Genomic DNA, 140,569 nt, shown 5'->3' on the forward strand with positions numbered 1-140,569 from the left:
CCCTCCAGGTCTGCCGGTCAACCATGGCCTGCCCAGCGGGGGTGGGCAGAAGCAGACGCTGCCCGCTGCTGCAGAGTGCTGTCCCTCGTCACTGCTGGCGTGGAGGCAGCTGTTCGCAGTCATCGCTGGCAGTAGCCAGCTGTCTGAGTCTGTTCCACATTCAAGGGTGCCATTTTACCGCAGGGACTGGAGTGACTGCAGATCAAGGGGCTCCTGGGATGGGTCCCTGCAGACAGGGACCACAGGGAATAGGCGCTGGGCGTGACCCCTGCCAGGGACTCGAATCTGCTGGGTGGGCTCTGATGTTTACTGAAGCGCAGGTGCTTTCTGATGTTTGCACTTCATTTCAAAAATGAAACATTGAGATAGAAAGGAAACCGAACTTTATCCCTCAGGGTCGGGAAAGGACTGTACAAGGGAACTTCCCCAGAACTGTCCACTCCAGGGAGAAATCTGATACCCCATGAACCCGATGGGTGCCGCCCAGGGCTAGGAGGCCTCACTTAATGGAATTCTGTTCTCACAGATTGTAGGAGTGCAAGAGGCTAGGTGTGGTGGCACATACCTGTAATCCCAGCTACTGAGGAGCAGAGATTGGGAAGATCACAGTTTGAGGCCAGCTCAGGCAAGGTTCCAAATACAAGTCCCAGACACACACACACACACACACACACACACACACACACAAATATGGGACCCCTTCACTTCCCCCCAACCATGAAAAACCTAGATTTGCTCTACCATGTGCTCTGCACTATAATGCACTTCCTGGCCACAAGTTCAAAAGCAACTATAGACCAAAACCTCTGTACCGTGACCCCCAAACCTTCCCTCTTTTAAGGCAAGTATCAAGTTCTTTGAAACAGTAACAAAGCCGACTAACACATAGGGGGTCTTGGCATGGCTCCTTTGTGACCCTTGGCAGTAAAAGGTGGCGTGGGAGGCAGGCCTCCGTGTGCAGAGGAGCCCGGCCAGCCCTGGGGACCTCCTGGCTCCCTGGACTGGGCTTCAGTGATGTCTCGGCAGCCCCGCGCTGTGGGGTGGGGGCAGAGGGGCCCCTGGCTAACATCAAGCACACACTTGGGGAGGGGGAAGCTGGAGCCTGGCAGCCATCCTCCACAGAGTCTGCTTCTGGGTGGTTCTGCAGCCTTGGGTGGCTCCTCTCTTGGTCGTTTGGAACCTGGCAAACCCCAGGTACTTTCTAGGCTGGTGCTGGCGTTAGGGGTCCACATGGCATTGGGGATGAAGGCAGGGCTTCCCAAGTGGAGACTTCTGGGTGAGTGAGTAAGGCTCAGCCCCCAGAGAGGCTCTGGGCCTTCCTGGGAACCTTACAGTGTAGGTCTCCAGAGCCATTAGGTGCAGGGCCACCAGGGCCGCGGGGAGAGGCAGGTTGCCTGTTTCAAGTCTCCACAGGGAGGGAAATTGGCAAGAAGTGGCTTTTCTGAGGTTGAGGGTTGGTTTAAGTGGTAGAGTACCTGCCTAGTGAGTATCAAGCCCTGAACCCAAACCACAGTACTGAGCAAAACCAAATATCCCCAAACCAACGTAGAGACAGGAAGCAGACTCGGGGTGGGATGGGGGTGAAGGGAAGGGAGAGGAATTGCTGTGGTTCTGTCTTCCAGCTTGTCACCCAAGGGTGGACAAGAGCGCAGCTGTGGTCATGACTGTGTTCCGACAGTCAGGAGGTCCAGTCCAGCTCTGCCACGTGACCCGCTGTGTCATCAGGGCAAGTGACTTCACCTGCCTAGCACTCTGTCTTCCCTTGTAAAATGGGGAGGCTGTGCTCTGCTGGAGAGAGGTGAGGTTCACCACGCCCCTCTGACAGCACGGGGGGGTGGGGGGGCTGCGCTCATGTTTGTATGAGGAGTGCAGACCTGTGCCTGGCACAGGGAGGGAGCGGAGGGTCAGCGACTGTCATCCGCTTCACTGTTGTCATCTTCGTCCTGAACAGGCTTCCGGAGTGGGAGGGAGCTCAGGGAAGCAGAGCCTGGCCGGGGTCACGGGGCGGGACACTCCCCTCTCCTCCTCCATGCCAGGCAGGGGGCCTGACATGCGTCTGCATGCAGCCTTGTCAGCCAGGGTTCCTCCTGGGCTGGAGCTGGAACTTGCCCAGGGCCTGGCCGGGCTGTGCGGGGTGGGCGGGGGGGGGGGGGGGGGGGAGCCGAGCGCACGCACGCGAGGCTGCACGTGCTGCGTCTGGGAGGGGCTGGCGCACGTGGCCCTCACTGTGGCCGCCCGCAGGTCCAGGCAGCGGGGCTGGGCTAGCCACCAGGGCCCGGGCCCGAGCCAGGGCGCCTTGTGGGCGGCCTCAGGGCCCTGAGTGGGTGGCCTGGGACTGCTTAGGGGTGGGAGGACAAGGGTGTGCAGACTCTGGCCCGCCAGGGGTGGGGGGCACTGCGCCCGTCACCCACAGGAGCTTTCCCAGAGGTCTGCTCTCCCAGTCAGAGCTGGCAGAGTAAGCCAGGGTGGCAAATGCCAGCTGTGAGGTCATCCGGATGTCCCCTGTCCTTCCTCCCAGCTCCTCCCGCCGATGCCCCCCAAAACCGCCTCCCAGCCAGCGCCCCTCTGTGCTCCCTCCTCCCTCCTCTCTCCCCACACCCTCAGTGACCAGCCGGCTGCCATTATCTCCCCCAGAGCACCACAGAGCCCCCGTCTGAACGCCAGGGCTGTGAGCGGCTGCCTTTCCAGAATAGACAGTGGAGAAACACGGTGATCGTCAGTGCGAGTGTTCGAGTGGTCCTAACGAAGCAGAAATGGGGCCCCCCGGACTCTGCAGTGGGGGGAGGCTTGAGGAAAAGAACAGAAAGTGAGGTACGAAGACAACACTGGTGGTGAGAGGAGGAATCATAGCAAGTGAAGGATTTTAGGAAGCGGACAAAGGCCCCAAATACTGAATTAGCCAGGTGTGCGATGCTCCTTTAATCTGTTTCCCTACACACATTGGTTACCTTTGTGGGGTGAGTTGGGAGCTTGGTGCGAGTGAATTCAGTATCTCCTCCATATTCAGCCTGCTGAATAGAGGTTGTAAAAAGTTATAAGCTGGCTGGGAACATGGCTTAGTGGTAGAGAGCTTGCCTAGCATGCATGAAACCCTGGGTTCAATTCCTCAGCACCACATAACAGAAAAAGCCAGAAGTGGTGCTGTGGCTCAAGTGGTACAGCACTGGCCTTGAGCAAAAGAAGCTTAGGGGCAGTGCCCAGGCTCTGAGTCCAAGCCCCAGGACTGGTAAAAGAAAAGGTTGTAAGCTGTTCACTAAATTTTCTTTCCTTTTAACAACCTGTACCTGAAAACATTTTAAATTTTATTAAATTGTGTGTGTGTGTGTGTGTGTGTGTGTGTGTGTGTGTGTGTGTGTGTTTTACTGGGGTTTGAACTCAAAGACTCATGCTACTACTTGGTTTTTTTGTTCAAGACTGGTGCTCTACCACTTGAGCCATGCTTCCACTTTTGTCTTTTCCCTGGTTAACTAGAAATGATAGACTTTTCTGTCTAGGCTGCCTTTGAACTGCAATCCTCAGATCTCAGCTTCCTGATTAGCTAGGATTACAGGCGTGAGCCACTGACACCAGGCATTTTTCTTACTTTTTTTTCTTTTCTTTTGCATGCCTGGGGTTTGAATGCAGGTCTTTGTGCTTAGGCAGACATTCTACTATGACTCCAGCTTTATTTTATTTTGTCAGTCATGGGGCTTGAACTCAGGGCCTGGGTGTTGTTCTTGAGCTTTTTCACTCAAGGCTAGTATTCTACCACTTGGAGCCACAGCTCCACTTCTGATTTTCTGGTGATTAACTGGAGATAAAGAGTCTCAAGGACTTCCCTGCCCGAGCTGGCTTTGAACCTCGATCCTCAGATCTCAGCTTCCTGAATAGCTAGGATGACAGGCGTGAGCCACTGGCACCCAGAAATTTCTGTCTCCTTAAGTGTCTACTATCTTTGTGCTGGGAACCTTTAAAGTCCTCCCTTTTTTAAAAAAACAAAAAGTTCTCTCTTTTGTAAGATAATAATGAGTCATGGGGTCACCTGCTGTCCTGTAGCTGCGTGAGCTCATTCCGCCTGGAAACATCGTCCGGCCTTGGGGAGGAGGGCCTCACAGCCTCTGGAGGCAGGCCGCAGCTCTGTGTCATCAAAAGCCTCCTCCCAGGGAGGGGGGAATGAGGGACAAGGTAACAAACAGTACAAGAAATGTAGCCAATGCCTAACGTATGAAACTGTAACCTCTCTGTACATCAGTTTGATAATAAAAATTTGAAAGAAAAAAAAAAAAGCCTCCTCCCAGTGGAGACCTCTGTAATGGCCCGAGTTTTCTTCCCCAGGGTCCTGGAGATGAGGACCCAAGTTGACAGATACAAATTCAGGAAGATGAGAAAGGTGGGAGGCTAAAAGGGAAAGGCTCGCTGTGCGTGGAAGGAGACAATCCCTTCTCCCCTCACAAACATCATTCATTCAATAGCACATGGAAGCTCGTTGCCTGTTGTACACTTTAAATCTTTATTGTCCCCAAAGGCCCATGAGTGAAAGCCTTGGTCTGCTGCCAGTGGTGTTGAAGGTAGCGGGACATTGAGGAGGAAGTTAGATCACTGGGGGGGGGGGGGGGGGGGGGAAGGGGCGGTGCTGTTGAAGGGGTGCTGGAACCCTGGCCTCTGCCTGGCCACCATGAGTAGTATCCAGGCCTCCACCTTGTGCTAAGCCCAAAACAACAGGGCCAAGAAACCACAGCTGAAACCTCTGAAACTATGACCCAAGACAAACGTTCTCACTTTCCAGTGGATCATCTCAGGTACTTGGTGACAGGGAGGGCAGGCTTCAGCTTCCTGGGATTCATTTGTTAAGATGTTGGTTACTTGTTCAGCACGGATACACTACTGGAATCTTTGAGTCACCTTGCAGTCCGTCTGTGTGCATATGCATATGACCCTGTATATGTTTATAATTTAGGTCTAACTGCACATATAAGAGAAAACATGCACTGTTTGTCTCTCTGAGCCAAGGGTTATTTAATTTTTTTCTAGGTCCATCCATTTCCCTACAGATAATACATTATTCTTTCCGATAGATGAGTACAATTTTGTGTGTGTGTGTGTTTGTGTGTATGTGTGTGTGTGTGTGTGCGTACACCATTTTTTCTCGATCTGCTTGTCCACTGTTGAGCATCTGTGCTGTTTCCATAACGTGGCTATCTTGAATATGCTGCAGCGATCATGAGCGTGTAGGTGTCTTTACTGAGTCCTGACTTGTGGTGATCTGGGTAAATGCCCAAGAGTGGGATCACTGGATAAGTAGTTCCTGTTTAGAATTTTGAGGAACTTCCAAACCAGCCTCCAGAATGGTTGCACTAGTTTGCATTCCCACTAATAGTGCAATAGGGTTCCTTATTCCCCTTATTCTCACCAGTTTTTATCATTTGTATTTTTTCCTGTCCTGGGCCTTGGACTTGGAGCCTGAGCACTGTCCCTGGCTTCTTTTTGCTCAAGGCTAGTGCTCTACCACTTGAGCCACAGCGCCATTTCCAGCTTTTTCTATCTTTGTGGCGCTGAGGAATCGAACCCAAGGCTTCATGTATGTGAGGCGAGCACTTCACCACTAGGCCATATTCCCAGCCCTCATTTGTATTCTTTTTTTTTTTTTTTTTTTTTTTTTGGCCAGTCCTGGGGCTTGGACTCAGGGCCTGAGCACTGTCCCTGGCTTCTTCCCGCTCAAGGCTAGCACTCTGCCACTTGAGCCACAGCGCCGCTTCTGGCCGTTTTCTGTATATGTGGTGCTGGGGAATCGAACCTAGGGCCTCGTGTATCCGAGGCAGGCACTCTTGCCACTAGGCTATATCCCCAGCCCTCTCATTTGTATTCTTGATGATGGCCAATCTTACTGGGGTGAGATGGAATCTCAGTGTTGTTTTGATTTGCATTTCCTTTATTTCCTCGTGTGTATATTGGCCATTCTTATTTCTTCTAAGAAGTCTCTATTTAGCTCCATTTATCAATTTTTACTTTTGTTTGGCAGTGGGGATGGGTGGTTTCTTGAGCTCTTTGTACATTCTGGATATTAGGCCTTTGTAGGATATTAAGCTGGTAAAAATCTCCAATTCTATAGGGCATCTTTTTAGTTTAATATCTATGTGTTACTTTGCTGTGCAGAATTTTTTTTTAGCTTGATAAAATTTGGTTTGCTTGAGAAGCAGCCGGATGTGGAAGAGATAGGTGTACATTGGTGGTCAGGGAATTAGGCCCAGGATTTTTAGCCAGGGTAAGGAATTTGAATTTTGTTTAAGTACATAGTGTTTCAAAGAAAATACCACATTCTGGTGTCCAGACTGCCTGGAGACATTAAAATTAGAATGGAGAGAGAAATCAAGCCTTTATAAAATGGCTCACTGTGGGCCAGGCTCTGGATAGAGCTTTCAGGGAAATTTTCCCACTTGATTCAACATGTTCTGGAGCTAGGAAGTGGCAGGGCTCAGGTCTGCCTTGAGCCTCTTTGTGTCCTTTCCTGGGATGAGCATAGGTCTTTCGAATGGCTGGAGCTATCTCCATGTGCCTCCTCCTGTCTCGGAGATGACAGCTCTTCAGCCCCTCTGCACAGCCTTGCACCTCTGCAGTGTCCACGGGGGGCTGCCGAGGTGAAGTGCCTTCTGGGCCCTCAGCAACTGCTCCTCGTCCTTAGGTTTCAGCCGCTGCTTTGTGAACAGGACCACGGTGCACAGGTGTGAAGTCAGAGTTGGAATCATGGACGTGAATCATGGGCCACTGTTAGCCCCTGTGGTGTCTTTGTGCAAATCAAGAGAAGAGGGGCTGGGGATATAGCCTAGTGGCAAGAGTGCCTGCCTCGGATACACGAGGCCCTAGGTTCGATTCCCCAGCACCACATACACAGAAAACGGCCAGAAGCGGCGCTGTGGCTCAAGTGGCAGAGTGCTAGCCTTGAGCGGGAAGAAGCCAGGGACAGTGCTCAGGCCCTGAGTCCAAGGCCCAGGACTGGCCAAAAAAAAAAAAAAAAAAATCAAGAGAAGACCCCTTTCCTCAGGACACTGACTTTCAGTTTTCAGACAAGTCCTGACAGTGATTTTGCTGGAGTGTCCCCTGCATCCTTCTGCATATAATGTGAATCTGCATTGCTCATCCAAACTGGCCTTGAGCTCACAGTCCTCCTGCCTCAGCCTCCTGAGTGCTGGGATTATGGGCATGGACCACTATGCCCAGCTCTTCGTTACTTTTGATGGGAGAGATGGTCCTCTCAGTGGCCTTGTGCGATGCAAACCTGAATGACCTCCAGGTATTTACACAGCCCTGCACAAAATATTTAGAGCCACAAAGCCGTGATCCCAGACAGACAGGAAATCTACTTGGATATGGCCACACTTGGTCACACATGCCATTCCCCAGGGTGACCATAGCCACCCAGACTTTCCTCCAGCTGCCCAGCTCACAGGACATCCAGTTCTAGTTCACGTGCCGTGTCCTGTGCACCCCTGTATGCGTCTGCCCTAGAGTGTGAAATGACTTGGGCCATACCAGGTTGCCTTGCAAGTTCTCCCGGCTTGGTGAGACTGAACTGAACCCCCACCCCCCCCCACCCAACCTGACCCTCGTGGTCTCCACCACCCTTGGGTCCTGTGTTTCTCTGCACAGCCAGATCCACTCCAAATGACAAGGGCTCATTTATGAAGTCTTCTAGCTCCTAAATTTAGCAGTGTGGATTAAATCCAAATAGATGGATAGTTATGTAACTCCACATCCCTCTTCACTGCCCCCTCCCCTTGGCATAATCAGCCTTAATCAGCTAACATGGGCCCTGAATGCAGTCCCAAATCTCCCATGAAGCTATTAAGCTTACGTAAGGAGTGACATCGGCCTGGTGTGTTAGGAGGCATTAACTCGTGAGTGTCTCTGTCATTCTCCTCCCCTCTCTGCCTCCCCCCACCTGTCTCCTTCATCCATATATTCTAACACAGATGCATGCACACGCGTGCACACGTGCACACACACACACACGTGCTCATGCCCCCACCCCCTAGGACATGTCCATTGAAGGCTGACATGCTTAGCTAGTCTGGAATTGAGCACAAGCAAGTAGAGAGAAGGTTGTACTCCTCAGGAGGTTCAAGTTTTATCACCTAAAAATAAATCACCTAAAGCTGTACTGAGAGCTCAGCTGGGAAGGAAGGGGCTCTCTGCCACAGAACTTGGGCCTGTCGGGGAAGGCTGGCAGGGAGGGGATGTGAGGAGGGACTTCCTGACCATCAGAACCGTGGAGCAGTGGAACGGCCAGCGTGACTTAGTGTCATTGGCGGGGAGCGGCACTGAGTGTGACCGGTGTTTATGCAGGGTCTGCCTGGGCCCTGGAGTGTTCTCTACAGAGACTGGGTTCTGGTGGAGGCAGACAAAAGGTTCATCTCAAATGCCAGCCGCTACGGACTGGACGTGTAGAGGATCGTGAGGCTCCATTCCGATCTGCTTGATCCACAGCGCAGTGCCTGTCAGGGCAGCAGGGGAAACAAAAAGAAGGTATGCTATTTGCCGAGGATGTCTCTTGTCATTTTTGAGTGCATTCGTCAGCAAGGGGATGAATTCCTCGGCCCCCGGTTGATAGATGGCACAGGCCTGATTTGGACCCGGGCAGCTCAGGCTTCAGAAATGGTTTTTCACAGCCGCTCTCTGCTGTTCTGCCTTTCAGTGATGCCAGGCGGCCTGGTCCCTCGTCCTCAAATGCCAGAGGCGTTTGGGTTGGCAATCCCTGGAGTCACCTGCTGGGTCTACGGGCTGCCCCTAGGGGGAGCCATACGAGTCCCTGGCCGAACCCAGATAAGACACTCCCTCCACCCCAGGCCCAGGGGAGGGGGCCGGGAAGGCCAGCACGAGCCCTCCCTCCCGCCTCCTCTAGCTCTGGGCTTGGTGGGAGACAGAACTCAACGTTCTTGGCCAGAGAGCACATTCTGCACCCAGTGCAGCCAGCCCGAGGGGACAGGGGGCGCTGGCCAGGACCCCAAGGCGGTGCCCAGAAGACACCGCAGCCAGCGTCTGTCCACCCGCCCGGTGCCAGCCCCTCGAGGCCCCTCGCGCCACGCCCTCAGCCCTCAGCTGCAGGTGGAGGGCGCCCTTCCCCAGCCAGGGGTCACCCCGCATAGACACCCCACCCTCCCGCCTAGCACTGCTGCGAGCATCCCTGCAGAACTTCAGCTCCTCTGCCTGCGAGCTGCTTTCCAGCAATTTCTCACTTCTCCGTCCTTCACCCTTCCTATCTCCCTGTCTCAGAGGCCTGGCGCTCCCACCCTCCGGTTCAGCTTGTGTCCCTACCGCTTCCTGCTGGGGGAGCCCCTTCGCCCCCATCTTTGCTAGAGAACAGGGATTTCATAAGATAATTGGGAGTGGAAAGGCCGAAGACAAAAGGGGAATGTGGCCTGGGGCTGGTTGCTGTCCCAACCGTGGTTCTGGCCTTTTATGTGGATGGGACAGTAGGATGACAAAAACAAAGCGAGCTCATTAGGGCCCCTCAGGACCTTGGCAGGACCTGGGGCTGGATGATGCCCAGGGCAAGCCTGCTCTTGCTTTCCATCCGTGTGTGGCAGAGTTGTGCAAGGCGGCGGTCGAGAACATGGCCGTGAGTGCTGGCAGTGAGACTGGGTGTCTCCTTTCCTCTGAAATTAAACCTTAGGCCCTCTTGAAAGAAGGCAAAGATTTTACTGATGTTCCAGAAGGCCCTCCACCTGGGGGGCCTCCAGGCTCCGCGCCACACACGGACAAGTCAGGAGATGGACCTTGGCCTGCTGCCGCGTGTGGAGTGGACTCAGGCCTTTCTTCACGGCTCCTTGACAGGGAGCTGTCCAGAAAATCACGGGCACAAGTCATTTCCAAAGCTTTTGGCCTTGGATTGTCCAAACAAAACCTTTCTGGGGAAGGTTTCTGTCCATTGGAACAGAAAGCCCCACAAATAGTCTGGGTGGGGGTGGACTTGTGACCCCTGTAAGATGACAGTGGAATTATGGTCTGGGTAACCCATCAGCTCCTTGATGGGGGTCGCTAGTTGTCTTTTGTTTTATGTGTGTGGGGTCAGCACTGGCGCTTGAACTCAGAGCCTTGGCACTATCTCTTAGCTTTTTGGCTCAAGGCTAGCACTCTGCTACTTGAGCCACTTCCGCCCTTTTCTGTTTACGTGGTACTGAGGAATCAAACCCAGGGCTTCATGAATGCTAGGCCAGCACTTGTACCACATTCCGAACCCTGGTGATATACTTCTGAGCCACAGCTCTACTTCCAGCTTTTTTGGTGGTTAATTGGGGACAAGAGTCTCTCAGTTTTTTCTGCTCAAGCTGGTTTTGAACTGTGATCCTTAGATCTCAGCCTCTTGAGTAGCTAGGATTACAGATGTGAGCCACTTGATGCCCAGCTTTTCCCGATTGTCTTGGTTCCCCAAGAACTCCGTGTCCTGGGAAGGGTTAGGAGGGGCCAGCAGTGCGTGCCGACAGTCTAGGATACTGTGATTGTCACATCTATTTCTGTCACCTGTTTGCCTTTCTAAACCCTGTGTGCGGCTGACATTTGAACTGAGTTTGCATATGCAGAGCCCGCACCAGCTGGCATTGTGGGTGCCGTGGGGGTGTGGAGGTGCAGAGGGCCCAGCCCAGCAGGTGGAAGGGGAGTGGCCGCCAGAGACGCGGTCCCGGATTGCCGGGAGTTGCTTGGGTGCTTAAAGTAACAGCGCAAAGGGCTGCAGAGCCAGGAGAGCTAGCGCGCGGGCAGGGCAGCCTGGCCCCAGCCATGCGCTTTGTACAGCCTGTGGCACAAACTGTGGCTTAGCCATCCACTCACCTGTGGGGACCCCACCCACTTCTGCTCTCTCTGTTTCTGACCACTTCGGCTGTGTCGGGTGTCTAGAACACCTTAAACACACTTCCTGGTTTGCCAGGATCTGGTATGTAGAGTTCATAAAGTCCAGAAGATGGAGGGCAGTGAGAAAAAAATTCTGTGTAACTTTAGATCATTCATTTACAAAAAGAATGTGGTATTACAGTGACAACAAATACAGATTTCCCAGAAATTGGGGGCAGTTGTCTGGTCCCCAGGACTGTGTGTTTCTTCTGGTGTCTGAAAGGTCTTGGCCCAGGCCGCAGCCGGGCCCGCTGGGCTCTGGCATTAGACCCCTGGCCTCGCAACCTCAGAGTTCCTGGGACTTTGGGATGCTCCTGCAACCGGCCAGGCTCTGCAAGCCAGCCACAGAACGGCTGCTGTAGCTTCCGTCAGAGATCTGGGGACTCATGGCAGGCCTGGAGGTCCCCACACAGCTCTCCGGGGTGAAACAGTCTCCGTGGGTCATTGAGTCCAAGAGATACAAGTCCCAGGAGAGAGCAGCCGATGGGCCAAACCCGGGTCAGGAGCCCACCCTGCCCTAGCAGGGCAACTTGATTGACAGCTTCGACTCTACTAGTGAAGCAGACTTCCCGAATTAAAACTTTATAAACCCCCCCCCCCCCAAAAAAAAGGATAAAGAGCACACGTGCGGTGTGTGGTTTTGCCTCCCAGAGCCGTGGCTTTCTCCTCCTCAGAGATGAACATGGCAGGGCCCCTGGAGGACGGCCTGGGCAGTAAACATCGTCACACATGTGACCACCTGGCTCTTAGGAGCTGACACTTCATAAATGTCAGCATATTCAAAATTGTTTTTCATTAAGGCACAAAAACAAGCCACTGTCAGCCAGACACGCCTAATGGAAGCCACATGCTTCTCCAGTTACAGCCACAGATGCCTTCAGGTTGGCAGATACGGGTTCAAATCCTGTTTCTGGCAGGATTTGAGGCTCCAGACAAGTGACCCCCACCCTCAGCACGGTCCCACCGGGCTTCCAGCGTTGCCTGAGCGCCAAGTCTAGTATTGACATGCCAGACGTGGGCACAGCCAGGCCTTGGGCTTCGGGGGGCAGGTGGGCACCTTGCCTTGGGGAGGGCCAGCATTCCTGCCCAGTGAGATGGGGCCCAGGGAGGAGCCCTCACCGGCAGCGCCCAGGGTGCCCAGCAGGTCTCGACTGGAACCATGTGCTCACATCACGAAGCTGGCATGGTGGAAGGGCTCACAGCTCCAGACTCACAAGCCTGCCCCAGAGGGCATGGGGCACCGTGGGAGACCCCAAGGTGACATGCCCCCCCAGCCACTGCTCACCATTCATGTGACCCTGGACAAGTCACATCATGGGGTCCCCACTACATGTTGTCATCTGTAAAATGGAGTGTGGGGGGGTATGGATATGGGGGGGGCGGTGAATGAGACACTTAGAAGAGGATCTCCTAGCTGTAAAAGAAAATACTGTTTACGCATGTACCATCTTCTCCACCATCTCCACTGTCACCCTCACTTCCTGAACCCCCTTCCTGCCCACGAGTAGCCCCTTGGGCTTCTGAGATAACCTTCAAGAGGACTTCAGGAAAGTCAGCTTTGTGTTTCCGTTGAGCTCCTCGGGGCGTAAGTATGTGGCCCTGAACTAAGTCTGCGTCTCACTTCTGTACTGGGAAGTAGATGCCACTGTTGTCATCTTATTGTTGTCTCGTGGATGCAACGGAGGCAGAGAGAGGTTAGGATTCCTGTGTGGCCCAGTCAGGTCCGTGGCTGCTGTTGATAGAGCTGAACGTGGCCATGTTAAGATTAAAAAAATATATTACTGGAAGCGTGATCGCGTAGTTCCTGGGCTCGTGGGGAAGGCTGGAGAGCCATGCAGAAGCCAGGATGGAGAAGACACACGCAGCACCCCCGTGGGCACGAGCCCCGACTTTGCCATGGCTGGACTATCCAGGCCACCACTACCACCGTCCATCGCTTTGTGTTCTGTCTGTTCAGGAGGAAGAGGGAATATCTTACCCTTTTTGACTTCTGTACTGAGAGAGGTCTTGCCCAAATTCCTTCAGTGAGGAGACAGATTTACCAGAGGAAGTGGGTCTAGGGAATCCATACATCTAACGAGATCACTGTAACCTCCAAACATTCATCCATCCAGGGAGAATGCATCTGCCAGCTCTGTCACAATAGTGCTGCGGAACAAACTACCCTAAAGCTTAATGACTTGAGACAGGAACCATTCACCATCCAGGACCTGCAGGTCATCTGGTATTTAGGCCAGGCTGGGCTCTGCCAAATGGCTTTGCTCCCACCAAAGGCCCATGGGAAGGCTGTGGTGGCCTGTTTCTCTGTCTCATTCTCCTGGACTTGGGACCCATGCACTAATGGAGTTGTCCCTTGTGGTGGTGAAAGCAAATGCAGGCCAGTGAAGGACAGGTGTCACTTCCAGTCCATTCCAGTGGTCAAGTTCAAAGTCAAGAGAGGGAGATAATGAGCACCTTCTCTGAGGCCTTTACCTGAGGAGCTACGAGGAAGTTGGGTCATTCCTACTTTCTCTAATGCTGTTAATTGGGTTCCAGAAACACACAATAGGAGCCAGACTCATGACGGGTGTTTGTCTTTGGGGAATTGGCATATGTAGTCCCAGAGAAGTCGCGTAGTTGGCCCGGGCTGAGCACCAGGGAAGCCATACTGAAAACCTCAGAATCGGGGGTTGCAGTACTAGTCCAAGGCTTCTTTGAGCCACTGAAGGCCAGAGAACCTGGGGTTGGAGTTCTGACATCCAGGGGCAGAAGATGGTGCCCTGCTCCAGGAGGGACAGTGATGTCACCGTTCCTCTGCCCTTTCGTTCGGCCCAGCTCCTCAGCTGAGCAGGTGCTGCCCTCTCATTGGGGAAGGGATTCCTTTATTTCACCCATGGATCTCAGTGCCAGGCTCTTGGGAGCCTCTCCTCCGCCGTGCCTGGAAACAGTGCCCTTGCTCCAGGCATGTGGACTCCTAAGCTGGTCATCAGAAGCCCTGCGAGCACTGAGGACTCCCGTGCAGACGGCTGGGCCCAGTGGTGCCTGTTACCACCTTGTGTCTGGCACCTTGCGGGGCAGGTGGTAGAGCAGGAAGACAGAAGCTGAGTCCATGGGGATATTCTTGAGAGGCTTCTCCGAGTGGCTTAGCGTGTCATCCTACAGTAGGAAGTAGCTCTGTGCTGTGCTAGGACCGCCTTCCCCGGGGGTGAAAACAGGCCGAGTTATTAGTGGGGGGGGAGGGGGTAGGAAATGGCTTTGAACCCGCAGGCCTGCTCTGGAGAAGGGCACTCAGCATATGGCAGATCTTGCCGTCAGCCCCTGGCTAGGGTGAGGGAGAGGGCTAGCTTTTGCTGTGCTCTGGAACCCTCCGCTGGCTACTCCCCCTTGGCATCCTTCTCCAGCTCCCTCCCTGAGCACCAGGCCTTTGTGTGGCGCTCACAGGGCCAGTGCGGAGTCTAGCCTTTCTGATGAAGTGCTATCTGACAAGCCTTGAGAGGCAGATGTGCTCGTCTTTGTTAGTGCACAGGCTGCCTGGCGCGGCGGTGGTTTACGTGGCCTGAGCGCCCCTGAGTAGAGGGCTGGGCGTAAGCCCCGCCACTCCAGCGCTTGAGGAATACAGGATGTGCATGGCGACGGGGGGGGGGGGTGGCTGGGATGCCACCCAACACAAGAGCCAGCCGCAGCCTCGATCACTTGAGGTGATGTTCGCGCGTGTGCGTGGGAGGCAGGCGCAGGGGAGTTCTGCGTGGCCGCTAACCACAGGGCCAGCACAGCACACGCACAGGCGTATGGCCGTCCCGCGGGGCAGCTGCTCTGGGGCGGGGGCCTGGACGGACTCGCGCACGGGTCCGGAGGACCCCTGGCAATCGGCTAACGTCGCATGGCCTCAACTTGGGCAACTGGAGCAGCTCAGCTTGAACTCAGGGCTTGGGTGTGGTCCCTGAGACTCTTTGCGCTCAAGGCTGTCACTCTACCACTAGAGCCACAGCGCCACTTCCATTTTTTTTTTCTGAGTAGTTTATTGGAGATGAGAGTCTCAAGACTTTCCTGTCCTGGCTGGCGGAGCTTTAATCCTCAGATCTCAGCCTCCTGAGTCCTTAGGATTACAAGTGTCAGCCACTGGTGCCCAGCTTTAGGCCCTGTTCTTGAACCCAGTCTCAGCCCCACCAGTGGGTGAGTGCTGGTCCAGAAAGGGTCTGCGTGAACCCCCACCCACCCCTGCCAGTGGACCCAGCCAGGGAAAGCATGCACAGGGTAGGAGCAGAACCCTTCTGGAGGAAGCAGAAAGGTCTTCAAGAAAGCTAAAATAATACCACCAGAGCAAAAAGACGTCCGATAACTACAGCTCAGCGCTGTTCTGGTAGGCCGCTGACATCCTCTGCGGGGTAGAGGAGAAAGCACCATGTCCCACCTGCTTGTGTGTGGCCAGCTCCTCCCACAGGCCTGGGGAGCCCACGGGAAAGGGCGGACGCGGAGCTGCTCATTGTAGCGAGGTTGGATTGTCGTGCCAGGGAACTGGGCGAGTGAAGCAAGCTTTATCCCAACTCGAGCATAAGGAAGCTGTTCACCTGCAGAGCCGGAGCCGTCTATGAGAGGAGGGAGAGGAACGGTGTCTGGACACGCTGACCCATAAGAGCACAAATGGGTACCTAGGACCTCATCAGAAATGAAAGTATCTGCATGGGAAAATCTCCACGGAAAGCCGGGCACTGATGCCTACTCGGGGGCCTGAGGTCTAAGGATTGCGCCTCAGAGCCACCCTAGGCAGAAGAGTCTGTGGGACTCTTTTTTTTTTTTTTTTTTTTTGGCCAGTCCTGGGCCTTGGACTCAGGGCCTGAGCACTGTCCCTGGCTTCTTCCCGCTCAAGGCTAGCACTCCGCCACTTGAGCCACAGTGCCGCTTCTGGCCGTTTTCTGTATATGTGGTGCTGGGGAATTGAACCTAGGGCCTCGTGTATCCGAGGCAGGCACTCTTGCCACTAGGCTATATCCCCAGCCCTCTGTGGGACTCTTATCTCCAACTGACCACCACAAAGCCAGAAGTAGAGCTGCGGCTGAAGTGGTAGAGTGCCCTCCATGAGTGGAAAGGCTAAATTCCAGCGTTATTAAGAGGCAGGCTCAGGCTGGGAATGAATATGGCCTGGTGGTAGAGTGCTCGCCTTGTATGCATGAAGCCCTGGGTTCAATTCCTCAGCACCACATATGTAGAAAAGGCTGGAAGTGGCGCTGTGGCTCAAGTGGCAGAGTGCTAGCCTTGAGCAAAAAGAAGCCAGGGACAGTGCTCAGGCCCTGAGTTCAAGTTCCAGGACTGGCAAAAAAACAAAACAAAACAATAAAAAGAGGCAGGCTCTGAGTTCAAGCCCCAGTACCAGCACAAAAATCTCCATTAAGTCATGGTCTGGAAGAAAGTTCTTGCAAATCCCATATCCAGTGGGATAAACGAGAACATTCTAACTTCAACAGTAGGTAGACAAACAATCAAACTAGAAGATGGCTGAGATCTGAACTCAGGGCCCCGGAGAGGAGAGGTAGATGACTAGTAAGCACAGAGGGAGATTGTCCCGCACCATGAGCGACAAGTGAGAGGCCCTTGAAAGCTAATGATGTCATGCCAGGTGACACAGGGGCACTTGGCTGTAATCCCAGCTCTCGGGAGGCTGAGACAGGGAGACTGTGCATTTGAGGCCAGCCTGGACTACATAACAGGACCCTGATTCCAAAAGATAGAATGAAAAGCTCTGATGTCCCTACAATCTGCTAAAATCACTAAAATAAAAATATCGACACATTGTCAAGATGACATAGACGGCTATAAAGCATGTCTGGTGTGTTGCTAGGGGATGGGGTTGGGAAGGTATGGCTGTAGTATTAACCTCAAGGACTGTCTCTGTGGCTCCTGGAACGTTCTCAGTCCCCATCTACAGCATGTATCCACGAGAGAGCTTATAGGCCTATGCAGCAGAAAACGACATCGGGACCCTAGTGGCTCATGCTCATCATTCTAGCTACTCAGGAGACAGATCTGAGGATTAGAGTTTGAAGCCAGCCTGGGTAGGAAAGCCTGTGAGACTTAAATCTCAATTAAGCACCAAAAAACCAGAAGTGGGGCTGTGGCTCAAGTGATAGAGCGCAGCCCTGAGCAGAAGAGCCAGAAAGCCAAACAAGGTGAGGCCTGTGGTCAAACTCCAGCACCCCCCCCCAAAAAAAAGAAAGAGGGAGGAGAGAAGGGGGGAGGGAAAGAGGAGGAGGAGGAGGAGAAGAAGAGGAGGAGGAGGAGGAGGAGGAGGAGGAGGAGGAGGAGGAGGAGGAGGAGGAGGAGGAGGAGGAGGAGGAAAAGGAGGAGGAGGAGAAGGAGGAAAAGGAGGAGGAGGAGGAGGAGGAAGAGGAGGAGGAGGAAGAGGAGGAGGAGGAAGAGAGGAGGGAGGAGGAGAAGGAGAAGGAGGAGGAGGAGGAGGAGGAGGAGGAGGAGGAAGAGGAGAAGGAGAAGAAAAGGAAAACCAGCCAAAACAACCATTGCATGTGAAAAGCAGAGGAATCCGAACAAGGTCTGCCTCTGTTGCCGGGGCGGCGCCCTGCGGTTCCCCAGCCCGACGAGGTGCTGTTTATATAAGGTGTTGTCGCTGGAAGACCTGGAGAGGCTAGGTGAAGGGTACATGAGAACTCTGTACTATTTTTGCAACTTCTTGTGGGTCTTAAACTATTTCGAAATTAAAAAAAAAATAACTGAAGTAACAATGGTTGGAACCTCCTTTTGCTTAATTCAATTTTTTTTTTTTTTTGGCTTTCAAAGAGTAATAGCAAGATGAAGAATGTGTATAAGGCAGTGTGTGCCAGAAACTTTCTGGGAACATTGAGAAGCATCTAGACTGTGGGAGTCTGGGAAGAGCAGGCCCCCGGTGGGAAGGAGCCTGACTTGCTAGGCCGCCTCCAGAGGGTTTCGAGTTTTTACTGTGGACATGGGTCACTGTCCTTGTCTGTTTTCGCTGCTGTTAACAAGGTACCATAGGCCGGTCGCCAGTGGCTCATGCCGGTCATCCTAGCCTACTCAGGAGGCTGAGATTTGAGGATTGTGGTTCAAAGCCAGCCCAGGGAAGGAAAGGCCATGAGACTATCATCTCCAATTAACCACCAGAAAGCCGGAAGTGGCGCTGCGGCTCATGCGGTGGAATGCTGGCCTTGAGATGAAGAGCTGAGGAACAGCGCCCAGGCCCAGAATTGAGCCCCAGGACCAACAAAAATAAAATATAAAAAAAAATCAAAATAAGAAAAACAAGGTACCATAGACTGCACTGAGGCACATAGCTCTCCCAGGGTCCAGAGGCCAGCAGGCTGGCAGGGGTGGGGGCGGCTCCGAGGACCTGCTTCCTGGGTCGCTGCTGGTACCTCCTCGAGAGACAGTCACTTCTAGTTGGTTATTGCCTTGCTGGGCTCAGGTTTACTTCAGAAAGAAGGAACAGAGCCGTTCAGAGAAGCACAGCAACTTGCTCTAAGTCACACAGCCAGGAGGTGGTGGGGTCAGGGTTTGAATTTTTCTTTGAACTTAGGATCTTACTAGGTGGGTACGCTACCATTTTGAGCGGAGCCCTTTTGGCTTTAGGTGTGTGTGTGTGTGTGTGTGTGTGTGTGTGATGTGTGTGTGTGTGTGTGTGTGTTTTCAAGGATCTTATGGTTTTGTGTAGGGCTTGCCTTAAGCCACAGTCCTTGTACTTATGTCTCTGCATAGCTGAGACTGTAGACGTGGCCCCATGGCTTGTTTGTTGGGAGGGGGTCTTACTAAGGTTTTGCCTGGGCTGGCCTCAAACCAAGGCCCTCTTATTCTCCATCTTCTGAGTGGCTGGCTTTATAGGCGTGAGCCACTGTGCTTGCTTAGAATTTGAGTTTGTTCCCCTCTGTACAGTCTGTCTCCAAACGTTTCATCAGGGGAGCGCTGGAGGGAGTCGGGGCCCTGGAGCTCCGGTCTCGGGACGCAGCAGATTCTCACCCACCTCCCGGGTTTACTGCTAACCCCGGGCCAGAGCGACCCAGGCACCCATCCCCTCGCCGGGCCCGGCCCACCGCTCTCCGCTGTTCATGTGTGGTCTAGAAATGAGCCGGGCTTCACCCAGCGCGGGGTGCTACGCCGTCTCCAGTGGTTTGGCCGCGCGAATCAGCCGCCTTGGTGTCTTTGACCTTGTCTCTCCGGGCACGGCGATCGGGAAGTGCAGTGCCGGGGCGGGGCCTCGGCGGCAAGCCTCGTGCTCTCTCCCCGTCCCACCGATGGCCCTGCAGATCCCTCCACGTTCACAACCTGGGGGACACCAGCCCCCCTTCAGGAGGAGCCTGGGCCTCCACTTAACCTTGGTGGTTGCTATGTAACACACAGCCCCCGTGCTTGGCGGCTGTGCGGGGACCGCGTTCTCATCTTGCCCATGGGTGTGCGGTGCGGCCGGGGCCGGGGCGGGGGCGGAGTGGGCGGGAAGCCCTGTCTTCGCTGCTGAGCGTGGAGGTCCTGGAGGCCGAGTCCTTGCTGGCACACACATGACAAGCCAGGGCTGCCATGGCTGCGGTGGGGGAGGGCCCCCGTTCTGGTCCTGGTCTCCGGGAGGGCTGCCTTGCAGGGAGGGGATTGTCTCCTCTGCCAGGCCGTCAGGATCCGGCTACCATGGATGCTGTGTTCTGTCTTTTTCTAGAAGATCCCAGGACCTGCTGAGATCCTCCCAGGTTATCCAACACTAAATGGCTCACTGCCAAATCAGCATGCGTTGGGCTGGGTCCTTATCCAAATTCTTACTGGTCTGCATGAAACTATGTATAGTAAGTGGTTACATCATGACATCTCCATATGTGCATATGATGTGCTTTGATCATATTTACCCTATGATTACTCTTTCTTATCCTTTCCTCTCCCCTTCTTTTTATCCCTCCCACCTCCCTTTTACTTTTATGACCCAGTGATCTGTTCCCCCCCCCACCCTTGGCTCCCACAAATGAGAGAAAGTGATACTTATCTCTGTGGACTGGCTTATTTTACACAACATAACGATCCACTCTCCAGCAGATGACATGCTTCCATTCTTCGTGGCAGAGTAATACTCCATTATGTGTACACATTTTCTTCATCCACTGACTCTCCACCTGGGCTGATTCCCTAAGCTTATCGCTCTGTAGCACTTCACGTCTCTGCGCTATCCCTTGATGGGAGGACTGCCAGAGTTCCCCAAACCACACCCTGGCCTCCTACCACAGCCCCTGGTAGCACAGGGCTCTGTGGGCACTGGCAGGTGGTGGTAGATCTGCCACCATGCCTGCTGGGCGCCCTGGGATGAGTCTAGAAGCTAGTGAGTTTTGTCTCCAGCTAGCGTTTTGGACATGGAGGTCAAGGCAGCTTCCCCTGGAGTCCCCCCAGCGGCTCCTGGCTCGGTAGCAGTGAGTTGGAACGGTGGAGGCTCTTAGTGGATCCTGACCTGAAGGGCATGCCCAGACAGGAGACGGGGGGCTGCTGTCCTTGTGCGCTGCTCTGCTGCCTCCCGTCCTCCCATCAGCACCACCCAGTGGGCACCGGAAGAGGCTGCCGGGATGAACTACCTCCTCAGCTTGGCCGGCACGAGCAGCAGCCCTGGGAAGGAGGCAGGAGCCGGTGCCAGGGTCGCATTCTGGGGTTGCGGGGCCAGGCAGGACCACAGAGCCCCGCCAGGGCCAGGGCCACAGGCGGGATGGTGCTGTAACTGTAAGGGCTCTACCTCTACATTTGGTGCTCTCCAGAGTCAATGCTTTAAGATGCAATTCTGAGCTGGGCACCGGTAAGCTCACGCCTGTAATCCTAGCTATAGGCGGTTGAGATCCGAGTGAAGGTTTGAAGCCAGTTGGGCAAGAAAGTTGACGAGACTCATCTCCCATTAACCACTAGAAAACAAAGAAGCTGAAAGTGGAACTGTGGCTCAGGTGATAGAGCCTTACCCTTGAGCATAAAAGCTCAGGGACAGTGCCCAGGCCCTGAGAAGCCCCTGTAGGGGTACAAAAGAAAAAAAAAAAGAGCAGTCTTGATCGGCTTTCCTGACGCGCCAAGGCTTCTGCACTGAGAACCAGAGCCGGAAGCCAGCAGTTCACCGTGAAGCCCGTGATTCATCTCTGTACGATCCTGATGTTGTTTTTCTGTACGTGTAAGATTCTAATGGGAATTCTTGTAACTTAACCTTCTAAGCGGTAAGAGGATGGGAGATGATGGATTTAAAGGCTGGATGCTGTTCTTCTGCAAAGCCATCAATTTGCTCTGGCAATGGGTGTCTGGCCCCTGCAGGCCCCCTCAGAGGTTGGCATACCCCAGTGCCAGCCCCTCGGCCCCCACGTTCCGCAGGCGGGCAGTGACTCACCCCTAGGGCTGTGTGCTTATTTCTGGTGGAGGGCCGACCTGGAGGTGGCCCCCTCCGCCCCCCTCCGTCCCCCCCGCCCCCCCCCCCCCCCCCGCTTTGGGAGCCCCCAGGGGATGCTGTGCGGCACCGCCATCTAGTGGCCGCAGTGGACGGTGCCCAGAGTGCAGCTCTGGAGCCTGGATAGCTTGAGACAGCGTGGAGGGGTAGCTGACCCAGAGCAGAGCAAGCCCGGCCCGAAGCCACGTCTCAGAGGCACCGCCCGGGGCAGCTCACAGGCCCCCGGGGGAGCCCGGCTGGAGGTGTACGCAGCAAGCGGGGCCTGTGAGCGGGAAGGCGCGAAGCATTAAGCTGGGGTCAGAGCAGGGAATGCCGCAGAAATGGAAGCAGCCCAAAGGCACGGAGGTGGCAGGCGCCTGGCGAGTCCGCCTGCCCGACACCTGGACTCTGGCTGTCACACCCACTTTTCCTCCCAGGACCTGTCCTTCCACACTGCAGGCCCCGTGCTGCCGGTGGCCTCGTTCTCCGCCTGGGCCTGAGAAGGGAGACGAGCCAGTCACCGTCTTCGTTGTCTTTCCATGGGAATTACCAAATTGAAAGCATGTCCGCCCAATCTTCACCACCCCAAAGGCTGAGCTTAAAGCCTAGGCGAGAAAAATCAAAGATGGAGGAAGCCGCCTTCCTGATCACCTGGATCCAGCTACACCTGAAGCCATTTTCCGGTAGACTTTTTAGGTTTGTAACTCAGTCTCCTTTGGATTGGCTAGACCAGTGCCTGTCACCTGAAGATGCCTGACTTGCACGCGAGTCTAGCTGGAACAGAGGCCTGTCATGGAAGGGAGGGAAGGCAGCTGGACAGACTCAGCAGAAACAACCATTACAGGCATTTGAAGGGGGGGGGGGGGGTGCAAAGCTTTTCTTTCTGTAGACGGAAGCATCCGGCGTGGGAATTGCAACATTTGGATCTTTGAGCCAAGCCGAAAATCTGACACGATCGGCTCTTTCCGCGGACTGCCCGCAAGCCGCAGCCTCATCATCCACCCAGAAATCTCGAAAGGAGACCCAGGGACACAAATAGCCCGGAGCAGCTCCATTCCTGGCTTGTCGGGCTCTGGAAGGAAACTCTCCACGTCTTCCCAGACCACACTGGGAAGGCCAAGAATCCCCGAGTCCGCAGCCAGAGGCTGACACGGAGAGGGCGGCCATGGTCTGACACCGTGTCCGTGGCTCTTTCTCCCCGGCGATGCACAGAGCGGCTACTGCTGGAACCTTGGGCCCCTGACAGTGGAGGAGACACAGGCCTGCAGGTTCTTGCCCAGGTCTGGTCCCCGCCTAAGCTCTGCGCAGCAGCATGGCCTGTGGGGGACACCGGGAGCCCCGGAGGGGCCCCATTTGTGTTGTGGATTCTGGAAAAGGCACGGGTCTCCATTTAGAAAACTGACCCTGCAGGATGAACAGTGGGGGCGGCCTGTAGCTCTAGGGGCTCAGCCCTCTTGCATCGGCTCCTACAGCCTCTGCTAGGCCATGGCTGCAGGTGCAGATGTAAGCGCACGTGGGGAGAAAGGGAGAGATGTTTGTTGAAATTCAGGTACTCACTCAGCTCATGATGACTCTGTGAAGGAATTATGGAAGAGAAGTTCTAAGTCTGCTGTCCCTGCATACACACAGGGGCACACACACATACACACACGTACACACACGTACAAACATATCACACACACGTACACACATGTACACACACATACACACACTGCTAGCCATAAAATACTTTCTTTAAGTAAAAGATCAAGGGCTGGGAACATGGCTTACTGGTAGAGGGCTTGCCTAGCATGCATGAAGCCCTGGGTTCTGATTCCTCAGCACCACATAGACAGAAAAAGCTGGAAGTGGCTCAAGTGGCAGAGTGCTAGCCTTGAGCAAAAGAAGCTCAAGGACAGAGCCCAGGCTCTGAGTTCAAGCCCAGGACTGGCAAAAAAAAATATATCAAGAAGTGATATCCATCTTAAGGATTACTCAGCATTGTACAGTAGAGCCTGATCACTTTAACAAGGCAAGATATAAAAATGATAAAATGCAAGAGAAAAAAAGAATGCCAAGGGAACACTCCATCATCATTATTCTAAGGATAATATAAAAAAGAGCCAACATAATCTATAGGGTATTAGAATGAATGAGTTAAGCAGAGTTGTTGGATATAGTCAATTATATATATATATATATAGTTGTATGTGGGGGGGTGGGAGAGAACTGTGTGGAGAAAGAGATCAGTCAAGTTTCTAGCAATAGCTAGAGAGAGGTTCTGTGCCCTCTGCAGTGACTCCTGAACCATCAACGACACAGGTGGACCTAGCGACCCAGCGTGGGACCTGGCGGCAGGCGCCGTGGGAGAGGTTGAAGAGGACCTGGGTGGACAGCCCTGCACTGTGCTCGCTCACTGATTGGCCAACGTAGGCTGACTGAGGTGTCGAGTCTGCCCGAAGGACATTCGGGTTCTGTGCGGCCCCAAGCGGCACCCTGGCATGTCTTGGCAGGGACTCTGGTGCACTGACTGTCAATTTTACGTGGCTATTCAGACAGCTTGGAAAAGGCAAGCTCATCTCAAATGAGACCCAGGCTGGATGTGCTTTTTCTGGTCAGTTGCGCTGTCCTGAGCCTCTTTGTGTTAGTGCTCTAACACTTGAGCCACAGCACCACGTCTGGCTTTTGAGTGGTTCATTGGAGATAAGAGTCACACAGACTTTTCTGCCTGGGCTGGCTTCGAACGGTGATCCTCAAGAGGTCTCGGCCTCCTGCGTCGCTAGGACCACAGGCGTGAGCCGCTGGTGTCCAGCTAGCTTCACCTTCTTGCCAGCTACTTGCTTCTGCTCTAACTCAGTTTCTGCTGCCTTGACCACGTCCAGTGTCCAGATGGCTACGGCACCCCACCACCTCCACAGGAGCCCCCAAATCAGAAGAGTGGGACGCACCCCCCCAGGTCCCCACCTTGAGAGAATTAGCAGTATCTTCAGAGAGCTTCAAACTCACCTTTTCCAAAGAGAACAGAACGTGCAAGCGATGGGTGTGTGTGCACGTCACAGTGTCTAGTAGACGCGTAGCTGCCGGCCCGCGGGGCCCCTGCCCCGTCCGCTCAGCCCCTCCTCACTGAGGGGCAGCTGCACAAGGACTTCACGGGGCACAGTCCTGCATCCCTGGAGTTTGATCTCCCCAAGATTCATTCGTCCGCACCACTGCACATGCCAGGGTGTCGGTTCCGGGCCACCGGACAAGTTCCAGCCAGTTTGGTTTCTGGCGAGGGCTCTTTCCTTGGCTTGCCCCTAGCCACATTCTTGCCATGTCCTTACACGCTCGTGTGTGTGTGTGTGCGTGTGCATGTGGAGGAGAGGGAAATGGAAAGAGAGCTAGGGAATGCCAGCTAGGGAGCTGGCATTTCCTATGAGAATGGCGCGAATCCCATTAGATTAGAGCCCAATGGATTAGCGTCTCTGTGTGTGAATTCTGGGAGATACCGTCATCCAGTCCACCACAAGAAGTGTGTGTGTGTGTGTTGCCTTTACTGCTGAGTCGTGGAGGGCCATGCTATTGTGTGGATTTGTTGTGTGTGGCTATACCTCAATGTACTCATTTTCTGGTAATGGACAAATAGGGTATTTCCCATGTGGGGATATTGTGAGTAACATGTAAGTAATTGTCTTTGTTTGGATTAATCAGCAAAATCTACTGAATGAGACTGAAAATCCCAGTGGCATGAAGACTTCAGGAATGGCTTGATCCAGAGGCCAAGACTCCTTAGCCCTCTGCCCATTTCTTTGCTCTGTTACCTTTCTTGTTTTCTTTGTCAGTCATGGGGCTGGATCATGGGTACCGTTGGTGCTTCAGTGAGTTCATTCATTAGTTCTCCCTGCATCCCTAGAAGGTACAGCCGTCCTTGGTTGCTCTAAGGGATTGGTTTCAAGACCCCTGCAGATCATAAAATCCATAAGTGTCCCAACGCCTTCTATCAAATGGCAGTGCATTAGCATAGAACTATTCACATGCGACTGCACACAGTATCTAGGCACATCGCACTGTGTGTGCACAGAGCTGTGCCCCTCGCACTGAGAACAGTGTGTACCTAGATTATGCACCTGTTACTATGTGCAGTGTGCACATAGAAAGCTGTTTCCACTCACGCTCCCCGCAGAGATGGAAGGCCTCCAAGATGCCACCTGTGGCGCTCTACCCAAGCCCACGAAAGTGCAGCCTGACCTCTGCTCAGAGAGCGTCACGATCCAGTGCTGCCGGGCGGTGCTTTCCTCAGCCTGCCTGGTGCAAGGGCAGCGTGAGCTGTCCTCGTCGCTTGCTTGTGAGGCAGTGCCAGGGGATGTCGGATGGCTCTGCATGCAGGAACTCTGGCTGCTCTGTTCCAGACACCGGAAGTGCTGTTCCCTGCGGTGTCAGGCTGCTTCCCCAGCGGCTGCTGCAAAGGACGCACCACACCTTCGTGGCAGCTCTGTGGACCCGTGTGGACCGGGGACGGGCAGGAGACCACATCCACCAGGCCCGGCGACCAGCTCGCAGCCCGTCTCCTGCCCTTGCCCGTCCCCCTCCCCACATCAATCCCCGGCCTCCCCGCCGGGCACCTGCCCTTCCCATCCCTGCCCTGCCAGGAAACACGGCTACTGCAGCAATGGGGGCGGGGGGTGCTGGCCAGGCAGTCCAAGTTAGAATAAAGAGATTGAAAAGTTGTCAAATCTCAACCACTCTGAAACCCACAAGACTGGCTGTGCCCAGGGCTGGCAGCCGCTTGGCGCAGTCAGAACCTCGCACCCTTCTGTGGGAATGGGAAGACAATTTCTTTTTTTTTTTTTTGCCAGTCCTGGGGCTTGGACTCAGGGCCTGAGCACTGTCCCTGGCTTCTTTTTGCTCAAGGCTAGCACTCTGCCACTTGAGCCACAGCGCCCCTTCTGGCCGTTTTCTGTATAAGCGGTGCTGGGGAATCGAACCTAGGGCTTCATGTATGGGAGGCAAGCTCTCTTGCCACTAGGCCATATCTCCAGCCCAGAAGACAATTTCTTACAAGTTGAACCCACATCCTAGATGGCCCGATTGTGTCACTCGGATTGTGTCACAATTGCTTCTGCGAGCATGTTTCTAGTAGCTTTATTTTTTCTTATTCTTTACCAGAACTGAGGTTTGAACACGAGGCCTTGCGTGCCTCTCTTGCTTGGCTTGTAGGTCACGGTTGTAGTGTTATACCACTTGAGCCATACCTCTAGCCATGCTTTTGGCCAGTTATGTTTTGGAGATGGAATTTCGTAAACTTTTTCTGCCTGGGCTGGCTTTGAACCATGATCCTCCAGACCTCAGCCTGTTGAGTAGCTGGGATTACAGCATGGGTCACTGGAACTTGGCTGAGTAGTTTTATCTATAATAGAACCTCACAGACAACAAGTGTCTCAACTGGTAGATGTGCAGATGAAGGGTGGTGTTTTGTTTAATATAATGTATTGTTATTGTTATCCTTTTTGGGTAGTGTTACCCCTTCTCTTTCCCCAGTTTTCCCCTCCCTGTCCACAGGTTGCATGGTTCATTTTCTGTGGGTGTCTACTGCTTCTGTGACTGCCTTTGTTACCCTCCCTCCATTTCCGCGCCCTCCCTTGCCCCCACGTGAGAGACCCACGCAGCTCGGCTCGGCGGTGAGGATGAGTGAACGCTTGGCATACACAGTGCAGCGAGCCTCAGCCGTCATCTGCCACATAAAGGCACTTGGTGAGACTGGCCAGACGCACAGACAGCCATGGTTCATACGACCACAGACTGCGCGGTGAAAAAGCCCAGGCCCGGTGCACATTGACTGCATTGGCAGAATTGTAAAACATGCAGACAGGGCTGGGGATATAGCCTAGTGGCAAGAGTGCCTGCCTCGGATACACGAGGCCCTAGGTTCGATTCCCCAGCAACACATATACAGAAAAAGGCCAGAAGTGGCGCTGTGGCTCAGGTGGCAGAGTGCTAGCCTTGAACGGGAAGAAGCCAGGGACAGTGCTCAGGCCCTGAGTCCAAGGCCCCGGACTGGCAAAAAAAAAACAAAAAAAACAAAAAAACATGCAAACAGACCTTAATGGAAAACAGGTCGGGGTTGTCTGGGGACGGCAGAGGGGCGTGGAGACACTTACGGGAGAGAGACTTGAGATACATGTCAAAAAGTGGGGAAATCACCAGGCCCCCAAGTGAACACAACCGGACCTTTAGGGACTGCGAACTCTGATGCCATGTAAAGCATTTCAGGATGCAGAGAGAAGCGAGCCTTCCAAATTCCTTTTATGAAAACGGAGTACCATGGTCCCAAACACCAATCTTTTGACCTGAGCAGCCAGTCCGCGTGGGGAGGGCGCGTGGGGAGGGCGGCCGGGGGGGGGGGCATTTTTCTCTGGGCGGGGCTGTGAGAGAGAAGGGTTGGCTTGTCACCCCTGACCAAAAGGTGAGCAGTACTGCAGCAGTCCTGGGTGTGTGTGTGTGTGGGGGGGGGGTCCTTGGTCCCCCGAGTCCAGCTGTAGGAGTGGACTGGGCACTTACTTCCCTTTCAGGACGGCGAGCACAGCCCCCTCGTGGACACCCACGAGGCCCAGCGGGAGCTCAGCGCGCTTCTACAACCAGGGGCAAGACTCAGAGTGGGTGGTGGCGGGTGGTGGGTGCGCAGGTGATTTCGGGAGCAGGGCCCAGCCCCTTGCGCTCTGCCGCCTGGGCTGCGGGGACCCTCACAGCCCCCGTGGCCGGCCCCAGTCCTGTGTGGTCCGGGATTGTCCTCGTGACTTTGCATTAACACCTCAGTTCTTACGGGTGGTGCAGCGGGTCCGCGTAACCGAGATGGCCGGTTGGCATGGGAAAATGGACGTGCACTGAACACTAGACAGTGAGTCCAATTCCGATGCTGCAGGTCACACTTGGGTGCGGCTGAATATGGAGCGGAGACGCTTGTTACGTAGTTACCAGTAACTTACCTATGTTACTGCAGGAAAGATCCAGTGTATTTTCTGAGAAGTCATGAGAGCATTCTTGCTGGGCACGGGGGCTCACGCCTGTAATCCTCGCTACTCCGGAGGCTGATCTGAAGACTGCAGTTCGTCATCAGCCAGGCAGGCAACTCCTTGAGACTCTTATTTCCAATTAACCACCAAAAAAAAGCTGGAAGTGGGGCTGTGGCTCAAGTGGTAGAGCATTGGCCTAGAACACAAAAGCTCAGGGACAGAGCCCAGGCCCAGACTTCAAGCCCCAGGACCAGAAAAGAAAAAAAAAGTTTGACCTGCTGTATTGACTTGTCTATTGAAACATTTTCCATATAGAGCCAATTCATCTCCTCAGCGCCTCTGTCCTCGGGATGAGCAACCCAGCCACACAGATGGGGGCTGGCAGAGCCCGGGCTCCGGCCTGGCCGCAGGGGCCCCCCACTTGTCCGCTCAGGATCCCACCGTCCCCCAACTGGGCCTCTCACACTTGGCTGTGTCTAGGGCAGACCTCCGAAACGCAGAGGGCTGGTCCCCATGTAGTCCCTTCTGGAAGCATCCCTGGGGTGAGGCCAAGGCGTCCCTGGGGATACACGGAGCAGCGAAGGCTGGGGAGGACCAGGGCCTTGCCCGGGCCGCTGCCCCCGGCGCCCAGTCAGAGCTGGGCTGCCTCACTCTGCCAGCTCCCTCCCGCTTCTCCCCCACCCTTGACCCCCGCTTTCTCGAGTCACCCCTGGGGTGTGTACGGAGCGTCACTGTCCCGGCTGGGCGTGCGGTGAGCAGGCGGGGAAGGCGACTGTCACCTGTCACTGTGATGCCGGGCCTGTAGCTGTGGCTCAGGCTCAGGCACGTACCCAAGATCACCCGGAGAGTGAGCAGCCAAGCTCGCGGAGCTGCGGAGCTGCTCTCCTGCCCGCTGTTAGGCGGGGTGGCGTGCTGTGCCATTCAAAGACAGCAGACGGTCTCTGTTCTTTAGAGGAGCTACATCAGGGAACCCGGAAGCTGGAAGGGTGAGCCGGTCTCCTTCCATTGCTCTAACACAGCGGCCGAGGCTGGGCTCTATCGCTCGGGAGGGTGGGAGTCCAAGCCGGGCAGCTCCGTCTGTTGGGCCTCTCATGAGGCCTCTTTTCTATCCCATCCTTGATGGTGGCATTTCACAGGAGCACTCGCGTGAGACAGAGAAGAAGCCAGAGGGCAGGACCAGGCCGTGCTTGCTCTTCCGTGGCATCCTTTACATGAGAGCGAATGCAGCAACTGCAGGCCTTGATTCGGAGGGCAGTGACCTACACACCTCCCACCAGGCTCCGCCTCTCCCGTCCCTACGCTGGGACCGGCTCCTGGAGGTGCACTGTTCTCAGGGCATGCGCTCTGGTAAGCTTACTCAGTGAGAAGCCCACGCTCCTGTGGCCGTAGGGATTTGGAGCTGGGCGTGAGAATCAAGACAGGCCGGAGCTGACAGGCCTTGGGTTGGAACCCCTGGAAGATGTCCTCATTCTGTTGAGACTCCAAAGTAGATCCAACATTGCCCCGGTAGCTGGAGGCCTCCTCCATCGGTGGGCGAGGACTTGCTTGACCTGAGGGCAAAGGAGGGCAAGGGTCAAAGGCACGAGAGACGTCTGACGGTGCTGCTGGGGTCTGGACCCACCGTGCCTCTGTAGGATCTAGAGCCCCTCCCCCCCCCCGCCCCGTTCCCGTGCCAAATCCCCGCCGCCTGCAGCTTGTGGTGACTGGTGCTCACCCTGCCGTCTGGGGGCCGCCAGAGACTCTGAAGACAGGCATGCGGTTGACACCAGAACAGCCATGCCTGCTCTGGAGACGCACGGGGTTGGCTCTTGTTTTCTCGTCACAACTCTACTTGTGACTAACACACCACAAGCCCCAGGCAGCAAGGACTCGGCCATGCCACCGTGCCATGCCAGTCGTGGTCGGCACTCGGTAGGTGCCCAGTAAGTGCGTGTTGAAAGATACGTGAAGCTCATTCTGACCTCCCAGCTACAGCGAGCTACGTGTTCACCCCAAATCTGCACTTCCTTGCCCCCATCCTCACCAGGGCTTTATATAACATGGATGGGTTGCCTCCTCCAAAAAATAGACTAACTCAATTATTCTGTGAATATTTATCAGTTAGAACCAAAGGAATGAAAATTCGCTCCCACAGCACAAAATCCCCAGATGTTTGGGGTTACTTTTCTAACACAATGTTCAGCTATTTTACTTATTTTGTGTTTTTCTTCAGAAACAAAACAAAACGGATCTGCCCTGCAGCTTGGACGCGAGGTCGGGTTCCCACAGCGCCCCTGGCTCCCCGCGGGGCGTGGTGTGGGTAGACTTGGCCGTCTCCGCGGGCTGCCGAGATGGGACAAACAGGTAATGGGAAACAGCTGCCTGGCCAGCCCCAGCATGGTAACGAGGTGCCACGGACGAAGGCCAGGCGCTTTGGGTTCGGGTAGGGGCCTCGCGAGCAGCCATCCGCTCCTCGTGCCAAGTTTCCCAGGTGAAGCAGAGCCCGCCCAGCTGGCCACCGTGGGCTTAGAAGCGTGAGCATGCCCGGGAGAGGGGGCCCGGCAGGACAGGCTGGGCTTCCTTCGCCTCCCCCCCCCCGCCCCCCATGGCAGCTGGAGTCAGCCTCTGGGAGTACCGTGTAGATCAGGACCCAGCAAACTCGCTCGTCAGGGGCCCGAGAGAGTCGCTCAGGCCTTGTCCCGAGTGCTCAGCAGGGCTGGCTGCCGTCGGATGCGCGGGTAGGTCCCAACAGAACCTTAGCTCCAGACGCTGGCGCTGGGCTGCCTGTTATGGCCACGGCTCTCGGCTGCCAGCCCCAGCTCAAACGCTGTTAGATTGGAGCTGGAACCGGGCGGCCTACGGTAATTCTAGCCCCTGAGGGGACTGAGAAGTGAGGCTGGAAGCTGGAAGCTGGCCTGGCCAGGAAAGTGAGCGAGATTCTCTTCTCTATTTAACCAGCAGAAACGCAAGGAACGGAGCGGCGGCCCACGTGGTAGCGCGCTAGACTTGAGCAGAAAAATGAAGGGTCAGTGCCCAGAGCCCGGGTTCAAGCCCCGGTATCAGAACAAAAGCAACAAACACTGTTAGGGCTTCTCTTCCCCTTAGTGTGGAACTGGACTCGTAGCTGCGGGCGTGGAGGAGCTGCCAGACCTGCCCCCTCCACCCCCCCCCCGCCCCCTCCGCCCCCTCCACCCCCCCACCCCGCCCCCTCCGCCCTGCTTTGGACTCCGCGCGTCACTGCCACCTCGCAGGCCCGCAGCACGCTCGTCCTGCCTCATGTCCTTTGCACGCCACGTGACTCTCCACATTTTCACATGACGCCTCCCCCCCCCCCCACCGTTTAGGTCTTAGCCCCGGTGCCGCCCTCGGGGGGACGCGTCTACAGCGGGCACGCGCCTCGCCCGGCCTCGTCGCGACACCGCGCTTCACTCTCTGCACCGCGCGTGTCGCGGCTGCACCTGGGCTCCCGGGCCACCGTGTGCCCGGATCCTGTCCTCCTCCCTGTGTGCTCGGGCCAGCGAGCACCTTGTTCCAGTGCCTCCCGCACGTAGGCTCCGGGGAGAGCGGACAGACTGTGGGTGACGGCCCCGGGCGGCCCCGGAGGCCCCCGTCGCCCCCCAGTTCCTCTCCCCGGTCAGCCGTGCTGCTGGCACCCATCCTGTGTAAAAACGAATGTCAGCTCGCAGCCTGTGTCACCTCAGGACGGCTGAGAGGGCCCTGCCCCTGTCCCCGCCCGTCCCCGCCCGTCCCCGCCCGTCCCCGCCCGCAGGGCGGCCGTGACCCTGAAGGACAGTCCTTGGCGCGGGAGGTGTTTTCGCACCGAGAGAGAACAGAAATCGGGTGATGTTCCAGGAATTCTCTCTGAACAAAAGAATGAGGCCATGAGCACCTGAGTCACGGGAGGCTGGGCGGGTGCCCGGCCTGCCCGTCTCACCCCACCCAGGTCACGCTCTCTCCCGCGACCCGCTCGGGCGGAAAGGAAGGATGACGCGCGCACAGGGCTGCCGCGCGCCCGGGGCTCCACCTGCGGGGCGGAGGCGAGCGGGAGCAGAGCCCTGCCCGCCCGAGGTGGGGGAGACGCAGTCACGGAGCCTGGCCCAGCCCTGGTGGGCGCTGCTTTCTCCGTAACTGCAGAGTTGTGTGCGGATTCTCCAGCAGGGCTGAGGCGCTGCGGGCGGCCCCAGGGCCCCAGGGCCTCCTGAAGCTTTGCTGCTGTGTCGTGACCCAAGACTAAGAAGCTGCCGCCCCATGGCGCCTCAAAAACGGGCCGAAAACAATATCAACGTGGCCAAAACCCAGTCCCTAACTTCCCAGTGACATCACACGGAGTGGGGGTCAAGCTGCAAGGAGGTTCACTTTTCTCCCCGTGAGTTAACAGACTGGGACCGGGGCTCGTGCCTGCGATCCCAGCTACTCAGGCGGCAGAGACCCCGAGGCCGAAGCGTAAAGCCGGCTCGGGTCAGGCAGGGAAAGCTCAGGTCACTTTCATCTCCAATTAGCCACCAAAAAGCTGAGGTAGAGCTGTGGCTCAAGCGGTAGAGTGCCAGCCTTGAGTGAAAAAACCTAGGGACAGTGCCCAGGCCCTGAGTCTAAGCCCCGCGGCTGACACACACACACACACACACACACACACACACACACACGTTAACGAAGCTGATTTTACAGTGCGGGAGAGAATATGCCTTTGTTTTGTTTTGCCTTGGCTTTCCTATAAACGAAGGCAGGCACGCCGTAGCACATTGTGATCAGCAAGATGCAGCGTGCACCCCACTTGTGCCAAGCAAGGATGTGAGCCCCACGTGTGGCCAGGCCTCGTGCCCGTGCTCCGGCCCCCGTGGGCCTTTCCTTTACCTCCTCCTCCCCCTTCCCAGCGTCTCTGGGTTTGGCTCTGACACCTGGGGCCCGGATCGCCTTCTTAGCCTGCCTCCCCTCCAGTCCAGTCTCCCGTGCCCTGACTGATGCCAAGCAGCGCACCGTGCTGGGTTAGGATGGCCCTGGGGGGAGGGGGCGGGGATGGTCTCCCCTGCCCCCCTTCCCCCCCCCCCCCCCGCGCGGCCCTCACGCCTCCTCCCCAGCCCGGTGCTCCAGGGACAGGAAGCGTGCCTTCCGGGGACCGCCCTGTTCGCCCCGTTGGGTTTTCCAGCAGCTTTATCAGGGAGCGCAGCTGTCGACAGGCCCGAGAGGCCCGCGGGACGGCTTCCTGGGGCGTGCCGGGCGTGGGGTGCAGGCCCCCGGCAGCTGTCACCACGCGTCCTGCCCGCGCTGGCCCGGCTCGCAGGCGGCCTCCGTTAATCTGTCCGCTTTTCACCAGCACGGCCCCCTGCGCCTCCTCTGCCCCTGGTCGTTCATGCTCCGCAGATAAGCGATAGCCGCGGGAGCGGGTGGAATGCGGGCAGGATTCCGGGCTGGCCGGATATAGCCCGTTATCGTGGCCGTTCCGGCGAGCCGGCTCATTGAGAAGCTTCGGGACACTTCATCAATGGCGGGGGGGGGGGGGGTGCCAGCACGGCGGCCTGGCTGCGGAAGGCCCCTGGCACAACGCAGGGCCTGCTTATCTGACATGTCCCCCCCAGGGAGGTCAGACATCGGTGCCACGGCCAGCCCCGGGGCGGCAGAGCCACAGAACACCAGGGCCGGAGACCCCGGAGAGAGGAGGTCCCACGGGGTCACGCGGGGAGGCCCCGGCACAGGCTCAGGTCTCCAGGCAAAGCGGGGGCCCCACTGCGAGGAAAGAAACGGGTCTGTGCCCGACACTGCTAGTCCACATCGTACTGCAAAGTCACCCCGGGGCAGACAGGCAGGAAAAGGAGCCCGAAGGTAGCCACGCCCCCCCACGGTAGCCAACGGGTTCAGGGCCATCCCTACCACAACCCAACTTCCTGCTTTACAGAAACGGAGGGCCGAGTTACAAGGGAAGAGCCAGAGCATTCCTTTTATCGAGTACGAGATGTAAGGTTAGACAACTCGCATGTTCCAATTTCCAGCCTTACAGCAATATGACAGTAATCAAACCAGTGTGCTTTGGTGCAAGGATAGGCGTCCAAGGGAGTGGTAAGGAAGTGGGAGTCCGGAACCACACCCACAGCTGTGGCCCAGTGGTCAACAAGGGTGTCAGGACCATTTCAAGATGAATTAGGGGCTGGGAATATAGCCCAGTGGTAGAGCGCTCGCCACGTATACATGAGGCCCTGGGCTCGATTCCTCAGCACCACATATATAGAAAACGGCCAGAAGTGGCGCTGTGGCTCAAGTGGCAGAGTGCTAGCCTTGAGCAAAAAGAAGCCAGGGACAGTGCTCAGGCCCTGAGTCCAAGCCCCAGGACTGGCAAAAAAATAAAAAAAAAAGATGAATTGTTTTCAACAAACGGGCGTGGAACAAGGATGGAACTGGATTCTTGTCTCATGCAACAGTAAAAACTTAACTTACATGCACCACCTTCCCAACAGTTGGGCTTCGTGGGGCATGTCTGTAATCCGAGCTACGCTGGAGTTTGAGACAGGAGCTCAGCTGCTGGAGAAAAGTATTTGGCCATTCCTCACAAGGATAAAGCTGGAACTAATGTGCGACCCAGCAGCTCCAGCCCTAGGTGCATAGTCAAAAGAACTGAAGGGGCCACTAGGCCATATCCCCAGCCAGCATGGAGATGTTTCCATTCAAAATGTCTGACTTTGATTTAAGATGCTGAGATGCTAAACTACATTCTCCCCCCACCCGCCCTGTTTTTTTCCTGCTCAACACTGGCATTCTATCCACAGCTTCACTTCCAGCTCTTTCTTTGGTGGTTGATTGGAGATAAGAGTCTCACGGGCTTTCTTGCCCAGGCTGCTTTCCAACTGTGATCCTCAGATCTCAGCCTCCTGACTAGCTGGGATGACAGACATGGCCACCAGTGCCCAGCACAGTAAACACATTTTGAATCCCAGACAACAGGATGCTCACGGTTAGGAAAGTTTAGGTAAGGGTTAGTTGTCATTTAGGGGTCCCACCGTGAGGACCAGCGGGGCCCCCCGGCACAGGGCTGCTCCGAGTTGATCTTGCTGTGACCTCTCCTCTCTGAAGGGTTGGGGCTACACAGGCCAGCCGCCCTGCGCCAGCCATGTCTGGGTGTAGTGTGTGTTGCCAGCCCTCAGCCTGAGGGAAGTGCCTGAAGAGTTCTGTGTTGCAAAATCTAAAAGGCTTTCAATTTTTGGAGAGAGCCAGAACCCTGCTGATTGGCGAAGTGAACCAACAAGCTCCTCTTCTCCCTGAGTTCCCCTCTCCGGAAGAAATTAATTCCACAGCTGCCTTTGTTACTAATCACAAAAATGCCTCCAGTGCCATCGACACCCTGTTCGGCTGCTTGATTGTCTTATTTTGGTAAGAATAATAAGTACTCAGGGAAAAGGAAGTCATAAACTTTCTTAAAAAAAAACAAACAAACACCACAATTATACATGAAGAAATCTCAACATCCCTGGTGATAAAAGAAATTCAAATTCAAATGGCGTTGAGATCCCACGCCAGCCTCGTCGGGGGGAACCATCAAGTGCGTCCACAGGACCCCACGCCGCTGAGGCCGCGGGGAGGAGGAGCCTGGCGCGCTGTTGGTGAAGTAACCAGCGCGGCCACCATGGAACTCGGCACGGAGGCACCCAGTAACGAGCGCAGGACTTCCCCGGAACCCAGCTGCGCCGCGTTCGGATCCAGTAGAGGCGCCACCCGGGCTTGTTGAAGTGCTACTCACAACAGCCAAGCTGTGGAAACAGCCTGCGCCCTACAACCAATGGACGGGTGAAGAAAAACGTGGCGGACACACACAATGGAGTACTGACCATAAAGAAGAAGGAATGTATGAAAGCGGCATAAAGAACCTCACCGAAAGCTGGTGATCACGGGGGGGACGGGCGGGGGAAGCAAGGCTCAGCGGGGACCCCTGGAGGGGGGCGGGGCAGGCTAAGGAGGAGGCTGGACGGCAAGTGGCTGCAGCCGAACATTGAAATGTGTTGAAATTGCTTCCAGAAAGGGGGAAGGAGGGGAGGAAGCGTGGCAGAGGAGTGAGCTGATTAGAATACACTGTAAGTGTGTGGAAATGTCACAGTGACTCCCCCCCCCCCGTATAACTAATGTACATTCATAAAAAAATAAATGAAATCTCAATCCGGAAAAACATTAATGACATTATTTTATTTTCAGGGAAATAGATGGATCTGGAAACTAGCCATTCCGTTAATAAGCCAGGTTCAGGAGGCTAAAGGTTGCATTTTCCCTGATATGTGGTTATTAGACATAAAATATAATCGTACATGAACATACACAGGAGTATGTGTGATGTGGTCCCATGGCCTGCTGTAAGACATTTCCTCACTACGGTGTGTTCTCGGAACCGAGCGCCCTGCTGCTGTCCGCAGGCCGGAGGCCCCCCTCGGTGGGTGGGTGGTTCTCGCTGCAGTGACCGCTAGAGCTCGTCTCCCCTGGCCTCGCTCCTCTGCACGCTCACCGCCCCTCCGGCTCGTACGGTTCAGCCATGGGTGCCCAGCGCCCGCGGCCGCTGGCCCTGAACCATGCCGTTCTGCAACAGCAGCCGAGCGTGGACTGACACCCTTACTCAGCCTTCTCTCGCGCCCCTCAGTCTCATGGCGTGCTGTAGCCGAGAAGGCCATGCCGCTCTGTGGGATCCGAGCCTCATGAACACCCCTCAGAGCCCCATCCCATGCCGTACCAGCAAGAGCCAAGGGGCTGGAAGGCAGAGGGGGTGAGGGGCCCGAGCGCCAGGGCTCGTGCAGCCTTCTCGCTCACCTGCAGCGTGGCGGGCTTGCCAGCCGGGTGCTGTCAGCTGCCTAGACCACCAGAAAAACCAGGGACAGTCAGGGACAGAAGGCTAGGTGAGTGATCACTCCAAAGAACGAAGTGTGCTCACCTGCCCCTCCTCAACGCTGACCTTCCTGCCCTGAAAAGATGGAGCCAGGACATGTTTTTCTCTAGAATAACAAAACCTTGTTAAGGTGTCGCTTGTATTCATCACCTGCAACACATTCCTGTGAGCCTGCTGCTTGGGACATCCAGGGAGAACGCATCATTAGTTCACAGCCACGGAGGAAGAACAGATCTCCAGCCCTCCACCTGAGCAGTCAGGGAGTAGGTGGTTGTTCCTGGTGAGTTCTCCCTTGGCCTTCCACCAGGAGCTCAGTGCCATCTCAGGCAGAGCGGAGCCACACGTTGCTTTCCTCCTGTAGTTCACACACACACACACACACACACACACACACACACACACACACGCGGGTCTGGAGAAGGGAAGGGAAGGTCACCAGCAAGTCCAAGGCAGGGCCCGCACTAAGCCCCAGGAATTCAAGACCTCCCAGGCCGTGCTGGATTTCCAAGACAAACATTTGTCTTTCTAAGTGTTGGGGGGGGGAGGGGTGGATCTGGAGGCTGCAGGCAGTGAACCGGCCAGGCCCTGGTGGGGGCGGGTGGGGAAGGGACCAGGGCCTGGCTAGGACAGGGTAGGGGCGGATGAGCTGTCGCAGAAAGCTTTCAAGGAGGGAAAGGGTCAGTGGTCTGAGGAGAAATAAAACCTCATTTGAGAAATTTCCTGCTCCCTTGCATTGTTTTAATTCTTCATGCTCAGTCTCTTCCTGGGACATTTTTGAGGTGATTTTTTTTTTTATTTTGTTACTTTGTTTTTGCTTTTGCTTTTTCAGTTCTTCCCCCCCCCCCCCCCCCCCCCATTATTTGATCACATCTCCGGTGTAGATGACTTTGCAAGTCCATGTGAACTTGACCTTTGCCCTGTGAGGCAGAACCACCTCTTCCTTATCTGCAAGTAGGACCAGGAGGCCACAGGATAATACAAAACACAACCCAGGGGAAAAAGTAGGGTGAGGGCAGGTAGGGAGTTCCTTGGACCCGGGCTGAGGCTCTGGGGGAGCCGCCCAGGGGGACACCCCGCAGCTGCCCTCCCCGGCACATTGCAGCGGCAGCCATGAGTTCCCGGGTCCATGGCCGCACGCAGCCGCACGCAGTGTGGCTTCAGCAAGCTGAGCAGCTTCCGTGGGGCCTGGTTTTCTCAGCCAGCTCCTGCTTACTGTGGAGCTCCGTGCGGACAGGGTACTATCTTCTTCTTCTTCTTCTTTTTCCTCTTCTTCTTCTTCTTCTTCTTCTTCTTCTTCTTCTTCTTCTTCTTCTTCTTCTTCTTCTTCTTCTTCTCCTCTTCTTCTTCTTCTTCTTCTTGTTCTTCTTCTTCTTCTTCTTCTTGTTCTTCTTCTTCTTCTTCTTCTTCTTCTTCTTCTTTTCCTTCTCCTTCTTCTCCTTCTCCTTCTCCTTCTTCTTGTGCCGGTCCTGGGGCTTAAACTCGGGGCCTGGGCACTGTCCCTGAGCTTCTTTGCTCAAGGCTAGCACTCTACCACTTAAATCATAGCTCTACTTCCAGCATTTTTGATAGTTTAGTGGAGATAGGAGTCCCACAGACATTTCTGCTCAGGCTGGCTTTGAACGTCGATCCTCAGATCTCAGCCTCCTGAGAAGCTAGGATTGCAGGGTGACATACTCACTAAGTGAGGGAGCAGAAGGCAGCTACGTCGGGGGGCTGGAGGACAGGGATGAGGACTGGCTGAGAAAGTGGGAATGGAAGCCTAGGACAAGGCTGGGAGAGGTGGATAGCAGCCTGGAGTCCCAGCTGGAGATCAGGACAAGAGAATCACTGAGCCAGGAGTGAGTTCAAAGCCAGAGGTCCTCATACTGCCGCCGGAACAGTCACACAGCTGGGCTCCTTGCTGCAGTGTCGGGCTGCGTTCTGCGGATGGAAGCTGGAATCTCAGATACGAAGGTTGCGCCTTCCCGTGCTGAAGGCTGACTGGCAGAAGCCCGCGCGTGCACGCGTTTCCCTCTGCGGGAGGCGACGGCGAGCCATACTGGAAAAAAGGAGTCATCCGTACCAAGTGCTGAGGTAGGAGAATGGGTGCTGGGATGGAGGGGTGGGGGGGGGAGGGGGCGTGGGGAGGGGCTGGGGCAGTGCACAGCCACTTGTCTGTGGAGGTGACTGGAGCGGAGACCATGGGGCTGGAAGGCAGGAGAGCTCTTGGGGCTCTTTGATCTTGCTTTGTAAGAAGAGTAAAATGTATTTTGATGTAATTTTTTTGAAAGTTACTAATGGACTCTCATCTCCTACATCCATCAATTGTTGTGTCTTCTTTGCTCTCTGTGTAAACACACACACACACACACACACACACACACACCACACACCTCCAGATCCCTTTAGAAAGATGCACTACCCCTCACCCCTGACTCCACTGTGTATTTCCTACAAGAACATTCTCTTCCATAACTGTGGCCCACATCTAATCTACAGTCTATATTTAAGTTTGGTCAATTGCTCCAACAATAACCTTCCCGAGTTACGCACATTGTTCCAGGTCCGGGATCACATGGACATTTATTCCTCCTCTCTCTGGTCTGTTTCAGTCTGGAATAGTTCCATAACATTCTTGGTCTTTCTCGACCTTGAAGCTTTTTTCCCCCTCAGTCCTTGGGTTCAAACTCTGGGCCTTGGGCTTGATAGGCAGGCACTGTACCACTGAGCCATGTAGCCGGCATTGGTTATTTTGAGATAGGCTCTTGTTCGGGGGAGCGGGCCGGGACCTCTCCTTCCCACCACGGCTGGGCTAACAGGCATGTGCCGCTATCCCCAGCTTCTTCTGCGGAGTTGGACAGATGATGAACATTTTTCCATTGCTGGCGTGGAGCCGTGATTTTCCTGCTCTCAGCCTTCCATGTGGCTGAAATGGAAGGCATATGCCGCCATGCCTAGCTGTTGGTTGAGAAGAGGGTCTCCATGGGCTGCTTTGAACCAATGAATCTGGTTCCTTTGGCCATAGAAGACAGGATCGAATCTGGTACCGCTTCATCTCCTCCCAGCGTGTTACTGCGTCCGGGCCCTCCCAGGTGACAGAGCCAGGAACTGACTGGACACAGAATGTTCGCGATCCCTGGGGACAGGGCTGAGGACGCTGATCAAGGAGGTGGAAGTGCCTGTTGGCATCTGAGATTCCGTGTTGAACGTGCTTCCAGGGCCTGCCCGCCAGGGTTGGGGTGCTGGCTGTGGGGCATAGCCTATGCACGCCAGGTGGAGGGCAGGGACTCTCAGAACGCGGTGCGCGCCCCTCACCAGGAGGACTGACTTACTGCCAGCCGGAGGCCGGGGGCTCACACCTGGAATCCTAGCTACTCAGGAGGCTGCGATCAGAGGAGCATGGCTGGAAGTCAGGCTGGGCAGGAGAATCCTAAACTCGGATCTCCATTAACCACCAAAAAGCTGCAAATGGAGCTATAGCTCAAGTGATGGTAAAGTGCTGGCCTTGGGTGAAAAACTAAGGGACAGCATCCAGGCCCTAAGTTTGAGCCCTAAGACCAGTACACGCACGCACGCATGCACGCGCAAGTTGTTTCGTTTGACTCCCAACGTCCCAAAGTCCTGGTTCGGTACCATTGGGGTGGGCGTCAAGAATGTGCATCTTGGGCTGGGGATATAGCCTAGTGGCAAGAGTGCCTGCCTCATATACATGAGGCCCTGGGTTCGATTCCCCAGCACCACATATACAGAAAATGGCCAGAAGTGGCACTGTGGCTCAAGTGGCAGAGTGCTGGCCTTGAGCAAAAAGAAGCCAGGGACAGTGCTCAGGCCCTGAGTCCAAGCCCCAGGACTGGAAAAAAAAAAAAAAAAAAAAAAGAATGTGCATCTTCGTTATTGTGTTCTGAAGTGCTGAGGATGGGCTGTGCATGCTGGGAAAGCACTCTGCGCTCTGCCGTTGCACCGTGCCGGGGCTGAGAATCTGGGTGTCTACCCACCCCCTCCTGGCCAGGTGCGGCCCACCCTGGGGGCTACGCTCAGCGAGGGCGCCGGTTTGGCTTTGCGATGAGGACCTGACCGGCCCCGGAGCCTTTTCCAAGCTGTTTCTCGTGCTGGGCGGTTCCGAGGCCGCGCCGGGAGGCTGGGGTGCTGGCTGACGGAGGCGCGGTCCGAGGGGGCGCTGTTGGGATGGGGGGGGCGGCTGTAGCAGGGCAAGGGCATCAGAACACCCTTGGCACAGCCCTCCCCCGTCCCCCAACAGTCCAGGCCCTCATATCTGGGTTTCGTTCATAGTAACTCCTCGGAGCTTGGAATGCTTGCAGGGTTTGGGCCTCGTGCTCTTGTTTCGTGGGACGCGGCCTTTGTGGTGGGGCCTCTGATCGCCGTTAAGATGAGTAGTCTGTGGTACCTCAGTGTGAAGAAACTTAATTCTGCCGACCTGCACCCTTACAAGTGGTCACGATGGCACATTTTGTGCCAAATTGTAATTAAAAATGAAACGAACCCGCTCAGAAGTATTTGTCAGATGCCTGCTCTACGTAGGGTAAAAATACGCTGCTAACACCAGTGTTACACGGAGGTTGATGAAATTCTCCATTGTCACACTGGATGTGAAAGGGCAGGGGTGACCCCTCAGCTGAGTCACTTACCCCCCACACACTTACAGGATGTAAGAGTGACAGACAAGCCTGCCGGGCACTCGGTGCTCCCGTTTGTTTACCTTCCCTTGTTCTGGAAGCTGTGCATTCGGAGTGTCGTAGCCAGGCCAGGCGGGAGGGAAGCAGACGGCACTGAATGGGCCGTGCAGTCGGACAGCCACTCACTTTCCTGAGTCTCTGCGCCTGGCTCACCTCCAAGTCGGATCCTCCAGAGCCCAAGAGGCCCCATCCATCCACCTGAGCTGCGGGCTGCAGGGGCATGAGAGGGGAGGGAGGCCGGGAGGGAGGCTGCTGGCTAGAGGCCTTTTGCAATGTCAGCTCTGGCGAAGGGTTTCTCTATCAGGGCCTTGGGGTGCGCTTGGACTGGACAGGATTCCTGTGACACAGTTCACGTTCTATTTTGGTTCGGGCACTTGGTAAGCTTTCTTCCAGGAAAGGGGGAAACAAAACCCGTTAGTGATATTCCGCCCTTCCAAGAGTGCGGAGCCGCGGGAGCCGAGCAGCGGCCGGCGTGGCCCTGGGGAGCTCTCGGCCACACACGGGGCCCGCCGTGAGGAGGACCTGCCCTTCCCCTTGCCTGTTCCAGCCGTGCTTTTCCTGGGCTGTGGCTGACAGTGATGTCATCGTCCCGTGATGTTGTTGGTGACCTTGCTCACCGAGCTGGGTCATTTCTCCGTGTCCTAAAGCAGAACTGAGAAAATCATGGCTTAGAACCAAGGAGGTGGTGAGGCATAGGGCACCGCAGGTGGGGGGAGGCCCGCCTGCCCCCCTCTTACTGCCAAACCCTAACCACCAGCAACGTTGTTCCCAGCCTGGCAAAGTCACAAAGGAGAACAGGAATTAAGGAAGATTGAGCAGCCTGGCTGTGGTAGACTCAGGAAGGCAGCAGACAGGCCGGCATTTATCAGGGGGCTTTCATACCATGGACCCTGCCAGCCAGGCAGGGAGGCTGGAGGAGGCCGGAAGCAGGTAGCAGAGCTGCCGGCTTCTGGAAGGGCTCCGTGCCAGAGCCCCTCGCCCTGTGATGGGTGCTTGCCCCTTTGCATTGGAGGCCGGAGGAAACCGAGGCTCAGCAGCTACGTCTGGTACTCAGCTGCTCGCTGGTGGAGCTGGGTTTTGAACATGAGACTTCTTCACTCCCTGATCTCTGTTCTCACCCAGCAACACACAAGTGCTGGCTACAGATACTTTGACCAAGAATTTTCTAAGCACTCTCAAGCCTTAACCAGTAACAGAGCCACGCTGGCTTGTCTCCAAGACACACACATTGTGCAAACTGCACGGGCACTGCACAGATGAGGGCGCTAAAACAGTGAACAGGAACAGGGACCTGCTGGTTGAAGTGGCAGAATCTGACCTTGAATCCTGATGCCAGCTCTGTTCACCTATTGTTCGGCCGCATGCACAGGGCCCAGCATGCTGACAGAACCCGCCCTGCCCGGAATACACAACCTGCCAACCTGTCATCTCACGTCAACCTTGCGGGCTACGGTCGCGTTCCGCCTGGCGCCTACAGCGCAAGTTATGTATGCCTGCTTTCTTTGTTCCTGGCACCAGGAACAAAGTATAGGGCTGGAGTTCTACAAGCCGTCGGGCTCTAAGGAACTAGATGACACAGAATCCGTGGTCCAGTAGTCACAAGCACTGACTGCAAACCAAGTGGAACCGCAGGGAGCACAGCGCCCCCTGGTGGTGGCAGTTGGGTGTAAGTTTGGGACTTGAGAGGATCCAGAAGGCAAGGCGATTAGCGACAACGCACATCCTTTTACTTTAGCGTGCCTCCCAGATGGGGCCTAGTGCTAACTTCTGCCCCGGGCTGGCCTCCCACCTCTACTGTGGAGTAGAGATCATAGGCACACGTGTGCCACCACACCTGATGCTGTTTTTGTGTTTTGAGACAGGGTCTCGCTATGGAGTCCAGGCTGGCTGCAAACTCCCAGTCCCCCTGCTTCAGCCTCCTGAATTTACCAGTGTGCACCACTGCTCCTGGCGCCTATATTTGTATTTTTTTTTTGTTTTGTTTTTTTTTGGCCAGTCCTGGGCCTTGGACTCAGGGCCTGAGCACTGTCCCTGGCTTCTTCCCGCTCAAGGCTAGCACTCTGCCACTTGAGCCACAGCGCCGCTTCTGGCCGTTTTCTGTATATGTGGTGCTGGGGAATCGAACCTAGGGCCTCGTGTATCCGAGGCAGGCACTCTTGCCACTAGGCTATATCCCCAGCCCCACTATATTTGTATTTTTATGTACTAGTTAAAATACATTTAACTGAAAGACAAAATAAGACATGTGGGGGTTGGGAATATGGCCTAGTGAGTGGCAAGAGTGCTTGCCTCGTATACATGAGGCCCTGGGTTCGATTCCCCAGCACCACATATACAGAAAACGGCCAGAAGTGGCGCTGTGGCTCAAGTGGCAGAGTGCTAGCCTTGAGCAAAAAGAAGCCAGGGACAGTGTGCTCAGGCCCTGAGTCCAAGGCCCAGGACTGGCAAAACAAACAAACAAACAAACAAAAAACCCCCAAACAAACAAAAAACCCAAAACAAGACATGTAAGTTCAGGCGAGCTGCTTAGGGGCGAACTGGCCGACCCTTGCTTCATTTCCGTCCATGTGAGCCGGTAGACCCAGAGAGTGTGCAAGGCCTGACCGAATTCACAATGCGTGTGGGTGACAGAGTGGGTCTGCAGGTTTGATTCCTGACTCTGCTGCGCCCACCAGGCCCTGGGGAGGAGGAACGTAGCCATTTGCCTCATGTTGAGCATGGAAACGTATTTCCCGTTTGTTCTAGTGGCTGCGTTGACTCATCAGGAAGCCCCTTTCTCAAAGACAACAAAGGTGCCGGGGATGGTGGTCACTTCTGTCATCCCAGCTACTTGGGAGGTGGAGAGGAGAAGGATGTAGTTTGATGCCACTGTGGGCTTAAAGTTGTTGAGTTCTCACCTTAACCAGTAAGCCAGGCACAGTGGCACACGCCTGTCACGCCTGTCATCCCAGCTACACGGGAAGAGCAAATGGGGCTCCAGGCCAAGCAGGCCTGCGCATAAACACAAGCCATCCCCAAAATAATGAACCCCCAAAGACCTTGGGTCATGGCTCTATCAAGAGCAAGGCGTCTGTATTGGGGGGGGGGAGGTGTGACCAGAGCATGCACCCCGCTGTGGTGGAGAGATCAGCCTCTGCTGGGAGGAACCCCCAAGGCCCCGGTCTGATCTAGGACATGATTCGCCTGGCTGTTTGCTGTGGCCTTGGGAGATCTGGCTGGCTAGGCTCCCCATCTGTGAAGGCGCTGAACCCCTGCCCTTCCGCACCTGCACCTCATCTCCGGGGTCCTTCCTAGCCCATATGACTCTTGCTGACCTTTGACCCAGAAAACATTGTTATGCCAGTTGTTTCCCCGAGGCCACGTGGCAGTTCTGTGACGCTGTGCACCCCCACCCGGCCCTGGCCCGGCCTTCAGAGCTCTTACAGACCCTGACACGGAGCAACGTTTGATAGTTCTGCTTCCCCGAGCGAATCCAGTTCTTCTGAAGACTCCCCAGGGGGAGAGGGGGACCAATGGAAGAAGCCCGCTGCCTCATTCCCGCACCTGGGGACCAGGATGAGCCGGTAGCTCACGCAGATGGCCTCCGGTCCTCAGCGCTGGCCACTGCGCCCCATGTGTCCCCATGGCAATCCCATGGCTGGGTTATCTGGCTCCCTCCCACTGCACCGTCCTCTGGGGCTCCTGTCAGCAACCTAGCACAAGCCCCCAGCCCCTTGGCACAGGAAGTGGGAGGAAGGAGCACTGGGAAAAACTCCTGCAGGATAATCAGCGTCATAAACTCAGGAGGGCATGCCGCTTCCTTGCCCAGGAACTTCTAGGAGCCAAGACAATAAGACTCAACATGCCCTGCTTTATGGAAATTGAGCAATGATCTAGCAGAAGTGGAAAACATCTGGCCTCGCCATCCTGCGATGGGTACCGTGTGAGGGAGCACGGCTGGACTCGGGGGGCCTTCCCAGGCGTGTGGCTGACCGGAAGCCTGCCGCTGTGAGGGGGAACGTGGCGCGAGTGGGCAGCAGCCCCCCTCCTTCCACGCTGCGCCCCCCCGGGGCTCTGCTGGCACTGGTCTGGCCATCTGACCCACGCGGAGAGCTGCCGGGCCAGGCTCCGTGCTCGTGGTGAGCAAGGCCGCGAGTTCTGAGGACCCCAGTGCGGACCCTAGCCCAGCACACCCCTTGTGTTGCAGGTCCCCCACCTGAGCTCCACCCACCCCATGACGCTTCTGGTGTTCCAGATTGTCCCATGGTCCACAATACCGTAAAAACTGTTCTCCTGAGGTGTGCTCCCAGAACTCCATTACTGTGGCCACGGCCCTAACTCAGAGCAGCGGCGGGTACCCCGCCTGGCTGCTGGGGTAGGCACGTGGCTCGGCCCGGCCGGGCAGAGCCCTCTATCCTCGTGGGCCAGAATGAGCCAATCAAGAGTGAGATTACTGTGCTGGCCGGCAGGCAGCGGGGGGCTGCCACAAGGACGAGCTGGCCCGCGTGACAGAATAATCATCACTGCGCTTCTGCCCCAGCCAGGACGGCTCTTCGGACTCAGTTATTCTCCACCCTCGGCACAGGTAGGCATTACTCAGCGCTGGCAACGGTTCCCCCGGTGGAATCTTCCTCTGTGGCAGCTACGAGGGCTGTGAGCAGCCCGCCAGGTGGGACCGACCAGGGCAAAGGCGGCGCGCAGGCTCCTGGCTGTGTCCAGACTTGCAGGGCCCTGCTTACGGGGCATGCCAAGGCTGCCGCGCGCGGGCTTGACTTGACGTTCAGTAAGTGGAGGCCCACCAATGACGCCACGACGTCGTCTCGGGCCTGAACTTGGTCTTGTGCTCACTACACAGGTGTTCTACCACCTGGCCACACCTCCAGGACCCCTGTGACACTCCAGCTCCAGGGACCCAGGATCACCAGCTGCTGGCCAGGGTGAGAGCCCAGCCACGGCCCTCCTGCAACCCCTGGAGGGCACCCCTAGATTTATAGAGGTAGGGCCCCGCTTGGGCTGTGCCCAGTGCTGAGCCCTAGCTCCCGCGGGGGCTCCCAAACTCACGCTGCCTCCTTTCCCTGTGGGCGATTCTTTCTAGACGTTGCTCTGCAGTTGGTCCTTGTCCCTCATCCTGGGTCTCAGCAGTTGGTGAGTAGACGTTCGCTTGTGGCAGTTGAGTTTTGGGTGTGGAGGCGGTATGTCAGATTTTAAGGCTTTAGGGATTTAGAAATAGGTTTAAAAAGTCTTCATGTCCTGAAGTTCTAGTACATCCTATTGGTTGCAGGAGAGATGATGGAAGCATGGAGTAATACCCAAGGATTCAGCATGCGTGGGACAAGTCACCAAGGGCACGTGCAACTACAGTGTGGGGGAGTGGAGGGCCCCGGGGCACTGGGCCCGGGCTGTGGTATGGCCTGGGCATCACTAGCTGGTGCTGTGGTGTTTGCAGGGCTTGTAGCACGCGTCCACAGGTAGGGGTGTGTCATGCTGCCGCCTCCCATGTGCACGCAGCACCCCTGCCAGAGAAGGGTATTCAGGAAACGGGCACTAGCAGCACATCACCACTGTTAGAACTTAGGTAAGCATTCCACTCTCAAGCGTGAGCCCCAAGAATGGCCACCGGCTACTGCCACAATGGCCGAGTCCCACTTCTTCCCCAGTGAACAGGCTGTGGCAAGCAGGGTACCTGGCAGGCCACTAAAGCTTAAGGCCAGTGCGGAGCTGACCAGTGACGGGAGGAGGCTCTACCTCCTCACCCGAGATACAGCTCCATCAGCCCATCCACACCTGTCTTCTCCGCAAACGTGCAGGGCCAGGGCCAGTGAAACGAAGCCATGACATCTATGAAGGCCTCTTGGAGGTGGATGGAAATGCCCTGCTTACGGGAGCCTGCCGTGCCTGGCGCTGTGTTGGTGAGCACTGAGCATTTCACACGATCCTCCACCAAGCACACTTCTACACTGCAGTGGACGGCATCAGCTTCTAGGCTCCATTTTTTCCTTTTGTGCCAGCCCTGCAGCTTGACTTCAAGGCCTGGGCACTGTCCCCGAGCTCTTACACTCAAGGCTAGCATTCCACCACGTGAGCCACACCTCCACTTCCAGCTGTTTGGCTGTTGGTTGGAGACAGAAGTCTCAAGGACTTCCCAGCCTCTGTTGGCTTTGAGCCATGATCATGAGATCTTGGCCTCCTGAGTAGCTGCTGCTTTCAGGCATGAGCCACTGGTGCCTGGAAAGCTCTATCGTGATAAGGTTTTAGAATTGCAACGGGTATATACTTTCCCTTCTTAAGCATGGCTGACTGAAGCTAGAAATCAAAACAGCTTCATTTTCAGACTTCCTACCTAATTCCTGAGACTGCTGTTTTAAGATTCTTTGTCACTGATGGCCTGTGATCCAAGGGTGGCTAAAGGTTTCTTTGGAGTCACAAAGTGTAGCACTGGCAGCAGGAACTGTGTATTGTGTCCTATTGAATGGTAATGTTGACACCACCTAGGCCTCTCTCTCCAGGCTTTTTTTATTTTTTGGCTAGTCCTGGGCCTTGGACTCAGGGCCTGAGCACTGTCCCTGGCTTCTTTGTGCTCAAGGCTAGCACTCTGCCACTTGAGCCACAGCGCCACTTCTGGCCGTTTTCTGTATATGTGGTGCTGGGGAATCGAACCCAGGGCCTCATGTATACGAGGCAAGCACTCTTGCCACTAGGCCATATTCCCAGCCCTCCAGGCTGTTCTTACCTGGCACTCTTCCCCAACTACTCCCAGTCCACAACTCTCAGCCCCTGCTTTAAAAATAACTGCCCTTAAGAAGATGAGCTCTGGTTAGACAGCTCTGGTTTCTGATTATCCTACTAATGCCCAAACATGTGCCCCATGAATGCCAAAAAGGTAATGAAAGTCACAGGACAGGAAACTACAGTTAAAAAAATCAAAAACTAAACATCAAGTTTAATTTGAAGAAAAACAATCAGAAATGGTCTGTAGGAACAGTAGAGCAAATCACTCCTGAGGAGTCTAGCAGGTTGGTAATCACATTTATTAGAACAAATGGAGAAAAATAAAAATGCCATTTAGCTGAAGAACTGTAAGACATTTGCAAACCAACTCATCTTGGGATGGAGGAATCCTTGGTCATGTCTTAGTATAAAAAAATATGCATGCTTCTCTCTCTGAATCTTTTGTATGTTTGAAGATTCAATTGTACAGTCTCCTACTTTCTACACAGGATAAATTCTTTGTTTCAGCCAACTCTCAGAGGAGGGGCAACGAGTACGACACCATCTCCCCGGACAAAGAGCATTGGGATATTCCGTTTTGTTGACTGCAAGAGAAAGGAAGAAAAAACTCAACATGCATTTGTACAAACGTGTGGTTTTTTGAAATGAACATTTAAAGGCTGGCTGACCATAACACAAACAACTGAACACCTGATCATTTACCTCTGCAGCACAAAGAAGCCACCTGGTCACTCTCCTTCTCCTGGGGACTGACGCTATGGCAGAGACTGGTACTACCCAGCAACAGCTCTACTCTTCCTGGACAACAGCGAGGTATGTTTCCCACGCTTGCTGGAGACCAGATCTAGCCAACATGGACAGTACCTCATCCAGACTGACCCATGAACTTCCCACGAGTGGCTGTCCGTGCTTGTCCCCGTTGGACTGGTAACTGCTGAGATCTAGCAGCAGCAGAGCCACCAACTCTGGCAGAGCCCCGCCCCTACCAGCTTCCACTGGGCTCGGCCAGGATGTCTGTGTCTGCACACACAGGCACAGATACACTACCATACCCTGCGGCTCTGGCTTAGTGGTCAGGCCTTGGGCAGTCAGGAAGTCATGGCATGTTTGAAATCCTCTTAAGCCTTGGCAACATGTTAAGTAAAACTTGGAAAGCAGCCCAGAGACCTCCCAAATAGGCTTGGGAGAAGATGCTGGAAAAGGCAAATGCTAGTAGACACTGCTATTAACCATCAGGATAACAGCAATCACATGGGAAGTACACAAAATGATCTCAGGCAATGACGCTGGCTTTCAAACAGAAATGAAAAATAGCAATCTCAGGGCTAGAAATGCCAATTTCCTTTAGAACCCAGTCTATACAAGCGTTTTTAAAAAGCTGTGATAAAGCTGAATAAACATCTAGGTGGAAGAAACTCGTCCCTAAGGAAAGAGTAGATGGAGGGTGGGCTTTCTCGGCAATGGTCCGCAAATCCATGCGGGCAGGCGAGGGAAAGCCCAGCAGGCAGAGGGCACGTGGGGCAGCTATAAAGAGCCCAATACCTCGGAGAGAGACCGGGTGCCAAGCCAAACCATGAGGTGTTTGGTGAAAGAAGGAGGTAAACAGGACGCGGGCCGGGGCCAAAAATGCAGCCCTTTAGCAGCCTACAAGGCAGCCACGGCAGTGTGGAGGAGTGAGGGTTCCTGTCTTCGGCCTTCCCATGAGCCTGCCAGAAGTCAGCGGAATTATCTAAGTTATGGGAAACACCTCCGCTCTGTAGGTGTCCTCCTGTTTAGGAAATGCTGAGCCCATTAGCATTTCAACAGAGGAAAGGAGAGAAACAAAGCCAGGGCCAAGGTGAAGAACCAGAGTCTGGTTTCCTGCATCTGAAGGAACTGAGTGCACTGGAGACAATGCAGTAGCTGTCCGTGGTGCTGACTGTCACCGGACAGTAGACACTCCCAGACCTCACCCTCTGTCCTTTCCCGTCTGGACACGCCGACACTGAAGTGAGAAACTACTGTGTGTGTGCAGAAGCCTACTTGACGGGCAAGCAGATAGGCCACAGCAGAAAGCAGCAGCATGCCACACTTTGCAGACAACACTGTTTTCAGTTAGACCCAGCAGGAAAAGCATTTTCTATCATCTGGTGACTTCATTTCTAACACTTTACCCAACAAGTCATGGCAATGCAGAAGATGTCTCACCAAGTCAACCAGCTCTGCCTGCAACTCTCAAAGCAAGAGAGGCAGTGTGCACGTCCCCCAGAGTGGGCAGACTTGCAGGCAGAGCTGGTCATCTGTACGGAGGGCAGTGCTAAGGATGTGTGACCGGGGCTCCCCACGGTGGTGGTGTGCAGACACAGCACCTTCAGTTTGGGGACAAGTTCTGCTCTAAGTGGACACACAGCTGAAGTCAGCCTCTTGCGTTGCAGGCAGCATTAAAACAGTATTAAGTACATTTATGAAGCGTCTGTATCTAGGGTGAAATGCTTAGATCAACAAAGTTACCTAGAAAGCACAGCAAAAAACTGCACACTCCATATTTCATCACATTTTTGAAACCTTCAAACTAAAAAGGGAAAAATGCTTCCAATTTAACTGACAGTGCATTCTTATCTGAGTGACAAGAAACAGCCAGACCTAGAGATGCTAAAATATAAGGAAAGGAAGTTCCTTTTAGAATTGGAATATTATAACTGGAGCCATGTTAAAAGCCTATGATAAGAAATGTACGAAGTCTACAAAAACAAGTTCTTATGTGACACCTCTGATAGCCAGATGCCCACATTGAGAGAGAGAAAGACAGACGGACAGACAGACAGACAGACACATACCCTGGGAGGAAGCCAGGAGTGATTGGCTGAAGGAGGGAGGCATGAGTAGAGGCTAATGTTGATAAGGGGCTGTCGCTAACCTGAAAGCTTCGCCTGGAACAGCTCCAGGAATCCGCCATGGCCACACGAAGCGAGTTCTATTATCTTACCACCCGTCTGACAGACAGGTCAGGTAACTGGGCTGAGTTCCATGGATGTGAGCACAGAGGCCAGGAACCCACATTTTAGTCACTATGGCCTAGCAGAGGCAGACTGGCCTTGCAGTACTTAAAAGGCTTTTCAGACGAGACCACTGGTCATCTTATAAAAATACTGACTAATGAAATGTATCATTATTTGGAAGACAATGAAAACTCATGAACTATGCTTTCCAGATGATGAGGGCTTGCTATTATTGCTTGAAGAATAGAACAAGTTCACGGACATGGTTTCTGATGCACTAGTACCACTAATCTTTAAGAAACTATCACTTGTCGAGTCTGAGTATAAAGTCAAAATCAAGTACCCACAAAACATACTACCTGTCTCTGTGGTCAGACTTTTCTCAACTATAAAAAGTCATAGCTGTGAATTTGGTTATCATCAAGCCAGGCATCCGAGATCCGCAAATGTTTAAAACAAACGTTTTTCACAAAATATTTTGTTTCAGAAAGTTAGGTTGTTGTCCATAATCTGTTACTTATGAGTAGGGTGTGGTGGTGCATGCTTGTAATACCAGCACTCAGAGGAGGAGGCAGAGTATCCACGTGTTCAAGACTAGCCTGGGGGGCTGGGGTATAGCCTAGTGGCAAGAGTGCCTGCCTCGTATACACGAGGCCCTAGGTTCGATTCCCCAGCACCACATATACAGAAAACGGCCAGAAGCGGCGCTGTGGCTCAAGTGGCAGAGTGCTAGCCTTGAGCGGGAAGAAGCCAGGGACAGTGCTCAGGCCCTGAGTCCAAGGCCCAGGACTGGCCAAAAAAAAAAAAAAAAAAAAAAAAGACTAGCCTGGGCTATATAGTGAGATCCTGTCTCAAAACACAAAATAAGATGACAAAACATGTTAATCCTATGATGGGTTTACATTTCTGAATGAACTACAGTTTTAAAATTTCTCAGTTTTTTTTCTGGGTACTGTAATCCTACCTGCTCAGAATGGAATGAGATCTGAGGATCATGGTTTAAAGTCAGCCTAGCTAGGAAAGTCTGAGACGTTTATCCTAATTAATCAGGGGGAAAAAAGCCAAAGTAGAACTGTGACTCAGGGGATGGAATGTTAGCCTTGAGTGAAAAAGCTCAAGGACAGGCCTTAAGGTCAAGTTCTGGCACCAGGAGAAAACAACAACAAAACCAAAGAAAACACAGTCAGGCTTCCCATAAATATATGTAAAACTGATACATGCAGGTAGAAAACAAAATTCCTGACTTACTTTGTATATCTCTTCATACGTCTCCTCATCAATTTCTATGGTAGTCACGGTTTCTTCCACATCTCCCAGTATCATATTTAAGTGCTGGTCATAAGCCTGGAGTGCGAGGAATCAAAAGATCTGAGAAGCAATTCAAGGGCCGCACCCACAAAGGTCTCCACTACAAGTTATACTCTTCATGCATGTGCCACAAATTGCATATTAAAAAACCAACAACAAATGTTTTGCTGGGATAGCCCATTTCTTCACAAACCATTTCTAATGCCAACTATTGATCCGATAAAGATCTAACACTGTTTATGCCTCCAAACGATGTACTCAAAATAATGGGAGTTATTTTAAAGTATTCACCATGGCAGTCGCATCATTTACAGTCCTGTGAAGACTCATCAGATTTCTCAGTGCCACCTGTATGGGAGTGACAGGAGTCAGACACGGGACACTGTCATGAGGCACCACCGGCCTGGCGTGGACTAAACAGCACGAAGGTAAAGGAGGCAGAGCAACACCATGTCCAGAACCTGTGGATTAGTAAATGTTGCAACCAAGGTATTTGGTGCAACCTCCAAATAAGTTCTGGGGTCTTGTTCAGAACCCACTTAGATTTTAGTTCTAACAGTGAGGTATAGTACACCCACTGGCAAAAGGAGAGAAGTAGCGGCCCACCAGCTGCAGGACACTGCAGGCAGGGAGCACTAGGAAGAGTGTGAGCGTGAGACGGAGGGGCAGAAAACACAGGAAGTCTGCACCGGGAAACTGATGCCTCCAAGACTTGGTAAATGTCAGTCCTGGGGTCTCCACCTGCCACCAGTCCATGTTAATTAATTAAGCTCAACTCTGTTTATATTAAGAATACTATCTGGGCTGGGGATATAGCCTAGTGGCAAGAGTGCCTGCCTCGGATACACGAGGCCCTAGGTTCGATTCCCCAGCACCACATATACAGAAAACGGCCAGAAGCTGCGCTGTGGCTCAAGTGGCAGAGTGCTAGCCTTGAGCGGGAAGAAGCCAGGGACAGTGCTCAGGCCCTGAGTCCAAGGCCCAGGACTGGCCAAAAAAAAAAAAAAAAAGAATACTATCTGCCTTGTTCTCTCTACCCCTCCCTACTCGCTGGTGCTTTTCTTCAGGTGTCATGAAACATGGAACCACAGTACTTAAGCTTTAGACTAGGACTCGAGTGAGGCCGCCTGGCTTCCCATTCTGGCTCTCCTAATAATGGCTGAGATGTCACCCGGAGCAAGCAGTTGTGAAATTCTGAGCCTGAGCTCCCTCAACTACAAAATGGGTTAGTAGTTGTAATTGTGCTCTCAGGGTATAAAAACCAAAAGAGACATCATTCAAAAAACGAGAGCAACAGAACCTGACATCAATGCCCAATGAATGATAATCAGTTTAAAGTAGAATGATACTAATAAAAGTGACAAGTCAGAGGTGGGTGTTGGTGGCTTATACCTGTAATTCTAGCTGCTCAGGAGGCTGAGATTTGAATTGTGGTTCAAAGCCAGATGAGGTAGGAAAATCCACGACACGCTCATCTCCAATTACCACCAAAAAGCTGGAAGTGGTGCTGTGAAGTGGGAGAGTGCTAGCCTTGAGCAAAAGATGCTCAGGCACAGTGCCCGGACCTGAGTTCAAGTGTGAGGATTGGCACAAAAAAGCCAGGCATTGTAGAGTATGTCTTTGATTCCACCACTTGGTAGGCCAAGAATCATGAGTTTTAGAGTAGAGTGTAGTGGTAGCTTTTAGATTTTGAAGGAGCAAGGGTAGAAAGGGATCAGGAAAGGCCATTTCAAGGTAATCTGACAAATTTACTTACATGTAATCTGCCTCGAAGCTCTCGGTCATTCCTCATCTTCACGTAAATACGCTCATCCAGGCTGAGCCTGATGAGATCTAGGGGCTCCTCTACAGTATTGGTAGTTTGTTGCTGACAAAAGAAACAGGTCATTAACACTAGAAAGAGTGAAATGTTTGAATCATGGCTATGATGTCACAGGGGCAAGTGACTCAACCTCTCTATTTTGTTATTTTTTTGTCTTTAAAAAAATCCTTAAGGGGCTGGGGATATAGCCTAGTGGCAAGAGTGCCTGCCTCATATACACGAGGCCCTAGGTTCGATTCCCCAGCACCACATATACAGAAAACGGCCAGAAGCGGCGCTGTGGCTCAAGTGGCAGAGTGCTAGCCTTGAGCGGGAAGAAGCCAGGGACAGTGCTCAGGCTCTGAGTCCAAGGCCCATGACTGGCCAAAAAAAGAAAAAAAAATACTTAAGGAGTTGAACAAAGGAGTTGCCATTTAACAAAGCAGTTTAGGAATAGGATGTATCTTGATCTATATCACCCCTTTCAACACTCTTACCCTTCCCTCCCTCTTAACATTGTAGGATATGCACTGAGTTTTCAACTCCATCTCCCTCTCTTCATTGTCTACCCCAGTCCCCTTGACTCCAGCTCACCTCTTTCAAGTACCCATTTCCTGGTGTTTATTTTGTTTAACTCTGGTTTTGTCTTTTAAGGAATTACACTATTGGAGTTATCCCTTGAATCTACCATACTTCAGTTAATAAATTTGTCTACACTTGCATACCACCCAACGTATTTACTTATAAGCTTGTAAGCTAAAACTAGCTTCCACATATAAGGGAAAACATGCATCTTTTGTCTCTCTGGGCCTGACTTAGCATATTTTTTTTCCGGGTCTTTCCATTTCTTTACAAATGGTGTAACATCATTCTTTCTAATGGATAAGTAAAATTTCACTGTGTAGTATGTGCTTAGTTTTCTAGTTTGTAAAAAAGGAAAATGAGCATTTACCTAAATACTTGTTGTGAGGCTTAAATGAATAAGGCTCAGTGCAAGTGTCTGATATAATAACTGCTGTGTAAATGAGTACTGCAACATATGCAGGAAGGAGTTACACAGCACAATAATCATGACTGTACTTTGTTCCTTCAAGATTCAAACTGTCAGACCCAATTTCAGGGTGTATTGAGTCAACTACAGGGACCTTAGCTTAATCTCAAATATTTAGTCACTTGAAAAGTATTTCCTATTATATAAATGAGGAAGCCATATTTTTCCTTTAGTGGACTTGAGAGGACTAAATGAGCTAAACCTAATGAACAGTGAATATAAAAATAAACGAGGTAAAATGGCCTAAGTTTTGTGAGTCATCACTGCATAGTGAGAACTGGAGCAGTAACATTATTCTTGTAAATTTTTTATTATTATAAAGGTGATGTACATATGTCAGATAAAGAATACATTTCTTTTGGAGCAATGTCACCCTTCCCTCACAGTCTCCCATGAACAGTTCTCATTTCTATTAAAGAACTGTTAGAAGCTGTACACAGTGGCTTATCCCTAAATCTTAGCTACTTGGGAGGCCAGAGATTAGAAGGATCATGGCTCAAGGCCAGCTTGGGCTAAATATTTTCAAGATCCCATTCCAACCAATAAAAAAGTCCGGGCACTGTGGTGCCAAAGACCATCTAAAAAATAACCAGAGTCAAAAGGGCTGCAGACATGGCTCAAGTGGTAGAGTTCCACCTATCTTTCATTAAGCCCTCAGTTCAAACTCTACCATCAACAAAAGAAAAACACCTGTCGGCAACATAGGTTTCAGAGGTCAAGGCTCGATCTGTCGGGGTCACCCACGGGGTCAATGGCTGGTTGCAGCCTTCAAGAGCTGGTAAGATTGCTGTGCATCTGCAGTTTACACTTTTCATCCTGGCTACTCGGCAGGCTGAGAGCTGAAGCGACGGTTGAAAGCCAGTCCTGGGCTGGCCCCCATCTCCAATTAACCAGCAAAATGCCGGACCGTCGGTGTGGCCCAGGTAGTAGAGTACCAGCTGTGAACAAGAAAGCTCTACATTCAAGCTGGACGACCCGATTCCGACGGGAACGCCGGCCGCTCGGGCGCGCGCGGCCAGACGCCGCCACCGCACACCACGACTCGGGAGGAGAGGGGCGAGAGCGCGCCGCGAACGTGGTCGGGCGGGCTGGGAGAGGCCAGGGGCCGGCGGGAGAGCAGCTCCGGCCCGCTCGCGAGGCGGAGCGGGGCCGCGAGCGCCCGGGAACTCACTAACCTGGTCCACGTCGTCCGCCATGTTTCAAACCCTGCGCCTTCCCCGCCCCCCCCTCCACGCTTCTCGCGAGAACTAAAGAGCAGTTCCGGTTTCCCGAGCCGAGAGGACGAGCGCGCCGGAAGTGCCGCTGGGTTTTGCTCCTTCCTGCTTCCCGTAGCCCCCGTGTGGGCCCTCCGGGGCCGGGCGGGGCTTGGTCAGGGGGCGGAGCGGTCTGGGCCTCGCCCCGCCCTCCCCGCGCTGGGCGGAGCTTCCCGCGCTGGGCGGAGCTTCCCGCGGCTGCCGCTCCACACGCGAGCCGAGTCTTGCCCGGGCAGCATGGCTCGGAAGCGGCCCGCAGGCCGGGGCCCGCGGGGCTGCCAGCAGCGCGACAAGAAAGCCCAGGGCGAGGGCGCGGCCCGGCCTGAGGAAAAGGAGGCGGGTGAGCGCGCGGCGCCGCGGGCTGTGCGGGGCGGGGAGGCCCGGGGGCGGGGACCGGGGCGTCCGCGGCTCGCGTTCCGGGGCTCCCGGCGCAGCGCTCGCGTCCTCGTCGCCCCGACGCGGAGCCCGGCCTCTGGGCCGTTGCGGTCGGGAGCGGGGGGGCGGGTGTTTGCTTCGCGTCAGGCGGCCGGGGCGGAGCGTGCGGCCGGGCACCGGCTCCGGGACTCCAGCGGAAGCCGAGTCCCACCCGAGTTAGGGACTCGGGTTCGCGGGCGCGCGGTCCCTTCTCCTGGGCCGGAGGACGCGCCCCTCTCCCGGGCGTCGGAGCGGAGCCCCGGCCCGGCCCGGCCCGGCGCGCGCCTGCGGTCGACGGCAAGCCCGGCCGGGTCAGCCTCGCCGCTGCACCCCACATCTTTTTTGTTTCGATTTCCTGGCCACTCCCCGCCCAGACCGGCGTCCCCTTTCAGCTGAAGGAGTGCCTGCGCCCCGTTTCCGCCTGCTGCCCACCGGTTATATCGAATATAGAACTTTCCCCTTTTTGCCCAGGCCGTCTGTTTAACTTCCCATCATAGTTGGGATGACAGGAACACGCCACCAGTGATTGATGATCCAGAAATTCTGATTTTAAGAGTACCCTACACGGACTGTCCAATCATAGACCTTTAAGTGGCTTTAGAATAATTCCTGGGTGCCAAATATCAAATTTTGAAATAATTCTTTTGTTCAGAGTGCTTCCCTGTTTTTGCTTTATGATTGTATTATGGGACTGCATAAAATACTTTAAGGAATACTCTCCATAAAATACTTTAAGGAATCGGTGATTTCTCTAGTATTAAAACAAGTTCCCAATAATAACATATTTGAACTAAGTTGCGATTTAATTTAGGTCATAAAGGAGAATCTTTCCCCCACTTGCAAAAGTACACTTGGGATATACAGATGCCTGTTTTGAGAGGCAGGACAGACTACAAAAAAGGAAAGGATGAATTTGTTATTTCAGATTCATGTTACACATCCTTTTGGAACCTTAATAAAAGTTAGGATGTCTTCTCTTTTTCAAAATTAATTGAAGCAAAGTAATGGAAAGGCAAAGGAAGATTTATCATGTAATATGAATGTATTTGCAAATGGGAAAATATCCCTCCTGGCCGTATTATTAAAGTATTAAGATAACTTGTTAATAAATAGAAGTAAAATAGGTCACATGTTAGTTACCCTACTTTACCTAGTTTATGAACTAAAAGTTTATAATTAATTACCTAGGTTATGAACCAAAAGTTTATAATTAACTAAAATTTCATAAGCTAGTTAAGTTTTCCCTTTGATAAAAAAGGAATTATTTTAAGGAAATTAAAATGACTCTAAATTACTGCAGGTTGAATATTGCAGATTCTGAAATCTGAATTTTGGGATGTTTCCGAATCTTCAGCATGGCAGAATTAGATTTTAGGTTTTTAAGGCTTAGGGATGCCCAGCCAGGAAAGATGCCTCAAATCGGAAAGACAGTTGGTGTCTGAATCATGGTGGCTCCAAGCATTCCAGGTGTGCCAGACTCAGCTTGCTGAGGTGGCTGGGGTAGTTCTGCTGAGGTTGGGAGGAAAGGACTCCCCGACAGTTGTTCTTTCCTTGAGCAGTGTTTGGCCTAGGTACGTGGCAGCAACACCAATTAGGAGAAACAGGGTTGTGGGAAATGTGGACAAGCTTAAAACCTTTTCCTAAGGAGCAGTGGGATGCCCCTCAAATCATTAGCCTGGTCAGATAGCCAATAAACAAAGTGCTAACAAGTGAGTGCAGGTATTCCCTGGTGGGGAAATGGGCTGAAGGTTAAGGTTTGGAATTTGGTTTTGAGTCCAGTATGGTATTTTCTATAGTCTTAGGAAAAGTAGAGTAAAACGCTGGTGGGGGTGATGGTTTGAGACTGTGGATGCGGCTCACTGGTAGAGCACTAGCCCAGTAGTTAAGGCCTCAGATTTGATTCTCAGCACTGAAAAAGAAAAAGTGAACACGATGGTTTTTACTGCAAACATAGGCGAGGCTGCAGGTGGAGGGAAGCGGAGGACGCTGCCCAGGCATGGAATGGAGATGGGGTGCGGAGAGGCTGATAGAGTCTCTCCACGACCTCACCCATAGCCACCTGCACCCACCTTTCCTGTCACCCCTCACCCCTTGTTCTGCCTGGTTGCCTAGATGTCTTTGAAGTTGAGAAATCAAAACCCCCAAAGAGGAGCTGTCTCTCAAAAGTTCCGGAAGTTAAGAGGAAGAGAAGCAGCAGTGATGCAGGGGGTCCAGCAAAAAAGAAAGAGGCCAAGGCAACTGGTAAAGCTGGAAACGTCAAGGTCGTGAAGGGAGAAGCCTTCTGTGAGGGAGAAGATCTCAGGTAAGGTGGCAGAAAGCTTCAGGCCCACCGTTAAGTGCACAGCAGAGAAGCGGGAGTGGGGGAGATGGATGGTGTGTGTGGAATCTTTAAAGTCTTCTGAGTAAAGCTCGGGGAGAAAGAGCTGGGGACTTCTCAGAGTTTTCACATGAGCACAGTGGCAGCCTGCAGTTGTGTGTTCATGCTACATAGTAAATTCTAGCAGTTCTGGCAGGAAACTCCGTCTTGTGACTCTTGGTCCAGTGCTCTTTCACATTCACGAGGATTCTAGCCAGGAGGTACCTGACGTTGTAAGTGTACTGTGTGCATTGTTTTGTGCTGCTTTCCTCAAGAGCCCTCTACCTCCTCCCAGTGGGCCCTCAGTACTCGGGCCAGCACATTCTGGCCCTCCCTCCATCCCCCCTTTCTTCCATCAAGATACAGATCTGAAGCCATCTGCTGCACTTCTCATTGATTCTCAACCCTCTCCTGGGTCACCAGTCTGCCGGGTGTTAGGATTACCAGGTGTCCTAAGGCATCTAGAGCTTGGCTTTTTATTTGATGGATGCCAGTATTTTTGTAGCAGATGAACATTCATGTTAATGTGTAGCAGACTGTAAACCAGTTGATGATCTGAAGAGAGGATGGACAGAGGATAAATCTGTAATCCTGACATGGGCGAGTAGCCCAGCAGAGGGCAGCAGTGTGGAAGGGTAGGGGAGGCCTTAGACTATGAAGACCTAGATGAGGCTGAGCTCACTGCTCCCCAGGTACCCCCTCACTTGCTGCATTCCAGGGTTATTCACAAACAGATCAGGTGGTAGAGTACCTGCCTAGTGAACTTGAGGCCCCGAGTTCAAACTCCAGAAACACTAAACCAAACAAAACGGGACTGCCAAAGCAAGCCTTTCCCTCTTACCCAAGAGCTGACTGTGGTCTAACCCATAGTGTGTGAGCATTTCTTCTGTTTATCCTGAAGTGCCAGACTTTGAAGTCAGGCCCCATTTTACCCCGTGAACCCCATTTTACCATGTGAGCCCCATTTTAGAATCGAACCCTGAGCCAATCAGATTTGTACCTGTGTCCTAATCTTGCTTGCTTGAACACCTGATTGTTGTAACCTTGTTCTTTGCCTTTATAAGCCCTGTGTAATCACAGCTCGGGGCTCCCTCCTAACCTCCGCTGTGTCAGTGGGTAGGACGAGGCCCGAGTTGCAGCTTGCTTAAATAAAGCCTTGCCTTGCTTTTGCATTTCGGAATGTCTGAGTCTCGGTGGACTTCTTGGTGGTGGTTTCGCGACTTGGCACAACAATCCTAAGTGGAGATACTTGTTGCCAGGATGTTAGCAAAAAGTAGTGGGCCAAGTCAGGCATGGTGACACGTGTAATTCGATCTACTCAGGAGACAGAGGCAGGAAGATGGTGATTTCAAGGCCAGTCTAGATAAAGCAAGATTCTATCCTGAAAACAAAACAAAAATGAAAATATGGGGCATAGCTGAAGTGGTAGAGTGCCCAACCAGCCAGCACAAAGCCCTGGCTTAAATCCCTAGTAAAGCAAGCAAACAAAAACTAGTAGGTTTTATAAAGAGCTCAAAACTGAGAATTAGCAGGGAGTGGGTAGCTCACGCCTGTAATCCTACCTACTTAAGAGGTTGAGATCTGAAGGATCATGATTCAAAGCCAACCCAGAATCAAAGAGACCCTTATCCCGATTAGCAAAAACCTGGACTTGAGGTGTGGCTCAAATGGTAGAACAAAAACCAAGTAAGAGCATAAGACCTAGAGCTCAAGGCCTGGTGCTGGCACACATGCACAGACATTTGAATGTCTGTGCTAAAAATCTAGTGAGTATCATGCTGATTTAGTTCACTCTTGTCACACCATTTCTGTGCTTCCCCTTCCCCTCCCCAAATCAGATAAACTTACATACAAAATGAAAGGTACAGAAATTGAAAACAGTGACAAAAGGGGGAAAACAGGAAGGGGGAAAAAAAGAACCACAAAAAAGTAAAATAAAAAACCTCTTGCTTCCATCTCTTGGAGTTCATTCCAATAAGCATCATTTTATATAATAATATGCACAAAGCTCTTGAGTCCTTTTGATCCTCTCCTGAGACCCTCCTCCTTTGGTTTAGAGTCCTGTTTAATTTATCATGTCCAAATGTTATATTTAGACCTCGAACTGCACGTGTATACACACACGTATCACAACTTTGCTTGTGGGACTCATGGTACCATTGTGGTTTCTTTTAACCTTTCCCTAACCATTCTAGTTACAGCTTGATAGCAAACAAACAAAAATGACAGTTTGGGGGCTGGGGATATGGCCTAGTGGCAAGGGTGCTTGCCTCCTATACATTAGGTCCTAGGTTCAATTCCCCAGCACCACATATACAGAAAATGACCAGAAGTGGCGCTGTGGCTCAAGTGGCAGGGTGCTAGCCTTGAGCAAAAAGAAGCCAGGGACAGTGCTCAGGCCCTGAGTCCAAGGCCCAGGACTGGCCAAAAAAAAAAATGACAGTTCGTAGATGATTAACTTCTTTCCCGGTTGTTTGTTTGTTTGAGACAGAGACCACTGCATAGCCCTGGGCTGCCTCAAACTCACAAGCTCCCAGAGCAGCTGGGCTTAAAGGAATGCCTGGCCTCTTTCTGCTTTGGCAGCATTTTCTTCTCTGTGATCTTAATACAGGGACTTTGCCAGTGACCGGAAGAAGATGAAACAGCCCAAGAGGGAGTCACCTGTGAGTACAGACAGCGAGGAAGAGGACGAGGAGGAAAGTGAAGAGGATTGGGAGGAGGTCGAAGGTGAAGCATCTACCTTGTTCCACAACTGTTGGATTCCTATCACTTTCTGCAATTCTCTTGTTTCCTTTGAAACTGAGATGGGAAATAATGTTGCAGTTGGTATTGCTTTTAAAAGTTGCTATTATAAAAGTGATGTACAGAGGGGTTACAGTTACATACGTCAGGTAATGAGTACATTTCTGTTTGGGCAGTGTCCCCTCTGCCCTGGCTCTGTCCCAGTTTTTCCTTCTGGTACTGCTTTTGATAGAAGGAGCACTTGAATGTGTGGCCACACTGAATGCATCTTTCTTTTCCTTAGGAATATTCATTTTATAACTCTTTGGAAATAAGTTGCAATTTCTAACTCTTGCAAATATGTAAGCAGGCATTAGCAGTTGTTATAAAAGTATCTTTATAGTCAACCCTTTTCTTGTGTGCGTGCGTGCGTGCGTGTGTGTGTGTGTGTGTGTGTGTGTTGCTGGGGATGTAGCCCAGGCCATTGCCCGTAGTAGGCAAGTCCTCTGCTGTCGGGGTTGTTAAATTGCCGGGCTTAACTCTATCCCTCCCCATCACGTGGAGAAGGGTCCTGGGCGGCTTACCTAACTCTTCATGGGGGATCCATACCAACTCTCTCACGCCCTCTCCGGCCAGTAGGGTAACGGACGCGGGATTGGGGTCCCGGGTTTAGCCTTGGGGCGCTTGTGGGTGCGAAACCCCGATGCCCGCGAGCCCAAGGAAGACGCGGGCACGTGGAGTTTCGGAGACGTCTCTGGGACGTTCTACTTTATTCAAATGAGGAGCCCCCCAGATATACCCCAAAGGAGGGCACAGGGAAAGGGAGAACATATTGGGCACTAGAGGTGTCCATCAAGTGATGTCGGGGGACCTCCCTCAGGGGCGGAGCCCCTGCCCCCCAAGGATGGGGTTTCTGGGGTGTTCTCCATTACACATGTGCTGCCCCAGGAGCAGAGCCTTCTCTTCGTGACAAGGGCAGGAAGGGGAGGGGCAGGCCAAGGTCAGCTGTGGCCCCTTAAAGGCACAGCTGACCCCAACACTCTGCCACTAAGCTTCAACTTCACCCGCAGCTATTGTTTCAGGCAGGGTCATAGGCAGCCCAGGCTGGCCAGAACTCCTGATCCTCTAAGCCTAGAAATATAGGTGTGCATCACCTTGCATACCTGAAATATGCCACCTTTTGGGGTTTGTTTGTTTTTTGAGATTACTGCCAGTTTTGAAAAGTCCTGTTTTTCTTTCTTTTTTAAAAAAACCTGTCTTGTGTTTTGGTTTTGCAGGTAGACAGTAAGGCGTCCTGTGGTATTGTTTAAAATTTGTGTAATATCTTTGGTGTTACTTATAAACGCTAGGTTAAGGCCCAAGACAGCATTGTGAGCCTGCTTCTGCATCCACTGGGAACCCTCAGATTGTGAGGGATACTGAGTTCATACCAGCCCCACATCTGTGTCCTTTTGACATGCTTTTTTGGGGGAGGGGATAGGGTTTGGACTCATTTCCTTGGTTTTGCTAGGCAGGGACTCTGCTGCCTGAGTCACAACCCTAACCCTTTACCTATGTTGTTTCTTGACAACATAGTGTCTCTTGAACATTTTTTTCTTTTTCCCAGGCCAGCCTGAATTGTGACCTTCCTACTTAAACTTTCATGCAGCTGGGGTTACAGACACCATCTCACTTGGGTGTTTTTGTTGAATTGGGAGTCTTGCTAACTTTTTGCCATGGCTGGCCTTGGCAATATACCAACTTCACCTCATGAGTAGCTGGAATTATAGGGGCCTACTGTGCCAGGCCTAATTTTTAAGACCATTTGTATGTCAGGCACCTGATATTCTTGGCTCTGTGTCTGTACTAGCATTTGCAGCCAGGGTTTCGTGCTTGCTAGACAGGCTGTATACCACTGAACCACCCTTCTAAGCCCTTTTTTATGATGGTCATTTTTATTTTTTTTAATTTGCCAGTCCTGGGGCTTGGACTCAGGGCCTGAGCACTGTCCCTGGCTTCTTTTTGCTCAAGGCTAGCACTCTCCCACTTGAGCCACAGCGCCACTTCTGGCCATTTTCTGTATATGTGGTGCTGGGGAATCGAACCCAGGGCCTCATGCACACAAGGCAAGCACTCTTGCCACTAGGCCATATCCCCAGCCCTATGATGGTCATTTTTGAGGTAGGCTCTGGCTTCCTGTCTGGGTGCTTGTGTGAACTGGGTGATAGGTACACACGACTATGCCCAGCTTCTTTGGTTGAGATGAAGTCTTGTGGTCTTTTCTGTTCAGGCTACCCTCTAACTGAAGTCCTCCCAATCTGGGCCTCCCACATAACTAGAATGACAGTTGCATGTCCTGATGGCCAAGTAGTGGTTGCAGAGGAATCTTGTGAACTTGCCAGCCCAGGGTGGCTCAAATTGCCGTTATCCTGATCTCAGCCTCCCAAGTAGTTAGCATTACAGGTGTGAGTCACCAGCACTTAGCCAGGCTTGGCTAAACTTCAAGAAGCTCCAGTTTATTTTATTAGGGCCAGGCATATAGCTTTTGTCATTAGGTGTATTCATTGCCAAAGGGTATCATGGCTTCTAAATGTCTTGAAAGGCGCTTTTGCCAGTGAAGTTCATGGTTGGGTCCGGTTAAGTAACTTTAGCTCATTTCAGGTAGTGCTCACAAGCATGTAGGGTGGTGCAGGGGTGTTCACGTTGCGTACAGAGCTCCATGTGCAAGGCAGAAACCCACGTCACGCCTCTGCAGAGCCTCTTAAGCAGTGTAGAAGGTGGGAAGTTCTCACCTGGCTGCTGTTTCACTGACATAGACACTCAAACAGCATTGTCTTTTTGGTTGGTTGGTTGGTTGGTTTTGTCATTTGTGAATCTTGAAGGCCTAAGCACTGTCCCTGAGCTCTTTTGCTCAAGGCTGGTCCTCTACCACTTGAGCCACAGCTCTACTTCCACCTTTTTGGTGGTTAATTGTAGATAAGAATTTTTCCTGCCCAGGCTGGCTTTGAATTGTGATTGTCAGATCTCAGCCTCCTGAATAGCTAAGATTATAGGCATGAGCCACCACTGTGTGGCATTATTACTGACTTAAAAATTGTTGTTGGTAGAACTTGGTGAACCTGTGCCAGGGGACACAGGAGAAAATTCTGCCTTCTGTCAATCTGTTCTGCCTGTGAAGCCAGTGGAGATAGAAATTGAAACACCAGAGCAAGCAAAAGCAAGAGAAAGAAGGTAAGATAAAGCCCTTGCATTTGGGTGCCTGCTCTCCATAACAAGTGTACTTCATTTACTTCAACGAGCCAGGCTGAGCTGAGCATCAGAGTGGCCAGGAGCCTCGGGAGAGAGAGCCCTGTGCTTGCCAGTAGGACTGGAATGACAAGCCTTTGTGTCCTGGCATGGGGTGGAGGCAGGAGCAGACTGAGCTGGTAGATCATCCCTATCTTACTTGATCCCGAGACTGATATTAGAAACGAGAAGCCAGAGACTCAGTGTGCTCAAGTAACATTACAGAACTCACTGAGCCACTATGCAGAGGAGCCATGGCCTAAATCCTGGTCATCTGACTCAGCACTCAGCTTTTCCCCCACATTCCACTAGAAGACGAGACAGTGTCCATTGTGGTGGGGAGCTTTCACCTGTCCCAGGACCCCCAGAGCCCTGCAGCCTCCGTGGCCTGGGAGACTTGTTGGAAGGGTTGATGATGAAGTTGCCTTGCAGGATGGTTACATTAGGAGAAGGGAAGATCATGTGTATCTCAAGAAGAATCAGATTTTGTATTTTTTATTATTGTTTTTGCCAGTCCTGAGGCTTGAACTCAGGGCCTGAGCACTGTCCCTGGCTTCTTTCTGCTCAAGGCTAGCACTCTACCACTTGAGTCACAGTGCCACTTCTGGCTTTTGCTGCTTATGGGATGCTGAGGAATGGAACCCAGGGCTTCATGCATGCGAGGCAAGCACTCTACCACTAACACACATCCCCAGTTCCAGCATCAGATTTTTCTTGAGCATTGTAAGAGATGTTTCACCAGAAGAGTATCATATAAATGACTACTGATTTAGTGGCAATGTAGTGACTGCTAAGGAGGAACCGGGAGGCCAGACAGAGGACCTGTGTCTCTGCGGCCTGATTGTGAGGCAGGACTTGGTGCTGGCCATGGGCAGTAGACTGCACGCTTTAGATGAGATGCTACAACCTCTGGGGTTTATTCCAACACGACCAGGAGGAAGAGGAGTGGGAGAGACAGCAGTACTCAGGAGCTGCGTGGAGCTGGGTGGTGGGGCTGAGCTGGCCGGCTCCTCTCTCGAGGGCAGGCTTGTAGGTAAGAAGGAGCAGAGGCATGTGCATTTGCTCGAGAAGCATGGCTTTGTGCCCTAACTCACAGCGTCACAAGCAGGAGGAGTTGACTGGGCAGGGAGGTTTGCTGTTTCCTTCCCACTTCACTCGGGGATTTTTTCACCCTGCATTGCAGTGAGAAGATAAAAGTGGAGTTTGAGACATACCTCCGGAGGATGATGAAACGATTCAGCAAAGAAGTCCATGAGAATACGCACAAGGTGAGGACAAGGAAGGCTGGCAGAGGACAGTTCTTTAGGAGGAAAAAACGTGGCGTTCCGGTCAAGCTGGGGCCTTGTTTGGATTCTGCTACTCAGTAATGACTTTGACAAATTTCTTCTTCTCTCTGCACCTTTGTTTTACTCAGAGGCCCAGAGAGAATAAGAAAAACTAGGTATTATTACCTAGTGAGGTAATGGTAGATATTATTACCCATAGGGATAATAATACTATCTATTTGGAGGGTGGTTGGGAGGATTAGGCAGAATGATATGTGAAGTAACTTGTAGTGCAGTGCCTGGTATGTGGCAGAGCCTCCTGGAATAGAATGGAATATTCTACTGGAATAACAAACTCACTTTCTGTCTCTTCTTTCAACAATTTAATAACCTTAATTCTGATCTTAGCTAAAGTCGGGATGACTTTTGGCTTTAGCTGACAGCTACTAGATGTGGATGTAGACCCAGCAAGGCCATGTGGCATTTTGGGGATAGAGACTGACATAGCCTGAGCAGCCCTAGTCCAAGAATCCAAAATCTGAAATGCTTCCAAATTGGGAACTTTCTGAGTGAGAATCTCAGCAGCACTCAAAAAGCGTGGGATTTTGGAGCATTTCAGATTTCAGACTTTTGGGTTAGAAATGCTAACTGGTAAAGGTCTGTGCGGGTCTTCAAGACAAAATCCCAAATCTAAAACCCTCTGGCCCCAGCCTGAAAAGACTTGATGGCCATTAAAAGGGAGGTGTCTCCCTCAGAGGCCCAAGGGGGCATAGTGAGCCAGCTGGGTTTTCATCTCTTGGTAAGTGCTGGATATCAAAGAGAAATCAAGATGAAGCTAGGGTTTGAAGCACAAATGAGAGAGAAAGGCAGTGCTCCTAATTAAAATAGGGAGGCTCTTAGTGACTGAGATGGGAGGCCAGTTGTGATAGATGATGATGTAAAGCTTTGTGTGGGAGAGGGGAAGGATCGACATTTTCAGAACCATTACAGTAGGTTAGTGAAGGATGGGTGGGGCTAGGTCAGAGGAGGGAAAAGGTGTGGTGGGTACAGCAGCAGAGAGTGGGTTCGTTCATGGGGGGTGGGGCCAGAGCAGCCAGCAAACCCTCCCCTCCCTCCATACCCCCCCCCCAAAGTCCTGCTGTCTCCCCCTCACTTTCCTCCTGGTCTTGTTGGAATGAACAGCAGAAGTTGGCACATTTCTTCTGCTATCCTGCTATATGTATCTTTAAAAGGTGAGACTGCTAAAAAAAACCAACAAAACAAAAAAAAACAATGTATTTTGAGCTGTGATGGTCTCTTGGAGAGAATGAGTACATGGAGAGAAGAGGCCGGGGAGGGACGAGTGTTGGGCAGTGTCTAATGCTAGATACTGTACTTCCTGGCATGTAGAACTGGCAGTGTCCAAACTTGCCCGCCAAATCCCTGCTACTTTGTGCCTGCCTTCCTCCTTTCTCCTCTGCAGGTTCACTTGCTGTGCCTGCTGGCGAATGGATTCTATCGCAATGGCGTCTGTCGGCAGGCAGATCTGCTGGCTATTGCCCTCTCCATCATCCCAGTTCGCTTCACCCGCATGCATCCTGAGGATGTGGACCTGTGCTTCCTCTCAAACCTGGTGAAATGGTGAGCCGCCCCGCCCGCACAGCTCAGGTGGGGACTGGCTGGCTTTTGGTCTGGGTTCAGGCCGGGTCTGCAGTCCTCCTCTGGGGTGGCAGGTAGCCGCCAGGCGTGGGCACGGCACAGCATTGGCTGTGGAAGGGCTCTGGCCTGGTGGAGAGGCTGGCACGCGGCAGGTCCTTTTGGTAGCACGAGGCGGGTTCCGGCAGAGGAGTGCCACGTGGAGCAGGTGCTTGTCTCAGGTGGGCAGTCTTGGAAGGAAGGTGACACCAGGGAGGTGTCACCTGAGGGGGCCCTCCAGTGACCCCGGGAGCCAGGATGGAAGGAGAACAGAGGTGGCGAGTTTCAGGATTCACTCCTGCTTTTAATTTTCTCGAGAGAAAGGGAGTGGGAGTTCCCTCTTCCCCGCCCTCTGCACGGCGTGCCTCGCTTCTTCCAGGTTCATTGGGACGTTTACGGTGAATGCAGATCTTTCGGTCCATGAGGGAGACAGCCTGCAGACGACATTGGAAAGGAGATTTGCGATCTACTCTGCCCGTGATGAGGAGGAGCTGGTTCTTGTAAGTGGCTCCTCTGGTGCACTGTTTCCTAATGAAAATAGGCTTTATCCCGGGAAGACTGCGTGAACTCATACACTTAGATTCCCGGAGGATTGGAGGAAGGACCAGACTCCCCAGCTACAGAGGCAGCTTCGTCTTCTTCACATTTGGCCCAGGAGTTGGAGCTGTTGGCCATGTTCAGTTTCCACTTAGGGTGCCAACAGGAATCTGGGGTGCTCTGCCCCTGCGTCAGGGCATGGAGCGCACCCAGGAAGCTGGAGATGACATCAGATGGCCAGAGACTGTGGATATAAAGAAGGTAGTCGGGGGAGAAACTGAAGGCAGATTACAGGTAGTACTGGGGACAGGAAAGCTGTGTGTGAAGTGCGCATGGTCATTCACCCCTCAGTGCTGCGTGTTCTGACAACACGCCTTGGGAGTGTGTGGGGCGTGCACAGAAGCTCTGCAGGTGCCGCCACGGGACAGTCTAATTTAGTTATTCAGAATGCTTCGATAAACATGAGCTGACTGGGTCTGGAGAAACGGTGGTGTAAGCCCTGGGCGAAAGCCTCTGCCATGAAAGAGTCGCCTGGAGAGAAACCTGCGGGTAGAAGCTGTGACAAGCCTCCCCCACCCCTTGCACAGCAGCCAGCCTGCTTGTCTGTCGGGATTTACCTGGTGTGGACATGTCCATGTCCCATGTCCATGGGCCATACAGCATGTGCTCTTGTATGTCTAGCTTCCACTTTGCATCATGTTTTCCAGGTTGGTCTTCCCTATATTCTTTTTGTCGTTGTTGTTTAAGGTCTGCGACTGGCAGTTGAACTTGGTACCTGACACTTCTGCTCATTGGCTAGCCCTCTACCCACTGAACCATGCCTCCAACCCCCATTTTTCTTGTTTTTTTTATGCTAATTCTGAGGCTTGCACTTCATATCTCTATCTCGGTCCTCTTTGTTGCTCACAGCTGGCACTCTGCCACTTGAGCTGTACTTGTAGTTCCAACTTTTTGCTGGTAAAGTGAAGATAATAGTCTTATAGACTTTTCTACCTTGGCTGGCTTCAAATTGTGATTCTCAGGTCTCTGCTTCCTGAGTAGCTGGGAGCACAGCTGGGAGCCACCAGTGCCTGGCTTTACGTTTAACTTTTTTTTTTTTTTCACCTGTCCTAGGGTTGGAACTCGGCCTGGACACTGTCTCTGAGTTCCTTTTTGCTCAAGGCTAGTGCTCTACCACAGCACCACTTCCAGCTTTTTCTGTGGTTAATTGGAGAGAAAAATTTCACGAGCTTTCCTGCATGGGCTGGCTTTGAACCATCATCCTCAGATCTCAGCCTTCTAAGTAGCTAGGATTAGGTGTGAGATACCAGCACCCAGCTTAACATTTGTGTTTTGTTTATTTATTTTTGCTGTCATCATTCTAATGGGTGCCAGAGGGTACTTCCTCACTGTGGTTTTGATTTGCATTTTCCTGATGACTAAAGATGATGCATGTCATTTCATATACTCACTTGTCATTTGAGTAACCTTGAGGAATGTCTGTGCAAATCCTTTGCTCACTTAGATTCACTTGTTTCTTTTGTGGAAGGGTAAGTGTTCTAGCTATTAGTCACCTGTCAGATGCTTTGCAAATACTTTTTCCCATTCTGTAGGTGATCATTATTGATAGTCTTTTGATGGAGGACAAATGTTTCTCATTTTGACAAAGCCTCAGATACCTATTTTTCTTTTGTTCATTATGGCATTATTCATTTAAGTGTCACATATAACTCATTGCCAAATCCCTGGTTATGAAGCCTGACCTTCATATTGTCATCTCATATGAAAATGTAAGGTTTTGCTCTTGTATTGAGGCGGTTGAAGGTGTTCAACTTTATATTTTTAGCATGTGGATGTATGGCACCATTTGATTAGACTATTCAACTATTTTAAAAATTATTTCCACCAGTTTTTATGGAGCTATTTTTTCCCCATGGGGGAATATCCACTGGTCACAAATGTATAGGTTTATTTCTGGCCTCCATATCTGTCATATGTCACTTCTGTACCATTATGATGATTTCTTTCTGTAGCATTGTAGTAAGTTCTGAAATCAGAAGTGTGAGTGTCACTTGGTTATTCATCCACAGTGCACTATTTGGGGTTCTTTCCAACTCCATATGAATTTGTTAGTCTGTTTCTCCATTTCTGCCAAAAAGGCTGTTGTAGTTTGGTGGTACTGGAGCTTGACCCTCAGGACCTCATGCTTGCTAGGCAGGTGCTCTAGCGCCTGAGCCCACCTCAGCAGCCATGGGTGTTCTGATAGAAACCCTGTTGAATCTGTAGATTGATCTAGATGTCATTGCTATCTGGACAACATAAAGTCTTCCAGTGTATACATGTGGATGTCTTTGCTTTTACTTATGTCTTGATTTCTTGGGGCTGCTTTAGTAGTCTTCAGTACACACATCTTTCATTCCATAATGGAGCTCCATCTTTGAAGGTCAACAGAATTTTCAGAGCCACAGCCTGGTTAACAGATTTGACATGCGTATATGAGGCAAGCACTCTTTTTTTTTTTTGGCCAGTCCTGGGGCTTGGACTCAGGGCCTGAGCACTGTCCCTGGCTTCTTCTTGCTCAAGGCTAGCACTCTGCCACTTGAGCCACAGCGCCACTTCTGGCCATTTTCTGTATATGTGGTGCTGGGGAATCGAACCTAGGGCCTCATGTATATGAGGCAAGCACTCTTGCCACTAGGCCATATCCCCAGCCCCATGCGGAAAGATATACCTCTGTAACATCCATAATCCTGTGTATGGGTCCTTTTTCAGGTAGTCACATCTGTATTCCTACTTATGTGTAGCATTTTTCTATAAAAATGTGATCACATACTTTTTTTTTTGGCACCAGTCCTGGGGCTTGAACTCAGGGTCTGGGCACTGTCCCTGAGCTTTTTTGCTCAAGACTATTGCTCTATGACTTGAGCCAAAGCTCCACTTCTGGCATTTTTTTTTTTTTTTTTTTTTTTTGCCAGTCCTGGGCCTTGGACTCAGGGCCTGAGCACTGTCCCTGGCTTCTTCCCGCTCAAGGCTAGCACTCTGCCACTTGAGCCACAGTGCCGCTTCTGGCCGTTTTCTGTATATGTGGTGCTGGGGAATCGAACCTAGGGCCTCGTGTATCCGAGGCAGGCACTCTTGCCACTAGGCTATATCCCCAGCCCGACTTCTGGCTTTTTTGAAGGTTAATTGGAAGTAAGAGTCATCTACTTTCTTAGGCTGGCTTTGAACTGTGATCCTCAGGTCTCAGCCTCCTGAGTAGCTAGGATTATAGGTGTAAGCCACCAGTGCCTAGCCACATACATTTTTTAGAAACAATACTTCTTTAACATAGTGGACAGTTCTGTTTCAGGTGTTGAAAGTTCTGCCATTTCATCAAGTAGTTTGATTGTTTCCACCTTTTCTCTGTCATAAGCAACAAACTGCATTAAGTTAATGGTCTTGATTACTTTCTTAGGATAACTGTGTTGTCTGTTTTTGGCATAGCTATTCCTACTGATTCTCCGGGCTCTACAGCTGCTCACTCGACTGGTGGTATCCCTGCAGCCAGTTCCTCTCAAGTTACCGGGAGCAAAGGTGAGGACACAAGGGTTTCAAGGAGAAGAGATGGGAGTTCAGAAGTGTAACATGAGCTATCTAGTGTAGTTTTAGGAGCTAATCTTCATGGAGCTGGGTTCTCGCGAGGCTGCTTGCACCTGTCTTGCGTCAGGGGAGGTTGGCTGTGTGAGGGGCTGGAGTCTAGCACCCTGATCTGAGCGTGGAGTGCAGGGGGCTGGCAGGTGTGGGCTTCTGTCTGTCGGTCGGGTAGGTGGCCCCGTCCTCATCAGCGATGTGGGGTGCGCTCAGTCCTGAGATGCTCTGCGTGCTCTTGGAGGCATGGGCATTTCTGAAGTCCAGTGGTCTAGATGGATACGAGTAAGAGTTCTGTATTCTAAAACCACAGCTGGATTCCTACCTTAGGGTTGTTTTTTTGCAAGGTACATGTGTTCATGATTGGGACTCTTCTTTCTGAAGAAGCTGAGACTCAGGTTAATGAGACAGAACTGGAATCCAAATCCCTTGCTTGCTCTTTGCTCTGCTCTCCACTTCGGGCGGCCCATTTGGCTGCTATTTACACACTAGCCTGTGGGCGGCCTGGGACATCTTTGTAAACTGATTTTCTAGCCAGAGACTTTACTTTCTTAAGTAGTAGGATTCCTATCATATCATTAGCAAAAGGAAAAGCAAAATTTCCTACTGTTTCAGGCAAAGAAACCCTCTAAGGAGAGATCCACAGAAGGTTCTAGAGGCGCCTCAGAACCTTCCAGCTGTATTCCAGAGAACCAGACAAAGATCAGCAACAGAGCCAATCGTGAGGGAACTGGCAAGCCAGGTGCCAAAGGGGAGAGGAGGAAGGCAGCTGCGGGCCGCCGGGCGCGGAGAGCGTCCTCCAGCGAGGAGGGGCAGGACGGCCCAGAGCAGCAGCGCCAGGCTAAGAGCTGTCCACGCGGCCGGGAGCGGCGGGGGGCCTCGCGGGTCTCTTACAAAGAGGAGAGTGCCAGTGACAAGGCTGGCAGTGGCTCTGACTTTGAACTTTCCAGCGGAGAAGTCTCTCAGTCCTCCGACGAGGATTCTGAGCCTGGCTTCAGAAGGCAGAGGAGGGCCCCAGGGCCTCGGAGGACAAGGGCGGGGTCCAAGAGCGACGCCAGGACCCCGCGCCGAAGCCGCCGTAAGCACCCAGGCTTCTCAGCAGCGTCTTCCAGTTCTTCGGGCAGTAAGAGGGGCAAGAAAACCTCCAGCGATGGCGCAGAGGCAGAAGCGGGGAGAGCCGCCGGCGTGGACCAGTGGCTGGAGGTGTTCTGTGAGAAGGAAGGAAAATGGGTGTGCGTGGATTGCGTGCATGGGGTTGTGGGGCAGCCGCTGGCTTGTCACAGATATGCCACCAAACCTATGGCCTATGTCGTGGGCTTTGACAGCGATGGCTTTGCCCGCGATGTCACACAGCGGTACGACCCAGCCTGGATGACAGCAACCCGCAAGTGCCGCATTGATGCCGAGTGGTGGGCAGAGACCCTGAGGCCCTACCGGAGCCCGTTTGTGGAAAGGGAGAAGAAGGAAGACCTAGAGGTAAGGTGTGACGCGCACAGGATTTCATAGGAACGCACGACTTCCGTCTCGAGCACCTGATATGCCTAGAACTTAGGTTGGTATTTTTACTGTGACGTAATTTAATTACCACAGTACTGTAAAGTGGTTATCATTACCTTAATTTTACCAGTAACAGTTGTCACAGTTGAATAATGAACTGACTGAGTATTTGAACCCAGGTCTGAGGTTCTGAAGTCTAGTTTTAGTTCCCGTTACAAATTGAGAGCTTTCAAGTAAATATGCAAGTCATATAACTCAGGAAAGAAGGGGGGACTCGCTTCCCAAACATTGTGCGTGCACGGGCCCCTCACACACACATACGTATTGCCCCCCTTGACAGGTCCCCTCCCCCGTACAGACCTGCGTCTCCAGGGAGGAGGGACTTGATGTGAGTGTGTTCAGTCTGGCAGGAAGGCCCCTCAGGAAGCGGAGGCGGCCGACTCCCGCAGTGCCGCCGTGCACGGGTGGCTGGGCTCCGCGTGTCTGCACAGACGCTCTGCCACTCAGGCTGGCTGGTGCCCGGGCTCGGGGAGCATCGCTTCCAGTGATGCGCGGGAACCCTGTTGCCATCCTGGGTTCATTTTACTCAGTCCTGACAGGTTAAATGGGGAGCACGCAGGTGGCATTGTAACCTAACCAAGCCATCAGTGGACACTGTGCCCCCTCCCCTCCCCTCCCCTCCCCTGCTCCACACACACGGCTCCTTCCATACGGCCCTCTGGAGGGGTCTGGAGGGGTGCTGGAGAGACCTTAAGAGAGTTTGGTGCTCAGAATTGAGTCATAGTGGTAGGATTTCTATGATTACTCCAAACCCCCAGGATAGTGCAGTGTAAGCTGCCTGTCCATGCAGCGCTTGTGGTTTCCTGTGGGAACCATGTTGTAGCACAGTGACATCACTCTGTACCTTCTGACCCCACAAAAACCTCAGATCTCAGCCCTCTGAGTAGCTAGGACTATAGGTGTGAGCCATCAGCACCTGGCTGTCCATAGCTTTAGATTAATCTTCATGGCCGGAGGTAGAGACGCCATGTTACAAGCCAGTGTTTGTGAATCTGGGCTCTGTCCTCAGATGTCAGAGCAGTCAGTCCCCTCAGGCTTCACTTCTAGTCACTTCTAGTCACGTGCTCAACGTTTGTCTGGTCCTGCGTGCAGTTTCAGGCCAAGCACCTGGACCAGCCTTTGCCCACTGCTATTGGCACCTATAAGAACCATCCTCTCTATGCCCTGAAGCGGCACCTGCTGAAATATGAGGCCATCTATCCAGAGACGGCCGCAGTCCTGGGGTACTGTCGTGGAGAAGCTGTCTACTCCAGGTGTGTGTGTGTGGCGGCCAGTTACCTGGGAGTAGCGACCTTCTTGGGCAGGGGGCTGCTAATGTAGGTTCATCTCATTAGCATCCATTGTGTTTGTGTGTGTGCGTGTGCGCACATGCGCTTGGATGTCAATCCATGCACACACCCATAGGCTGTTGGGAAGAGGAAGCATGGCTATTAAGCTTAAAGTCTCAGGAGAGCTATTTAGGAGGCTGAGGTTGGAAGATCTCATTTCAAAGCCAGCCCAGGCAGAAAATTCCTTGAAACTCTTTCTATAGTTAACTAGCAAAAACCTGGGCTGGAGGTGTGGCATGTGTGGTAGATCACCAGCTGAGCGTGAACAAGTCAAGTGACAGTACAGTGTGCTGAGTTCAAGCTCTAGAACAGGACCAAAAATAAGGGCCAGCGGATAAAATAATGGGTGATTAGGACAAGTAAAGTTAAAGACAGGATAATTTTAAAAAGCTTCAATTGTAAGTCAGAAATATACAGAAGAAAGGAATTAATTCCAAAAGCTAAAATGGATTGGTGTTTCAAATGGGAGTAGACCCCGTGTGTTGCCGTTGCCCGTGTGAGTGTACCTAATGCCACTCAATTGCACACGTAAAAATGGGTGAAATGGTGTGTTTGCTGTGGTTTGTGCTGTGGGTAAACATGAAGTACACCCCCCCCCCCCCCCGTGAGATTCAAGTAGATGCGCCCCGTCGCGACACCAGTGTCATGGGCCCAGGCACAGCTGCCGCCCCGTGTCTCTGCGATGGCGTGTTAGCTTGTGGTGTTTCCACGGGCTGCCTCTCCCCGCGTGGGGGTGCGGCAGCTCGGCCCCCAGCGGGCGCTGCTCGCGGGCCAGCGTGTCTGTAGCGGGCGCCCGCGCCGTGGCAGGAGCCTCTCGGGAGAGCCTGGGCCTGGTGTGGGGACAGCACGCGGAGAGGGCGCACGGGCTGCGCCCCCATCCGCTGCCCCCACACGCAGCCGCGACTGACTTTGTGCCTTGTTTCCTGTTGCTCATGTAGGGATTGTGTGCATACTCTACACTCCAAGGACACGTGGCTGAAACAAGCGAGGGTGGTGCGGCTCGGAGAAGTGCCCTACAAGGTCGCCGGGGTGGGGCGCCACGGGAGGGCCGGAGGGCAGGCGGAGCGGAGCACCTGCCGCCTTGGTCTCCCCTGGCCTTGAGCAGCATTTGAGGAGACAAGCAGTTCAATTGTTCATTAGTAAGAAATGTGCAAGAAGTGCATCTTCCGAAACATGCAGGACGTCAGTCAGAAAGTAGCCCGGGGTGCGTGTGGTGAACTTGTGGGAGGTCAAAGGTCTGCTTCACACACACACACACACACACACACACACACACACACACTCACACACTGGCAGCACACACACACACACACACACACACACACACACACACACACACTCACACACTGGCAGCAACCCCGGGCCGCCTCTTGTGCCCAGAAGGAGCCCTGGGGCTCCACGTTGAGGAGCAGAGGCCTGGCGGGAGGGGCTGCCGTAGTGCACCCTGGACATCCCACCCTTCTCTGGTGTTCCTTAGCACAGAGGCAGTTTCTTGAGTCTAGGCTACCACTGTCTTGTACAAACAGTGCGCACCACATTGAAAACCACAAAAGCAGACAGCGGCCTAACATTTTTAATGTTATTCTAAGACAGCCCAACTATTGTCATTTGAACGTGTTATAAATACTTAAGACTTTGATGAGATTACATTTCTTTTGTTAAGTCTTGATGACTTAATTGTATGACTTTGCGACTTGTGTCACAGATGACACACGTGACTGGTGCTGCTCAGCACACTTGTAGAACAGTCCCCAGCCATTCAGATCCCTTGTTTGTTCTGACCTCTGGCGTCCCAGCTCCTGCCTCGGCGTCCCCTGGACACCAGGCACAGTCTCTGTCCCAGCTAAACCCCTTTCTTGCGTGTCAGTTTTGTGGATCGGTCCGAACACATGCGCACGACCGCCACACACCGGTTGCCCTCTCCCCACCCCAGCTGCCGTCGCTAGAGGCCCACATTGCCCACCTGTTGCGGGTGATGCTGTCTGAGATAGTCCCGTGTGAGCTTTCACTCCCACACTGTCTCCTCTGGGTCCCAGAGGTCCTCTTTCCAGCCGTGTCTCCTAGCCAGCCTCTTTTTGGTCCCTTTAAGTCTCAACTGAGATGCGACCTGCTTTCAGCAGCATCTCCCCGGGCTGGGGGTGAACTAGAGCCGGACACACAAGACCAGTGCTTACCATTGGCTGGTGGTTAGGCTCTCCATCTCAACACAGGCTTTGTGATAGTAAAGGGTAGTGAGGACCAAGTCATACGACAGAGAGCACATGTGACCGTACAAAGCTCCCAGCGCTTGCTCTAGGGGAAGCTTGCCTGGGCCAGGCCTGGGCCGCCCTGCCCGTAGGAGCGGGTGTGTTTCCAGTCCCCCACCCTTCACGCCTTAGCGCCACACGAAAAAGCTCGGTCTTGGCCTCTGGACATGTTGGGTCCTGCGGTCCTAGGCAGTGTGTGCTTTGCGCAGGTGGCGTGGCTGGCTGGTGGTGACACTGGAGGGGAACAGATAGTGATCTGGGTGGCGTGCTGCCTTCAGTGAAGGCCACTTTGTACGAGCGGTGTGAGTGCAGAGCACAGCACGTGACCTCGCGAGCTGTGACCGCAGGTGGACTGCTGTCCTTCCTCAGTCACTCAGCCGTAAAATAGACAAAAGGACAACTGCCTCTCTGGTTTGTTGAGAAGACTAGTAACTTCCACCTTCAGCCTGGAGAACAGGGCCAGGAGCCGAGGGTAGAATCCCGCCCGGCTCCGGGAGTGCCGTAGGGGCTGGCGAGGGACTAGCGCATCGCGGTGAGCACCCCCAGCTCCGGGGGCAGCCGGGCAGCACTCAGCAGTCAGAAGCCTCGTAACTGGCTGTTCTCTCTGGAGCAGATGGTGAAAGGCTTTTCCAACCGGGCACGGAAGGCCCGGCTCACTGAGCCCCACCTGCAGGACCACAATGACCTGGGTCTGTTTGGCCACTGGCAGACTGAGGAGTACCAGCCCCCCGTGGCTGTGGACGGGAAGGTGAGGGAGGGCAGCGAGGGCAGCGAGGGGCTGCCTTGTTGGCCGCTGGCGATGTCCTACCACGTGTCCTTCCGCAGGTGCCTCGGAATGAGTTTGGCAATGTGTACCTCTTCCTGCCCTGCATGATGCCCATCGGCTGCGTCCAGCTGAGGCTGCCCAATCTGCACCGCGTGGCCCGCAAACTGGACATCGACTGCGTGCAGGCCATCACCGGCTTCGATTTCCACGGAGGCTACTCCCACCCCACGTGTGTGGGCCTTCCGTGGAGGGCGCGGGGGGTGGAAAGCTGACACAGGAGTAGAGTCAACCTTAGTGCTTGACCGAGGCGATAAATCCGGCAAAGCCCGTGTCCTTGTAACCCCGGGCTAAAGCTCCGCCCTAGGGGAGTCACAGGTGGAGACCAGAGTGGGGTCAGCAACCTTCCTGCTGACTGTGCTCTGTCTTGTGTATGTGTGCGAGTGCACACCCGAGTGCGGGGCGGGTGGGGCTCAGGGAGGGACACTGGTGATGTCCCCACAGAACGGATGGCTACATTGTCTGCGAGGAGTTCCGAGATGTGCTTCTGGCCGCCTGGGAGAACGAGCAGGCGCTTGTGGAGAAGAAGGAGAAGGAGGTGAGGGGGCAGGCACACGGCGGGGCTGCTTCTGTCCTGTGCCCCAGCCCCTCTAGCAGGCCAAGAGGCAGCCAGGATTCTGCAAAGATGGGGGTTTGTGTCTTTCCCCCGCTTTCACTTTGCCGAAGACACTGTAGGAAGTGAGCATGGGCAAAAAAGGCTCCGCCCACCACCCCTTCCCTTCACACTTGCCACTAGCTGTGCCCACCAACCCGCCCCGCCTTGAAAGGAATTGCCACCGCATCCCCTGAGAATTGCAGCCAGCAGCAAGTCAGCAGAGGACTCTGCTTGGTAGATTTCAAGTATGTCATTTTGTAAATCAGTTCTATTTGGGAGATGAAACTTGGTATGATTGACAGGTTGTCTTTCAACCTAGAGCCGCACCGGTAAGTTTGCATATCCCCAGGTTCATCTGAACATTCTTCCTGAGCATGTCAGTGCTCAGTGTTTGCTCTCTCCTGGCCTCTGTCTGCAGAAGAGAGAGAAGCGCGCCGTGGGGAACTGGAAGCTGCTGGTCCGAGGGCTGCTCATCCGCGAGAGGCTGAGGCGTCGCTATGGAGCCACGGTGGGTGTGGGGCCTTTGCCTGTTCCACAAGCCTGGCTCAGGCTCTCCCCCTCCCGGGGCGCCACTGTCTCAGGGCCTTGGCACTGAGCTGGTCCTGTGTGTGTGGCCACTTGAGGAAGTGTTGGTCAGAAGTGAGGTCGGGGACGGGAGCAGCGGCTGGTTGTCCCTAGATATGGCTGCCTCTTGGCCAGCGGCCTCTGCTTCCCCACGCCCAGCTCACAGCCCGGTCCAAGTACCTGCTCGAATGCGCGCCGTGCTCAGAAGGCACTGCCCCTTCCGTGTCCCCGTTCTGCAGGCCACACGGCCCCGGGCGGGCTGGAGGGTGGCAGGTCCCCAGGGGGCTGCTGCTTCCGGAAGGCGCGTCGCCGTGGCAGTGGCTGAGCCCTGGGTCTCTGTCCGCCCCTCCAGAGTGAGGCAGCAGCTCCCCCCGAGGAGGGGGAAGGCGGGCTCTCTTCTGACGAGGAGGAGGGGACCAGCTCACAGGCAGAAACGGCCAGAATCTTGGCTGCCTCGTGGCCCCAAAACCGAGAAGCTGAAGAGGAGCAAAAGCCCAAGTGCCCCAAGACAAGCAGAAGGGGAAGGAAAGCGGTTGCTGCCCACCTGTTCCCCTTTGAGAAGCTGTGACCGGAGCTCCTCCACGCGCCCTGCCAGGCCCCGTGGCTCCCGCGGAGCAGCGCGCTGGGGAGCAGCCAGGAGCTGCGGGGAGCGGGCGCCCGCTGCAGGCCGCTCCAGGTCTGCCTCGCGTGGGGCTTTTGAGGGTCTCTACCAAAGCCCAGTCCGAGCTACAGGACACAGCCTCAGGAGACCCCCCCCGGCCCCGGGGTCTTACCCTTTGGAAATGTGGGGGGCTTTCCCCTTTCTTCAAAATAAAAATCACTGGGCACTGTGGACGGAGCTGCGTTTATCAGTGTCCCGATCCTCCAGCCTTTGGTTCTGACCCGGGTTTCTTCACGCCACCCCGCTGCCTCTCCCTAGTTGGTAGCAGCACAGCTCAGATCAGGGGATCTAATTCTCAGTCACAGTTTGTGGGGGCAGAAGACTAGAACAAAGAGCTGAACTCAGGAAAGGAAAAAGAATGTGAATTAAGGAAATGGAAGTAAAAGTGGATCAGTGCTAAACTAGGTTTTATTCGTGACTGGATACATTTACAGAGCTCTCAATCATGTGTTGTAATCAGGAGAAAAACATTTTTTTTATAACATTCTGAAGAAAATATTTAATAAAGCCTTTTTCTAACAAGACCTGCCATTGCATTTTACTTTAGATTTCACAGCAGTTAAGAACACCCTGATAAATAAAGCCAGGTGCTGGTCATCACATGTGATCCTAGCTACTCAAGAGGCTGAGACTCATTTAAATTAGGGCAGGCAAGAAAGTCGGAGACTTTTTATCTCCAATTAACCTCTAAAAAACGGGAAGGGGAGCTTTGGCTTAATGGTAGAGCACCAGCCTTGAGCACAAAAGCTAAGGAAGAGCAAGAGGCTCTGAGTTCAAGCCCCAGTATGGGAGCAGAATAGTGATTCCTATTTATGCCGCCGCTGCAAGTATCTAAGTCAAAGTTGAAAACTTCGATGAAAACTAGGTATCCTTTTTGTCGGAGATATTACACCATCTTGAGAGCAGCCACTGAAAATGTTGAGTCATTCTTACCCAAGGGAAACAAAAGATTTGGGGTGTGACCAACCCACCTATAGGTTGCTATGGAAACCACATTCTCACAGTTCCTGCCCTGACCTTGCCAAGGCAAGTGGCTATTTTGGGGGGTTTTGAGGCCAGAGTATTGCCAATTTATGGAGCCAGAACTTATTCGGGCAGATGTCAGCTGTTAGGAAGCATTAAGGAGATGAAACAGGTTTTGAGAGACTGAAGAACAGACTTTGGAAAATTATTATTCACCCGCCTTTTAACAAAGCCAAGAGCTTCAAAGTAGACAATCAGCAGAAGTCCCGCTTCACAGGAGGGAAGAACTGCTGTGTGCGAGCACCTCTGGCTGGGCCCTCCTGGGTTCTGCAACAGCCCTTGCACTAGAAAGAAAGGCACTGCCCACTCGCCACAGGAAGCTGAGGCTTGGATCGGTGGAGGCTGGGCTGTGTGAACCCAGCCTGCGCCTCCTAGGCCGAGTCACATTCCACCCCTGCACGCATTCTGAAGGCTCTCAGAGCATGAGTCATTCACTTTCAATTCGGCCAAGACAACATAGGCTTTATTTAGTGCTAAAAATACGGAGTTGCCTTTTTAAAAAGGATAGAAACCTATTTTAACCACTACAAACAACCTAAAACTGAACTGAAATTCATCCAGTTCCTAAGAGATTTGATGTCTGAATTCATAATGCATCAACAAAAATTCCACCAATCCCCAAACCCAAACCAGGCTAATTGCAAGGAATCCCCTATGCCAAAAGATATGTAGACATTTCCAAGTTTTATGAAAAATATAGATAGCACAAATTTTGTTGTGGTTTCCCAGTCTTCAGATCATACCTATTTTTCTTTTTAAGGACACTTGAAATTGGCAGGTTAAGATCCATATAAGGAAACAATGACCTGAATCCTAATTCAGTCTTAGCCATCATTTAACTGATACTGGATACAAGGATGTTCCGAGAACATCCTTGATGAGCTTGAACAGAGTGCGTCCACACGCATGGCAGTAGTGAACAGTTTCAGTCCTGGACCAGGGAAGTCCTTTCTGAGCTGTGCTTTCAGCAAGAACCCCGATCCATAGCAGAATCAGAACAAGGACTGTGACGGGCCACTGGCTTTGCAAGTTTTCATCCTGTTGAGCTACCAAATATTTTGTTGCCAAAGCAACCACTCCCAGCAAAGGGCAAAACAGTTTGCAAATAGACAGGAGAAGGCTGTACTAAGCTCACTAGCACAGGCTTTCAAAGGGTGGAAGAGGAATTGGGAAACCTGGAAACTGAATTAAGTGGGTGTGAGCCTGAAATAGGACAAAGGGATGGGCACTCAGTACCTACGAAAGTGACTCAAGCGCCACTGGAGCCAATGTCGCCACCAAGCTCTCCGCATGAGGCGTCCAGCCTTGGCCTACATGACTGAAGCCGTCCTCCAGGGAATGGGTGCTTCCTGACGCTGGGGTGGCAGGGCCAGCCCCCGCCCCTGCCCACCGTGGAAACACATCCTTTTGTGAACATCTGTTTCAAAGCAGTGCAAAGTGAAGCCTATCAGTGACCCGTGAAGTCTACCCAAACACCTTTCCCAGTTAGCTCAACGGAAGGATGTTTTCAGGAAGTTTGACATGCTACTTATTCAGTTGGGGGGGGACTGGTTTCTTTTTCAATCTTAACTCCCTTTGTGGGTTAGGAAAATGCAGAAGCCAAGTAGCAGAGCCAGGGCTGCTGGAGGCTTCATGACGATCCTGTCAAACCATGGTGTGAAGTCCAATGTTTTTTGTTTTTGTCAGTCCTGGGCCTGAACTCGGGGCCTGAGCACTGTCCCTGAGCCTTTTTGTTCAAGGATAGCACTCTACTACTTGAGCCATGGTGCCCCTTCTGGCTTTTTCTATATATGGTGCTGGGGAATCGAACCCAGGGCTTCATGTATACAAGGCAAGCACTCTACCACTAGGCCACATTCCCAGCCAAGTCCAATGTTTTTATCCTGCCATCCTGAGTCTATTTTTTCTGTGCCAGTACTGGGCCTTGAACTTTGGGCCTTGAGCTCTCAGTTGGCTTTTTAACTTGCAGCTGATACCCTACCACGCCCAGCCTTTTGCTTTTATTTAGAGAACAGTCTTCAGTGTTAGCTGCCCTGGCTGGCTTTGAACTGTGATTCTCCTGTCTCAGCTCCTGAGTGGCTAGGATTACAGACAAGAGCCACTTGTGCCCAGATTTTCTTGATATCCAATCAAGTTCTATCAGAAACCTTGGTCATGGCGATCCGGTGCAGCTCGGCAGTGGGGAGGTGCCGCTGAGGTCATGATGTAGCCAGTGTGGCAGCCATGGCACCTGTTTTGGGCGGGGTCTGGGAAAGGGAAAATGATGAGGCAGAGCCCTTTATTAGCAGGTCCGGGCTGACAGCCTGAGTGAAGCGAAACACGAGCCCTGCACACCCACTCTGGGGATGGGGGGAGAGTGTGCAAGACCGTGACGTGGGGTCACTGTTCTGAAGCGGGCCCTGCCACCAGCGCTGCATACTGTCAAGAGAAGGGGCAGGGAAGATGCGAGCTGGCGAGCACCAGATCCGACGTGCAAGTTGCCACCCGCGAAGAGTGGGGTACAGATGGCTGCTCCAGCACGGTGCTGGGAAGAGGTGGAGGAAGACCAGGGCCCCGGGGCTCACACAGGTGTTGGTGCCAGGTTTCCTTCACGCCAGCTTTTTGGCTGGCACCCGGGCGCGGGCGATGATGACAGGCACCAGGGCCAGGCAGCCGAAAAGCAGGGCCGCCAGGGGCCGGTGGAAGAGCCAGCCGGCAGCCACGGTCAGCAGGGTCAGCGTGGTGGCCATGCAGAACGCAAAGGCCTTCAGGCCAATGTTGACCAGATCTCGCAGGATGGGAAACCAGTCCACTGTGGAGCAAAGAAAGGCTGTGAGGAGCTGTGCTCACGCCCGTGTGGGAGGCAGGAGCGGGCGGGCCCCACCTCGCACCCACCCAGGGTGTAGAGGATCCGCGTCATGAGGTTGAGGCCCAGGAACATGGCCATCCAGCCTGCCGCCCGCAGGCCCCACGTCTTCATGGAGTTGCTCTTCTGTTCCCGACGAAACACTTCCTGCGGGAGCGGGTGGGCGGGGGTCAGCACTCGGGGTGCTGAGGCGTGCCGTGCCAACAGAGCACCTGTGGAAGGCGCTTGCTCCCCGGGATGGGCGCCACCCTCTTCCACACCCCTTCCCGGCAGGCCCCCCGACGCTGGGGCCTCCACCCCAGCCCACACCCGGCCGGCCGAGTCCTGCCAGGCCCTGCACCCCCACTCCACGAGCCTCTCCACCGTCCAGCCCAGCCTACTCTGCGCCACTCTGCACCTGGCCGCTCGCGGCCTCCTGCATGCTCTGCCCGCCACACGCGTCCCCCAGCAGCCTCCCCTCCCCCCTCCCGCTGCCGGCCTGGACCGGACCAGGTCACGCGTCCAGGCGCCTCTGCGCCTCTGCACACGCGGCTGCTTTGCCTATCAAGTTCACCCCCAGCCGTGCCCAGCCAGCCGCGCACGTGCACAAGTGCGTGTCTTCAGTACCTGCTTCCGGTCCAGTCCTCTATGCCAACAGTACAAACCGTGACCCGTCACTTGTCACTTGTTTAACAAATACTCACTAGCTCAGATAACTGAAGGCGAGGAGCGGAGTCCCCCGCCCACCTTACACAAGGGGACGAGGCTTGAGGACGAGCAGCCCCAGGGCGTGGAGGACGAGGGGGAGAGGCCGGGCGCAGGTCTGCCCGCGGAGGGGGCGTGGCGGCTCCTGGCACGGGAGTCCTGGCCGCGATTCGGGGGTGACTCGGGGTGCCCTCCGCAGTGGCCCGGCTCCCCTCTGGGAGTCACACGGCTAGCCTGCACGCCACTGAGGGCAGCTGAGGCCCGGGGCTGATCAAAGGCCTCAGAGAACGGGTGGAATTTAGAACAGGGTGACTCATGGCCCCCCCCAGGCTGGCAAGTGGCAAGTCCCACCCCGAGGCTGGCATCTGCGTCCTGCGTGGGCGTGGGAGCGGGAGCACACGGTCCTGGCCTGGTCCAAGAGCGAGGCTGATGGCGCGGACAGGTGGCAGCCGAGGGCCCCGTCATAGGAACGAGCGGGTCACGGCTAAGCCCCGGTGCTTGCCTCCGGTTTACCGGGGAGCCAGAGCGCAGGCTGTCCCCGTCCCGCTTTTCCCAGCCCAGCGAGGCCCCCGAGGCGGGCGAGGCAGTGACCCACCTCTGCCGAGAAGTCACCATGGTGCAGGAGCAGCAAGGTCTCCCCGGACTTGGTGGAGTACGGGACCAGCTGGTCACCCCGCTGCCGGGCGATCACAGTGACCTGCGCAGGCGAGTCAGGGTGGGGCGATGGGGAGATGACCGAAGGGAGGGGGGCACAGGGCAGCGCCGCAGCCCAACCCCGAGCCTGTGTCACCCAGGGAAGGTGATGGGGAGCTCCGCTACGGGGGTGCAGCATCCCGGGACAGGATAGGCGGGTGTGGGGTGTGCATGGGGGGGAGGGGGCAAGGACGTCTTCCCAGAGCCGGGGTGGGCAGGAGCCAGGGCGGGGGCGGGGGCAGGGGCAGGGGCAGGGCAGCAGGGCAGCAGGGCAGCCTGGCCAAGCCCCATGTCACCACCTTGTCCATTCCCTGCTGTTTTCTGGGTCAGCTCTGGGGTGGACTTCCTGACTACCTTCCCAGGGTTGGGAGCAAGGTGGAGTGTTCGCACGGGGGAGGGGCCTGGGGTGGCTGAAGCGAGCGCGGAGGACTCCCGCTCAGCCAGGGAGGACGAGGACTCTGCAGCCGACTGTGTGCAAGCGAGTGTAAGTGTGCATTCCCAAGGGAGGCCCACAGCGTGCAGGGGCTGCGCCCAGGGGCCCCCAGGAAGCCAGGTTACCACGTGGGCCGGGCCCAGGTCCGGATCATCGCTGCTCAGTCCTGCGTAGGAGAAGTAGACGCGTAGGTCGCCAACCTGGGGAAACAGTGAGGGGGGTCGGGGAGCAGCTGCTTTCGCTCACGCTGTCCTGCCCGCCTGGGCGAGCCCTGGCCTGCGCCCGCTGCCTCCTGGTACCTCCGGGTACTTGGGGTTTTCGCTGTGGTAGAAGAAGTCTCCCCGGCGGAGGATGTCCACGTGGGGGTCCTCCAGCTTGGCCAGGCTCAGTGGCTTGAAGTTGTCTATCTTGTCAATGAGGCCTAAGAGTGGGTAGAAGCCACAGGGCTCACCAAGAGCCCCCCAACCTGCAAGCCCTGCAGCTTCCGCCTTCCTCAGCCCACCCATCACGGCCTGGCTGGGCCACCTCCACCCCAGGCCTCTCTCAACTTTCTTGTTATTATTTTATTATTTTGCCCATCTTGGGGCCTGAACTCAGGGCCTGAGCGCTGTCCCTGAGCTTCTTTTTCTTTTGCTCAAGGCTAGCACTTGACCTCCTGAGCCACAGCGCCACTTCTGGCTTTTTCTGTGTATGTGGTGCTGAGGAATCGAACCCAGGGCTTCATGTATACGAGGCAAGCACTCTTGCCACTAGGCCATATTCCCAGCCCCTTATTATTATTATTATTAGCATTTTATTTATTTTTGAGACAGGGTGTGGCCATGTGACTGTGCTAGCTTAAAATTCCCAATCTTCCCACCTTGGCCTCCAAGTCCTGGGCTTGCAGGAGTGCACTACGGTGCCCGTCTGAAGTACTTGTTTCAGAATCCATTGCTCCCAGAGCTTCCCAGTGCCTGTGGCAGCCCATCTCCTCCACCCCTGCATGCAAGTGCCCTGTGCCCTTTCCCTCCCAGGCCAACTGCCCCAGGGCCTCTGGGCTGCACTGGGACACAGGGCAGAGACTTACCGGCCGAGAGGAAAAACCTGCCGATCTGCACGAAGGGGGCTGTTGCGGTGAAGGATTCCACTGCCATGGCGCTGTGGGGGAGGGGCATCACGCTGGGTACCGCTGGAGCTGCGGGGCTCCTGTGGTTGTGGGTGCCAGGGAGACCCCCCTCCAGGCTTCCTCATGTCTACAACCCTCCCCGAGCTCAGCACCCTCACTCTGACCCTGTGTCCTAGAGCTTTATGCCACTGTGCTCAGGTCTGTGCCAGCCTGCCTCGCCCCGTGATGAGCTCCCCAGCCTCCACACCCCCGCTGCTCCCGTGCAGCTCCAAACCCTCCTCCTCCTCCCCCCGCTCCCCCTCCTCCTCGTGAGCACTGGCCGCTGCTGCACACAGTGTGCTCAGCCATTCCTGAGCAAGTCACCGCCCGGAGCTGCAGAGCCGAACACGGCCCAGGTCAGTGCCAGGGCCTCCTCAAGCTGGGGTCTGGGCTGAGGCGGCAGGACTGACTCGACCCATCGCTTGGATGAAGAAACTGAGGCTTGCCAGGAGTGGGAAAGGCTGGGGCCGGGCTTGGGGCCCAGAGCTTACCTGGGGTTTTTGTGGCCAATCTCTCGATCAAAGTTTTTGCTGTTGACGATCTCTGACCTCCATTCCGTGTCTGCTCAGGGAGAGGAGCGACTCAGAGGCAGGGAAGAGGGGCCACATGGCTGCCGCCTGGCCTAGGTCCTTGTACTTGAGTCTCTAGCGCTTGGGGGCCAGGGATGAGCGTGCGGCAGGCGCTGGAGGGCCGGCCCCTAGGGAGCCGAAGCCTGCTGCTGTGCTCTCAGCCCCACTGTCCTGCCCACTGTGGCCAGCCTCACGGATGGACAGAGACCACGGGTGTGCAGGGCGCGTGCCCACAGGCCTCGGTGGGGCCCAGTACTCACTGTAGGAGTACCTTGTCTCCTTCTTCACCTGCCCGTCCTCTGTGTACTCCCTGCAGAGAGAGCACAGGCAGTCACGAGTCAGCCAGGCCTCTCCAGACAGAAGCCGCGCTTAGGGCCACGGGGCTCAACGCCCAGAGACAGGGAGTCGAACCTGCAGGAGCCCTGTCGTAGGCAAGAATGGAGCAAAGTGCTCCTGTGCCAGTACTGGCATCGCCCCCCCTCCCCCGCCCCAGCAGAGATGAGCTCCTGGGCAGCCCTGAGAGGCCCCAAGGGTGGTCCGGGAGGGGCCAGACTCCACGCTGGCCTCTGAGAGCCTGCTGTGGAGGGGACCCCCGAGGGCAGTGGGCCCCAGGAGGACGTGCTCATTGTGCCCGGCCTGGGTTCGGCTGCGCCTCCCGCTGTGTCCTCGTGACTTGGAGCCACCTCCAAAAAGCAGCACTGGTAACTTAACGTGCGGCTAGCTTAATTGCTTTTTCCTAATAGGAAACTTGGAGGTGTCAAGATGAACGCCAGTTCATTTTATCCTAACGCCTGCAACTGCTCTGCCCCAGCTGACCCTTCACTTCCGGCGCCTCACCTGGACTCTTCCGACTCCACCCACTGGTACATCTCCACGTGCCGCCGCAGCTTCACGGCTGGAAGATGGACCCCATAGTTTGGGTCAGACAGGAGCTTCCAAAGGAATCAAATCAGAAAAACAAAGGTGAGGCTCACGGCAGCCCGCAGCGCTGGCTCGCAGGAAGCCAGAGAGGAGACACAGAGGCAGAGAGGAGGGCTGAGAAGGAGCCGCGGAGCTGCCGGCCCCACGCGCGGCGACCCTGGACTACGAGGTGCGCCCGCATGTGCCCCAGAGCACCTCCACCGAGTGCTGGGCACCGGAGTAAGGGCAGAGCTGCAAGAGCCGGCGCCACCCTAGCCCAACCACGGAGGTCGTACCATGCCACACGCTGGCGCCCTCCCGCTAGTCCCCATCAGACCCGCGTCGGCGCCGTGGCTGGGTGGCACCGGGAGCCACAGCCACGCCTACCTTGGATGTCCGCAGGGCCCCGATGATGTGCACCAGCCTCCCCTCATTCTCCGGAGCCACGACGTGGATGCTGTCGGGAGACACCACGAGCGACAGCCCCTCTGCCAGCGAAGTGGCCGTCTTCAATGCGCGGCCCTGTGGGTGGAGCGGGCACGGCTGCCACTGCCACTGCCTTGCCGCCTCGGGGAGCGCAGACCCAGCTCCCCGTTCCACTGCTGGGGCCTGAGGCGCCCCGAGTGCAGGATCCCGGCAGACCCCGCCCCTCTGCCCATTGGCTCGGCACCGCTGCGCTCATGTTGGGAAGGACTGGTGGTTTTGCTGCCCTGGGCTCACCCCACCTTTCCTCCGCCCTCTCCTCTCGCAACGGCCAGCCTGAAGCACCGTCCGCATCACGTGACCCAGGCCCCATCAATCAGAACACGTGCCCCTGGCCGCGGCACTGGTTCAGAGGACTAGACCCAGACAGCATGGCTGGGAGCTCTGGGAGCTCCCCTAAAGTGAGGTGACGGCGCGTCTTTCCTCTGGGGCCTCTGGACACGGGCTGTGAGCGGAGCTCTGGGCCGCCTTACCGCTAAAGGACGGGCCGGCCCCAGAAAAACGCCACAGCCGAATTTTTTTAAAAAGGCAAGAGATAAAGTTATGGAGATCCCTGGTGACCAGGCAAGAACACTTGATGTGCCCGGTGGCAGTAGGGTTTTCAGGTGTGGGGGCCACTAACCCCATCCTCACTGACTTTTGTTGGGATGTGGATCGCAACTGGAAAAATCCACATCAATTCACACTCCTCTTCCTTGTCTGGGAAATTTAGGCCTGTTATTACCAGATCCAGCCTTTGAATTCAAAGCCTTAGCTCCCTTGAAACTGGGGGCGGGGGGGAGGGGTGGAGGGGAACACGACACCCTACTCTACACAGGGGCACCCCAGACATTTTACCTCATTAGTGAAGATTAAGTAGAAAGAGAGCAGGAAGGTCATGAGCCCTACAAACATGCCACCTGAGGTCTCGCTCAGCCGCTCCAGGAAGCCGGGCTGGGGTTCCGACGTGGTTTTGACATGCTCTCCCCTGGGGCCAGCGCTGGAGTACTGAGGGAGACAAATGCCTCAGCAAGTCCCGCAGACACCAAACAGAAAGGGAAAGAAACCGCGGGCCTGGCGTGTGCTCACCTAGCACTGCGTCAGCCACAAACTACTCAGAACGGTACTTTAAAAACTACCTTGAATTAAAAAAAATACATGTGTATATATATATATATATATATATATATATATATGTAGTCAAGGTGATGTACAGAGGGGCCACAGTTACATACGCAAGGTAGTGAGTACATCAAACTTGTTACCTCCTCCCTCATTTTCCTCCCACCCTCCCTCCTCCCCAGCTCCCCTCCCCTCAGCTGTACAGTTAGTTTACAACAACATAGTGTCTTGTAAGTATTGTTGGTGCACTGGCTCGCCTTTTACCCTTTGTCTCACCATTTTGATGTTCCCCTTCCCTTCCCTAATTCAGACAAACATATATACACCCAAGGTACCAAAATCAAATACAGTGACAACAGGGGCTAAACATGGGGAAGATAAAATAAGTAATTTCATGTAGTACTTTAAAACATAAAAATGATATTGAATGTTAAGCTGGGTGCTGGTAGCTCATGCACTTAACCCGAAAAAGCTGGTGGGTTGGAGGTATGGCTCAAGAGGTAGAGCGCCACCTCCACTCCAGTCAGCTCCCTGGATGGATGTGTGTGCTCTTTATTTGCATTTTGTAATTAAGTTCTCATCACACACAGTGAAGTATCCGGATTGTGTGGATTTTGATAAGGAATTCGGGTCTGGGCAGGGGCGACGGAAACGAGCGCCCTGAAGACCCCAAGCAGCGCTCTCCCTGGCAGTGGGCCTGCTGTGACTCCAGGGTCACAGGGAGGATGTGCTTACTTTAAAAATGCCTAGCTCTTTTACAAAGAGATAGCTGGACGTGTGCTCTTAGTTACAGTGGACGAGGATCGGCTACTAGGCTTTCTAAGGGCTGTGCCGACCCCTGTGGGGTGGGAAGCAGACAGTCAGGTGACAGCCAAGAGCGGCAGCAGGAGGCCGTGCTGAGGCTGAGGGCGGCACCCTGTCCGGGGGGTGGGGGGACCCCTTCCAGCTGGGACGGCAGGCAGGCTCCCTGGAGGGGGCACCAAGGGGGATGTGGAGGGACACCCTGGGGAGGGCTACCCTGGCAGGGCAAGCGTGGGAGCAGGGAGTGCTCTGGGGAGCAGCAGCCTATCTGCTCCAGCTGGTTGTGGAGAGCAGGCAGGGGATGGGGCAGCCGGGCATGTCTGGGCAGCTCCTGGTAGGCCTGACTTCGGGTCAGTGGCTGAGGCTCTGCCCGGACCATACCAGAGGCAGGGCTTGAACTCAGGGCCTGGGCACTGTCCCTGAGCTTCCCCCCCCCCCCATCCCCCAAGGTTAGTGCTCTGTCCCTTGAACCACAGCGCCACTTCTGGCTTTTTCTGTGTATGTGGTACTGAGGAATCAAACCCTGGGCTTCATGCATGCTGGGCAAGCGCTCTACCACTAAGCCACATTCTCAGCCCAGGATTGGAATTCTGTCTGGGGCTGACCACAGGATTATCTCAAAAGACAAGAGGCCTTGGCTTGCATCCGTGCACACACCTGGACAGGGTGACAGCCCATGTGCCTGATTACGATGTGCTTTTGGCCCAGGGCCTGGTAAGTCCCGTGCAAGAGCTAGGTAGCAGGAGTTATCAGATTCTTCACACCCAGGGCTGAGGCTGGCAGTCAGGCTGGGGGTGTGCTAACACAAGTCACAGGGAGGTAAAGAGATTCCCAGGTAAGCCGGCAATCACACCCAGGTGTAATGTCAAGTACAAGGATTCAAGTCAGTCTAAGAGCAAATCTGATGCCATATTCTCCTACCTGTGCTGACTACCACCAGCGATGGCCTGCCAGGGGGCAGAGACCCACAGCACCCACAAGTAAGCACTAGTGGAACAAATCACTACCCAGTGGCTAACCCGACCATCACCAGGGCCAGGGCATATTCAATCACGGGCCAGTCCCCAGCAAGCCCAAGGGGGGTGTGTGTGTGCTACTATACTCATTTTTCAGATGAGAAAACTGAGACTCCGTCAAGAGCCCAGATGACATGATCACTAAGGAGGGAGAGGGGATATAATCTGGGCAGAACCAAGTCACTCTTCTATCCCCTTATCTAGACGGTGTGCCTCATCTCTTGGGCTATGTCAGTGGTACACTGAGTGCCAGTTCCAGAAGGCACCCCACCCCTTTTTCCCCCCTCAGCCAACATCAAGACAAGGGACTCCAGATGGTAAGAACACCTCACAGGGCAACTGTCATGCTAAATTTAAATTCAGTGGCTCTGCTTCACTTTCTGTCTTCAGATCTTTCCACAGATGCATACCCCACTACTGGATGAACTAGCAAAGGTTTAGCAACTGAGGGTACACACGCGTGTCCATGTTCCCTGGTGAGGCACCAAGTTCCATCACATGTCTAAGATGGGGTGCGCTGCCAGGACCGCCAGTGTTACCCTGTGAAGACGACGCACACATAAGGTACCCACCATGCTCAGCATCCTTCCTTCAGACCCCATGAAAGGACAAACACACATCTGTGGAGGGGGAGTTAGAGTTGCCCCCAGGTCTGCCTGGCACTAAATCCAGTCCCCTTCTGTACCTTCCCAGGCCGAGCTGGCTTCTCTCCTGCTGGGGAGTTCTCCCTCTAAAATTTGGTGGTGGCAATGATGAGGGAGGACAGAAGGCCACCGCTGGGAACCAGAGCATCTACAAAGACTGCTCTCTGCCCTGGCAGACCCTGAGTCTTACAGGCCACCTCTGAGGCCTTTTTAGGTGAGGGTTCTAGACCCCTCAAGGTATTCCAGCCTGCCAGTAGAGCTAGCCAGGGCAGAGGGTGGGACAAACCCTGGCATCTCAGGAGGTGTGGGAGACAGAGAAGGCTCGGAGGCAGCGAAGGGCCCTGGAAAGCGGGTGTAACCAGCCAGGGAGGGCGACAAGGCCACAGCCCCAAAGCAAGGGAGGGTGTGTCTGGGGCTGGCAGTGCTCCCGAACTAGCTCCAGAAGCACTTCTCAGGAGGCGGGTGAGTCACCAGCTTCTCCCACACCCAGAGCCTTGGTGTGCGGTGCTGCTTCGTTTGTTGAATGAAGAAATAGGGCATTTCTCAAGAAGACTGGCCAGCAGCCCTGAAGAAGCCATGGGCTCTAACCCAATCCCGGCAGCAGGGAAAGGCTCCCTCCCTCTCACGGTGAAGCCGACCTCCGGGGCTCCGGGCCAGCCGGGCCCAGCCGAGCCCACGGCCCCGCACCACGGCCTCGGTGTGCACCGCGCGGAGGGAGGGCCGGCCCGCCGCGGGGCAGCTCCGAGCCTCCCGACCCACGGGCTCGGAGAGTTCCCGTCCGCCCTCCAATTCCACAAGTGTCAGAACCCCAAGGGTCGGGGCGGGGTTCGGCCGCGGGAGGAGGATGAAGGCAGGCCCACTGCGAGGAGCCTCGCCCCGAGCCCCCGGCCCCGTCCCCGCCGGCGAACGCGGGGTCCGGGCCGGACAGACAGACGCGCAGGCCGCCGGCAGCGGGAGGGCGAGGGCCGGCCGCGCCCACGGGGGCCGGGGCCGGGGGCCAGCGACCCGGACACTTACATTCGCGGCCATGGTGGGCTCGTCTAGCCGCTGCTCGCACTGCTCCGCTCGGCGACGAACCGACGGCCGCAGCGCGGAGACGGACGACGGACTGGTCGCCTGCCTCGGAGATGCACAAGTCCGACTCGTGGAATCCAGGACCAGGCGGGACCCGCTGCAGTTACCGCCCCACGGGCGCCGCTGCCTGACTGCGCACGCGCGCCGCCAAGCCTCCTGGAAAATGTAGTCCGGGGTCGTGTGCTTTCGACACAAAATTGCGACCCGCTCCGAAAATTCACTGATGCGCCTGCGCAACGCGGGGCTTCTGGGAAATGTAGTTCGAGCGGTCTGGCGAGCTGCCGAACGGCGTGCGGCCTGCTGGGAAGTGTAGTTCCCGCCCGAGGGTCCCGGCCAGGGCTGCGGAGGCGCGGCGGCAGGCGCGCGGCGGGCAGACCTGGAGGGGGCGGAGGCGCGCGGGCCTCAGAGCCGCCCGCGGTGCCTGAGGAGAGCGAGGTCACGGCGCCCCAGTGTGTCCGCTCCGGCCTCCACAGCCGCCACCTCTGCGAGGTCCCAGCGCCGGGCACAGCCATGGCCTACTGTCGGCAGGAAGGTAGGTAGGGCGGCTGCCATGGAGACCCGCGGTCCGTTCGGCCCGCACCGGCCCCGCGGCCCCGCGGCCGGCGCAGGCGGGCGGCCGAGGCGGAGCCTGCGCTGCCTTCTCGGGACCCTCGAGACCCCGGGGTCGCCTCCGCGGGGGACCCGCGAGAAAACCGACGTTCCGGAAGGCGCCGGCGCGCCCAAGGTCACGGCGGGCCTCGAACCCGGCCCTCCGGGGGCCGCACGTGGGGAGCCCCGGCCGGCCTGCAGGGGCCGGAAGCGCGGCGCGCGCGGCCCCGGGCGCGGGGGGGAACGGCTCGGGGGGACGGCATCCGGCGGGCGCCACGCCACGTGTTTCCCTGTGGCACGGGCTTCGTAACCGCCCGGGGAGGGCGCCCCGGGGCCGCGGGGCGTTCGCGGGGCTCCCACCGCGCGCCGGGCGCGGTCTCCGCCTGGCGTGGCTGCCCCTCGCTCCGCTCTCGCAGCGACGGGAAGCCGGGCTGTCCATGCGCCCGGGGCACGCGGCGCCCGGGGCTTGGATCCGGGGTCGGGGACCAGGCTGGTTCCACAACCCCACTGGGAAGGCCCCCTGCCCCCCTTCTTGACCGAGTTCGGGGTCCCCGCGTGAGGAAATGCGCAGAGGAATCTGACTGCAGGTGTCCCCGCGCCGGCTCCTGGTCTACCTTGCCGTTGGCGTTTTCCACTTCCCAGTCTCTCGTGTGGTAAATCGAGAGGCTGGGAGCCATTCATTCAGCACAATGAATTCTTTGGCCAGTAGTACAACTCTCAGTTTAAAGGGAAACTGAAACCTGGAGAGAGAGGTGACCTGCCGGAGGTCGTTCAGCCGGCTAGGACAATTCATTCTGAACTCTGGAGCCTTTTCCCCAGTGCCTCTAGAGCCTGCCTCCAAGACCTTCCCCCACCCCGGGTAAGAACTCACTCCTGTCTCTAGGGAGCACTGCTTCCCTTGATTGATATTTAGTGCCCCCCGCCCTTCCCCACCACTTCCTTCCTTAGGTCTCTTCTAGTCTCCATTTTTATTTCCTCTCCCTAAATCTAACTAATTTCCTCTGTTGGCAAATTAATTTTGAGTCATTGGGTTAATGAGCTCTGCACTTAAGGATTGCCCTTCCTTTTCTTTGAGGGTTTAGGAGTCTCCATTCTCTGGAAAAGAGGGGGAGTATGGCTGGCTGCTAACACGGCAGGGAGCGGGAGGAAAACACTCACCCTAGTGGTTGGGAACCTGGCCAAGGGTAAAGCACTGGGTCCCAAGTTCAATCCCCAGTACCACCAGCAAACAAAAGGAAATGATAAAACCACTCACTTTTACGCCTTCCCTAGCTTTTGTCGTATCCTTAGAAAGTTCTTTTTCTTCTGCCTGTTGGATCTTTTTTGTTTCCTGTGGGATTTAGGAAAGTGGTCCCAAACTCCTCGCTTGCCTGCTTGCCTCTCCATCCGCACCCTCTCCCACCTGCCTACCATTCATTCTTCAACCTCCCTATGGACTCTGTCCTTTAACTTTTAGCTAGTCCAGAAGTCTCATTGTCACCCTTTGTGACTCTCATGGCTTTTTTTCTACTTATTTACTATGTTGGGTTTTTTTTGGTGTTACTGGGGTTTAAATTCTGGGCTTTGCGCTTGTGCTCTTATCACCCAAGCCATGCCCCCAGCCCTGGCTTTCATGAGAACCTTAATGTTAGGTTTTTTAAAGTAGGTAGCCGGTAAAGGAGAACCCACGCGGTATTCAGGCAGGATAGAAAGTTTATTACTGAACTGCTGGCCTGTGGCCGAGATGATCCATGGCCTGAGAGAAGGGAGAGGGAGAGAGAGAGAGACTCCCACCCAGCCCTGCCCTAGGGTAGGGGCAAGGGGTGTGGCCAGGTGGATTAGGATGTGACCTCAGGGAAAGGGGAGGTAACTGCCTCCAGGTCTGCAGGTTACCCAGGTAACTGGGTGGAGACTTAATGAAGTGGGGGCATCTGCATGTAGCCCTCAGGGAGAGGACCTTACACTTAAGTTCTGAAATTATCTTGGATATTTTTTTCTTTCCTTTTTTTAAAAATTAGGTTTCATTAGTTATTGGAGGCAGGGAGATTTCACTGTTACCTTTCCACCCTGTATTGTCTTGTCACTGAACCTCCTGCTTCTCTTTTATCAAGTTGGGAGCTAGCCAATGGGGGCTTCCCCAGGAAGCTAGGCACAGAAGATAAAACATCAGCCCTTCCAGAAGTGCTCTCCAATACTGTTGTTGGAATCTCCCCAGGGCTGTGGAGGTAGCCGAGGTGTCCCCCACTGCCATGATCCTTTCCTTCCTTCTGGCCATGGTTAGAGTGGTTGTAGAGCAGTCTTGGCCCCAGGGTCATCTGTCCCTCTGGTTCCCTGGGGCCTGTGCCTTCCAGGGGTGGGTGCTGGGGCATTTCGCATTGGCTAGCTTCCTGAAGCTCGGTGCTGGGTGGGCTGCACTGGTGGCAGCCCTGCCCACACATCACCATACACCTGGTTTGTTCAGGTTCTCAGCCATCTTTAGGCTTTCTGAACCCTTTGGGCAAACTAGAGAGTACTTTTTTTTTTCCTTTTATTTGTCTGTTTTGTTCCAGATTGACACCATACTTTGTGTTGCCTCTGCAAAGGAAAATAATGGGCATCTTTTGTCATATTCGTGTGAAAGTACTAAGGGTGTACATTGTGTAAAACTATGCTTATTTTATATCCAAAGGGTTAAATACTTTAATAGTACAGCTTCTTGGATTGTATCTGCTTAAAGGGAATACATATGCAGGTCTAATGAAAGAACTTTGAAATGAAGAAACGTCACAAACTAAAGTCATAATTTTTTTTTGAGACTCAGACTCGGTTCTGACTTCCAGTGGCTGGCACTCCACCCCCCACCACACCTCCAGCCCCCTGATTTTCTTTAGTGTCCCAGTCCTTCTCCAGAGGTTGGGGAGGGTTGCCTGCTGGCAGCGTCCAGCCAGGAAAGGGACAGAGTAAGGAAAGAGTGTCACAGGGTGGGGAGGACAGCCATAGGGCCTTGGGAGTTTTCCATGGTTCTTTGTTTTGGGGAGAGGGGAGCACTATCCCTTTCTTGGTGGAAGAGAAAAAGACTTGTCACCCTGGAGAGCCTGTGACAAGTTTGGGGAATGAAATTTGGCTGGATCGAGGTTTCATCTGTTGCCTTCTTTCATGACCAGGACTCTGGTATAGTTTTGGTTTCAGGTGAGGCTCCTAAGGGAGGAGCTGAGTCAGACACCCCTTCTGGAGGCTCATGTGGGACAGTCCTAGACGTAAGGTGAACTTCCTGCTCTCAAGGGAAATGTCTCTTCTTCTGTTCTCCAAACACCAGGGAAAGATCGAATCATATTTGTGACCAAAGAAGACCACGAAGCTCCCAGCAGTGCAGAGCTGGTGGCTGATGACCCCAACGACCCATATGAGGAGCACGGTGAGTGGCCTGGGGCCTCCCAGGGAACCACAGACGTGTTCTGAGCAAGGTGTGGTGTTGACAGTTCCACTGCCTCCTAAGCCAGGCTGGTCTGAGGACCCATCCTAGCCCTGGCCAGCTCTGGCCCCAAGGGCACTGCTGGCGCTCTGCCACCTCCCTTCAAGTCAGCCAGCAGACAGCAGTCTCTCCATACAGAGACACTTACGCCTCTTCTCTGCCGAGGGTTTGCAGGGTACATGCTTCATGATGATTAAATTTGGGGGGAGTGAGTTACAGGTAGCTTATGGTAACAAGGATCATCTGCAAGTGACCTTGATTTCTGCACTGGCGTGCAGGTGAGGTGCAGAGCCCTGCTCTCTCCAGCGCGCGTAGGTCACTCCACATAGCTGCAGGCCTCAGCCAAGCGAGTCAGAACTGCTGTGGGTTCTTTGGCAGCCAAATACAGGGATGGCCACATGGGCCTCGGATGTCACCTGCTAGACTCCCAGCTACTCCCCGACTGTGGAGGGTGATGGAGTGTGCACAGTGCTCATAGATGTCCACATATCCTCAACAGTACTTGGTTCATGCAGTATTGGTGGCTCACGCCTGTCCTGTTATCCCAGTTATTCAACTCAGGCTGTGATCTGAGGATCACACTTCAAAGCCAGCCCACACAAGAAAGTCTATGAGACTCTTATCCCCAGTTAACCACCAGAAAAGCAGAAGTGATGCGGTGGCTCAAAATGGTAGAGCACTAATCTTGAGCAAGAGAGCTCAGGAACAGCACCCAGGCCCTGAGTTCAAGCCCCACAACCGAAAAAATAAACAAAAAACCGTACTCAGTTTACTTACCAATACCACACCTGACAACCATGGTGGTGACTAGGCTCCCAGAAGCTCGAAGCAGCTGCCCACAGGATAGGGGCCCTGAGATGGGACACTTGGTACCCTGCTGTTCCTGGAGGTAGAACAAAGCCAAGGATATGTAGTTCCCACCCTGTCCAGAACAGTGGAGGATATAGACTCCCTGAAGAGCCAGAGAGTTCTAGAATGATTGCTACAAGAGTAACCTTGTCAGCACTTTTTTTTTTTTTAATGATAATGGCATTTGAATTCAGGGCTTCAGGCCTTCTAGGTGGGTAACTGTACCATGTGAGTCACACCCACGGACCCAATTAGATTTCTCATTTTTACTCAAATCGGGCCTTGGACTGTGGTCCTCCTAACCTGTAGCTTTTGGCCCAGCCAGGATCCCAGGCCTGTATCATCGTGCCCAGATTGATGGTTGACGTGGAGGTCTCACTAACACCGTGCCCACGCTGACCTCAAACCACAATCTTCCTACTACTCTCTACCTCCTGAGTAGCTGGGATTTCAGGAGTGAGCCACTGCACAAGCTGAATCAGCTTTTTTTATTCCCAGTCCTGGGACTCGGACTTAGGGCCTGAGCACTGTCCCTGGCTTCTTTGTGCTCAAAGCTAGGACTCTAGCACTTGAGCACTACTTCCAGACTTTTCTGTTTATGTGGTGCTGAGGAATCGAACCCAGGGCTTCATGCATGCAAGGTGAGCACTCCACTGCTAAGCCATATTCCCAGCCTGAATCAACATTTTATGAACAAAAATCAGTTCCTTGTCAATTGCTCGTGTTTAGGTCCAAACTAGTTAACATACTTCACTAATTCACTGAGACTCTGGAGGCCAACAGAACAAGCCAGACTTTGCTTTGCTAGCCTCTGAGTGTTTAAAATGCATGTCTGGACTTCGCTGCTGAGCCCCCATCACATTGTATACTAAGTCCCGGAAATGAAAACTGGTACCTCATGTTCTCTGCCAGGTTCTCTCATTCCAGCCCACTCACCCTCGAGAAATCATGAAGAGGGACTTCTGCAGACCTGGTTGTAGTTTAAAATGCAGGTATCGGCCTGGGAATCTGGCTCAGTGGTAGAGTGCTTACCTTGCATGCATGAAGCCCTGGGTTCAATTCCTCAGCACCACATGAACAGAAAAAGCTGGAAGAGGCGCTGTGGTTCAAGTGGTAGAGTGCTAACCTTGAGCAAAAAGGAAGCCAGGGACAGTGCTCAGGCCCTGATTTCAAGCCCGAGGACTGGCAAAAAAAAAATAAAAATAAATAAATAAAATGCCAGTATTATTTCTTTTGGAAAATCATTGTATGGGGTTATTAGCAGATTTGAGTCTCCAGGGGAAGGTATTTGCACCCACCCCACCCCCACTCCACCATGAGATATCTGAAAAGTAGGGAGATAGGGAGAATGTAGGAAAGACTTCATGAAGCCCAGAAGCCTCAGGTGTAACAGGCGCCATCTTGGGAGGTGGCAGAAGATGAGCGGAGTCGCCTGGTGGAGCTTAGTGCCAGAGAACTTGCCCTGCAGCTGTTGTGGTCAGTTAGGAGCAGGACCAATGGGACTCTGCTGACTCTGCTCAATACTAAGGAGCAGGCCAAGGGTCCCAGGCTGGAGTTAGGAGGCAGGCTCATCCTTGGACTTGGGACACTGACCCAGAGTGCTGTGCTGAGCCGTCTTGGCCGTGAAGGATAATGCGTGGTTCCAGTGGACATTTTCAGTGCTTTCTTAATGAGCATTTTCTGGCAACTCATGTGAGAAAGGTCTGTTTGATCACTTGTCTGTGTCAAAGCTGACTGAAAATGAAGCCATCGTCTTAAAAGCGGTAGGAAAGCCAGGAAATATTGTTTTGATCTGCACAAAGGTCAAAGTAGATAGAACAAAGAGCCCCAGACAACTCAAACTGAAAACCCTTCCCTAACCTCACTTCCTACCAACATGTGTATAATATGTTGTTTGTCTATTATAGGCCAGGGATGAGCCTAAGGGCCTCTGCTTGCCAGGCAACAGCTCCACCCCTGAGCTGGATACCAGCCCTTATAGATGTTTTGTTTGTCATAGAGCTTGACCTCAGCTCCTGGGTACTGGCCCTTAGCTCCTTTTGCTCAAGGCTTTTTTGTTCTAACACCTTGAGCCACGGCACCAGTTCTAGTTTTCTAGTGGTTAATTGGAAGTAAGGGTCTCATGGACTTTCCTGCCTGGGCTAGCTTTGAACCATGATCCTCAGATCTTATGCTCCTGAGTATGTAGGATTATATGCATGAGCCACTGGAGCCCAGCTTGATATTTTTATTTTATCCTCTTTTTGCTAGCATAGTTATACAGAGGGGCATTTCATTGTCACATTGCCGCACTTCCACAATGTATTCCCGTCTGGCCCCTTATTGCTCTCCCTTCTTCCCTTGCCCTCTTCCCAGAACTTCAGCATGGCACTCTCCTAAGACAGTCATGTACTCTGCGGTGCCGCCGGACTTCCGCTGCATGCCATGAGCATCCTCATCTTCCTCCTTGTCTTTCCCCAGACTGCAGAGGCAGTGGAGGGCCGGGGTCCCCATGGTCTGTGTGGGAGGCAGCAGAGTGGGGCTGGGGGGTCAGTACTTCTGCTCCTCCTAAGGCACTGCTTTCTCTTAGGAGTAGATGATTCCCAGCGTGGAATCCTGTAGACCAGCTTATAGCACTGGGGGGCGATGTGGAGCACACATCGGTGCCCCGAGTGGGAAGGATGCCCAGGCCTCTCCTCTAGACTGAGGATTTGTGCTGGGTTTGTGCTAGGTGTGTAACCCTGATCCAAATGAACTGGTAAGTCCCCAGGGGAGTGCCCAGCAGGCACTGTGAGCACCAGACTGGCTTTGCTGGTTTGAAACCAGAGAGAAGGTCTCACCCTCTCCTCGCCCGTCTTCCTGTTCCAGGACTGATACTGCCAAATGGAGACATTAACTGGAACTGCCCGTGCCTTGGGGGCATGGCCAGCGGCCCCTGCGGGGAGCAGTTCAAGTCCGCCTTCTCCTGCTTCCACTACAGCACAGAGGATATCAAGGGGTCAGACTGTGTGAACCAATTCCGGGCCATGCAGGAGTGCATGCAGAAGTACCCAGACCTCTATCCCCAAGACGACGACGATGACAGTGAGGAGGGGGAGGAGCAGGCAGCGGAGCGTGGTCAGGAATCGGTCCCCACTGAGGCTGCAGCCGCCCAAGAGCAGAGTTCAAGCTAATGAAGGCCACAGGCCCTGAGCTCCACGCTCCTCACAGGACACGGACCTCTGCACCATGCCTTCCAGTCACCCTCTGAGGAGAAGGTGTCTCCCTCGTTCTGTGCACTGTGATGTTCAAAGTAATTTATTTGGAGGATGGCGGCTTGGCTCTTTGCCATGTACACTGATAAAGGAGGGTTGTGTGTCTGTGTATCCTGCACACACCTGTTGGTGAGTGTGGATGCCCCCAGCTCTCAGACGGCCCTGGCGTTGCCAGCGTGGAGTAACGTGCTGAATACCTCAGCAACCAGGGGTCATTCTAGCAGCATTTCTGTGGTGTGAACCTACTTATTCTGATTGTATCCCTTGTTGTAGATTTTATACCTCTCTGGGACATGAACTCGAGGCAGAAAGTTTCCTGTCAACATGCTGGTGTGGCCCCTTCCTGCTGGCGGAGGCCAGAGGAGCCAGTGGTCAGTGCATTTCTCAAGATCAATCTTGCTCTGGAGTGTGGGAAAGGCGGCTTCATTCCTGCACATTATTTCCTTGTTGGCATTGAGCTCTAGGCTCCAGGTTTTCTGATTCCCAATGTCTTTTGAAGTAGGGAGAAAGGTGGTTTTGCGATTCCGTGTTTTCCTGTTCTGAGAGCCCTGGTTTGGGCCTGTTTTCACGCAGCTCACAGCCTCGTCAGGGGGCATCTTCCTGAGAGTGGGGACCTCACTGTTGCCAGACCAGCAGCCAAAGAGGAAGCAGTGTGAATGAGAGACTTAATTAAAAGCAAATGTGATTTCTAACTGATTCTGATGTGTTTTTTTCACTAGTTAGAGTTTAAAATAATTTTGAGGTACTGAGGATTGAACCCAGAGCCTTGCATATGCTAGACAAGAGCTTTTCCATGGAGCGGCATCCTATCATCCTACCTTGTTAAAATCTGATTTTGAAATGGAATTTGTTTGAATTTTAGGCCTTAAATGTGCTTTCCTCCTGATTTCTCCTCTCAAGTGGCTGAGATTGCAGGTGAGGGTCACCATGCACTGTTCTGATGTAAGGAAATACAAATTAGGAAAAACAACTGAAATTCTTCTGTAAAGATGCTAATAAACTGGCTTGAGTCTACTAATGAGTGCGGAATTCAAAAGCAGCTGGATTTTCTTCGTGGAATGTAAGGTGGGGAGGGTTCTTCCCAATGAAAGGAGCTGCAACCAGGCTCTGGTGGCTCACGCCTGTAATCCTAGCTACTCAGGAGGCTGAGATTTGAGGATCAGGGTTCAATGTCAGCCTGTTCAGGAAAGTCAGTGAGACTCTGATTTCCAATTTACCACCAGAACCCCAGAAGCAGTGCTGTGGCTTAAGTGGTAGAGTGCTGGCCTTGAGTGTCCAGGCCTAGAGTTCAAGCCCCACAACTGGCAAAACAAACCAAAACTGGCTTTCGCTGAAGCTGTAGATGGCTTGCAATAGTGTGGCCAGTTTTACAATATGGAGTCCACTGATCTAAGAACACAAGGAGTCTTATCTTCTTGAGTCTTCTCTAATTTCTCTCTTCAGTGGTTTACAGTTTTCACTGTAGAACTCTTCCGTAGTTAGGTTTTTCTTTAATTATTTAACTTTTTTAAAAGGTCTAATTAGGGCTGGGAATATGGCCTAGTGGTAAAGTGCTTGCCTCGTATACATGAAGCCCTGGGTTCGATTCCTCAGCACCACATATATAGAAAAAAGCCTGAAGTGGCACTGTGGCTCAAGAGGTATAGTGCTAGCCTGAATAAAAAGAAGCCAGGGACAGTGCTCAGGCCCTGAGTCCATGCCCCAGGACTGGCAACAAAAACAAAACAAAGAAAAAAGTCTATTTAATAAAATATTACAATGGTATCTGTGATACAAACTATAAAGGGAAATGGAGGTCTGGTTTTGACATTGTGCATGGGGTATATAGTGAGTGCTCTGTGTTTATCTAAGTCATTGAATTACAAGACCAGTGTTTGATGCACAAATGGAAAATGCATCAAGGAAATTGTGATTTCACTAACACCATTTTTTCTACAGTAACAGTTTCTAATTCTGTCACTCACACCAGGTTTCTTTTTTCCAGTCCTGGGATTTGAACCCAGGGCCTGAGCACTCTGCCTGAGCTTTTGCTCAAGGCTAGTGCTCTATCACTTGAGCTACAGCACCACTTGTGGCTTTTTCTGTGTATGTGATACTGAGGAATCGATCCCAGGGCTTCACACATGCTAGGCAAGCACTCTACTACTGAGCCACATTCCCAGCCCATGTTTTTGTTTTTTGAATGTTTTTAAGTATTTGTACAAAGGGGTTGCCATTTACCAAAGCAGTTTATGAATGTGGTGCAACTTGATCCCACTCCTTTCCTTGTCTATCTTAATTTTAGGTTATTTTTGCCATTTAACAAAGTCATTTATGTATACACTGCATCTTGCTCTGTGTCACCACTTAAACATCATCACTCCCCTTGACCCACCCCTTCCTATTATGTTTCTCAGTTCTGTGGCATATACAATGAATTTTTGCTTGTAGTCTCCTCCTGTTACCCTCATTCTTCCACCCCTCTCTCCTGGCTCCACCCTTTTTGCTACTTATTTTGTTGGGCTTTGACTTAGTCTTAAAAAAGATAGCACTGGGCTGGGGATATGGCCTAGTGGCAAGAGAGCTTGCCTCCTATACATGAGGCCCTGGGTTTGATTCCCCAGCACCACATATACAGAAAATGGCCAGAAGTGGCGCTTTGGCTCAAGTGGCAGAGTGCTAGCCTTGAGCAAAAGGAAGCTAGGGACAGTGCTCAGGCCCTGAGTCCAAGGCCCAGGACTAGCAAAAAAAAAAAAAAAATAGCACTATTTGCACTATTCATAGAATATATTATACTTCATTTAATTAATTTGTAACCCACTTGCTTACCGGTTACACCCAGTGTGTTTACTTGTAAATTTTTATTTATTTATTTAGGCAGTGCTGCAGTTTGAACTCAGGGTCTGGGCACCGACCCTGATCTTTTGCTCAAGAATAGTGTTCTACCACTTGAACCACAGCACCACTTTCAGCTTTTCTGTGTATGTGATACCAAGGAGTGGAACCCAGGGCTTCATGCATGGTAGGTAAGCACTCTACCACTGAGCTACATTTCCAGCCCTACTTGTAGATTTATGGTACATCCTTCCTACCACAAATGAGGGAAACTATGTAAGTTTCTGTGGGTCTGGCTTACGTTGCTTAATATAATGTTTTCCAAGTCTTTCCATGTCCTTGCAATTGATACAACATCATTCTTTCTGATGAGTAGAATTCCATCACACGCATATGCACACACACACACACACACACGCAGAGAAATATACCATATTTATCCATTCATCCATTGAGGGCATTATTGAGTGGCATCTAGGCTGATTACATATTTTGACTATGATAACTAAAGCTGCAGTGAATGTGGTTGTTCTGGTAGCATAATTTCACATAGTGCATTGAAAATAATGAAAATGGTAAACTAATTTCCATAACTTGAATTTCATTTCACTTAGTATCATCTTATGTGTTCACATGTACATAGCTATTGAGCTATGGTGATCTTCTGCTAGGACTACGTAGACATGTCCTAATGATTAACAATGAGGGAAACCACAGAATCTGTTTCTTTGGGTCTGGCTCACTTCACTTAGTAAAATGTTTTCCAAGTCCTTCCATTACCTTTTGAATGGGCAATGCCGTTCTTCCTGATAGAGGCATAGAATTCCATTGTGTATAGGTCCCACATTTTCTTGATCCATTCCTCTACTGAAGGTTATCTGGGTTGGTTCCATATTTTAGCCATGGCAAATTGTGCTGTGGTGAACATAGTGGTGGGGTGGCTTTAGTGTGGTCTTTTGGGTAGATGCCCAAAAGTGGGTCTGTGGGGTCATAGGAGAGCACTAGGTTTAGCCTTTTGAGGAACATCCATACGGCTTACCAGAGCGGTTGAACAAGTTTATACTGCCACCAACAGTGTAGTATGGTTCCCTTTTGGTCACATCCTCACCAGCATCTGTTATTATTAATATTCTTGAGAAAGGACATTCATACCAGGGTCAGGTGGAATCTCAATGTTTTGATTTTCATTTCTTTTATGGCTAGGGATGTTGAGCACTGCTTCATGTGTCTCTTGGCAATTCTCATTTCCTCTTCAGAGAAGTTTCTTTTTAGGTCTTTAGTCCACTTATTAAGGGGCAGTTGTTTGAGTATTTGTTTTTGGGGAACGCAATGTTTTGAGTTTGATGTGTATTTTACATATGAGGCCTTTGTCTGTTTTATGGCCAGTGAAGATCTTCTCCCAATCTGTGGACTTTCTATTTATCTTGCAAGGTATCACCTTTGCCATTTGTGCGTGCAGTTCTTTTTGGAGTATACGTGTGTATTTCTTGGGTCTTGTCATAATTTAGGATACCTAGTGTTTATATACCTAGTTTGGCTAAAGAGAGATGACAGAACACTTAATTATTGAAAAATATCCCAAGTTACCACATATTAAAAGTAGTACAGACTAACCCAAGCCATGTCAGGTGGAGTCCATCTCCTAAGTCTCCCTTTCTTGAGGACCCATGGAGAGCCAGAAAACCCTTGTAATATCTCAGAGCCACATGTGATTTAGCTTGGTTTTAGGTTTTATCCATACATATACTATGCATTTGCATTTGTATCAAGCTAAGTTTAACAGAAGAAGCATTGCTCTACATTTTCTCATAAACTTCAGCGTATATCCCTTATGCCAAAATTGTTAGTTCTGATGCCATTAAATTGTTCATCCTAAGGAAACCTATGTATCATTAAAGAAGCAACAACTTACTCTCTTCCTACATATGGATCTCAAAAAATTAATGATACGCTTTTCAGTACTAAGGAACACCAGGGGGCTGAATGTGGCATAGCTATGGGCCACAACAATCTGGATACAATAAAATATTGGATCATCATTTAAGGTAACTCTTGAATAGGAAATGATGCTATCCAAAATGGACATGACCATAAAGACACATATGAGCAGCAGTATGATCTGGGTGGCCCTTTGTTCTGGGGATGACTTTGAAGAAAGGCTGCCTCTGTGAAGATACTGAGACTGTCTCCTGTGCCTGAGTAAGAAAATCACCATGTATCCATTTGAGAAAGTCATGAGCCCCATACACAAGACCTCCCTGAAGGTCAACAGTTTGGAAAAGAGGTCCTGGTAGTGGGAAACCATAGGTGAAAGAGAGCAAGACTCAGAAATATACATAAGACTTTCTGAGGTCAAATTGGGGGTAGCAACAACAGAGAATAGGAGGTGAGTGCTAATGGATACATAGAAGACCCACAGGAGAAGAAGGAAACACAGGCTGTGGTATGGGGATTTCCTTTTGAACTTTGCCAGGCAGGAGTTTCTGGGGCTCAGGGTGACAGCCTGGAGGACACACAGCTGGCAAGTGATGCAAACAGACAGGCTCCTGATAAACCTGTGTGTGTAGATAAGAAATTTGCACATGATGTCATCCCAATACTTCTTATACGCAAAAATGTCCATACCTATGTGGGTTGTGACTATCAGCAGTGCTAGGTTTACTAGGGCCGAGAGACTAATAGGCAGGTCAGTGGGTTTGGGCTTGTGTTGGAGAACAAGTATAAGGAAGTGGAAGAGCAAAAGGATGGCATTGGCTGAAATTCCAATGCCAACTTCAAAGAAAAAGCTGTTTCTTATGTGGATGTTATTGTATACTCTGTTGTTTTTACTCATCTTTATAGGACATGGAATATATGGTAAATGTCTGGGGAAAAAACAGCAACAAGAAAAGTGTTACAAATGTAATCAGCTGGGCTGGGGATTTGGCCTCGTGGCAAAGAGTGCTTGCCTCGTATACATGAAGCCCTGGGTTCAATTCCCCAGCACCACATATACCAAAAATGGCCAGAAGTGGCACTGTGGCTCAAGTGGCCGAGTGCCAGCCTTGAGCAAAAAGAAGCCAGGGACAGTGCTCAGGCCCTGAGTCCAAGCCCCAGGACTGGCAAAAAAAAAAAAAAAAAAAAAAAAAAAAAAAGACAAATGTAATCAGCTCTGTGAACTTCTGCTAACCCAATTTTCCTAATTATAGGCACTCATACCAATGTATCCTTATTGCACATGAAAACCCAGCTCCACCTCACACCACCTCATACCAACCGGAAGCCCTCCACACCCCCATGCCAGCATGTTCTATCTGACTGAATTATGTGTTCCACTGTGGGCTTCCCAGGATGCCGTAAACACAGAAGGAGTAGGAAAGAAGAAAGTAGCATACAACAACAAAGTCACAGCAAATTAATCAAAAGACAGATGGCAAGCTTGAGTCAAAACCAACATCCAATTATTATTATTATTAATATTTTTTTTTTTGCCAGTCCTGGGGATTGGACTCAGGGCCTGAGCACTGTCCCTGGCTTCTTTTTGCTCAAGGCTAGCACTCTGCCACTTGAGCAACAGCGTCCCTTCTGGACGTTTTCTATATATGTGGTGCTGGGGTATCGAACCCAGGGCTTCATGTATGCGAGGCAAGCACCCTTGCCACTAGGCCATATCCCCAGCCCCAACATCCAATTATTTGTTGCCTGCAAGAAACATATCTCATACAGACAAATACAGGTTGAGGATGAAAGGCTTTAAAAAGATGTAGGCAAATAGACCTCAGAAGTAGGCAGGAGTAGTCATAACTACACCTGATAAAACATTTCAAACAAAAGTTAGAGGAGACAAAGAAGGTGATGTCATATTAATAAAGAGAGTAATCATTGAGAGGAAATAGTGATTGTTAGCATATACATAAAAGCAATGTTCATTATACAGACATTTTGGAGTTATAACCACTGGTAGACCACAGCACCACAATAGCGTGTACTTCAGTATTCTGCTTTCACCAGTAGAGAGGTCATCCAAGAAGCACAAAACAAACAAACAAACAAAAAGAGAGAGAGAGAAACGTCAGAACTAAAGGATAGTTTAAATCAAATCAACTTGGCAGACATCTATAGAAGGAATCATCTAATATGACAATTACACAATGCACATTCTGCTCAGCTTCCCACAGAACTTTCTCCAAAATAATAATTTAGAACATGATGTAAGTCTTAGAAAATACAAATAGTCGAACTACCACTTGTATTCTATCAGAGTTAATTCCATAATAGTATTAAATTAGAACTCAACAGTAAAAGAAACTACAGAAAATACTCTGAACACATTAAGATTGAAGAATACATTGTTAAATGACCAGTGGTCTTTGGAAAAATGAGAGGAGAAATAAAAAATCAATAAAATGAAAGCACAATCTACGGGAACTATTGGGATATGCAAAGGGTGTATAAAGAGGAATGTTTATATAATGATGTGTGCCCACATTGAAAACACCAAAAATGACCAAAGACATCCAGAGCTCTAATGATGCACATCAAATGTCTAGAGATAAAAGAACCAGCCAAACCGAAGAACAGCAGATAGAAATAAATACAAAATGCAAAGAATAATGAAAGAGACTGAAAAAAATCATATGAAGAATCTGCAAAACAAAAATATATTTGAAAAATGATACAAAGTTTATAAACCTCCAGCAAATCTAACCAAAAGGTGGAAGGAAAGTACCCAAATTAATAAAATTAGAGAATGAATGGAAAGTTCTCACAGCAAATACCAATAAAATTCAGAAGATAACAAGGTGGCTTTTTAAAAATCTATATTTAAACAAACAATTATATCTATAATAAATGGACCAATTTTTCAATTCGTTTGACCTACCAAAATTGGAACATGAAAATATAAACGACTTAAACAGATTCATAACAAACAAATTGCAGCAATAACATTTTTTAAGTCTAAAATAGAAAGGGCCAGGACCTGGTAGATTCATTGTAAAGCTCTATCACACTTTTTGTTTTGTTTTTTTTTGGCCAGACTTGGGGCTTGGACTGAGCACTCTCCCTGGTTTCTTTTTGATCAAGGCTAGCACTCTACCACTTGAGCCACAGCACCACTTCTTGGTTTTTCTGTATATGTGGTGCTGAGGAATGGAAGCCAGGGCTTCATGTATACCAGGTGAGCACCTTAGCACTAGGCTGTATTCCCAGCCATTCAGACTTTTAAAGGAAATATTCCTCAGATTTTGCATGATAGAAAAAGCACACTACTAACTCATTCTTTGAAGGTAATATTACACTCATCACAAAACCAAACAAGGACGTGACAAAAAAAGAGATTTATTAGCCAATCACTTGTATGAGTGTAGATACAAACTTTCTCAATAAAACTCTTGCAAACCCAAGGCAGCAACACATTAATAGGATCACACACAATGATCAAGTGGATTTTATTCTAGACATGCAAGGATGGTTCAACCTAAACCATCAATATATGTAACATAGTGCAAGACTCAAAGACAAAATCACACTCTTCCCAGAAACTGGTTATCCTAGGTACTCGGAAGGGTGAAATCTGAGAACTGACATTCAAAGCCTGCTCAGGCGGAAAGTCCATGAAACTTATCTTCAATTAGCCAACAAAAGGCTGGATATGGATTAAGAAACAGCACATAGAATGGCAGAAAAATTTTTGCCAACTATTCATTGGTCAAATAATTAATTGTTGCAATATATAAATAACTCAACAACTGAATGAGAAAAGAACAAATAGTCCAACCAATAAATGTCACAATGAACTGAGTAGACAGTTCACAAAAAAGACATGCAAGTAGATATACTAAAAAATGTTCAACATCCTGAGCCATAAAAGAAATGCAAATCAAAAGTACACTAAAATTCCATGTCACCCAAGGCAGAATTGCAATCACCAAAACACAGACAATACCAGCGCAGAGAAGGAGGGGTGTGGGACAGCTGTCCACAGCCACTGGTGGTGGAAGGTGAACTTGTGCTTCCACTCTGGAGATTAGGATGGAGGCTCCCAAAACTAAAAAGAGGCCCATGCACGGAGTGACCCTGCCAGACCCCACCTGGGAGTGTATGCAAAGGAGTTTAAATCATGCACAAGAGAGATACCTGCATATCCTCATTTGCAGTGGCTCTGTCCACAATAGCCAAACGGTTGAATCAGCTGAGGTGCCCAACTACTGATGAATGGATAAAGAGAGTATGGCACATAGACACCATAAGACATTACAAAGCTGTAAAGAAAATGAAATTATGTCATTTGCAAGAAATGGACAAAAATGGAGATGATCATCCGTGGGATAAGCTAAGGCCAAAAAGTCAAATATCACCTGTTTCCACTCATTCATGCTAGACCTAAAAGGCATAGGTCTACAAGCACATGCATCTACATCGCAGTGCACTGCATCTGTGTATGAAGAGGTCATAAGAACTCTCACGGAGGCTGAGGAACAGAGAGTGGGAGCACGGGGAGAAAGCAAAGAGGGGGTTTTTCTGGTTAAAATGGAATCGGTGAGTAAGGAGATAGCCGGAAGAAACCTTGATACAGGACAGAAGCAAAGCAGGCTGTGCTGAGGGTGGAGTGCTAGCAGGTGCAGGAGGGTGGAATGTGGGTGAGCAAGCCTGATGTGTGGAAGTTGTCACAGGGCCTGTTGTGATGGTCTATTAAGAGGAAAGGGGAGGGCAGTCAGGGGAAGATGGGGAAGTGCTGTGTGTGTATATGGGAGTGTCACAGTGAAACTCCCTGTACAACTAATCTATGCGAATGCAATCTTTTTCAATTGCCATCTGCAGAGAGTACGAGGTGAGTGCGGTGTCTCTCTGGTATTTCCTCAGGGTCACCTGATCTTCAGTGCATAGCAGCTCTACACATTCCAGTGAATTGGAATGAGAAGGACTGCATAAAAGTAGCCAGGGTTCTCAAGGACACCCGTGTATGGCGTGGCCTGCACCAGGTACCTTCCCTCCAGTGCTCACTTCATTCTTTGGCTTCTTGAATATTCTAGCAGGGCACACATAGCTGAAGTAAGACTGCCCACATTTACAACTAGTATCTGCCTCTATGAGGCTCTACAAAATATGGACGGCGTTATTACCTACATACAGGAGAATTGATGAAACGTGCATACCAAACCTGGAGATTCTTCTGGCACAGGATGGCCCCTACAGACATCGTGGCTGTTTTGTTTATCACCATGTAGTTCCTCAGGCATGTGATTTAGGAGGATTAATGCAGTTATTTGAGTGGTTGACCAGCTCTGTCTCTTTCTGAAATGGAAAAGACAAACATTTCAAAAGCAGCCGCGTATGTGAGCAATCCCTGATCAAAAGCTCTGCTGGGAGGCTCACTGTCTCCTTCGGCCGTCCCAATGCAACGGCGTGTGTCAGGTGTCTGCTTTATGCCAGGCCAGGATGACTAGCCAGTGTGGGAAGAGGGCCAGTCGCAAGTACAAGCAGAAACAGATCACACTTTTTCCTCGTGAGGAATGTGGCTTTCTCACCAAGTGCTTTGTCCATTAGAAAAGGAGGTAATCGGGGCTGGGAATATGGCCTAGTGGCAAGAGTGCTTGCCTCTTATACATGAGGCCCTGGGTTCGATTCCTCAGCACCACATATACAGAAAATGGCCAGAAGTGGCGCTGTGGCTCAAGTGACACAGTGTTAACCTTGAGCAAAAAAGAAGCCAGGGACAGTGCTCAGGCCCTGAGTTCACGGCCTAGAACTGGCCAAAAAGGAAAAGAAAAGAAAAGGAGGTAACCATACCACTCCTGGGCACCGCGAGTCAGAGGCCGTGAAGACACCTGCACATCCACAGACATGGCTGCATTCCTCACTATAGCACGTTATGGAAAAGCCCAGATGCCCTACAACCAATGAGTGGACGAAGAAAATGTGGTACACACACAACAGGATCTTACTCATCCATTAGAAAGAAGAATACTGTGTCATTTGCAGGAAACTGGGTGGATGTAGAACCGCTCACGTTGAGTGAAGTAAGCCAGGCTCAGAGAGACAAAGAGATCATGTTGTCTCTCAGATGTGGATGCTAGATCTAAAATACAACCACTCATGGTAACCTACACAGGGCTCAATGCATTTATACACTAACACACTGACTACAGGAGGATATACGCAGAGGAGGGGTCAGAAGACATAATGCCTCTGAATAACTGCAGTACTCTGTATTGAAACAAATACCAGCAAGTGGAAGTGTGCTTTGGGAAATGGAAAAAAAGGGTGGGGACAGCAATGGAGAGTGGAAGGGTGAACAAATGCACTTATTATGTTGATTATACATTATGAAAATAATGAGCTATGTAACGAGTGTAGAGACAGGAGGCTGAAAATGGGAAAGAATGAAGGCAGTCATGACATTGACGAAGAAGCATTGTAGTCATAACCTGATTTATGTCATTGTAATAATAGGAGGCAGGTTCATGTTATCTATTCAAAAAATATACTTGGGGATAATCTGAAAGCCAAGAGCAGAGACCAAAGTTTCCACTGTCCCCAAATTTCCAGCAAACAAAATGCGATTTAGCCATTTCCACTTCACAGAAAAATTCAAAAGGTTAGTATTTGATTAATGATTGATGGAGGGAAATTTAGTGGATACAAATACTGTTTCTCTTGGGCTCCTGTAAATTATATTTCTGTGTCCTTTAGAGCCAGGAACCTGCCCTCATGTTTACTCCTTTGTTTGTTTCGTCTCTGGTGAACTGGCAACGTCATCAGCACAGCCCTCTCATCTCTAAGTTCCCAGTGCTGAGAGCCTCCATGAAGTCATCATTTACACAGCTGAGTCAGGGCCAGCAGTGCGAGTCACTTGCTAGAAGTGTGAGGTGGCCCTCTTGGGAGGTTTTGAACAATTTTTCTTTTCTCTCTAAAAACTCAGTCATTTTAAATTACTCACACTATAGATAGAATTCACTTGTAGTGATACAAGTTGTGTTTGACTTATAAAGGTGAGGACGTGGTGAGGGCACACAATTAAAATGTGGACTTAAACATCGATTCTCTGATAACAAGCTGACTCAGAATGTCCTGCCTGTGACGGGGGTGTTGCCGTGGCGAGTCGTGGATTAAACCCGGGGCGGGGCAGATTCCCTGAGGACACCCTCGTGGACATTGACAGCCGCGAGAGAGGAGGTGGCTGCGTCCCACCTCGCTTCCTCCTGGAGACGAGAACCGTCCGCGGCTCACGCCAGGGGTCCCCGGGGTCAGTCCCGGCCCGGAGTGGAACCCCGAGCGCGCTCAGCGCGTCCGCCCCGCCGCGTCCCCCCTGCCCCAGGAGGCAGACTCCCCTCCGGCCGAGAGGAAGCTCTGGGCCGCGGGCTGCGGGAGCTGCGGGGCGGCCGTGCTCCTCGGCGGGGGTCCTCGAGCTCAGCGAGGCCCAGGCCAACCTGCCCGTCCTCGGGCTCCCTCCTGGAAGGCGGGTGCTGTCGGGGGAGCGGGGAGCGGGGGCGCAGGGTCCTCAGCCCGGGCTCTGGGCTGCGGCGGCGGTGGAGCCCCGTGGCCCTTCCGCGGCGGCGGAGACCGACGCGGCGCCGCCCCAGCCCCTCCCGTGCCCGCCTGCCTCGGACCTGGCCGGGCCCGCCCGCAACCCGCCGCCTGCCGCCTCCCTCCGTGCCCCCGGCGCACTTACCCCGATGGAGGCCAGCCGAGGGCTCCGGGCTCGCAGGGGACGCTCGCAGGACGGGGAGGAGCGCGCCTTTAACCCCGCTCTCCGGGGGCCCCGTGGGGGTGTCTGCGGGAAGGTGACAGGTCCCGCTGGGGGCACGGGCCTGCGGCCGGCCCGCCGGGCATTTCACCTGCCGGCTGACTTCATTGTCCTCTCTCCTGGATAACAGCAGCCTGGGGAGAGCTGGGCGGGAAACTTCTCCAAGTTCCCTGGCCACATCTGGGTGAGGGAGCACCAGGGGCCCGGGCAGGGAGACAGTCCCAATTCATCCAAGATCCAATTATTCTTTCTTCCCGTGGGTGGGCTTCAATTCAGGCCTGGGCACCCTCCTTCAGCTTCTTACTTTAGCTCTTGGCCCGCACTCTACCACTTTGAGCCACAGCCCCGCTTCTGGTTTTCTGGTGGTTAACTAGAGATGAGAATGACTCTAAATGCAGATGTAAAGAAAGTAGAAATGGGGCAGGGCAATGGAGGGGGAGCAGAGATGGTTAAAGACTGAGTAGTAAAGCCTTGTGTTGTCAACGCCTCACCTAGTCTTCATGCAGTAACAGCAAGAGAAAGCACACAGAAATGAACTGAAAATTCCACAAGGAAGCCTTCTTTCATTATTTCCCAACTTCCTCTATTTTTGTCTTTCCATTTTTAATTGTTATCATTGTTCAGTAGTTCTGAGCTCCTTTAGCATTTATCATAAAGGTTTCCATCAATTCTGAAGGAAATTATAACGGCAGTGTACAGAAGGATTACAGTTATATATGTCAGGTAGAGAGAACATTTCTTAAATGTGGTACCTGTACACGATGGAGTTTTACACAGCCATTAGAAAGAATCACCTGCAGGGAAATGGATGGACCTAGAATAAACCATGTTAAATGAGATAAGCCAAGGCCAGAGCGACAAATTGTTTATGTTTTCTCTCATATGAGGAAGCTAGATCTAAAATACATGGAAACATAATAAATTATACAGGACTCTATGCATTCACACAGTGAGACCAGAGAGGGTACTCTTAGGGCAAGAACACAAAAGCACGACGCCTGTGTGCATCTAATCATATAAAATAATATTTATTGAAATGAACTCCAAAAATGGAAACAAGAGGGATTCCTTTTGTTGTTGCACTTGCTTTCTTTTTGTCTTGTCTGTACATTTCTCTATCTTTGGGAGGGAAAGGGAGGCATAGAAATGGAGGGACAAACGGTGAGCAAATGCGGCAGTGGTACCCACTAGACACAATGTTGAAAATGATCTACAAACCTTGTGGGTAGGGATGGGAGAGAAAACAGAGTGAGGAACGGGGTGGCATTGTCCAAAAAAAGGAAATCTACTCTTTACCTGACATGTGTACCTGTAACCCCTCTGTGCATCCCTTGCTTAATAACAATTTAAAATTTTAAAATCTATTCCTTTATTTTAGTAACAATTTTATTATTTTTTTAGCTCATTGTTTATATTTTCTTCCTTTTCATTCTCACTTATGCCCTCCATTGTGACTATTGGTTTTGAGGATATGTTGTCTTTTTAATTAACGAATTCCATGTTTCAAAGGTTATTTGGTTATTTGGTTTCAAAGGTTATTGTAGGCGGCAAACTTGACTCATATCTATGCAAGCTTCTGAAGAAGATGAGTTATTACTACTGAGCCTTATTTTTGGTGAATTTTGCATCTAAGTTGTATCTTCTTGATGCAGGAAGGTCCTCCTTAATCAAGTTGGTTGTACAAAGGAGATAGAGGCGGTAGTCCTGTTGGAACAATTCTAGACATCGAGTGCGAAAAGGTGATATAGCTATATCTTATAGGAGAAGTGAATGGGAAGATGTATTACAATATGCAACAAAAATGAGTTAAAATTTTATTGGGCTCTGGCACAGTGGAGGTGAAGTTATATATATATATATACATGTATATATATATATATACATATATATATATATATATATACATTCAATTTTAAAGTACATGTGACATGACCAAGGAAAGGAAAAAGGAAAAGCAAGAATAACTTTTTAAAAGCATAATGCAAAAAGAAAAAATCAAACCAAACAAGAAAAACAGATGATATTCAGGTAGAGTTTCTCTTTCTGTTCAGCTTTTCCAGGTTTTGTTTCTTGTTGGTTTTCTGATACTATTCATGTCAGTTAGGGAAAGATTATTTTGGCTATTCGGAGTGTTTTATGTTTCCACGTACTTTTTTCTAGTTGTGAATGAAATCACTGGTATTTTGATGAGCGTTGCATTGCATCTATAGCTTCAACTCAGTCTGCATCTTGCATATGCTAAGAGAGTATGCTGCCACTGGACATAGCTCTGAGACCTACTGCTTACCTTTTTCAATTGGAGGAAGTTGCTTTGGGAAAAAATATCATGTACTTTATAATCTAGCAACCTGTCAACATAGATTTTTGTTTTTGCCAGTCCTGGGGCTTGAACTCAGGGCCTGGGCACTGTCTCTGATCTTCCTTTGCTCAAGGTTAGCACTCTACCACTTGAGCCACAGCCACACTTCTGGCTTTTTCTGTGTCTATGATAATGAGGAGTGGAACCCAGGGCTTCATGCCTGCTAGACAAGCACTCTACCACTAAGCCACCTTCCCAGCCCTGAACATCATTGTTGTGGAACCTACTTAGTGGATTGCGCCTAGCTGCTTGAGGAGCAAAGCACAGCAGGCTGCGGGCAGTGAGGGGCGCTCCTCTGGACACTGCGGAAGGACAGGCTTTCCCCGGACACCGCAGTTACCACTACATGGTTACCACCTCCACAGCTTTCCCTGGCTGCTCAGTCGGATCAGCAGCGCACTGTGCTTCTGCTGAAGGGTGGCGGGGAAGGATCTGGGCTGTGGCTCCCACATGCTCACAGTCGTTGCAGTTGTGGAATTCCTCATTATGCCAGCAGACTCTGAGGTCTGTGTTTCGCCTAGCTGGTGTGTGTACTAATGCATCGTCCTGAGCTTCTTTCTGTGGGTAGACAGAAGCTTGTACCTGTTTCTGGTTCCCTTCTTGCCAAGTTTAATAGAATACAGACACTTGAGTTGTTGGATCTGCTAATGTATTTGCTCAGAGCTCCCAGCTCTTCACAGAGATGTGAGTCCAGCTCAGCAGGAGTCTGGGGTCCCGCGTGGGCAGGGCTTAGGGCACTCTAGGAATTCCTGGAAATCCTCCACAAGAGATATTTTAGTGTCTTGTGTAACCCGTGGCAGAGCTTTAAGCCTACCACCGACTCCTGAAATCTTGAAGGACAATGACCAGGGCTCCCCAAGCCCGAAGTGCAGATGAGCCTGAGAAGAGGGCACCGATGGTGGATCACAGGGGGAAGACGCCCAGAGCCTTGGGAATCAACTTGAGGTGCGAGGCGTCACTCGCCCCAGAGGGAGAAATCACAGAGCAAGAACAACTTCAGACTAATTGACCTTGTGATCCACAGGAGCACTTGGGGTTTCGCTTGGTGTGCCCCTTCTGCTCCCCCACCCGATGTGGCAAGGGATCGTAGAGGAAAGTTCTGAGCACCGCTTCCCGGATTGCCATTATCCACTGAAATGTCCCTCTGGGGACGTCAAGGGCCTGGGCTCCCCAGCGACATCTTGTCACCCACTGGCAGAAAAGTAAACCTAGAGGCTGCAAGAGATGAGCCAACAAGATCACGTCCTTAAAGCCGTGCGGCTGCGCTCGGGCGCCCCAAGTCCCCTCGGTGCATCAGGTAGGTGCCGCTCTGTCTGGGGGGGGGGATGAGTGGGCAGGGGGCTCCCATGCCGGGCGTGCTGGGCGTCGGTGGCTGAGACTCAGCCTCCACCTCTGAAAGCCCTCAGGGCTCAGGATGCTTCCTCCAGAATGAGGTGGAACAGTTCTTCTGAGGACATTCTGTCCTTCAATTTGGTAATTCCTAAATCTAGTTGGTAAGAAGTAATTCCTATTTATTTTCTCACCTCCATGACTTCAATTGACTTACACTCAAATGCTCAATTTCCTTTTTATTATATTGGAGGGTATTTTTTGTTTTGCTTTTAAACGTTTTCCTGTCCTGGGTCTTGGACTCAGGGCCTGAGCACTGTCCCTGGCTTCTTTTTGCTCAAGGCTAGCACTCTGCCACTTGAGCCACAGCGCCACTTCTGGCTTTTTCTACATTTGTGGTGCTGGGGAATTGAACCCAGGGCTTCATGTATGCTAGACAAGCGCTATTGCCACGAGGCCATATTCCCAGCCCTGAATGAACATTTTATACACAAAAATAAATACTTTGTCAATTGCTCGTGTTTAGGTCCAAACTAGTTAACATACTTCACTAATTCACTGAGACTCTGGAGGCCAACAGAACAAGTCAGACTTTGCTTTGCTAGCCTCTGTGTGTTTAAAATGTATGTCTGGACTTAGCTGCTGAGCCCCCATCACATTGTATACTAAGTCCCGGAAATGAAAATGGTACCTCATGTTCTCTGCCAGGTTCTCTCATTCCAGCCCACTCACCCTCGAGAAATCATGAAGAGGGACTTCTGCAGACCTGGTTGTAGTTTAAAATGCAGGTATCGGCCTGGGAATGTGGCTCAGTGGTAGAGTGCTTGCCTTGCATGCATGAAGCCCTGGGTTCAATTCATCATCACCACATTAACAGAAAAAGCTGGAAGAGGCGCTGTGGTTCAAGTGGTAGAGTGCTAACGTTGAGCAAAAAGGAAGCTAAGGGCAGTGCTCAGGCCCTGAGTTCAAGCCCCAGGACTGGCAAAAAATAAATAAATAAATAAATAAAATGCCAGTATTATTTCTTTAGGAAACTGATAGTATGGGGTTATTAGCAGATTTGTGTCTCCAGGGGAAGGTATTTGCACCCACCCCACCCCCACTCCACCATGAGATATCTGAAAAGTAGGGAGATAGGGAGAATGTAGGAAAGACTTCATGAAGCCCAGAAGCCTCAGGTGTAACAAGCGCCATCTTGGGAGGTGGCAGAAGATGAGCGGAGTCGCCTGGTGGAGCTTAGTGCCAGAGAACTTGCCCTGCAGCTGTTGTGGTCAGTTAGGAGCACGACCAATGCGTCTCTGCTGACTCTGCTCAATACTAAGGAGCAGGCCAAGGGTCCCAGGCTGGAGTTAGGAGGCGGGCTCATCCTTGGACTTGGGACACTGACCCAGAGTGCTGTGCTGAGCCGTCCTGGCCGTGAAGGATAATGTGTGGTTCCAGTAGACATTTCCAGTGCTTTCTTAATGAGCATTTTCTGGCAACTCATGTGAGAAATGTCTGTTTGATCACTTGTCTGTGTCAAAGCTGACTGAAAATGAAGCCATCGTCTTAAAAGCGGTAGGAAAGCCAGGAAATATTGTTTTGATCTGCACAAAGGTCAAAGTAGATAGAACAAAGAGCCCCAGACAACTCAAACTGAAAACCCTTCCCTAACCTCACTTCCTACCAACATGTGTATAATATGTTGTTTGTCTATTATAGGCCAGGGATGAGCCTAAGGGCCTCTGCTTGCCAGGCAACAGCTCCACCCCTGAGCTGTATACCAGCCCTTATAGATGTTTTGTTTGTCACAGAGCTTGACCTCAGCTCCTGGGTACTGGCCCTTAGCTCCTTTTGCTCAAGGCTTTTTTGTTCTAACACTTTGAGCCACGGCACCAGTTCTAGTTTTCTAGTGGTTAATTGGAAGTAAGGGTCTCATGGACTTTCCTGCCTGGGCTAGCTTTGAACCATGATCCTCAGATCTTATGCTCCTGAGTATGTAGGATTATATGCATGAGCCACTGGAGCCCAGCTTGATATTTTTATTTTATCCTCTTTTTGCTAGCATAGTTATACAGAGGGGCATTTCATTGTCACATTGCCGCACTTCCACAATGTATTCCCGTCTGGCCCCTTATTGCTCTCCCTTCTTCCCTTGCCCTCTTCCCAGAACTTCAGCATGGCACTCTCCTAAGACAGTCATGTACTCTGCGGTGCCGCCGGACTTCCGCTGCATGCCATGAGCATCCTCATCTTCCTCCTTGTCTTTCCCCAGACTGCAGAGGCAGTGGAGGGCCGGGGTCCCCATGGTCTGTGTGGGAGGCAGCAGAGTGGGGCTGGGGGGTCAGTACTTCTGCTCCTCCTAAGGCACTGCTTTCTCTTAGGAGTAGATGATTCCCAGCGTGGAATCCTGTAGACCAGCTTATAGCACTGGGGGGCGATGTAGAGCACACATCGGTGCCCCGAGTGGGAAGGATGCCCAGGCCTCTCCTCTAGACTGAGGATTTGTGCTGGGTTTGTGCTAGGTGTGTAACCCTGATCCAAATGAACTGGTAAGTCCCCAGGGGAGTGCCCAGCAGGCACTGTGAGCACCAGACTGGCTTTGCTGGTTTGAAACCAGAGAGAAGGTCTCACCCTCTCCTCGCCCGTCTTCCTGTTCCAGGACTGATACTGCCAAATGGAGACATTAACTAGAACTGCCCGTGCCTTGGGGGCATGGCCAGCGGCCCCTGCGGGGAGCAGTTCAAGTCCGCCTTCTCCTGCTTCCACTACAGCACAGAGGATATCAAGGGGTCAGACTGTGTGAACCAGTTCCGGGCCATGCAAGAGTGCATGCAGAAGTACCCGGACCTCTATCCCCAAGACGACGACGATGACAGTGAGGAGGGGGAGGAGCAGGCAGCGGAGCGTGGTCAGGAATCGGCCCCCACTGAGGCTGCAGCCGCCCAAGAGCAGAGTTCAAGCTAATGAAGGCCACAGGCCCTGAGCTCCACGCTCCTCACAGGACACGGACCTCTGCACCATGCCTTCCAGTCACCCTCTGAGGAGAAGGTGTCTCCCTCTTGTTCTGTGCACTGTGATGTTCAAAGTAATTTATTTGGAGGATGGCGGCTTGGCTCTTTGCCATGTACACTGATAAAGGAGGGTTGTGTGTCTGTGTATCCTGCACACACCTGTTGGTGAGTGTGGCTGCCCCCAGCTCTCAGACAGCCCTGGCGTTGCCAGCGTGGAGTAACGTGCTGAATACCTCAGCAACCAGGGGTCATTCTAGCAGGATTTCTGTGGAGTGAACCTACTTATTCTGATTGTATCCCTTGTTGTAGATTTTATACCTCTCTGGGACATGAACTCGAGGCAGAAAGTTTCCTGTCAACATGCCGGCGTGGCCCCTTCCTGCTGGCGGAGGCCAGAGGAGCCAGTGGTCAGTGCATTTCTCAAGATCAATCTTGCTCTGGAGTGTGGGATAAGCGGCTTCATTCCTGCACATTATTTCCTTGTTGGCATTGAGCTCTAGGCTCCAGGTTTTCTGATTCCCAATGTCTTTTGAAGTAGGGAGAAAGGTGGTTTTGCGATTCCGTGTTTTCCTGTTCTGAGAGCCCTGGTTCGGGCCTGTTTTCACGCAGCTCACAGCCTGGTCGGGGGCATCATCCTGCGAGTGGGGACCTCACTGTTGCCAGACCAGCAGCCAAAGAGGAAGCAGTGTGAATGAGAGACTTAATTAAAAGCAAATGTGATTTCTAACTGATTCTCATGTCTTTTTTTACTAGTTAGAGTTTAAAATAATTTTGAGGTACTAAGGATCAAACCCAGAGCCTTGCATATGCTAGACAAGAGCTTTTCCATGGAGCGGCATCCTATCATCCTACCTTGTTAAAATCTGATTTTGAAATGGAATTTGTTTGAATTTTGGCCTTAAATGTGCTTTCCTCCTGATTCCTCCTCTCAAGTGGCTGAGATTGCAGGTGAGGGTCACCATGCACTGTTCTGATGTAAGGAAATACAAATTAGGAAAAACAACTGAAATTCTTCTGTAAAGATGCTAATAAACTGGCTTGAGTCTACTAATGAGTGCGGAATTCAAAAGCAGCTGGATTTTCTTCGTGGAATGTAAGGTGGGGAGGGTTCTTCCCAATGAAAGGAGCTGCAACCAGGCTCTGGTGGCTCACGCTTGTAATCCTAGCTACTCAGGAGGCTGAGATTTGAGAATCAGGGTTCAAAGTCAGCCTGTGCAGGAAAGTCCGTGAGACTCTGATTTCCAATTTACCACCAGAACCCCAGAAGCAGTGCTGTGGCTTAAGTGGTAGAGTGCTGGCCTTGAGTGTCCAGGCCTAGAGTTCAAGCCCCACAACTGGCAAAACAAACCAAAACAGGCTTTCGCTGAAGCTGTAGATGGCTTGCAATAGTGTGGCCAGTTTTACAATATGGAGTCTGCTGATCTATGAACAGAGGAAGTCTTTCTATCTTCTCATGTCTTCTCTAATTTCTGCCTTCAATTTTTTATAGTTTTCATTGTAGAAATCTCTTCCTTAGTTAACTTTTTCCTTAGTTATTTAATTTTTTTTAAAGAAGTCTATTTAATGAAATATTACAATGGTATCTGAGATATAAACTGTAAAGGGAGATGGAGGTCTGGTTTTGACATTGTGCATGGGGTATATAGTGAGTGCTCTGTGTTTGTCTAAGCCAGTGATTCAAAAGACCAGTGTTTGATGTACAAGTGGATAATGCATCCAGGAAATAAATTGTGATTTCACTAACACCATTTTTTCAACAGTAACAGTTTCTAATTCTGTCACTCACAAGAGGTTTCTGTTTTTCCTTTTTGCCAGTCCTGGGATTTGAACCGAGGGCCTGAGCACTGTCCCTGAGCTTCTTTTGCTCAAGACTAGTGCTCTATCACCTGAGCCACAGTGTCATTTGTGGCTTTTTCTGTGTATGTGATACTGAGGAATCGATCCCAGGGCTTCACCCATGCTAGGCAAGCACTCTACTACTGAGCCACATTCCCAGCCCATGTTTTTGTTTTTTGAATGTTTTTATCTAATCAGTTGTACAAAGGGGTTGGCATTTACCAAAGCAGTTTATGAATGTGGTGCAACTTGATCCCACTCCTTTCAACCTTCTCACCCACCCCTTTCCTTGTCTATCTTAATTTTAGGTTATTTTTGCCATTTAACAAAGTCATTTATGTATACACTGCATCTTGCTCTGTGTCACCACTTCAACATCATCACCCCCTTTTGACCCACCCCTTCCTGTTATGTTTCTCAGTTCTGTGGCATATACAATGAATTTTTGCTTGTAGTCTCCTCCTGTTACCCTCATTCTTCCACCCCTCTCTCCTGGCTCCACCCCTTTTGCTACTGATTTTGTTGGGCTTTGACTTAGTCTTTTAAAAAACAGCACTACTATTTGCACTCTCCATAGAGTATATTATACTTCATTTAATTAATTTGTAACCCACTTGCTTACCGCTTACACCCAGTGTGTTTACTTGTAGATTTTTATTTATTTGTTTGTTTGTTCATTTAGGCCGTTCTGGAGTTTGAGCTCAGGGCACCGACCCTGATCTTTTGCTCAAGACTAGTGTTCTACCACTTGAACCACAGCACCACTTTCAGCTTTTCTGTGTATGTGATACTAAGGAGTGGAACCCAGGGCTTCACGCATGCTAGGTAAGTGCTCTACCACAGAGCTACATTTCCAGCCCTACTTGTAGATTTATAGTACATCTTTGCTGCCACAAATGAGGGAAACCATGTAATTTTCTGTGGATCCGGCTTACATTGCTTAATATAATTTTTCCAAGTCTTTCAATTTCCTTGCAAATGATACAACATCATTCTTTCTGATAGATGAGTAGAATTCCATCACATGCATATGCACACACACACACACACACACACACACACACACACACACACAAATATACCATATTTATCCATTCATCCATTGAGGGCATTTTTGAGTGGCATCTGGGCTGATTACATATCTTGACTATGGTAACTAATGCTACAGTGAATGTGGTGGTTCTGGTAGCATAATTTCACATAGTGCATTGAAAATAATGAAAATGGTAAACTAATTTCCATAACTTGAATTTCATTTTACTTAGTATCATCATATGTGCTCATATGTACATAGCCATTGAGCTATGGTGATCTTCCGCTAGGACTATGTAGAAATGTACTAATTATTAACAATGAGGGAAACCACAGAATCTATGTTTCTTTGGGTCTGGCTCACTTCACTTAATGAAATGTTTTCCAAGTCCTTCCATTACCTTTGGCATGGGGCAATGCCATTCTTCCTGATAGAGGCATAGAATTCCATTGTGTATAGGTCCCACATTTTCTTGATCCATTCCTCTACTGAAGGGTATCTGGGTTGGTTCCATATTTTAGCCATGGCAAATGTGCTGTGGTGAACATAGTGGTGGGGTGGCTTTAGTGTGGTCTTGCTTGTAATCTTTTGGGTAGATGCCCAAAAGTGGGGCTGCAGGGTCATAGGAGAGCACTAGGTTTAGCCTTTTGAGGAACCTCCATACGGCTTTCCAGAGCAGTTGAACAAGTTTACACTGCCACCAACAGTGTAGTAAGGTTCCCTTTGGGTCACATCCTCTCTAGCATCTGTTATTATTAGTATTCTTGAGAAAGGACATTCGTGCTGGGGTGAGGCACGAATATTGTTTTCTTTTATGGCTAGGGACGTTGAGCACTGCTTCATATGTCTCTTGGCAATTCTCATTTCCTTTTCTTTTTTTTTTTTGCAAAAGCAAGGCAAGGCTTTATTTAAGCGAGCTACAACTCGGGCCTCGTCCTACCCACCTACACAGCGGAGGTTAGGAAGGAGCCCCGAGCTACATTACACAGGGCTTATAAAGGCAAAGAACAAAATTACAATAATAAGGTGTTCAAACAAGCAAGATTAGGACACAGGTACAAATCTGATTGGCTCAGGGTTTGAGGCATTCTAGGGGTGGTCAGAGTTAAGCATTCCCAGCAGTTAGAGTTCTAGACCTACTGGGCCCTAATGGGCTTGTCCTGGGTCTGCTCGTTGGGCCTGCTTATCTCAGGTTCACGTGATAAAGTGGAGTTCACGTGGTAAGGTGGGGTTCATGTGGTAAAGTGGGACCTGACTTCAAAGTCTGGCACTCCTCCTTGGCTGTTGTGACTATTAATATCTCATTTCCTTTTCAGAGAAGTTTCTTTTTAGGTCTTATAGACCATTTATTAAGGGGCAGTTGTTTCTTTGAATGTTTGTTTTTGGGGAACTCAATGTTTTGAGTTTAATGTGTATTTTACTTATGAGGTCCTTGTCTGTTTTACGGCCAGTGAAGATCTTCTCCCAGTCTGTGGGCTTTCTATTTATCTTGCAAGCTATCACCTTTGCCCTTTGTGCATGCAGTTCTTTTTAGAGTATATGTGTGTATTTCCTGGGTCTTGTCATAATTTAGGATACCTATTGTTTATATACCTACTTTGACTAAAGAGAGATGACAGAACACTTAATTATTGAAAAATATCCCAAGTTATCACATATTAAAAGTAGTACAGACTAACCCAAGCCATGTCAGGCAGAGTCCATCTCCCAGGTCTCCCTTTCTTGAGGACCCCTGGAGAGCCAGAAAACCTTGTAATATCTCAGAGCCACATGTGATTTAGCTTGTTTTTTTTTTTTTTTTTTGCCAGGCCTGGGCCTTAGAGTCAGGGCGTGAGCACTGTCCCTGGCTTCTTTTTGCTCAAGGCTAGCACTCTGCCACTTGAGTCACAGCGCCACTTCTGGCCATTTTCTGTATATGTGGTGCTGGGGAATCGAACTCAGGGCTTCAAGTATACGAGGCAAGCGCTCTTGCCACTAGGCCATATCCCCAGCCCTAGCTTGGTTTTATGTTTTATCCATACATATACTATGCATTTGCATTTGGATCAAGCTAAATAAGTTTAACAGAAGAAGCATTGCTCTACATTTTCTCATAAACTTCAGCGTAGCCCTTATGCCAAAATTGTTAGTTTTGATGTCATTACATGTTCATCCTAAGGAAACCTATGTATCACTAAAGAATCAACGACTTACTCTCTTCCTATATATGGATCTCAAAAAATTAATGATACGCTTTTCAGTACTAAGGAACACCAGGGGGCTGAATGTGGCGTAGCTATGTGCCACAACAGTTTGGATACAATAAAATATTGGATCATCATTTAAGGTAACTCTTGAATAGGAAATGATGTTATCCAAAATGCACATGACCATAAAGAAACATATGAGCAGCAGAATGATCCGGGTGGCCCTGTGTTCTGGGGATGCCATTGAAGAAGGGCTGGTTCTGTGTAGATGCTGAGATTGTCTCCTGTGCCTGAGTAAGAAAATCACCATGTATCCATTTGAGAAAGTCATGAGCCCCATACACAAGACCTCCCTGAAGGTCAACAGTGTGGAAAATAGGTCCCGGTAGTGGGAGCCCATGGGGGAAACAGAGCAAGACTCAGAAACATACACAAGACTTTCTGAGGTCAAATTGGGGGTAGCAACAACAGAGAATAGGAGATGAGTGCTAATGGATACATAGAAGACCGACAGAAGAAGAAGGAAACACAGACTGTGGTATGGGGATTTCCTTTTGAACTTTGCCAGACAGGAGTTTCTGGGGCTCAGGGTGACAGCCTGGAGGACACTCAGCTGGCAAGTGATGCAAACAGACAGGCCTCTGAAAAACCTGTATGTGTAGATAAGAAATTTGCACATGATGTCATCCCAATACTTCTTATACACAAAAATGTCCATACCTATGTGGGTTGTGACTATCAGCAGTGCTAGGTTTACTAGGGCCGAGAGACTAATAAGCAGGTCAGTGGATTTGGGCTTGTGTTGGAGAACAAGTATAAGGAAGTGGAAGAGCAAAAGGATGGCATTGGCTGAAATTCCAATGCCAAGTTCAAAGAAAAGGGTGTTTCTTATGTGGATGTTACTGTACACTCTGTTGTTTTTACTCATCTTTATGGGAAAAGGAATCTATGGGAAATGTCTGGGGAAAAAACGACCACAAGTAAAGTGTTAGAAATGTAATCAGCTTTGTGAACCTCTGCCAACCCAATTTCCCTCATTACAATTATAGAGACCCATACCAATGTATCCTTATTCCACATGAAAACCCAAATCCACCTCACACCACCCGGAAGCCCTCCACACCCCCATGCCAGCATGTTCTATCTGACTGAATTATGTGTTCCACTGTGGGGTTCCCAGGATGCCATAAACACAGAAGGAGTAGGAAAGAAGAAAGTAGCATACAACAACAACGCCACAGCAAATCAATTAAAACACAGATGGCAAGCTGGAGTCAAAACCAACACCCAATTACTTGTTGCCTACATGAAACATATCTCCCACAGACAAATACAGGTTGAGGATGAAAGGCTGTAAAATGATCTTCTAACCAAATAGACCTCAGAAACAGGCAGGAGTAGTCATAACTACATCTGATAAAACATTTGAAACAAAAATTAGAGGAGACAAAGAAGATGATGTCATAGTAAAAAAGAGAGTAATCATTGAGAGGAAATAGTGATTGTTAGCATATACTCACATGCAATGTTCATTATACAATTTTGGACTTATAACCACTGGTAGACCACAGCACAATAATAGCATGTACTTCAGTATTCTGCTTTCACAAGTAGAGAGGTTATACAAGAAGCAGAAAACAAGCAAAAATTTAAAAAAGAGAGAGAGAAACATCAATACTAAATGACAGTGTAGATCAAATCATTTTCACAGCCGTCAATGTAAGGTATCATCCAATATGACAATTACACAATACACATTCTGCTCAGCTTCCCACAGAACTTTCTCCAAAATAGTTAATAATTTAGAACATGAAAAAAAAAGAAAAAAAAAAGAACATGATGTAAGTCTTAGAAAGTACATATACTCGAAGTTACTACTTGTATTCTAACAGATTTAATTCCATAATAGTATTAAATTAGAACTCAACAGCAATAGAAACTACAGAAAATACTTGAACACATTAAGATTGAAGATTACATTGTTAAATGACCAGTAGTCTTTGAAAAAATAAGAGGAGAAATAAAATATCAACCAAATGGAAGCACAATCTACGGGAACATTGGGATATGCAAAGGCCGTATAAAGAGGAATGTATGTAGCGGTGTGTGCCCCCATTGAAAACAGCAAGAATGACCAAAAACATCCAGAGCTCTAATGATCCAGAGCATCAAATGTCCAACCTAAAAACAGCAAATAGAAATAAATACAAAATGTGCAATATGTAATGAAATACACTGAAAAAAGTCATATGAAGTGTCTGCAGACAAAAAGTTGGTTCTTTGAAAAATGAAAGTTGATAAATTTCTGGCAAATCTAACCACATGGAGGAAAGCACTCAAATTAATAAAATTAGAGATTTAAAAGAAAGCTCTCACAACAAATACCAATAAAATCCAGAAGATATCAAGGTAGCTTTTTGAAAATCGATATTTAAACAAACAATTATATCTATAATAAATGGACAAATTTTTCAATTCATTTGACCTACCAAAATTGGAACATGAAGATATAAACTACTTAAACAGATTCATAACGAACAATGAAATTGCAGCAATAAAAATTTTTAAGTCTCCTAAAATAGAAAAGGCCAGGACCTGGTGGATTCCCTGTCAAGCTCTATCAGACTTTTTGTTTTTCTGCTGTTTTGTTTTGTTTTTTGCCAGTCTTGAGGCTTGGACTCAGGGACTGAGCACTGTCGCTGGCTTCTTTTTGTTCAAGGCTAGCACTCTACCACTTGAGCCACAGCACCACTTCCTGATTTTTCTGTATATGTGGTGCTGAGGAATCGAAACCAGGGTTTCACGTATACCGGGTGAGCACCTTACCAGTAGGCCATATTCCCAGCCATTCAGACTTTTAAAGGAAATATTCCTCAGATTTTGTATGGTAGAAAAAGCACACTACTAACTCATTCTTTGAAGGCAATATTACACTCATCACAAATCCAAACAAGGACATAACGAAAAAGAGATTTATTAGCCAATCACTTGTAGGAGTATAGATGCAAAATTTCTCAGTAAAATTCTTGCAAACCCAATGCAGCAACACATTAATAGGATCACACACAATGATCAAGTAGATTTTATTCTAGACATGCACGGGTGGTTCAACCTCAACCATCAATATATGTAACATCACAAGACTCAAAGACAAAGATCACACTTCCCGGAAACTAGTTATCCTTTCTACTGGGAAGGCTGAAATCTGAGAACTGGCATTCAAAGCTTGCTCAGGCAGGAAAATCCATGAGGCCCTTATATTCAATTAGCCAACAAACGGCTGGAAATGGATTAAGAAACAGCCCATGGAATGGGAGGAAAATCTGTGCCACCTATTCATTGGTCAAAGAATTAATTGTTGCGATATATAAATTACTCAAAAACTGAATGAGAAAAGAACAAATAGTCCAACCAATAAATGTTACAATGATGAGAGGGAAGATAGCGCCGTCACATTAGGGAGGCACCCAAACTCACTCCAACCAAACAGTGAGCTGGGAACTCTAACACCCAATGCCCCATCAAGAGACCAGCAAACCCAACAACCAGAACAAACAGAGAAACACAGGAAATGAAAAACAACAAAGAAAGAAAAGCCTATAACCTGCATGGAGCCGGAAAAATCTCCAGGGTCCCCTCCCCCCTCAGCCCATACAGGGCCAGGCTGGGAAAGCAGCCCTGGCACCGGTAAACAGAACCGCAGACCATCAGCAACCAAAGAAGCAACAGCAGAAAAGTCCCACCACCAGTTCAGAGTCCAGACAGCAGGAGCTCCGAGGGCCCCAGACTACATGCAGATGGGACTGAGACAGACAGCGGCACGGGACCAGAGGCAGGGGACCGAATGGCTGGGACCAGACAACAACAGCAGGGGAACCGGGTGGCGCAGACAGGGAGAGCCGGACGGGGAGAGCCAGGACTGCCGCCAAAGATTGTTCGCCACACCCCAGCCCAGAAAAGCCCACATCAGAGCGGGACACACACACAATCCAGGACCAGTAAGTTCACCATTGCCCCTCCCCTCCCCGCCCAGGAGATCAGCTCTAACAGAGACCCAAAACCTCATGTAGAGCTCATCACAAAGCAGCTAGAGCTCCCTCTCTCCCACCCCCTACCCTGAGGGAACACAAGAGCCCCATATATGGTGGCTCTAGGACCCTACAGTTCCTGGGAGGACAAAGGAGCTAGCAGCGGGTTGAGCAGCATCCAACAAAGTGACCAGGAAACACCTTTGGCCAGCATCCCCCAAAGCCCCTTCTTGGGAGCCTGAAACTGTCCTAACCAGCCCCCATTCCGCCCAGCAGGGATCCGGGGACTGGTCGGCATTGGAACGCCACCTGAGGCACCCTGGTCCACGCGGACTTTTTGAACAACAGTCACAGGCTTGCCGGTGTGCAATACCAGCCCAGCAGGGTCAACTGGGCCTGAGTACACGCCCCTCTCACAGCGGAGGTGCAGAGAGTCTGTGGGTTCCAACCCGTGCCCAGATACTTGATCCTGCTGGGGTCCACGCATACTGCCCCCACAGTAGATTCGCGAGAGGGCAAAAGCACCCTGCAACCATCCGGGGCAGCGTGCCTCCAAAAGAAGCACAAAAGCGCACACGCACGTGCCCCACAGAGGGCCAGTGTGGGTCAGCGTGGTAGACCTCCAGCAGGAGGATCCTGCAGGAGCACACAAGTGGGCTGCCCCCTCAGCAGCAATGCCTGCTCTGATAGGTGCACTCTGCACAAGTGGGTAGGGCCCCCAGCGGCAACACTGCTCTGACAGGCGCACTCCGCACAGGTGGGCGGGCCACCCCTCAACAGCAACACCTGCTCTGACAGGACCACTCAGCACAGGTGGGCGAGCCGCCCCTCAGCAGCAATTCTCAATCTGAGAGCTGAGCTCCCTTGACCCACAGCAACTAGCTGGAAAAGAATCAAAGAAGACAAAAGTCTCCACGCCACGCTGAATCAGTGACCCACGAACCCCCAACAGAGGCCCACAGGGTCATCACAACACAGCGGCAGAGCACAGTCCTGCAGACAAAGACACAGAACCTACCCACCTCTAACTGCGGTGAGGGTGACCACCTCAGCAACAACCGAGACGGTCATGCTCACCCATTGAACAGTAAGGTTCAACAGCCAAAGTCAAACCCAGAGCCAGGACACAAACAACTCCCCACTGACAGACCAGAGGGAACCAGCACAAAGCCAAGCCAAGGTCGCCACCTACAGGTGCAGATCTCCAGATGTGCAAATCACAAAGAAATATTACAAATTTCATGAAAGATCAAGCCAACTCGCCAGCTCCAAAAAGTAATACGATTGGGGAAGAGATGGAGAGTAAAAAAACAACTGAGACTAAGACAGAAGAAATGATCGAAAGCCTCAGGACAGAATTCAGAAAACAGTTCCAGGAGTTTAGAATGGAAGTCTCGAAGGATCGTCAGGAAGTCAAGAAAGAAATGGAAGCAAAAATGGATACAGTCTACTCCTCTGTTAAAGAAGACCTCAACATCCTGAGAAACAAAATGTATGAAAAAATAGATTCAAAACACAACTTATTAAAAGAAGAAATTACCACAATGAGAGCTGATCTGGCAACTATACACATCTCACTCGTCTCATTGCAAACCACACTCGAAGCCACATCACAAAGAATTGATCATATTGAATCTTGAATCTCTCTTTTGGATGATGATGCCGCTGATAAGGACCAGAAGATTACCACGCTCCAAGAGACTGTCAAACTCCAGGGCAGACTAATCCAGGAGATAGCGGACAGGGAGAAGAGATATAATCTGTGTTTAATTGGAATAGATGAAGGAGAGGAGTACCAGAGCAGAGGGCTACAACACATATTCAATAGAGTCATTGCAGAAAACTTCCCCAATCTCACAAGGGATAACCTCACCCAAATAGCGGAAGCTTATAGGACACCTGGCAGACCAGACCCTAGAAAAATCCTCGCCTAGGCACATAATTATCAAGACCTCAGATCTCAAGAATAAAGAGCAAATTTTGAATTCAGCCAAAATGAAGAAAGTGCTATATTACAATGGCAAAACGATCAGAATCACAGCAGACCTCTCCACACAAACTTACAACGCACGAAGAGCCTGGAAGAACACAATCCAAGTCCTCCAGGCCAACTACTGCCAACTCAGAATTACATCCCCAGCAAAATCAGAATTCACCTTCGAGGGAAAAACCAGATCTTTCCACACAAAAGAGGATCTAAAGGATTATGTGAATAAAAAAACAAAACAGCCTTCCGGCGAATTCTAAGAGGGAAACCCCACCCAACAGAAAACGTACAGGACCCCCAGACAGAAACAGAAACTACTATAGCCAGAGCCCAACAGGAAGAGGAGCTCAATAAAGACAAGAACGAAGGGAGAGGAAAAACAGCCTAACAGGAAAATGGAAGGGAAAAAAAAAACACACTTATCCATGATCTCTTTGAATATAAATGGTATAAACTCTCCGATAAAGAGGAGCAGACTGACAGAGTGGATCCGTAAACAAAAAGTTGCCATCGGTTGCCTTCAAGAGACCCATCTTACAGAAAGGGACAAAAACTGGCTCCGAATGAAAGGATAGAGCAAGATATTCCAAGCAAACGCACCTACCAAAACGGCAGGGGTAGCCTCCTGATTTCAGATAAGCTGGACTTCTCATTAAAATTAGTTCAAAAAGATAAATAAGGGCACTACATTTTAATACAAGGAAAGATCCAGAATCAAGACATCACGGTTATAAATTTATACTCACCGAACAAAAGAGACCCTAAATATGTCAAACAAATTCTCACAGAACTACAGAACAAGATAGACTCGAACACAGTCATAGTGGGAGACTTTAATACTATCTCTCCAAGAGATAGATCCAACACACAGAGGATTAGCAAGGGAGCCGAAGACCTAAGTAACACCATATCCCAAATGGATCTGACAGATCTGTACAGAGTTTTTCACCCTACAGAGACCCAATACACATTCTTCCAGCAGCCCATGGAACATACTCCAAAACAGACCACGCCATAGTCCACACAAAGAACTTCGGCAAACACAAGAGTATTGACGTAATCCCATGTATTATATCTGATCACAGTGGAATCAAGGTAACCCTCAATAACAAAGGATACCACAAAGGCTATACAAATACTTGTAGGCTAAATGCCTCACTGTTATCTAACACTTGGGTCACAGAGCAAATTAAGGATGAAATTAACAAATTCATAAGCCACAACGACAATGAAAATACATCACAAAGAAACCTATGGGATACAGCTAAGGGAGGGCTGAGGGGCAAGCTCATTGCCCTCAGCACTCACATTAAAAGAATGGAAGCAGAGCAGGTGAATAACCTCACGATGAAACTAAAACAAGAAATAATTTAATCTAAAATGACTAAGAGGAGAGAGATCACAACGATTAAAGAAGAGATAAATCTGATTGAAAATAGAAAGACCATTCAACAAATAAATAAAACTAAAAGCTGGTTCTTTGAGAAAATTAATAAAATTGACAGACCCCTCACAAGACTTACAATAAAAAGAAGAGAAGACTCATATCCGTAAGATCAGGGACGCCACTGGAAAAATTACAACAAATACACACGATATTCAAACAATCATAAGGAACTATTTCCAGAAACTTTACTCACTAAAGAACAATAATTTTACAGAAGTGGATCAATCTTAGAGTAGTATAAACTGCCCAAACCGAAGCATGAATAAATAAATTAACAAAATAAACCAATAACTTACAGCGAGATACAGGGGATAATCATGAGCCTCCCAACAAAGAAAAGCCCAGGCCCAGATGGATCCACCAATGAATTCTATAAAACCTTTAGTGAGGAGCTAATATCAATACTCCTCAAACTCTTCTGTGAAACAGAAACAAAGGGAGAAATCCCAAACTCATTCTATGAAGCTAATATTATACTCATCCCCAAACCCAGGCAAAGACCCAACAAAAAAAGAGAACTACAGACCAATATCACTAATGAACACAGACACAAAGCTCCTCAACAAAATATTAGCTAACAGGATCCAGAAACTGATCAAGAAAATTATCCATCATGATCAAGTAGGCTTCATCCCACAGACACAAGGATGGTTCAACATCCGTAAATCAATCAATGGAATTTACCATATTAACAGAACTAAGACCAAGGACCATATCATCATATCAGCTGATGCCCAAAAAAACTTTGACAAAATACAACACCCATACATGTTAAAAAGCCCTGGAGAGAACAGGAATAGATGGAACATTCTTTAAAACAATAAAAGCCATATACAACAGACCAACTGCTAATATAATATTAAATTGGGAGAAACTAAAACCATTCCCCCTAAACTCAGGAACAAGACAATGATGCCCAATCTCCCCCCTTCTTTTCAACATAGTGCTGGAATCCCTAGCCAGAGCAATAAGGCAAGCGGAGGGCATCAAAGGGATCCACATTGGCAAAGAAGAAATCAAACTATCCCTATTCGCAGATGACATGATCTTATATCTGAAGGACCCAAAAAAACTCAGTCCCCAAACTCCTACATCTAATAAACCATTTTGGCAAAGTAGCAGGATACAAAATCAACCCACAAAAGTCAGCAGCTTTTCTGTACACTAGCAATGTACAAGCAGAAAAGGAAATTATGGAAATAATACCATTTACAATAGTTAAAAAATAATAAATTACCTAGGGATCAACCTAACTAAAGACATGAATGACCTATTTAATGAGAACTACAAAAATCTAAAAAGGGAAATCAAAGAGGACACAAATAGATGGAAAGACCTCCCGTGCTCATGGGTAGACAGAATCAATACAGTGAAAATAGACATATTGTCAAATTATTATATAAATTCAATGCAATACCCATCAAGATCCCAGCTACATTCTTCACTGAAATAGAGAAAGCACTCCATAAATTCACATGAAACAGCAAAAGACCTAGAATAGCCAAAGCAATTCTAGGCAAAAAAAAAAAAAGCAGTGCAGGAGGTATCACAATACCAGATTTCAAGATCTATTATAGAGCCATCATAACAAAAACAGCCTGGTATTGGTATAAAAACAGACCTGAAGACCAATGGAATAGAATAGAAGATCCAGAAATAAAGCCACATTCTTAAGTCAGCTGATATTTGACAAGGAGCTAAAGACATACAATGGAAAAAACATAGCCTCTTCAACTACTGGTGCTGGGAAAACTGGGTAGCCATAGGTAGAAAACTCAAAGGAGACCCTAGCCTATCACCATGCACCAAGATCAACTCAAAATGGATCAAGGACCTGAACATCAGACCTGAATCTTTGAAACTACTGAAGGACAGAGTAGGAAAGACGCTAGATCTTATAGGCACAGGAAGGAACTTCCTGAATAGAGTCCCAGGGGCACAACAGATAGGGGAGAGTCTCTACAAATGGGACTACTACAAAATAAAAAGTTTCTGTACAGCTAAAGACATAGCCACCAAACTAGAAAGACAGCCAGCCATATGGGAAAGGATCTTCACCAGCACATCAACAGACAAAGGCCTAATATCCGTCATCTACAGAGAACTCAAAAAACTAACCCCCTCGAAGCCCAGTAAACCAATTATTAAATGGGCAAAGGAGCTAAAGAGAGACTTCACAGGAGAAGAGATAAAAATGGCCGAGAAACATATGAGCAAATGTTCAACATCCCTGGCAGTAAAGGAAATGCAAATAAAAACAACCCTGATATACCACCTCACTCCAGTTAGAATGGCCTATACTCTGAACTCAGGCAACAACAAATGCTGGAGGGGATGCGGGGAAAGAGGAACCCTTCTCTACTGTTGGTGGGAGTGCAAATTAGTATGAGAACAGTATGGAGGTTCCTCAAAAAACTCAACATAGACCTACCCTATGACCCAGCCATACCACTCCTAGGCATCTATCCTGAACAACAGGTCTCAGGATATCAAAAAGACATCTGAACATCCATGTTTATCACTGCACAATTCAAAATAGCCGAAATATGGAAAAAACTCAGATGCCCCTCTACAGATGAATGGATCCAAAATATGTTTTACCCGGGCCTAGTGGCAAGAGTGCTTGCCTCGTATACATGAGGCCCTGGGTTCGATTCCCCAGCACCACATATAAAGAAAATGGCCAGAAGTGGCGTTGTGGCTCAAGTGGCAGAGTGCTAGCCTTGAGCAAGAAGAAGCCAGGGACAGTGCTCAGGCCCTGAGTTCAAGCCCAGGACTGGCCAAAAAAAAAAAAATCCAAAATATTTGGTACCTATACACAATGGAATACTACATAGCAATTAGAAATGATAAAATATTGGTATTCACAGGGAAATGGTCAGAACTTGAACAAATAATGTTGAGGGAGACAAGCCTAGAACACAGAAAACAAAGGGGCATGATCTCCTTGATATATGACTGTTAAGGTGGGGAGGGGGTAGGACACTAGAGACCAGGTTTGCGAAACAAAAAACTTCTTGTCAAATGGGGTTTCCACAGGTTTGGGTCAGTGACCTTACATTGTGTATCTGAAGCCAAACAACTACTAAAAATCAAAAGGTCTAAAATAGACCTCTCAGTGGATTACAATAGCTCAAAAGATATACATGTATTAGCATATAAGACAAGGATAAGCAACTCTCTTGTTGACGTTATATTTAAAGTTCTATGTGAGTTTCCTTTGGCGTATGCCTCGTGGCTACTGTGTATGATTTTGGTAAACTGGGTACTGTATATATGCCTGCCTGATCTAGGGAAGAGAAAGAAAAAAGAGGGTGTAAGCTATCACAAGAAATGTACTCACAGCCCTATTATGTAATTATACCCCTTTTGCACAAGACCTTGTCAACAAAATTTAATGAATAAATTAAAAAAAGTTACAATGAACTGAGTAGACAGTTCACAAAAAAGACATGCAAGTAGATATACTAAAAAAATGTTCAACATCCTGAGCCATGAAAGAAATGCAAATCAAAAGTACACTAAATTCTATGTCACCCAAGGCAGAATTGCAATCAGCAAAACACAGACAAAACCAGTGGAGAGAAGGAAGGGTGTGGGACAGCTGTCCACAGCCACTGGTGGTGGAAGGCGAACTTGTGCTTCCACTCTGGAGATTAGGATGGAGGCTCCCAAAACTAAAAAGAGGCCCATGCACGGAGTGACCCTGCCAGACCCCACCTGGGAATGTATGCAAAGGAGTTTAAATCATGCACAAGAGAAATACCTGCATACCCTCGTTTGCAGTGGCTCTGTCCACAATAGCCAAACGGTTGAATCAGCTGAGGTGCCCAACTACTGATGAATGGATAAAGAGAGTATGGTACATAGACGCCATAGGACATTACAAAGCTGTAAAGAAAATGAAATTATGTCATTTGCAAGAAATGGACGAAAATGGAGATGATCATGCGTGGGATAAGCTAAGGCCAAAAAGTCAAATATCACGTATTTCCACTCATTCGTGATAGACCTAAAAGGCATAGGTCTACAAAAGCACATGCATCTACATTGCAGTGCACTGCATCTGTGTATGAAGAGCTCATAAGAAATCTCATGGAAACTGAGGAACAGAGAGTGGGAGCACGGGGAGAAAGCAATGAGGGGGTTATTCTGGTTAAAATGGAATTGGTGAGTAAGGAGATAGCAGGGTGAAACCTTGATACAGGACAGAAGCAAAGCAGGCTGTGCTGGGAGTCGAGTGCTAGCAGGAGCAGGAGGGTGGAATGAGGGTGAGCGAGCCTGACACGTGGAAGTTGTCACGGGGCCTGCTCTGATGGTCTATTAAGAGGAAAGGGGAGGGCAGTCAGGGGAAGATGGGGAAGTGCCGTATGTGTCCATGGGAGTGTCACAGTGAAAATACAATCTTTTACAATTGCCATCTGCAGAGAGTACGAGGTGAGCGCGGTGTCTCTCTGATGTTTCCTCAGGGTCACCTGATTTTTAGGTGCATAGCAGCTCTACACATTTCAGTCAATTGGAATGAGCAGAACTGCATAAAAGGAGCCAGGTGTCTTCAATGTCACCCGTGTATTGGCTGGACCTGCACCAGGTACCTTCCCTCCAGTGCTCACTTCATGCTCCTGGCTCCTTGCATGCCACTGTTTGTAGTTAAGAATGTTCTAGCAGGACACAACTTGATGGGTGGAAACGCTGAATGAAGTAACACTGCCCACATTTACAACTAGTATCTGTCTCTATAAGGCTCTACAAAATATGGCCAGCGTTATTACCTACATCCAAGAGACTTGATGAAACATGCATACCAAACCTGGAGATTCTTCTGGCACAGAATGGCCCCTACAGCCATCGTGGCTGTTATGTTTATCTCCATGCAGTTCCTCGGGCATGTGATTTAGGAGGATTAATGCAGTTATTTGAGTGGTTGACCAGCTCTGTCTCTTTCTGAAATAGAAAAGACAAACATTTCAAAAGCAGCCGCGTATGTGAGCAATCCCTGATCAAAAGCTCTGCTGGGACGCTCACGCTCTCCTTTGGCCGTCCCGATGCCACGGCGTGTGTCAGGTGTCTGCTTTATGCCAGGCCAGGATGACTAGCCAGTGTGGGAAGAGGCCTGGTCTCAAGTACAAGCAGGAACAGATCACACTTTTTCCTTGTGAGGAATGTGGCTTTCTCACCAAGTGCTTTGTCCATTAGAAAATGAGGTAACGATAGCACTCCTGGGCATCCCCCCAGAGCACCGCGAGTCAGAGGCCGTGAAGACACCTGCACATCCACAGACATGGCTGCATTCCTCACCATAGCCACTTTATGGAAAAGCCCAGATGCCCTATAACCAATGAGTGGATGAAGAAAATGTGGTACACACACAACAGGATCTTAATCATCCATTAGAAAGAAGAATACTATGTCATTTGCAGGAAACTGGGTAGACCTAGAACAGCTCACGTTGAGTGAAGTAAGCCAGGCTCAGAGAGACAAAGAGATCATGTTGTCTCTCAGATGTGGAAGCTAGATCTAAAATACAAACACTCATGGTACCATACACAGGGCTCAATGCCTTTACACACTAACACACTGACTACAGGAGGGTATACGCAGAGGAGGGGTCAGAAGACATAACGCCTCTGAGTAACTGCAGTACTCTTTACTGAAACAAACATCAGCAAGTGGAAGTGAGCTTTGGAGAATGGAAAAAAGGGTGGGGGCACAGCAATGGAGAGTGGAAGGATGAATGCACTTATTGTGTTGGTTATACATTATGTAAATAATGAGCTATGTAACAAATGTAGAGACAGGAGGGGGAAAATGGGGGAGAATGAAAGGCATCATGACATTGACGAAGAAGCATTGTACTCATAATCTGACTTATGTCATTGTAATCCCTTGCTACAAGTACATAATAATAGTAGTAATAAGAAGAATAAAAATAAGAATAACAGGAGGCCGAGTCATGTTTATGTATTCAAAAAATATACTTGGGGATAATCTGAAAGCCAAGAGCAGAGACCAAAGTTTCCACTGTCCCCAAATTTCCATCAAACAAAATGCGATTTAGCCATTTCCACTTCACAGAGAAATTCAAAAGGTTAGTGTTTGATTAATGATTGATGGAGGGAATTTAGTGGATACAAATACTGTTTCTCTTGGGCTCCTGTAAATTATATTTCTGTGTCCTTTAGAGCCAGGAACCTGCCCTCATGTTTACTCCTTTGTTTATTTCGTCTCTGGTGAACTGGCAACGTCATCAGCACAGCGCTCTCATCTCTAAGTTCCCAGTGCTGAGAGCCTCCATGAAGTCATCATTTACACAGCTGAGTCAGGGCCAGCAGTGCGAGTCACTTGCTAGAAGTGTGAGGTGGCCCTCTTGGGAGGTTTTGAATAATTTTTCTTTTCTCTCTAAAAACTCAGTTATTTTAAATTACTCACACTAGAGACAGAATTCACTTGTAGTGATACAAGTTGTGTTTGACTTATAAAGGTGAGGACGTGGTGAGGGCACACAATTAAAATGTGGACTTAAACATCGATTCTCTGACAACAAGCTGACTCAGAATGTCCTGCCTGTGACGGGGGTGTTGCCGTGGCGAGTCGTGGATTAAACCCGGGGCCGCCAGATTCCCTGAGGACACCCTCGTGGACATTGACAGCCGCGAGAGACGAGGTGGCTGCGTCCCACCTCGCTTCCTCCTGGAGACGAGAACCGTCCACGGCTCACACCAGGGGTCCCCGGGGTCAGTCCCGGCCCGGAGTGGAACCCCGAGCGCGCTCAGCGCGTCCGCCCCGCCGCGTCCCCCCTGCCCCAGGAGGCAGACTCCCCTCCGGCCGAGAGGAAGCTCTGGGCCGCGGGCTGCGGGAGCTGCGGGGCGGCCGTGCTCCTCGGCGGGGGTCCTCGAGCTCAGCGAGGCCCAGGCCA

At 51.2% G+C, this 140,569-nt stretch overlaps 5 protein-coding genes across 7 annotated transcripts; 3 read left to right on the plus strand and 2 right to left on the minus strand.

Annotated features, from left to right (window-relative positions):
- Window positions 1-48,680: 48,680 nt before the first annotated feature.
- Window positions 48,681-56,820, minus strand: Lsm3 (LSM3 homolog, U6 small nuclear RNA and mRNA degradation associated). The gene is made up of 4 exons (XM_048356327.1): window positions 56,716-56,820; window positions 54,445-54,555; window positions 52,629-52,724; window positions 48,681-48,986 (listed from the first exon to the last, which is right to left on the minus strand). The coding sequence occupies exons 1-4, from the start codon at window positions 56,734-56,736 to the stop codon at window positions 48,906-48,908; spliced, it is 309 nt and encodes a 102-aa protein (XP_048212284.1). The 5' UTR covers window positions 56,737-56,820; the 3' UTR covers window positions 48,681-48,905.
- Window positions 56,821-56,990: 170 nt separating this feature from the next.
- Xpc (XPC complex subunit, DNA damage recognition and repair factor) lies at window positions 56,991-80,575 on the plus strand. Of its 3 annotated transcripts, none has more exons than XR_007212407.1 (16): window positions 56,991-57,133; window positions 59,320-59,509; window positions 62,175-62,290; window positions 65,371-65,494; window positions 66,732-66,816; window positions 68,276-68,433; window positions 68,867-68,987; window positions 72,487-72,576; window positions 73,246-73,655; window positions 73,689-74,106; window positions 75,280-75,440; window positions 76,454-76,535; window positions 78,375-78,509; window positions 78,587-78,758; window positions 79,029-79,122; window positions 79,598-79,700. XR_007212407.1 is itself a non-coding variant. In XM_048356328.1 (16 exons), exons 1-16 carry the CDS (start codon window positions 57,031-57,033, stop codon window positions 80,309-80,311), a joined length of 2,796 nt encoding a protein of 931 aa, XP_048212285.1. In that variant the 5' UTR covers window positions 56,991-57,030; the 3' UTR covers window positions 80,312-80,575. The 3 variants fall into 3 exon arrangements, 1 of the variants encoding a protein (XP_048212285.1); XM_048356328.1 differs by adding an exon at window positions 80,096-80,575 and having other exon boundaries at window positions 73,246-74,106; window positions 78,587-78,756; window positions 79,598-79,687; XR_007212406.1 differs by having other exon boundaries at window positions 73,246-74,106.
- Window positions 80,576-83,688: 3,113 nt separating this feature from the next.
- On the minus strand, window positions 83,689-93,956 carry Tmem43 (transmembrane protein 43). The gene is made up of 12 exons (XM_048356329.1): window positions 93,758-93,956; window positions 90,016-90,165; window positions 89,083-89,217; window positions 88,633-88,727; window positions 88,056-88,105; window positions 87,718-87,787; window positions 87,149-87,219; window positions 86,382-86,503; window positions 86,208-86,282; window positions 85,552-85,653; window positions 84,302-84,419; window positions 83,689-84,218 (listed from the first exon to the last, which is right to left on the minus strand). The coding sequence occupies exons 1-12, from the start codon at window positions 93,767-93,769 to the stop codon at window positions 84,016-84,018; spliced, it is 1,203 nt and encodes a 400-aa protein (XP_048212286.1). The 5' UTR covers window positions 93,770-93,956; the 3' UTR covers window positions 83,689-84,015.
- Window positions 93,957-93,958: 2 nt separating this feature from the next.
- Chchd4 (coiled-coil-helix-coiled-coil-helix domain containing 4) lies at window positions 93,959-102,606 on the plus strand. Its single transcript, XM_048356330.1, has 3 exons — window positions 93,959-94,346; window positions 97,677-97,775; window positions 101,529-102,606. The coding sequence occupies exons 1-3, from the start codon at window positions 94,325-94,327 to the stop codon at window positions 101,831-101,833; spliced, it is 426 nt and encodes a 141-aa protein (XP_048212287.1). The 5' UTR covers window positions 93,959-94,324; the 3' UTR covers window positions 101,834-102,606.
- An 18,159-nt stretch (window positions 102,607-120,765) lies between these two features.
- Window positions 120,766-121,596, plus strand: LOC125358847 (mitochondrial intermembrane space import and assembly protein 40-like). Its single transcript, XM_048356331.1, has one exon. The coding sequence runs from the start codon at window positions 120,838-120,840 to the stop codon at window positions 121,087-121,089; it is 252 nt and encodes an 83-aa protein (XP_048212288.1). The 5' UTR covers window positions 120,766-120,837; the 3' UTR covers window positions 121,090-121,596.
- The last annotated feature ends 18,973 nt before the right edge of the window (window positions 121,597-140,569 follow it).

The sequence above is a fragment of the Perognathus longimembris genome, chromosome 10 (assembly GCF_023159225.1).
Source record: "Perognathus longimembris pacificus isolate PPM17 chromosome 10, ASM2315922v1, whole genome shotgun sequence".
NCBI lineage: Eukaryota > Metazoa > Chordata > Mammalia > Rodentia > Heteromyidae > Perognathus > Perognathus longimembris.

Bases quoted from the DNA above. Each gene is read 5' to 3' on its own strand.
- Lsm3 (XM_048356327.1), bottom strand. From the start codon at position 56,736: ATGGCGGACGACGTGGACCAG. The intron at 54,556-56,715 runs GTTAGTGAGTTC...TTCTTTTGTCAG, and splicing joins TGGCGGACGACGTGGACCAG to CAACAAACTACCAATACTGT. The intron at 48,987-52,628 runs GTAAGTCAGGAA...TTTCTCTTGCAG, and splicing joins CGTATGAAGAGATATACAAA to TCAACAAAACGGAATATCCC.
- Xpc (XM_048356328.1), top strand. From the start codon at position 57,031: ATGGCTCGGAAGCGGCCCGCAGGCCGGGGCCCGCGGGGCTGCCAGCAG. The intron at 59,510-62,174 runs GTAAGGTGGCAG...ATCTTAATACAG, and splicing joins TGTGAGGGAGAAGATCTCAG to GGACTTTGCCAGTGACCGGA. The intron at 66,817-68,275 runs GTGAGGACAAGG...TCTCCTCTGCAG, and splicing joins TCCATGAGAATACGCACAAG to GTTCACTTGCTGTGCCTGCT.
- Tmem43 (XM_048356329.1), bottom strand. The intron at 88,728-89,082 runs GTAGGCGTGGCT...TTCCTTTGGAAG, and splicing joins GGGCCCTGCGGACATCCAAG to CTCCTGTCTGACCCAAACTA. The intron at 87,220-87,717 runs GTAAGCTCTGGG...CCTCCCCCACAG, and splicing joins ATTGGCCACAAAAACCCCAG to CGCCATGGCAGTGGAATCCT.
- Chchd4 (XM_048356330.1), top strand. From the start codon at position 94,325: ATGGCCTACTGTCGGCAGGAAG. The intron at 94,347-97,676 runs GTAGGTAGGGCG...TCCAAACACCAG, and splicing joins GGCCTACTGTCGGCAGGAAG to GGAAAGATCGAATCATATTT. The intron at 97,776-101,528 runs GTGAGTGGCCTG...TTCCTGTTCCAG, and splicing joins CGACCCATATGAGGAGCACG to GACTGATACTGCCAAATGGA.
- LOC125358847 (XM_048356331.1), top strand. From the start codon at position 120,838: ATGGCCAGCGGCCCCTGCGGGGAGCAGTTCAAGTCCGCCTTCTCCTGC.